The 108,057-nt window shown below is 42.7% G+C and overlaps 1 protein-coding gene across 3 annotated transcripts; it reads right to left on the bottom strand.

Annotated features, from left to right (window-relative positions):
- Positions 1-231: 231 nt before the first annotated feature.
- Positions 232-76,579, bottom strand: tmprss2.2 (transmembrane serine protease 2 gene 2). Of its 3 annotated transcripts, none has more exons than XM_031896533.1 (17): positions 76,492-76,579; positions 66,075-66,132; positions 64,056-64,151; positions 63,349-63,406; positions 62,164-62,332; positions 60,773-60,853; positions 57,318-57,455; positions 53,558-53,677; positions 51,182-51,311; positions 50,132-50,242; positions 49,282-49,325; positions 48,046-48,214; positions 45,252-45,436; positions 43,395-43,490; positions 37,233-37,375; positions 35,616-35,768; positions 232-818 (listed from the first exon to the last, which is right to left on the bottom strand). In XM_031896533.1, exons 4-17 carry the CDS (start codon positions 63,361-63,363, stop codon positions 807-809), a joined length of 1,566 nt encoding a protein of 521 aa, XP_031752393.1. In that variant the 5' UTR covers positions 63,364-63,406; positions 64,056-64,151; positions 66,075-66,132; positions 76,492-76,579; the 3' UTR covers positions 232-806. The 3 variants fall into 3 exon arrangements, with proteins under 3 accessions (XP_031752393.1, XP_004912262.1, XP_002941330.2); XM_004912205.4 differs by lacking the exon at positions 232-818 and adding an exon at positions 32,833-33,199; XM_002941284.5 differs by lacking the exons at positions 232-818; positions 66,075-66,132 and adding an exon at positions 32,833-33,199.
- Positions 76,580-108,057: the final 31,478 nt, after the last annotated feature.

Raw genomic sequence — 108,057 nt, 5'->3', positions numbered from 1 at the left:
TTTAAATGATTTTTAATAGAATTAAGTTATGGAGATCCAAAGTACGGAAAGATCCCTTATCCGGAAAACCCCAGGTCCCCAGAATTCTGGATAACAGGTCCCATACCTGTTCTCTATATATCTGATTAGGAGGGCACCCAGGCACACCAAGTACATGTTCCTATGTTAGAAAGTTTAGCTTAATGTTACCCATTCCCAAAAACCACACAAACACACATAGGTGATATACTGTAGGTTGAGAAATAAACTTTAATTTTCCCCAAAGCACAACTCTTGGGAGCCTTTTGAAAGCATCAGTCTTACAGTCCACAATATCCTTGAGTGTTCAAAAGCCCCAGAGATACCAAGACTGGAGTAAAATAAAAGGGGGCCCTGCAATGTTGGAAGATGTGAGTTACAGCTCAACAATAACTGGAGGGCCACATGTTGCACATCATATATTGAACATATCAAAAAATTTTGTGGTTTGATATGCTTCCTCCAAGGGGACTTTATGCTTCTGGCGGGCTGAAGCCAAATGCTCTCTCTGCCCTTGGGTGGGACAGTGCTGAACTGTGGGCCAGCAAGAGGGGTTACTATAACGTGTGAGGGGTTTGGGGCAGATCAGAGAATATCTGGGTGCAGCCATGGGGATTGGGTGTGATCTAAAATGTCCTTCATTTTGCTTTTCAAAGGCTGGGAGTCGTACACTGTCCATACCCAAGGCTCTTGTACTTCATCAAACATCATTTTGGTTAAGTAGCAATGGTGAGTTTATTTTGTGCCAACACTGGGAATATTAATCCATTGTAATAAATCATCATTCATCAGTTGTAAGTCTGCAAAAGACAGAAATAATTGATATTATTACTTTTTTTTCATGATTCCCTTCTTGATAAAACTTGAATTTTTTTTTTGCAAAAAACGCCCCACAACCTTTTCTCCATTATGTGTCAAAATGGCGACAAATCCAAAAGTAAAAATATGCCATGTAACAGCTGTTGAAGAGTAGTGATTTGGCGTGGATTCACTGCGAGTTTCCGCGTTTCACCATTGGCAGATTGTTCTGCGAAACCCTAACAAAAATTCAGGGCAGATTCGCCGCGTGACAAAAAAAAGTTGCAGATCAAAAAAAATTGTCCCTTGGGTCATTTTTTCTTTTTACGCGTGTGATAAATGTAGAATCATTATTTCTTTGATTAATCTGGTCTTCTCTGTAATTAAGACAGTAATGCTCATTTTTGAAGTGAGCCCAAACAGTACCAACTGGATATAAATTGCCACTTTGTTTTACCCACAATGCTGCATTTTCCCCAGAATTCCAAGACAATGGGGCACATTTACCTATCCACGAATGCTCCTAGCGTTCCTTCGATCGGTCCGATTGTATTTTCCGCTACTTTTTTGACGCTTGCGCGACTTTTTCGTACTTTTTGCACAAAATAATCGGAATGGTTTTGCTGCTGTTTACAATAGTTTGGTATGGAAATTTAGTGACTTTCGGATCGGCAGTACGATATTATCGTGACTAATATGATTTTTCCATAAGCATTTTCGTGACATTTGCGATCATCAGGAATTATCGTATCCAATCCGAATTTTTAATCGGATTAATCGATTTACAGAAAACAAAGTCGCATTCACAAATTCAAAAATTGATAAATAATCCCCAAAGGGTTGCGCACAATGAGCTAACCACTGGTAGGCCTCAAAAATAGGTAGGCCATATTAGACTTTGCCAGAAAGCATCTAAAAAAGCTTTCCAGTTCTGGGACAATATTCTTAAGAGAGACAAAACTAAGCTCAACATATTCTAGAATGATGAGAAGAGAAGAGAAGAGTAGAGCATGGAGCAGATAGGATGGTGCTTTACATTCCAACGGACAATTACCCAAAATATACTGTGAAAGCAACCAAAGAGCTTTAAAGGCAAAGAAATGGAATATTCTTCAAGGGTCAGTCACCTGCCCTCAACCCAATTGAATGTGAAATTTACTTCCTGAAGACAAAACTGAAGGTAGAAAGACCAACAAACATGAAGATTGCCGCAGTGAAGGTCTGACTTTGATGTTGCCCATGGGTTCCATACATCAGAAAGTTATTGACTGCCAAGGATTTTCAACAAAATATTGAAAATGTTCATTATATTCATGATTATGTTAGTTTGTCCAATAATGTTTGAACCCCCGAGAAGGCCAATGGAGGAGCAAATGAAAATCACTTACATTTTTGGACACAATTCAAAATGAGACTGCAAATACTATTTAGGGACAAGTTCAGAAGGTAGGGGTCCTAGGATCACAGGGAATCCTATAATATTTGTGATACAACCCACAAGTTTCTTACATAACACAGAGCTTATGAAGCTTAGGTCAAGTTGATCCGGAGGATAAAGAAATAATCAAAGCTGTTATGGAGGAACAACACACAGGCAGGGGTTAGGCCAGGAAGCAGTCAGCAGAGTGTTTTAAGGCCCTACACCTTTTAAGTTTTCTACAACTATTGTTAATGCCATTTTATATGCATAGAATGCTTATAAATTCAGAGTAATAAGTCCATATCCTTAACAATCCCTATTCTTAACCAAAAAGCCTTGGACTTAAGGTCAACCCAAGTAGTACAGTAGGGCACTGGCACAGCACTGCTCAGCTAGGGCTCAGCTAAAAGGACTTGGCCAGAATAACCCAATAGATGTTTAGGCTGCCAATAACATTTTTCCCATTGATCCCAATTTACTTTGCTGATTTGCATCTAGGTACTATAATACCACTTCTGTGCTTATTGAATGATCCCTAAGATGTGTCAGACACAAGAAAACAGATGCAGCAGATCCAATCTAGAGCATTCAGGGGTAATAAGAGTCAAGAAGAATAAGTGTTTCTTACCCTCATCTGTAAATATATCCATCCGAAGAATGTTGTCATATTCCCATAGATACCAGGTTTATTGGGTCGGGCACAGCCATCTCCCCAGCTGGTGTCACCAACAAGCCACCAAGTAGAGTTTGTTTGGGTCACTAAAGGTCCCCCGCTGTCCCCCTATGAGATCAAAACAGATAATGTAGAAACCATTTAGTTGACATGCATTCATTGTTTTTCCAAACCTACAGAAACCCGATTATATTAATTCAATGAAGTGCAAGGCACTACTGGAATGCTATCCCATTAGATGAAGGTGACTCGGGGGCTAATGCTGTCTAGAAGTAGTGATGGGTGAAATGTTTCAGCAGGCATGGATTTGCGGGGAATTTCCATTTTTTGCCATTGGCGGATTGTTTCGCAAAACGGATGAAAAAATTTGCTGTGCGTCAAAAGAATAGTCGCGGACGTCAAAATAAATAGTTGCGGACGTCAGAAGAATAGTCGCGGCATCAAAACAAATAGTTGCGCCTCAAAAGAATAGTGACGGGTGGCAAATTTTTTTACAAGCAACATTTTCACAGTTTCGAGAATTTTTTCGCCATTTCACGAATCTTTTGAAAGATTCGCAAATTTTTCGGCGAAACGAAATGGGACAGATTTGCTCATCGCTATATAGAAGCACTGGGGACTGAGTTTGATTACAGCCAGGACTCTATCTGTAAGTATATGTATGTTCACCCCATGCCGCCATTGGTTCCCTCCTACTCTCCAAAAGCAAATAATGTAATGGGAATGGGAATGGGAATGTAATAGGGACCTAGAGCTGCAAGCTCCAATGGGGCAGGAACTGATGTGAACAATGAATAATATCTGCAGTACTACACGTACATAAATATGTTCTTACCAGATTTTAAGATAGGGCACCCCGTGTCCCCTCGCAGCCCCCATGCTCGCCCATACCTCTCCTCGCCCCACCGAACGTTGGACTGGGTCGGAGATTCAAATACCTGTCAATCTCCTGCCCAGTTCAGATGCGGCAAATGGGCGGCATGCCACCCCCCCTTGATTTTTGCCTTTGTGGCCTGGCCACTAATCCGGTGCTGATTCTTACCATACCAATAAAACACAAGTTTAACTATAAAAAAATACTAAGGATTCCTGTACAAGTTCATATTTATTGGGAAACCCATCAAGACTTTTCTGAGCAGCTCCAGTTTCAAGACTCTTAGAAGATGATTAATAACAAATTTTAGCACGACCCTATAAATTCTGATCAGTGACCATGTCCATAGCTGGCTGGATATTCAGTGCCTTTTGTAAGCTTAGGGAATTAGTGGGAAGATCAGGTTAAGAAGCCTTGGCTTCTATCTCTCTATGGAGTCTTTGCACCTAGTACCTAGATCCTGGTAAATGATACCCACTTCAGTAATGAGCAATTTTTTTCACCAGGTTTCACAGCAAAAAAACACCCATATGGGTAAAAAAAGAAAGGTACATGAAAAAACGCTCATTGACTGCAACTTTTTGGCATTTTGCAAATTTTTCAGCAGAGCAAAATGGGATAGATTCACCTACTAATAGCATGTAACAAACAGGGACACAGAAGGGCTTACCTTGCATGTATCTACTCCCCCAGTAAGATAACCAGCACATATCATAGAAGGTGTAATTGCCCCACTGTAAACATTATATTGGTTGCATACGTTGGAGTCAATCAGTGGAACTGCAGCATACTGCAGATATTTAGAGGCACTACCTGAAAGGAAAAGGGTATAGCATAAAAATCAGCAATTAAAACAAATTATTCACTTGTAAAGGAAAAATAGGATGTCCAGAGATACTGCCGGTGCAAAATGTACCACTGAGCCTTCCTAGTGATGGGGTAATGGCAGATTCTGTTAATGCCTATAAGAGGGGCCTGGATGAGTTTTTGAACAATCAGAATATCCAAGGCTATTGTGATACTAATATCTACAGTAAGTATTAGTGGGTGTATATATAGTTTATGTATGTGCGTGTATAGATTGGTAAGTATAGGCTGTGGGTAGTGATGGGAGAAATGTTTCGCCAGACATGGATTCGCGGCAAATTAGTCACGCCATTGGCGGATTGTTTCGCGAAACGGATGAAAAAATTCACGGCGGAAAAATTTGCAGCGTGTCCAAAAATTGTCGCGGGCGAATTTTTTGCCGTTTTGCAAATCTTTCAAAAGATGCGCAAATTTTCTAGCAAATTGAAACTGGACAGATTCGCTCATCACTAGTTGTGGGTGCTGGGTTTACTTGGAAGGGCTGAACTTGATGGACTTTTTTCAACCCTATGTCACTATGTTACTATGTAACTACAGTATGAGCTGATAGTGCAAGTGATTTATACAATCTCAATAGAAAGAGGCTCTGCTTGTTCTACTATTTATTACTGTTTAAATATAGTGAGGGTGGCTGCTTTGAGGGCAACGTGCCACGGGGGGATTTTCTGCCTGCTGACTGTCAGTAGTCCCATAAGCTTAAAAATACTTTGAGTTGTGCCTGTACCCAGAAACACTGAAACTGCCCAGGCACACCCAGTCCATACCTGCCTACAAACATTATTTAATGCTTCCGGGTGCAAGAACAACTAGAAGTATTTTAACCGTATGGGAGTGTAACACTATTATGACAGCATAAGGCCACACCAGGGACGTTGACTCAGGGTTGGGCTCTAAAGTAATGGGTGCCAGGAATTGTTTAGAAAGTGTATTTATTTATGCAGCAACTGAAGAATAACATCTCACTACACTGTTTGAGTATTACAGTGGTGACTGCAGAACTTATCTGTTATTTGCTATGTGCCTGTGCCTTTTCTCCTTTGAATGGCTGCCCCATGGCTACATAGCAGCTCAGCTGTATAGTGACCAATGAGAATGCTGATTCCCAGCACTGTGTCAGGCCCCATGGGCGACAAAAGAATAGCCACGGCGGCAAAATAATAGCTGCGCAACAAAATAATAGCCGTGGGCGACAAAAGAATAGCCGCGGGCAACAAAATAATAGCTGCGCAACAAAATAATAGCCGTGGGTGACAAAAGAATAGCCGCGGGCAACAAAATAATAGCTGCGCAACAAAATAATAGCCGTGGGCGACAAAAGAATAGCCGCGGGCAACAAAATAATAGCTGCGCAACAAAATAATAGCCGTGGGCGACAATTTTTCCATTTTGCAGATCTTTTGAAAGATTCGCAAATTTTTCGGCGAAGTGAAACGGAACAGATTCGCTCATCACTAGTCTGTAGCCGTCCCTGTAGCACCCAAAAATCACAAATCCTTTTCTCAAACTCTGGAAGAAACCACTCTTTCCTCAGAGGCAGGGGATGTCAGTCTCTCAAAGTATTTATTAGTGATGAGCAAATTTTTTCGGCAGGCATGGATTCGCAGCGAATTTCCGCATTTCACCACTTTCGCAAAACTTCTGTGAAAATTCGCCTCGTGTCAAAATTGGGGCGTGGTCGCGTCAAAAAAGCGGGGGCGACAAACAAAGACACGGGCGACAAAAAAACAATGCTGGGGTGACAAAAACAATCGTGTGACAAATGCGTTTCACAAATTTTTTACCGATTCGTGAATTTTCTTGCCGTTTCGCTAATTTTATGGCGAAGTGAAACGGGACAGATTCGCTCATCACTACTATTCATAGATAGGGTTTTTTTCTTTTACACAAACTAAAGATACAGTGGGTAAGTGGTACTGGTAAGGTGTCTAATAGCTTACCAATTTAATTAGGTCAGCAGAATATTTAATTTTAGTATTTTTTATGTACAACCCTAAAGGTTTCAGGAGTATTATCCGCAGGCTAACAATCCATCTTATGTGACCTTGCTCTAAAGGGACACTAAATTTGACTGTAAGACTGACCCCCGGCACCACTAGGTGCTCTATAGTGCATATTACACATGAAAACACCAATGAGAATTCTACTGACGAAAAACTTCATTATAAATGCAAGAGAAGTGGCCAATGAGAATGCTGATTCCCAGCACTGTGTCAGGCCCCTTGCTGGTACCTTACATATAGAGATAATTATGGCATTTTCCCGTCATTATATGGCACAGGAATCAGACATGGGGATAAAGGGACAGACTTGTTCAGTGCTGGGAAACTGTGCTTATTGCTCCCAACTCCAATTGCAGGAACAGAGAACATTTTGTATGAGAAATCTCTAATCCTGGAGTTTTTCTCACCTCCTTCAGAGGTCCTGCCCCAGCCAGATATCCAACATATGGTTCCAGCTTCCCAGAACATTCCAGAATTGGGTAAACACACCGGCTGAGAGTTATCTGAAAAAGTATGTTAGTTTTGCTTTAAATCTGTATCTGTATAAAAGTAAAGCAGAGTCACCCATCCAATAGTTTCTTCTATCTCTTTCATTATACATACTGTAGATATTAGAAGCCTAGATAAAGGTAGCAGTCTATAATTCCTCCAGTATATTGTTTTTGTCCCAGTGTATGAGGCACCAACACTTTCCCCTGTCTCTGCCCCTATATATTAGGTACCTACCTAGTGCTACCAACCCCTATTTCTGTAGGGAAATGAGAGCAGGGCAGGCAGTAACCCTTCCAACACTTTCCCCCGTCTCTGCCCCTATATATTAGGTACCTACCTAGTGCTACCAACCCCTATTTCTGTAGGGAAATGAGAGCAGGGCAGGCAGTAACCCTTCCAACACTTTCCCCTGTCTCTCCCCTATATATTAGCACCTACCTAGTGCTACCAACCCCTATTTCTGTAGGGAAATGAGAGCAGGGCAGACGTGTAATCTGATCTCTCTGCATGGCCAGCGTTAGCCCAGGACCAGGAGGCTCTGGACAGCCAATTTCAGCACTGGAGGCTCAGGCTTTAGGGCCCAGCCTGGAGGAAGGTTTGGAGAGAGATTCTGACTCTCAGACATTGGAGTTTGGGTCGGTTGGAGGAGGTGTGGGGAGACCTGCACAGGAGGAGCTGAGCGGCAGCCATTGTGGGACAGTGGAAGTGCAGGCAGGAGAAATGGAGCCCCGGGCCCCGCGCCCGGCCAAGCAAACTGCAGAGGGAAAGACCGTTGGAGGCAGAAAGCCAGAGCTGGGAGCTGAAGCTCCAGAAGTAAGAAGAAGTGAGAGAAACAAACAGAAGCAACAAAATGCAGCAGAACTTACCCCGGGGGCAGCTGAGGAGGGAACTGGTGGGGTAAGTACCAAACCCCCTGTTCCTAAAGCCAAGAAATCCCAGGGCTCTGTATCTGTGGGGGCTTCACCTTCTGGCACTACAGTGGGGGGAGAAGCAACACTGAATGCTAAAGGTGCATCTAACAGGAAAAAACAAGATGGGGGCAAAGCTGTGTCACAATTACCTGTAGGTGAACTACAACTCCCATCATCCCCTGTAAACATCACTTCTGGGAGCCAAATGTGTTCCACTGGGGGGGGGAATATGTGGTGCCAGAAACACCCCTTGAGGCCTGTGCTGCAGGGGAAAGTCCAGTTGAAAGGGAAAAAGCAGATTATTTGTCCCAATCTGGCAGAATTGCTGCTGAGGTTTCCCAGGCCGGGGAATCCAACTCTCAGGATCCTGCAGGTAACGAGACACCTGAACCCAATTCCCAGCTTAACCCTTCCGCTGCCAAACTAAGTGCAGCCACTAGAGGGAACGTGGGCAGCCCGGCTGTGAGTGTGGGGTCTGATACAAGCAGTGGGGCTGGGGATTCAGATGGGGAGCAGGAATCTCAGGGATCCACTGACTCTGATTTACATGCAAAGTGCCAGCCAACTGCACAAAAGAGCCCAGATGCACCCACTGATGGAAACCCCCAGGCACCCAGTCATAAGGATATTGTCCCTCTTCTGCAAGAGCTGAATGATATTTATAAGGTGAAAGGAAAGAAAGAGGCAGCAATAGTTGCGCAGCGCAAGTTGATCAAAGCTGCTAATAACAAAACCAGAGGCAGACTGGAACTGGACCTCATCACTCTTAAAGGGGAGCTCTTTGAAATCGAGGTCTCCATAGAGAGACTGCTGAGCAAAGCCGGGCCCTGGAGAGAGACTTTTGAGAACAGAGAGCGGTTTGAAAAGATGCAGAAATCTCTGAGGCAGGAGGTGCCGTACCGTAGCCGCAAGCCCAGCTCCACCAGCCACTCGGCCTCTTCTGATACAGAGGGGGAATTCAAGCGGCCACAAGCCCCAGCCAAGAAAGCACCGCCAAAGGGCAAGAGGAAGGATGCCATCCACTGGCAGCAGCTGGCATTTAATGTGCAGGAGGAGGTGGAGCAGGAGAAAAAGCAGCAGCAACAGAGGGAAGAGTTTAACGTCACCCAGGAAGATTTCCCTCCTTTGTCACCCGGCGCCCAACCAGCTCATCCCAAGGTGGCGCAGGGAGATCCAGTTGCACCAATACCGTCCAACAGTTCAGCTGCGAGTGGCATGTCTGGGGTGGTGCATGGAGGTGCTGTTGGTATGAGTGAGGGTGCGCCTGTGCTTGCGGGAGTGAGTGCTCACAGAGAGTCAGTGGTGATGGGTGCACAAGGGGTGTCGGGTAGTGATGGGAATAAAACCCCAAAGCAGTCGGTTACAGCTGAAGGGAGAGATGGCAGGGCCCAGGCAGGAGGGGAAAGGCAGCAGGGACAGAATCCTAGGGGTCAGCAACCTGGGGAACAGGCCTCAACTTCTGGGGCAGATGGGGGCACATCGGGCAATTTCTGGGAGCGCAGACGGTTTTTCCCAGCAGGGGAAGGGCCTTCCTTTGGGGGTCAGGCTTTCCGTAGGCAAAATTGTGTCAAATTGGTGTGGGGAGGGAAAAAAGGACCCTGCTAGAGAAATCTGCCAAGTTTAAGACCAGTGACCTGGAGGCCTGTATTGTCCAGTCCCCTACAGAGTGGGATGTCAGCTTCAGAATCCCGCAGGGCTTAGATGCATTTTGGCGTCTCTTTGACACCCTTAAGAACCAGCCGAATGGAAAAACTTTGATGCCATTCCAGTTTCCAGGCCTGAGACCAAAAATATCACCATCATCGTCAAAAATGAAGGCGTGCCAGTAAATGATGTGGTGTTGTGGTTAAAGCGCCAGTGCACCCTCCTTGCCCCACTGACCCGTGTATGTGAAGATGATGTGTGGACAGGTGGGTGGAAAACAGAGGTAGAACTGAAGGTTGTAGATAACGTCCCCCAACATCTGCCCAACACCTTCTTCATTGGCAAAGAGAAATGCATCTGTTTCTATGCCGGCCAATCGAGGAGGTGCTTTAAGTGCGGTTCCCTTAACCATCTTGCTAGCTCCTGTCTGGTGGAAAGGTGCGCTTACTGTGGGAAGATAGGTCACACAAAAAAGGTGTGCAAAATCATAAAGTGCAACCTCTGTGGTAAAGAGGGTCACCCCCACCGCCTGTGCCCTAAAGCCTGGCATAATAACAACGGCCAGAAGGGAAACATGGCGGAGCAGGAGGAGGATCAGCTCATGTTTGAAGCAGTTCAGGAGGTGGAGCAGCAGTGCAGGGAGGAGCTTAGGCAGAAACCAGAGGCTGCAAAGGCAAATCAGGCCCAGCGGGAAGTCCCAGTGGGAGATCAGAGCAGTAAGGGCAGGAAGGCACAAAGTCAGGAAGGGAGCTCCAATGGTCAGAGGGTTGATGATCAGAGGTCATCACCACAAGCGGGCCCATCACAGGCTAAAAAAGGCCTTTCAGAGGCTCCAACAACCCCCCCAAATGCCCCTGATCCCAAGCAACAACTGAGTATTTCAAGGGCAGCATCCCCCCAACAATCTCAGGAAATCAGCCTGAGCCCTGCACCCCCCTTGCAGGAACACCCCAAAAAGAGAAAGAAGAAGAATAAAAAGAATAAACGAAGCAGTGAGCAGGTAGATGCTGATTCTCCTGAGGTAGGGGGCTGGCAGTTTGTTAAGTCCTCAGGTAAGAGGTCCCCCGGAGTCATGACCTTCCCGGAGACATCCAATCGTTATGCCCAGTTGCAGATCGAAGGGGATGACTCCGGGGAGGATGATTCCAATGAGGATGATTCTTGGGGATCCATAATGGAGGAGGAGTACCAGAGAATGGAGAAAGAAGTTTCTCTGGAGCAGTCAGCGCAGCAATCAGCTGCATTTAGTCAGTCAACCCCTAGGGGTGGTGGGACCATATCAGCTGATGTGGGGTGTAGTGACGCCTCTTCAGAAGTGGTTGGGCCCACTATATCTCAGCCTGAGGTGGATCTGGTTACAGATGTTGAGGTGATCCCTCTTGGGGATGAGGACCCTATACCAGCAGGGGTTCAAATTAAGAGGTTTGGAGAAGAGGTATGTGAAGAGGAAAGAGAAGGGAAAAAAGCCAAATTTAAAAACCAACATGGCTACGTCTCCAATTAGGATTTATACATCCAATGTCTGTAGCATCCGCTCGCCCAAGGCTAGATTTCTAGCCTTCTCTAGTCTCTCATCGTCAGATGGAGACATCTTTTTCCTTCAGGAGACTCGTTTAACCACCAGAGCTGACATTCGGAGGGCAACCTCTGAATGGCACGATGGGCCCTCTGTCTGGTCAATAGCGGCCGAGCCATGCGGGGGTGTAGGGGTGCTGTTCAGAGCTGCCTTAAATGTTGTTCTTCACCGTCTCATTGAGATGCAGGTAGGCAGGTGTCTGCTCCTTGATGTCACAGTGGGGGGTAGGAAGCTGCGCCTTATTAATATCTATGGGCCACAGTCTGCGCAGGAAAGGAACGCACTGCTGTCGGACATGAGGCAGTACCTCCACACTTCCCTCCCAGTGGTTCTTGCTGGTGATTTCAACCAGGTTTTAAGGCCACAAGATAGAACAGGGACTAAAGGCTACAGAACAGAAGGGTATTTCCTTAATAATATCATCCAGCAGGCAGGCCTGGTTGATGTTGCTACCAAGAATGGCTGTACTGGGCGGCATACTTACCACTGTGCGGGGCGATCCAGTCGTCTGGATATGGCCTTTGTTGGGGCAGGGGAGACTTTCACAGATGTACGGGAGCAGGCTGTGGAATACTCCGATCACTTGGCAGTCTCTTTTTTGTGGGGGGCTTCTTCTGTTCCAGTCAGAGGGAGGGGCCTTTGGCGGCTTAATGCCAATTCCCTAGTGGGGCAGTCAGCTCAGCGGTCCTTCAAGATGCTTCTTGAGTGCGAGATTGATAGGGTTGACTTTTATGACTCTGTGTCATTGTGGTGGGAGGAGGCCAAGGAGACCTTCCGAACTCACTTCAGGAGGCTATCTGTACGCAGGGAGGGGGAGAAATACAAAAGGTACCTGTCCCTACGAAAGAAGTTAGAGGCCAGTATTTCGGACGGGGTGGATGGGGCAAAGTTGAACCAGCTGAAGGCTGAGATCAGGCGGCATCAGTACAGCCGGTACAGATCTCTGGTTCTGGAAAGGGACTATGGGAGTTTTCACTCACCGGACCCTTTTCAGAATTACCGAGATTCTGTGGCCAGGAAGTTAGTGACCGGCCTCATGGACACCCAGGGTAAGTTGCAGACTAACAGGGAGGGTATTCTGGGTGTTGTGAGGTCATACTATGCCGACCTTTTCCAGAACAAGGCTTTGGATAGGGACTGGCTGACTGACTACTTGGAGGCGACCCCAGGGCCTGATACTTCCAATGTGGACTTTTCCCCTCTGGAAGCAGAGATCACGGAGGCCGAGGTAAGAGCAGCCATTGACACCCTTCATAAAAAGAAGGCGCCAGGCCCAGACGGCTTAACGGCCGAGTTTTATAAGACTTTCAAAGATGAGTTGGCCCCGGTCCTCGTGGAGGTCTTTAGAGACAGCCTGGCGGAGGGCATCTTGCCCCCCTCCATGAGGGTTTCCTCTTTGATCCTGCTTTCAAAGGGTAAGGACTCAGAGCGTATTGAGAACTGGAGGCCTATTGCCCTTCTCAATAACGATAGAAAGATCCTCGCAAGGGTATTTTTTGATAGACTTATTCAGTTCTCAGGCACATTATTGTCAGGCTTTCAATTCGGCACGGTGAAAGGGCGGAGCATCTTTGGTGCTCTCCTTACTATCAGGGAGACATTAGAGGTATGCAAAGCTCAGAGCAAGGGCTGCTACATTGTCTCTTTGGACCAGGCCAAGGCTTTTGACCGGGTGAATCACGAGTACCTGTGGTCTACTTTGGGTAAGTACGGCATCCCGGGCAAATTTATCCAATGGCTGGCAGTTTTGTATGAAGGGGCCGTAAGCTTCCCACTTGTCAATGGTTGGAGGGGAGATGATTTCAATGTAGAGTCTGGTGTGCGACAGGGTTGCCCCTTAAGCCCACTCTTGTATGTATTTGCCATAGACCCCTTTCTGCGGAGTCTGGAGAGTTGTGGCTTGAGGGGTATGTCAATCCCCAGATGCCAGACATTGGCATCCCTCGCCTACGCGGACGATGTCACAGTGGTAGTGTCCAGTCCAGGGGACAGGAGGCTGCTTAACGAAGCCATCGAAAGCTACTCTGAGGCCTCTGGGTCAATGATTAACTATGACAAGTCGGAGGCTTTTTGGACGTTGAATGGTGAGCCTGACTTCCAGCTCCCTGAATTTTCAACTGCCCCATCCCACATAAAGATCGTGGGGATAAAGTTTGGGAGGGAAGACAATTGCAGGCTAAATTGGGATGAGAAACTGAATGCCGGAACAGCAAAGGTCCAGCGATGGAAGGGATGGAGGCTGGCCTACAGGGAAAGGGTGAAGCTTATCAAGGCCTACCTGGTCCCTCTGTTTTTGTTTGTAGCGTACGTGTACCCATTGCCAGAATCTCTCTACGCCAGGGTCCACAGCCTGTTTTTCCAGTTGCTCTGGGGACACAAGCTGAATCCAGTCAAAAGGGGGATAACGTACCTGCAGCGGAAGGAGGGAGGGCTGGACATGCTGTGTCCTGTGGCTTTCTTTGGGTCACTTTTCCTGAAGTTTAACTTTGGGAGTTTGGCCCAAGGAAATGATTCCCTGTGGGAAGTTTGTATCAGGAACTGGGTATCGCCTTTTGTAGGGACATGGCTACAAGGCGGTAGCATGAAGAGAGTTCGGGCAGGACAGGGATCCCTCCCATCATACCTTCTTCTCGCTCTGAAGATTCTGAAGAGGTGGAATGTCGGGGTGGGTGAGTTGGCCACATGTTCCCGAAGGCAGTTGTACCACAGGGTGATCAGGGCCTACTTTGCTGTTCCTCTCGCTCTGAGAGACTGTGTGGGGAACACCCTTGAGGAAAGCCTTCGCTATCTTAATGGCAGGAGGTGCCCCCCTAAGTTCTTTGATATCAGTTGGCTTTCACTTCAGGGGAAACTTTATGTCCGTGGCAACCTGACATACCTTAACATTGACAGCAGGGATTGCCCCTGGGAGTGTGGGGAGGAGGAGACCCAGGAGCACTTTCTTGTCAGTTGCCCAGTGACCAAGGATGTGTATGGTCAGATGGCGGCCGCCCTTAGGGTCCCAGTATTGAACCACCTGAACTATGCAGGCTCAGCCTATGGGGTTCCCGCTAGGTACCACCCACTGGACCGTGAGACACTCTATATGATCATTGCATGCACACGGTACCAGATCTGGCAGCATAGGTGCAGGAGATCCTTTGGCCATTTGGAGGCTAACGCAGGCAACATTGTGAAGGCAGCTCTGGGTCAGCTGAGTTTCCTGAAGGGAAATGAGATAAAGAGGTCACCCTCCAATCAGAAACTATGGCGAGGGGTGCACCTTACTCTGTCCTCTTCATAAACATGTCCTCTTCTCTAGGTATGTACCTACTGTGTGTATATGGCCCCCCAGCACTGACACTGCTCTTCCCTCTCTCTATAGGCTGGAGGGCGGTTTTGTGTGGCCTGGGGCAATCTGCTCGGCATGGATATATATATGTTATGTGCATCATTCTGTTATTGTGTTGCTTATATGCTATTGATTGTGGGGTTTTTTTTGTTGGGGGATGGAAAATGGAGGTTGGTGGGTTGGACCAGGAAAGACTTTTCTGGGGATGGTGGGTTGGTTGGGGGTGGTGGAAGGAAGCCGTATGGACAAACACAGGACTCTGCAAACCAGCCTTTGATTTGGTGTGTTTGGTGGGGAGTTGCCAATGGACAGACGGATGGACTCTGTGGGCTGGCGGGATATGGTGGGTTTGTGGGGTTTGTTTTGTTATGTTTGTTTCATGATCTGTGAAATGTGTATGATATGTTGATTATTCATTGTAAAGTGATATTATAAATAAAAAAAAATTCCTATATATTAGGTACCTACCTAGTGCTACCAACCCCTATTTCTGTAGGGAAATGAGAGCAGGGCAGGCAGTAACCCTTCCAACACTTTCCCCTGTCTCTGCCCCTATATATTAGGTACCTACCTAGTGCTACCAACCCCTATTTCTGTAGGGAAATGAGAGCAGGGCAGGCAGTAACCCTTCCAACACTTTCCCCTGTCTCTGCCCCTATATATTAGGTACCTACCTAGTGCTACCAACCCCTATTTCTGTAGGGAAATGAGAGCAGGGCAGGCAGTAACCCATCCAACACTTTCCCCTGTCTCTGCCCCTATATATTAGGTACCTACCTAGTGCTACCAACCCCTATTTCTGTAGGGAAATGAGAGCAGGGCAGGCAGTAACCCTTCCAACACTTTCCCCTGTCTCTGCCCCTATATATTAGGTACCTACCTAGTGCTACCAACCCCTATTTCTGTAGGGAAATGAGAGCAGAGCAGGCAGTAACCCTTCCAACACTTTCCTCTGTCTCTCTCCCTATATATTAGGTACCTACCTAGTGCTACCAACCCCTATTTCTGTAGGGAAATGAGAGCAGGGCAGGCAGTAACCCTTCCAACACTTTCCCCTGTCTCTGCCCCTATATATTAGGTACCTACCTAGTGCTACCAACCCCTATTTCTGTAGGGAAATGAGAGCAGGGCAGGCAGTAACCCTTCCAACACTTTCCCCTGTCTCTGCCCCTATATATTAGGTACCTACCTAGTGCTACCAACCCCTATTTCTGTAGGGAAATGAGAGCAGGGCAGGCAGTAACCCATCCAACACTTTCCCCTGTCTCTGCCCCTATATATTAGGTACCTACCTAGTGCTACCAACCCCTATTTCTGTAGGGAAATGAGAGCAGGGCAGGCAGTAACCCTTCCAACACTTTCCCCTGTCTCTGCCCCTATATATTAGGTACCTACCTAGTGCTACCAACCCCTATTTCTGTAGGGAAATGAGAGCAGAGCAGGCAGTAACCCTTCCAACACTTTCCTCTGTCTCTCTCCCTATATATTAGGTACCTACCTAGTGCTACCAACCCCTATTTCTGTAGGGAAATGAGAGCAGGGCAGGCAGTAACCCTTCCAACACTTTCCCCTGTCTCTGCCCCTATATATTAGGTACCTACCTAGTGCTACCAACCCCTATTTCTGTAGGGAAATGAGAGCAGGGCAGGCAGTAACCCTTCCAACACTTTCCCCTGTCTCTGCCCCTATATATTAGGTACCTACCTAGTGCTACCAACCCCTATTTCTGTAGGGAAATGAGAGCAGGGCAGGCAGTAACCCTTCCAACACTTTCCCCTGTCTCTGCCCCTATATATTAGGTACCTACCTAGTGCTACCAACCCCTATTTCTGTAGGGAAATGAGAGCAGGGCAGGCAGTAACCCTTCCAACACTTTCCCCTGTCTTTGCCCCTATATATTGGGTACAACTTCCTTTTGTCGGAGCCCCCCTTTATTTTATGAAAACACTGCTGTGTCAACCATTCACCCATTGCTTCAAGAATATTTAGGACATAGAATATGTTTCCCCCCCAATTCTCACCCTAACTGACCTTCAAGCTGGGCTTTCAGAATTATCTAGAAGAGGAAAATAGACTTCTGCTGAAACTGAACAATTAGCCTTTAGGCTGAGCCCTGTCCCTGCCCCAGGTCCACCCAAGAAGGACTGGCCAAGGTTCAATTGCTGTAGATTTATGTTTAATTCCTTCATTAGTTTCAGGTTCTGGCTTATCTGCTTCAAACCAGAAGAATACTCACAGCTAAACAGTATTTCATCTTTGAGTTTCATTAGGGCGATATCGTTGTTGCCATTAGAGGGATTATACCCAGGGTGAGCAATGATCCTCTCTACAGAATAGCCATTGGCATCAGAGTAACTTGGCAGGGTCAGAGCCCCAGCGAAAACCTTCCAACCAGAAGCACTTGAATAAGATCTAAAAAAAATAGTTGAAGAAAAAGAGAAATTGTCTTATAGGGTTTGGATCCATTACCAGGAAACCTGTTATCCAGAATCTCTGAATTATGGAAAGGCCATTTCCCATAAACTCAATTTTAAACACATAACTCTAATTTCCTTTTTTTTCCTTTAGATATATATAACAGAACCTTGTACCTGATACACATTAAGGCAAAAAAAATCAGATTTTTAGCAAACTTAAGGTCTGGTGATCCAAATTACAGAAAGATCCCAAATCCAGAAAACCCCAGGTCACAAGCATTCTGGATAATAGATCCTATACCTATATCTGTTATTGTTTCCATAGTTTGGCTATCAATAATTTGCAGGCTGTTAATAAACGGAAAGTTAGTGTAGGGACCCCAAAGAATTGGGCCCCTCCAGGATTAGTTCCCCTTTAGACAGGCACCATGAGGGTGGCCTTATGAGATTTGGACACCTAAAGGTGGTCCTAGGTGTTTATGTGTGAAAAGGGAGTTAACAGCAACCACTAGATGTCACTGTGCTAAAAGTATAAAAAGGGCTGACACCCATTTTGTGCAGGTCTTAGTCCTGGGACTGCTTCTTGTAAAGAAGCGTATAACAGGCTTGTGTTCTAGTACAGGAGGTACTGTAACAGGTCACTCTGGGAGTGACAGGCAGGCTAGAGAGAACGGGCAATGATAGCCCCAACAGGAGAGAGAGGGGTTAAGACCCCCCAGCATTCATGGCTGGAGTTCAGGACCTGTAGTGTGTAGTAAGAGGAGCCAAGTCAGCAGCTGGGAGTGTTCCCAGTGAAGGGGCCCTACGCGTGGACGGGGTGAGTTACTAGGTGGAAGCATCCGGCGGGAGTACCGGGGGTAGCCCAAAGAGAGAGTGTGACTTGAGCCGTCTGTGTGACATCCTCTGAATGTTCTGCCTGCATCAATAAACAAGTTCATCTGGTTCACCATTTTAACCAGTGTCTTGGTGGTTCATATACTGAGGATCCTCAACTGTCTGGTAAGCAGCTACCCCAAGGGAGGGGCAAGGTACCGGGAGTTGCTGGGAGTCTGGGTCCAAGGAGGACCTCATAGAGTTTTCCCAGGGAGGAGACATATACTGTAGTTCTACCTATACCTACCCTGGGTGGAGGCACGCCATTCATTTATATTACACCTGTCCCCCATAATAAGCGGGGGCTCAGGGCTCCTGTAGCGCCACACGCAGGTGATTGCGTGTTAAAAGTACAACCGTAGCCAAAATAGGGTTACATTAGGAATTGAAGAGCTATTTTGTACATAAGGGTACAGGTATAGGGTCTATTATCCAAAAAGCTCAGGACCTGGGGTTTTCCAGATAAGGTATCTTTCCATAATTTGGATCTCTATACTGTAAGTTTGCTAAAATTCATTTAACCATGAAATAAACCCAATAGGGCTGTTCTGCCCCCAATAAGGGGTAATTATATCTTAGTTGGGATCAAGTACAGGTACTGTTTTATTATTACAGAGAAAAGGGAATCATTTAACCATTAAATAAACCCAATAGGACTGTTCTGCCCCCAATAAGGGGTAATTATATCTTAGTTGGGATCAAGTACAGGTACTGTTTTATTATTACAGAGAAAAGGGAATCATTTAACCATGAAATAAACCCAATAGGGCTGTTCTGCCCCCAATAAGGGGTAATTATATCTTAGTTGGGATCAAGTACAGGTACTGTTTTATTATTACAGAGAAAAGGGAAATCAGTTTTAAAAATGAGAACTATTTGCTTAAAATGGAGATAACAGATCCCAGATCAGGAAACTCAATGGTGATTTCTGATAGATATAGTTTAAGGTTAGGGCAACCTTATTTCTTAAGGCAAACACCTCAAAAGCACAAAAATATTATAATAATTGAGCTGCACCAACTTACCCATATACACAATGAGCTGCCGTCACTATCCACTTGGGGGAAATGATGGACCCGCCACATAAAAGTCCTGTTTTCTGCCGTAGACCAACTTGCCACGGCCAGTTTCCTGAGGAAGCATTAGTTCCCCCTACTATTCGGCTGGCCACATTTTTATTAGATATACCGCAACCTGCGGAGAATTGAATTTAAACCACAGGAAATGAAAAATACGAATAAATAGAATGAAAATAATTGACATAAGGACCTAAAAACATATCCTTGACACTCACTTATAATTAAAAAGTCAGAATATTTTTTACCCCTGAGCCGCAATCAACTGTAAAAAGAGTTGGGGAGCCACACAAGCATGACAAATGTACATGGGGGTACTGCCACTGAGAGCAACACCCAAGGGGTTGATGAGGAACATGTTACCCCCGAGCCACTGGTTGGGGATCACTGATATAGGTCTATGATCAGATTCTTTCAAACCCAGCTCCACTCAGCCAAGTTCACTATTTAACCTTAAGTATGTTACTAGGTTAAGCACATTTTGGGAGTGTTTATCAGGCCAATCCCATCACACTGAAAGGTAAAAAGGTGTTCATACAGAGCTCATTAGTATAGCAAACACAGTGGTCATGCAAAAAAAAATGGACACAGTCATTATGAGTATTGATGCCATTATTTAAAGGTACATGCACCAGAACCTGCTCCCTTGCACCTACTGGCACCAAGTACCATTGCGCCCCCCCAGGCTGTTCAAATGAACCACCCATTGACACTGGGTAACCCTGGAGAAACCACCACTTGAAGGTGTTGCTAGCTTTCTAGCTTTAGGGTTCCCGCTGTGGCCTGCATCAATATGAGGTTTGACAACAAGGGGCGTGTTTACCAAGAGTGGTGATGTTGCCCATAGCAACCAATCAGCAATAAGATTTGAACAGTCACCTAAAAGTTAGAAATCAAAGCAAAGACCCAACTGGTTGCTACAGGCAACATCACCAGTGATATTTATCTCCATTCTTGGAGCTCCATATGAGCCAGAAATGACACCATCACCACTCAAATGGCACTGTGCAGCCACAATTATGCTGAACTGTTTGTCTGTGAGCTGGACTGAGAGCAGAGACAAAAACACAAGTAAAGACAAGGAGCAAAGCCCCAATAATGAAGGACAGTATAGGGCTAGTTCTATAATAACTCATCCCAGAGATGTAAAGCACAAGTAGGTAACAGAACATTAACGCAGAACATTAAATGGATGACACTGGTGGACACACAGCAATGAGAGCGGGACTGGAGAAAGCAGCAGTAGAAACATTGATGTGATTGGTACTGCTGGGCAGCCATGATAGATGATGAAGATGAAGAATAGATGAGAGGGAACCTACTGAGGGAGTGAGACCCAGTTAAGAGAGAGATCTCAGAGAAGAGGCTCTTATGGAGTGCCATGTTTCATATACTAGTCTGTCACCTACAGTGTATGGAAAGATCATAGGGACATCTCTACCCACAATATCCCAAAAAGTTACATTACCCCTTCATGACACTTACTTATGCAACGTAAGGAGACCACATATCCCGAGGAACAGTAAGAACTGTAAAGAGATGTGTTAAAGATGTATATGTATTAGAACAAGCTATAAAACATGCTAAGCAAAAGATGGAATTCAGCTAGAATTAGTAAAAAATAGTAGTTCATTGAAAGTCATCAGAAAGGCTGCATGGGACGTCATCAGTTGCTTTGGAAAATGGCCCTACGGGTACCGGAGTTCAGCTGTATATCACATAAAGTGGAATAGTGCAAGGTACATACAGAAACGTCAAACCTGACCTCCCCGTAGTGTCTCCTAACAGTATCCAAATGTAACTGTAAATCATTTTGGGGAAATTGTTTGTATATGTTAACCGTTTGGTCTTGTATTTGGACCCCTTTACTCTGTAAAGCACAGTGCAAAATGATGGCACTATATAGCAAATAATAATAATAATAATGTCAGTATATATTGGCTTTAAATCCCATCTGTATGCTGATGATACCCAAATTTACTTTTCGACCCCTTCATTAACAGTTGAAACTGAGAGTCAAATCTCTAACTGCCTCCTGGCTATCTCTAATTGGATGAACCAACGCCTCCTCAAACTCAACCTAACAAAAACTGAACTAATGATTTTTCCGCCTAAGCCTGGTCCTACCCCCCCTTTTCTATCTCTATTGAAGGCACCCTCATCTACCCTGTCGATTCCATGCGTTATTTGGGGGGGATCTTTGACTCCAGTCTCTCCTTCTCTGACCATACTAACACCACTGTCAAAACCTGTCACTTTTTCTTACGCAATATTGCCAAAATCCGTCCCTTTCTTTCTACTGTAACAGCTAGGCTGCTCATGCACGCGCTCATCCTATCCCGACTGGGCTACTGTAACCTGCTGCTAACCGGCCTCCCTAACTCCCATCTTTCCCCCCTACAGTCTATATTAAACACCGCTGCCAGAATTCTCCTCCTCTCATCCAGGAGAGTTCAGGCCCTTCCCCTGCTAAAGGCCTTATCATGGCTTCCTATTAAACTCAGAATATCTTACAAACGTCTTCTCTTAACCTTCAAAGCCCCCCATTCCTCTGCTCCTCACTACATCTCTTCCCTTGTGTCTCTGTACGTTCCTGGCCGACTCCTTCGTTCCTCGCAGAGCAATCGTTTGGTTGCGCCCCCCACTACTACTGCTGTTTCCCACCTTAACCCTTTCTGCCCTGCTGCCCCTCACATTGGGAATGCCCTCCCTGAGAATCCTCCCTCAGTCTTTTTAAATCTAAACTTAAAGACTCCCTATTGGAGCACTCGCCCAGCACCTGATCTGGGAACTGGCACTTATACTGTAGTGTCACCCACTGTGACCTACAGCACTTATCTTTGCCTATTTGTGTCTGTAAGTTACCCTCCCATATAGATTGTAAGCTCTACGGGGCAGGGACCTCGTTCATCTTGTTTCTGACTCTTATTGCAACTGTACCTTGTATTTATTTGTATTTATTGTTGTACTTTGTTTTTATCCATTATCTTTAACCCCCTTTTTGTATTAATGAATTCTACTGTACAGCGCTGCGTACATAAGTAGCGCTTTATAAATAAAGATATACATACTGTACATACATACATACATACAGATATGCCCACAGTTTAACAGCAAGCATCAGTTTGTTGCTATGGGTTACCAAACCTGGAATAAATATTGCTCCTTATATTATTGCCCCCTTACCATTGGTTGCTATAGATTACTAAACAGAGACATACTTTGAACCTCTATGTTAGAGCACATAACCGTCATACCTGTACTGAATGCTTGTGTAGAACTTGCTGGTCTGGTTTCCATCGTTTAACTGGAAATACCCATTAGGGGCGTATGGGGACATCAAGGTATCCGATCTGTTATAGCTGCTCCTGAAGAAGTGACCAAGCACAGTTGTGTGGATTAATGGGACACTAGCAGATACACTATGGGGTATAAGAATAAATGGAATCTATAATATTAATATATAGTTATATATTTACCCACTGTAGCCAAAGTCCCGGCAGGCCAACCTCCCATAGGCATCAGTCCAGTTATCAGCGCACACAGGCAGCCATGCTGACTTTAATGTAGAATAGACCTGCAGTTGGGAGTCTGCTCCATATAATCGCACTGGGGGAGAAAGTAGGTTTGTTCCTGTAACTCAACAACAAACTATACCAAACAAGATGGCACCCAAGGAGGTTCTTAGCCACATTGTAGGGAGGATCTGCGAGTCATTTCTTTTATAAGGGTATAATTTACAGTTTGGGCCCATAGGGAAATGACCCAACTGTATATCGTAAGACCATTATTGATCTGGTAGTTACAGTTACAGTCTTACTTATGCCATAAAGAAACTGCTAACTATGAACCATTCCCTACCGCAATTCTCTTCATCTTCTCCAAAAGTGCAGTCCTTTACACCATCACATATCTGGTAGGGTAAGACACACGCGTAATCGTAGTGACAGTATATTGGGCAGGAAGGCTTGCTGGGAGGAGCTGTGACTGTAAAGAAAAAAGAATAGGAGTATTTGAACAATGAAAAGAGGGAGTGTAGCAAACTTTTTTGACCACACCCCCTAAATACCACTTCCATTTTAGAAAATTTGGCAGGTTATGTAAAGTTTGAACACATTTCTGGGGGTCTTGTTTTGTGTGTTATTACAGTTTTGCTAATGAAGGTGAAGTTGCCCTTTAAGCTGCGAGTCTCAGTTCCCCCAAGAGACCTTATTAGCTTATTAGTTACAATTGTATCTCAGTGCCGGGGGTGAGTATTCTGGGCTCTGCCAAAAGCTACTTATCTAATTAAGTTTGAGAAACTCTGTATCTATTTTAGCGTTCAGTGCAAGAGATCAAAGGGAAACGAGGGACTTTTCAGTAAGAACCCGGGACTATAGCCCTCATTTAAAGGGGCCCCATTGCCTGGCTTTCATTAAGGTGTCCACTATAACTTAGGGTCCTATCTTTTCCTTATTGAGGCCTCTTGGCTCAGGCTGTCTTGCAATGTTCATCTCTTTCACAGGGCAGGGTAACATTCTCTAGGAGATTTCCCACACAGTATGGGAGGTAACATCTTTGTGTACAGATGTTTTTCAGTGTCAGACCTCCTGCTCTCAGAGAAATCCTTCAGGGCACAGGCACGGGTCTGCTCAGCTCTCTCCTCTCTCCCCCTCCCTTCTCCTGCTCCCCCTCCCATCAGAATTCACTCCCCCTGCCAACTCTGTGTAATCTGAGCTACCAGCAGCCAGAGCTGCAGCACAGAAGCTGCTGAGACCAAGCTAAAATGGCAGCTGCTATCTTAAGCAAACAATTGCAGCTTCTAGGGCTGTTTACTCAGGTATGGTAAAGCTTTCTGCAGAATAAATATAGCATTCTAGGTGGCACTAATGGGACTAATCTATGGGCAGCAAAATGCCTTTTCTTCTTCTTTAATGACTTCTGTTCTGACAAATGTCTTTGAACAGACCAAACATTGACTTTAAAACTAATGATTTATATGCCCGTCCCCCCTCTGTTCTGTTGTGTCTGCCTGCTACAGGGAATTCTAAATGTTCATCCTACCACTGACCAAGGATTAATCCCTGGGATCCATTTTGAGAAAGCCGGACTTGGAATACAGAGGTAAATCCATGTGATATACTGTTCAATGTTTCTCTTACCAAAGTACCAGATAAGTGTAGGTACCACAATCCCAATAGCTACCAGCACGACGACAGCTATAATAGAAATTACACAAATCTTCTTCGCTAAAAAATAAAAAAAGAAAGGGATTGTTAATCTGGAACAGGGACTGCACCCATATCCCATGAGAGTTCAGCAGTAACTCTGGAGCGAGCTTTCCCTTGTATGTTTTATTAGGTAATGTCCAGTGGGGCACTTTAAACCTGTGGGTGGTAACCCGGTTCCTACTGAGTAGAATCGGTCTGTCTGAACATTAAAAAAAAAAAAAAAGGCAAATGCACAGCTAATGCGCAACCTTATAGACTCTGCAGGTGCACTTGGCGCTACCTGGTGGCCAACCCTGCACATAGCTACATTAATGAAATAATTCTTTATTTTACCCCTTTACATAGCGCCTTTGTAAGCTTGCTATGGTTATCTTAGTTAGCCAATAAAGGTATCACCTTTATACCACTTTTATTATTTTTTATTTCAAAAGGGTTACCCTGTGAAAAATTATTAAAAGTGCACAAACACTTACCATATATACTCAAGTATAAGCCGATCCGAATATAAGCCGAGGTACCTAATTTTACCTAAGAAAACTGGAAAAACGTATTGACTCGAGTATAAGCCTAGGGTGGGAAATGCAGCCGCTACTGCTAAGTTTCATCAAAATAAATACACAATAACATTACATTAATTGAAGCATCAGTGGGGTATATGTTTTTAAATATTTATTTCAAAGTTAAAACAATAAAATAAAAAAATAATTTTTCCTGACGTTTCACAAATTTTTCGGCAAACCGAAACAAGACAGATTCGCTCATCACTAGTCCTTTCTGCTTTTATCAACATATTTCCCCAACCCAGGCCCCACCCCCTTGTGGGGTTTCATTGGGCTGTGTATTCTACTTTCGGAGGCTCCTGGATTTTTTTTATAAGACAATAGGCCAGATTCAATTTAGTGTGGGCGACAAAAAAATTGCGTGATAAATGCGTTTATTGAATTTTTCACCGTTACGCGAATTTTATGGCGAAGCGAAACGGGACAGATTTGCTCATCACTAGCGATAAACCATGAGATGACCCAATGTTTTTATTCATGGAAATCACTTACTACAAGTGCAGGATGAGGATCTTATTGGATGTCCCGTTCCAAACTGGTCAACGTGTACTTGAGCGCTGTATGGCGGTGGGGCCGGCTTGGCTGGTATGGTATAGATAACCGCTTCATAAGCAGGCGGTGCTGGGTGCTCAGAGTCATTGTTGCTAGGTGGGATGACGTACTATGTTACACAAAGGAAGAAAGAAAATAAGAAATGATTAATCATTAGAGAGGGACAATGTCAAACTTTCTGCCATGTTAAAACCGTGGGCAAATATTTTTGCTTGTAGAGTAACATATAGCAACCAATCAAACACTTGCTTTAACAGTCTTTGGTAAAACAATTAAAGCTTCATGATGACTGGTTGCTGTGGGTTAATGTATTGGGACCTACCATCTTGCAAGACTCATGATATATTAATGCTATATGTTTTCAACATTTTCTTTTCTTAAAGGGGATGTAAACCCTGCTGCGCTGCTCAACCAAACGTTACTCAGTTGTTGCTGGACTACAAATCCCAGAATAATGTAACATATAATGAAGGGTGAGGCATGCTGGGAGCTGTAGTCCAGCAACATCAGGTTTGTATTCTTAAAGCAATATTGCACAATAAAACTTTCCCCCAAATCCCCATTAAAATGCAAGAAATTCCCCAATGGGAATCCTAGCTGATGTGAGTAAATCCGGCTCCCTGTTCTCTGTTCCTGCAATTGGAGTTGGGAGCAATAAGCACAGTTTCCCAGCACTGAACAAGTCTGTCCCTTTATCCCCATGTCTGATTCCTGTGCCATATAATGACGGGAAAATGCCATCATTATCTCTATATGTAAGGTACCAGCAAGGGGCCTGACACAGTGCTGGGAATCAGCATTCTCATTGGTCACTTCTCTTGCATTTATAATAAGGTTTTTGGTCAGTAGAATGCTCATTGGTGAATTTTCTTGCATCTATAATTATATTTTTCATTAACTTCTATAGCAAAACTAGGGGGCGCAGTGGAACAGTGTTATGATAGGGTTTAAATCCCATTTAAGAAAAATATATGCTGTTAAGAATGTCAAAACTTAAATAAACTTAAATTTAAAGTGATGCATAGTGATGAGTGAATTTTTTTGGCAGGCATGGATTCGCAGCAAATTTCTACATTTCGCCATTGGAGTGGTGTGGAATTGTCTCGCAAGACTTTCATGAAAATTCACTGCGGAAAAATTTGTTGTGCATCAAAAAATTTCGTTGCGTGCCAAATTGGGCGTGGTCGTGTAAAAAAAAGATGCGGGTGACAAAAAAATCATGCGACAAATGCGTTTCGTGAATTTTTCGCCATTAGTGATGGGTGAAATCGCCGTTAGTGATGGGTGTAATAGTTTCACAGGCATGGATTTTTGGTGAATTTCCACGTTTTCGCCATTGGTGGATTTTTTTGCAAAACGGTGGGAAAATTAGTTGCCCATGTAAAAAAAATTGCAAAAATTGTAAACAAGTAACGTGTAAAAAAAAAAGTTGCCTAAAGTTTTGCAAATTTTTTGCCACTTTTCTGTCCTATTTCTTGGCAAAATGGGACAGTTATGCTCATCATTATCCATGATCAATGTGTCCTGCAACTCAACCTAATTCTCACAGCTATCAGCGTTCAGCGTTCATCGCTAGTGATCCACCACTAGAGTCGCGCATGGAGTTACCCACTCCGACTTAGCGGTGGATCAATCAGCTCATTTGTTAATGAAGAACGCAGCTAGCTGTACCTGTCTGAGGGTCGCCTAGGGTCGGACTGGGCCACTGGGATACCGGGAAAAACCTGGTGGCCCAGACCCAATCCCTGTTACTGCTCCCCCGGCCGCGGGGGTCCTCCCCTGACGCGTTTCACTTGCGCATTCAGGGAAGGACGTTAGGTGGGTGCAGAGGACCGGTGGGCCGACCCTGGGGTCATTATTCTGACTCTTAGCAATGGATCACTCGGCTCGTGCGTAGAGGAAAAACGCAGCTAGTCACGAGAATTGGAGGACACATTAATCATCGACGCTTCGAACGCACCTTAAGGCCCCCCGGGTTCCTCCTGGGTCTGCGCCTGTCTGAGGGTCCCATATATTATTGGGATGGAGGAGGGGTGAAGATGACAAAAAAAACAAGCTGATTTAATAGATATATTGGCAAAAAGATAAAAAAATTGACCCACCATATTGGAGTCCATTCAAGTGTCAAAGGGGGAATATCTGGAGAAGAACTTGCAGAACCTACAATGAGAACACATTGCACTTTATATAGGAAAAAGTTTCAAATTAAGGCCAGAAATACTGTAGGTACTCCATCTATTCACCTTTACTGACGTGTGGATGTGGCAAAAAAAAATCTTTACTTTGTTGTTAAGGCAGATTTAACAAAATTCAAATTTTTGAGGTTTTAGGAATTTCTAAAACAAAATTAAAGGTAGTTTCACTTTTTAGGTTGTTCACCTTTGAGTTAACTTAGTATGATGTAGAGAGTGATATTCTGAGACAGTTTGCAATTGGTCTTTTTTATTAGTTGTCGTTTTTTAATTATTTCTGTTTTTGCTCAGCAATGTGGAGTTTCAGCAGCTATCTGGTTGTTAGGATTTAGGAATTACCTTAGCAACCAGGGTGTGGTTTGAATGAGAGACTGGTATATGAATAGGAGAGGGGCTGAATAGAAAGATAAGTAATATAAAGTAACAATAACAATAAAACTGGAGCCTCACAGAGCAATAGATTTTTGGCTGCCGGGGTCAGTGACCCCCATTTGAAAGCTGCAAAGATTCAGAAGAAGGAGGCAAATAATTCAAAAACTATGAAAAACAAATAAGTACGACAAATTGAAAAGTTGCTTAGAATTGGCCTTTCTATAACATTCAATGAGGAAATGACCCACCAATGGTTTTATTATGAAGTGTTGAATAAATATTGCGACACGGGGCTTCTCCTTATCTGATTGGCTGTTAGAGCATCAGTGTAAGGCACTTATAGGCCGACCTGTGAGAGTGACGCAACATTTACAAGTTTGTATCTTACTCTTTTACTGTATGTTTTTATAGTACAAATGAGAGTTTTGTTGGTTGTCACCTGTATCGGACCCTTTGTTTGTGTTTCTTAGTGTGTCATTGTTTCTCCTTATAGAAACCCAGGGAGGCAAGAACAGAACCAGCACCGCAGCCTTACTGAACCTTGTCCCCTAGCCTTTCCAACAGTAACAGGGAGCCACAGGAAGACTGTTCTGCCCCCAATAAGGGGTAATTATATCTTAGTTGGGATCAAGTACAGGTACTGTTTTATTATTACAGAGAAAAGGGAATCATTTAACCATTAAATAAACCCAATAGGGCTGTTCTGCCCCAATAAGGGGTAATTATATCTTAGTTGGGATCAAGTACAGGTACTGTTTTATTATTACAGAAAAAAGGGAATCATTTAACCATTAAATAAACCCAATAGGGCTGTTCTGCCCCAATAAGGGGTAATTATATCTTAGTTGGGATCAAGTACAGGTACTGTTTTATTATTACAGAGAAAAGGGAATCATTTAACCATTAAATAAACCCAATAGGGCTGTTCTGCCCCCAATAAGGGGTAATTATATCTTAGTTGGGATCAAGTACAGGTACTGTTTTATTATTACAGAGAAAAGGGAATCATTTAACCATTAAATAAACCCAATAGGGCTGTTCTGCCCCCAATAAGGGTAATTATATCTTAGTTGGGATCAAGTACAGGTACTGTTTTATTATTACAAAGAAAAGGGAATCATTTAACCATGAAATAAACCCAATAGGGCTGTTCTGCCCCCAATAAGGGGTAATTATATCTTAGTTGGGATCAAGTACAGGTACTGTTTTATTATTACAGAGAAAAGGGAATCATTTAACCATTAAATAAACCCAATAGGGCTGTTCTGCCCCCAATAAGGGGTAATTATATCTTAGTTGGGATCAAGTACAGGTACTGTTTTATTATTACAGAGAAAAGGGAATCATTTAACCATTAAATAAACCCAATAGGATTGTTCTGCCCCAATAAGGGGTAATTATATCTTAGTTGGGATCAAGTACAGGTACTGTTTTATTATTACAGAGAAAAGGGAATCATTTAACCATTAAATAAACCCAATAGGGCTGTTCTGCCCCAATAAGGGGTAATTATATCTTAGTTGGGATCAAGTACAGGTACTGTTTTATTATTACAAAGAAAAGGGAAACCATTTTTAATAATGTGAATTATTTCATTAAAATGGAGTCTATGGGAGATGGCCTTTCTGTACTTTGGAACTTTCTTGATTATGGGTTTCCGAATAAGGGATCCCATACCGGTATAAATAATTGCGGTGCCAATTTCACACTAATCCCAGCCTAGACTGTATTTATTAGGCAGGCCTGGGTACATTTTAATATTATCCAATAGATAAACACATTACACATGAGAGGCTGATTTGTGAGTTTACAGCTGAATCCATAAAAATTCACCCATTTTCTATTCATTCCTATGGGATTTTTTAGAAGTTTATTTATCAGATGGTGAACTTTCACCCATTGATAAATACACTTCAAAAAAATCCCATAGGAATGAATAGAAAATGGGTGAATTTTTATGGATTCAGCTCTAAACTCCCATTTTGATAAATCTGCCCCATAAGAGTCTATAAAATATTAGAAATGGAGTTGCAACCCTGAAATAACGTTATAATAACATAATTACAGCCTGTGTTCATTTTATTGGTATGTACTCCTAATAATCGCTGGGCAGTTTTCTATCTGCCCCATAGCTAATAATGGTAGGACCCAAACCCCACAACTGTAATGGGCAGAACCATTAAGATATTGGAGCAGAACAAAAAAGAAAATTAATGAAAAAGTAATGTAGAACCAATCCACAAATGCTTAGATTCTCGGGTTGATTAAGTATAAAAAAAAAATACATACATTTCTATTTCTTAACCCCTCCCATTGTTTTTCCCCAGAAGTCACACACACTTGACACAAACTTTTCTTGGGGTACAGAAGAGCCAGTGAGTAATTATTTTGTCCCATCTGTGCCAGTACAAATCTATGGGTAGAATTACATAGCCCACACAAGGAAGTAGAGTAGAAACAAAACCATATTAAACAGGACCTATAAGACCCCTGAGTTTACCCAGTTGCCCATGACGTTCAATATATTTATATTAGGAAGAAACACAACTTTGTGCTAAGTTAGCCGCCATGTTCCTGTGTTATTATAAGTCCAGGGACAAGTCCTACTCACCTGCAGAGAAGTGAGGGCCCCAAGTATGGAGATAGGAGATTTCACAAAACAATGTCTAAAATCCAAGAGTTCCAGGTTGGAATCATCAGTTCATACACCTGGGCTGCTGCCAGCAAAGCCTAAAATTTGGATTCCTTGGAATTGACTTCTATTCTTGATATTCTTGGTAAATCAGCCTCCCGAATAGGCTGCTCAGTTACAGTATAAGGTTTCCAGCTTCTGGTGATGACCAAACCCTGCTCTCTGCTGAGGTGAATGGACTCTTTCCTGCTTCTTTTTATAGTTCTGTACAGTGCCTTGTGTTTAACTTTTATATGCCTGATACATTCATTTTCCTTATTTAGATCCATTTTATGAGCTTTTCACCTCTGTGCAGAGACAGGGTGTGCTCACAGTTACTGTGGTTTGTACTGCTGTAGCTGTATCTTACCTATTACCCCCACTAGTGACTCTGCACTGGGAAATCAGTTTTGTGTTTCTTCTGGGGTGCAATTTCCATTTGATGGATATTTAAGCCTCTCGGTAGGGACTGCAGTATGTCTATTGGGCTTAGGTGGAGGCGAATGTCTACTCTGTCGGCTTAGGTGGAGGCAAATTTCTACTCTGTGGCCTTCAGTGGAGGAAAATCTCTACTTTGGGGCCTTAGGTGGAGCCATATGCCTACCATGTCAGCTTATGTGGAGGCAAATGTCTGGCATTGCCATCGGCTTGGGTGGAGGCAAATGTCTACTCTGTCAGCTTAGGTGATGGCAAATGTCTACTCTGTGGCCTTCAGTGGAGGAAAATCTCTACTTTGGGGCCTTAGGTGGAGGCATATGCCTGGCATTGCCATCGACTTAGGTGGAGGCAAATGTCTACTCTGTCAGCTTAGGTGGAGGCAAATGTCTACTCTGTCAGCTTAGGTGGTGGCAAATTTCCACTCTGTGGCCTTCAGTGGAGGAAAATCTCTACTTTGGGGCCTTAGGTGGAGGCATATGCCTGGCATTGCCATCGGCTTAGGTGGAGGCAAATGTCTACTCTGTCAGCTTAGGTGGAGGCAAATGTCTACTCTGTCAACTTAGGTGGAGGCAAATGTCTACTCTGTCAGCTTAGATGGTGGCAAATTTCCACTCTGTGGCCTTCAGTGGAGGAAAATCTCTACTTTGGGGCCTTAGGTGGAGGCATATGCCTGGCATTGCCATCGGCTTAGGTGGAGGCAAATGTCTACTCTGTCGGCTTAGGTGGAAGCGAATGTCTACTCTGTCGGCTTAGATGGAGGCAAATGCCTACTCTGTCGGCTTAGGTGGAAGCGAATGTCTACTCTGTCGGCTTAGGTGGAGGCAAAGGTCTACTCTGTCGACTTAGGTGGAGACAAATGTCTACTCTGTGGACTTTAGTGGAGGAAAATCTCTACTGTGGGGCCTTAGGTGGAGGCAAATGTCTACTCTGTCGGCTTTGGTGGAGGCAAATGTCTACTCTGTCGGCTTAGGTGGAGGTAATTTTCTACTCTGTCGGCTTAAGGGGAGGAAAATATCTACTATGTGGCTCATCACTGTGGTTCATCACTAATCAAATACTCATTCACTATGATTAAAAATGAGATTTTTGGCAATTACCAGGAGTGGGTCTTTGCCGCTCCTGGTAACCTGCAGGGCAAGTTTCTCAAGTCGCCTTATGGCAGCACAGCCCCTGTTCCAATTTGCCCATCATCCATGCTAATATGCCATCATTCCTTTATAGCATAATCCATTCCTCGGCAGTAGTGATGGGTGAATGTTTTCACCAGGTATGGATTCACAGCGAAATTCTGCATTTCCCCATTGGCAAAAAAAGTCACAAAGAAAAATGTGTCTGAGAGAATAAAGTAGCCACTAAAAAGCCACCCATTGACTTTAATACATAGTAACATAGTAAGTTAAGTTGAAAAAAGACGTACGTCCATCACGTTCAACCATAATGCCTATATATAACCTGCCTAACTGCTAGATGATCCAGAGGAAGGGAAAAAAACCCATCTGAAGCACTTAGCGCTTACCAGTTGTGACGGTGGGTCCAGGTACTCAAGCCCCAGACCTTCAGCTTAGGGAGTCAACCAAGATTCACACACTAAAGAACAGACTGGCACTCTGGGCCACCAAAATGTAGATATCATGAAGCAGCTCTGTTTGTATTAAAAACATTACAAGCTTTTTCAAATCCATGCACAATTTACAAAAAGCCTTATGCATTTAATCATACTGTATGATTGATTTTAATGCATTTGAAGCAAGAAAACAAAGTAAAAAAGTTGCCTATTGACTTCAACGCGTTTCGCAAATTATTCCCCAATTTTTTAGCAGATTCGCTCATCCCTGCTCGGCAGTAAGAATCACACACAGACAAATGGTTGATAAAGGAGTGTGAAAAAATAGACTTTAATGTTTTTAAAAGCTGATCTCATAGTAGCCTATTGGACGTTATGCATCAGTTCTTCAGTTTGACCACATGATGCTTCATTATCCAAAAGCCCTGGAGATACCAGGCCTGGGGTAAGAGAAGGGTTGGCCCGGGAATGTTAGAAGATGATTTTCAGACATTGGGAGAGGCTTGGTGTCCCTACCCAAGGAACTTTACTTCAACAAACGTCATTCAGTTCAACCAACAATCCCAAGCTGCTTCCAAGCTCAACATCGGCTCATCTGCTCCTTCATTATCATAGATTTATCATTGAAATCATTAGGATAAAGACATAGGACCATTCTTCAACTGTGAGTCTGTAACAGATAGAAATAAGTGATGTTATTAGATAATACAAAATTATACATCAAATGGTAAAGGTGTAATTGCATCTTCTGCTATTTGTGTGTCATGTGACAATTCAGTACAAATCAGCTCTTGCGTTTCACGTGTTGCACGTACAGTTTCAGAGTGGGGGGCCAATGTATGTGGGATCAATAACGGCATTAGTGTCTGATTCACATTGCACAATACCCTTGTGTCCATGGATAGTGATGAGCGAATTTTTTCGGCAGGCATGGATTCGCAGCGAATTTCCGCATTTCGCACAGAAATTTTTTTGTCGCGCGTCAAATTGGTTGCGTCAAAAAAGGGCGCGGCCACATTAAATGAGGCACGGCGCGTCAAAACCGGCGCAATCACGTCAAAATTGGGAGCGGTCATGTCAAAAAAGTGCGGGTGACAAAAAATAGATGCGGGTGACAAACAAGACGCGGGCGACAAAAAAAATGTGCAACTAATGCATTTCGCTAATTTTTCGCCGTTTCGCAAATTTTCTTGCCGTTTCGCAAATTTTATGGCAAAGGGAAACGAGACAGATTTGCTCATCACTAGCCATGGATGTAACACTGTAGGGCAGTGATCCCTAACCAGTGGCTCGGGGGTAACATGTTGCTCACCAACCCCATGGATGTTGCCCCCATTGGCCACAAAGCAGGTGTTTATTTTTGAATTCCTGGCTTGGAAGCAAGTTCTGTAAGCCTAAAACCAAGATATACTGCCAAACAGAATCTTCTGTCCACATAGGGGCTTCCAAATAACCAATCACAGCCCATACTTGGTACCCCCAGGTATATTTTTCATGCTTGTGATGTGCCCCAACTCATTTTACATTTAATTATGGCTTATAGGTATAAAAGTTTGGGGATTTCTGCTCTAGAGGGACACACGAATTTACGTCAGGTCCAGGCAGGCAGTACAGGTATGGGACCTGTTATCCAGAATTTCTGGGACCTGGGGTTTTCCAAATAAGGGATCTTTCCGTAATTTGGATCTCCATAACTTAAGTCTACTAAAATTATTTCAGTATTGAATAAACCCAATAGGGTGGTTTTGCCTCCAATAAGGGGTAATTATATCTTAGTTGGGATCAAGTACAGGTACTGTTTTATTATTACAGAGAAAAGGGAATCATTTAACCATTAAATAAACCCAATAGGGCTGTTCTGCCCCAATAAGGGGTAATTATATCTTAGTTGGGATCAAGTACAGGTACTGTTTTATTATTACAGAGAAAAGGGAATCATTTAACCATGAAATAAACCCAATATGGCTGTTCTGCCCCCAATAAGGGGTAATTATATCTTAGTTGGGATCAAGTACAGGTACTGTTTTATTATTACAGAGAAAAGGGAATCATTTAACCATGAAATAAACCCAATAGGGCTGTTCTGCCCCCAATAAGGGGTAATTATATCTTAGTTGGGATCAAGTACAGGTACTGTTTTATTATTACAGAGAAAAGGGAATCATTTAACCATTAAATAAACCCAATAGGGCTGTTCTGCCCCAATAAGGGGTAATTATATCTTAGTTGGGATCAAGTACAGGTACTGTTTTATTATTACAGAGAAAAGGGAATCATTTAACCATGAAATAAACCCAATAGGGCTGTTCTTCCCCCAATAAGGGGTAATTATATCTTAGTTGGGATCAAGTACAGGTACTGTTTTATTATTACAGAGAAAAGGGAATCATTTAACCATTAAATAAACCCAATAGGGCTGTTCTGCCCCCAATAAGGGGTAATTATATCTTAGTTGGGATAAAGTACAGGTACTGTTTTATTATTACATATTACTTATTATTATTTCATACATCTGCCCCATGTCTGCCCATGTGAGGTACACCTTCAGAGATGTTTCTGTATTAGGGTTATTCCCCAATCCCATATTTATTTACTTAAACAAGGATGTGATGATAAACCTTAACAGTGTCGGACTGGCCCACCAGGATACCAGGATACTCCCGGTGGGCCCAGGTGCCAGTGGCCCTCTTGCTTCTAACTATTTAGCCTATTTCATGGTCATTCCCTGTTTCTGTATGGTACCAAGGAAGCTTGATAGATGGAAGAATAGAGTATAGTATGTAGAGAAAGGTGACTAGGAGAATAAAGAGTTTGAGGGAGGAGAGCGGGACCCATTGTCCAGAGTTTTCTGGTGGGCCCCTACCATCTCAGTCCGACACTGAGCCAAAATACCCCAATAGATGTCTCAGTGTTCCAATATTAGCACCAGTTTGCTTCTAGGTACTATATTTACCACTTTCCTGCAGCAAAATGATCCCTAATGTGTGCATTTTAGGCACAGACCATTGACAAATTAAGATGCAGCAGATCAAGGCTTGACACCTCAGGGGAAATAAAAACTGTAATAGACAATCAGTGTTCCTTACCCTCATCTGTAAATATATCCATCCCAAGAACGATGTCATATTCCCATATACACCAGGTTTATTGGGTTGGGCACAGCCATATCCCCAGCTGGTGTCACCAACAAGCCACCAAGTGCCATTTGTTTTGGTAACCAATGGGCCTCCGCTGTCACCCTATGAAATCAAAATGAATAATTTAAAAACCATTTTTAAACCAACAAGTTATATTAGCAATAGCCTGTACTGTTAAAGCATTGGGTCCTGAATCCAAGCATCATGGTTGGCCAAGGCTCTATCTGCAAAGCATTTGTATATTCTTCCTATGGCTACAGGGGTTTTTCATTTTTCCTTCTATGCTCCAAAAACTTGAAAAAAACACCTGACCCTGGTGTGTGTGAATGTGATAGTCATAGTAACAGAGTAACACAGTGAGTTAGGTTGAAAAAAGACATACGTCCATCACGTTCAACCATAATGCCTATATATAACCTGCCTAACTACTAGTTGATCCAGAGGAAGGCGAAAACCCCATCTGAAGCCTTTCTAGAGACCTTATGTTCCGCTGGGGCAGGGACTTTATGTTGTGTTAAATAATGAACAATCTCTTCAAAGTGGTGCCTAAGGCAGAGCTGTCCAACTGGCCCAGGGGATGGGTGGGACTCTCATAGGGTTGCCACCTCTGTCATATTTCTTAGCCGGGCAGGGGGCGGGGCAGATGTCATTGGGGGGCAGAGGTGGGGCGTGATGTCACGGGATATGGAAGAGGCGGGGCTATGAAGTCATGGGGCAGGGAAGAGGCAGGGTTGTGATGTCATGGGGGCGGGGATATGACACGGTGAAGCGTCAATGTTAGTGAGTCCTGCCTGATTTGGGAAACTGGGCAGGAGGTTTTGACCGAAAACCAGGATGTCCGGGTCAAAACCATACAGGTTGCAACCCTCAGTTGTATTTTGTACGGTCCCCAAGGCTCTATAAATGCACAGATGTGCTGAGCTGTATGATGTATAGTAGCACAGAGAGCAATGCAGTGCAGTCCCAGCACTGAACAAGTCTGTCCCTTTATCCCCATGTCTGATTCCTGTGCCATATAATGACGGGAAAATGCCATAATTATCTCTATATGTAAGGTACCAGCAAGGGGCCTGACACAGTGCTGGGAATCAGCATTCTCATTGGTCACTGCTCTTGCATTTATAATCAAGTCAGTAGAATTCTCATTGGTGAATTTCCTTGCATCTATAATTATATTTTTTGGCAACTTCTTTAGCAAAACTAGGGGGCGCAGTGGGACAGTTTACATCCCCTTTAAGTTGCATTGTTATTTAGTCATTAGCTCTGAATAGTGTTATAGGAGCATTTTACATTTACATTAACAGTTATTTATAAAGCGCCAACATATTCCGCAGCGCTGTACAATAAGTGGGTTACATACATTGGACATACAGAGTAACATATAAAGCAACCAATAACCGATACAAGAGGTGAAGAGAGCCCTGCCCAAAAGAGCTTACAATCTACATGCATGCCTGGTGTGTTATGGGCACAACTACATACAGTACTCTCTTTTTGCACATATGGGCAAAATTAGTAAGTCAGTCCCAGTATGTTGCCTGTAGTAAGGAAAACATAGGTGTTTACCTGGCATGAATCTACTCCCCCACTAAGATAGCCAGCACATATCATAGAAGCTGTAATTTGCCCATTGTACACATAATTTTGATTGCACACATTTGAGTCAATCAGTTGAACTGCCGCATACTGCAGATATGTAGAAGCGCTACCTGGAATTAAAATGATAAGACAGAAATCAACAGTTAAAACCAAGTTGTATAGAGAGAAAGGGAGTGTTTGCAAACTTGTAGAAACAGAAATAAGGGGAAAAGGACTTCTGCATTGACATATTGGCCATCCGAGAGATTCGGATAAACGTGAACAGGTCTGCTCCTGTCCTAAGTTACATAAGGAGACCTGTCTAAATTGGAACCCTGTCCTACGGCCACACTGGAGGACGGGGTCCTTAATGGGAAATTTAAGTAAAGAAAAGCACAGTGTTAAGTTCCAGTGCACCAAACTGCCAAAAACAATTCATTGGCGCTCTAGCATACACACGTTCTAGAGCATCCCACCAACTTTTGAAATTCACAGCTAAATGAGAATGAAAATCATTCTGTGGCTACTAAAGCAAATAAAGTGCTGTCTTGTATAAAAAAGGGCATTGACTCAAGGGATGAAAACATATTTTTGCCCCTTTATAGGTCCCTGGTAAGGCCTCACCTTGAGTATGGGGGGCGGTTTTGGGCTCCAGTCCTTAAGAAGGATATTAATGAGCTGGAGAGAGTGCAGAGACTGCAACTAAACTGGTGAAGGGGATGGAAGGGTTAAACTATGAGGTGAGACTGTCAGGGTTGGGGTTGTTTTCTCTGGAAAAGAGGCGCTTGCGAGGGGACATGATTACTCTGTACAAGTACATTAGAGGGGATTATAGGCAGTTGGGTGATTTTCTTTTTTCCCATAAGAACAATTAACGCACCAGAGGCCCCCCCTTTAGATTAGAGGAACGGAGCCTCCATTTGAAGCAGCATAGGGGGTTCCTCACGGTGAGGGCAGTGAGGTTGGGGAATGCCCTGCCGGGGGATGTTGGGTAGGGGGTTCCTCACGGTGAGGGCAGTGAGGGGGTTGGGGAATACCCTGCCGGGGGATGTTGGGTAGGGGATTCCTCACGGGGAGGGCAGTGAGGTTGGGGAATGCCCTGCTGGGGGATGTTGGGTAGTGGGTTCCTCACGGTGAGGGCAGTGAGGGGGTTGGGGAATGCCCTGCCGGGGGATGTTGGCCAGGGGATTCCTCATGGGGAGGGCAGTGAGGTTGGGGAATGCCCTGCCAGGGGTTGTTGGGTAGGGGGGTCCTCACGGTGAGGGCAGTGAGGGGGTTGGGGAATGCCCTGCCGAGGGATGTTGGGTAGGGGGTTCCTCACAGTGAGGACAGTGAGGTTGGGGAATGCCCTGCCGGGGGATGTTGGGTAGGGGGTTCCTCACGGTGAGGGCAGTGAGGTTGGGGAATGCCCTGCCAGGGGTTGTTGGGTAGGGGGTTCCTCACGGTGAGGGCAGTGAGGAGGTTGGGGAATGCCCTGCCGGGGGATGTTGGGTAGGGGGTTCCTCACAGTGAGGGCAGTGAGGAGGTTGGGGAATGCCCTGCCGGGGGATGTTGGGTAGGGGGTTCCTCACGGTGAGGGCAGTGAGGTTGGGGAATGCCCTGCCAGGAGATGTTGGGTAGGGGGTTCCTCACGGTGAGGGCAGTGAGGTTGGGGAATGCCCTGCCAGGAGATGTTGGGTAGGGGGTTCCTCACGGTGAGGGCAGTGAAGGGGTTGGGGAATGCCCTGCCAGGGATGTTGGGTAGGGGGTTCCTCACGGTGAGGGCAGTGAGGGGGTTGGGGAATGCCCTGCCAGGGATGTTGGGTAGGGGGTTCCTCACGGTGAGGGCAGTGAGGGGGTTGGGGAATGCCCTTCCGGGGGATGTTGGGTAGGGGGTTCCTCACGGTGAGGGCAGTGAGGGGGTTGGGGAATGCCCTGCCGGGGGATGTTGGGTAGGGGGTTCCTCACGGTGAGGGCAGTGAGGTTGGGGAATGCCCTGCCAGGAGATGTTGGGTAGGGGGTTCCTCACGGTGAGGGCAGTGAGGGGGTTGGGGAATGCCCTGCCGGGGGATGTTGGCCAGGGGATTCCTCACGGGGAGGGCAGTGAGGTTGGGGAATGCCCTGCTGGGGGATGTTGGGTAGTTGGTTCCTCACGGTGAGGGCAGTGAGGGGGTTGGGGAATGCCCTGCCGGGGGATGTTGGCCAGGGGATTGGGGAAGGTTGGTTGGGGAATGCCCTGCCAGGAGATGTTGGGTAGGGGGTTCCTCACGGTGAGGGCAGTGAGGTTGGGGAATGCCCTGCCAGGAGATGTTGGGTAGGGGGTTCCTCACGGTGAGGGCAGTGAGGTTGGGGAATGCCCTGCCAGGAGATGTTGGGTAGGGAGTTCCTCACGGTGAGGGCAGTGAGGGGGTTGGGGAATGCCCTGCCAGGGATGTTGGGTAGGGGGTTCCTCATGGTGAGGGCAGTGAGGGGGTTGGGGAATGCCCTGCCAGGGATGTTGGGTAGGGGGTTCCTCACGGTGAGGGCAGTGAGGTTGGGGAATGCCCTGCCGGGGGATGTTGGGTAGGGGGTTCCTCACGGTGAGGGCAGTGAGGTTGGGGAATGCCCTGCCAGGAGATGTTGGGTAGGGGGTTCCTCACGGTGAGGGCAGTGAGGTTGGGGAATGCCCTGCCAGGAGATGTTGGGTAGGGGGTTCCTCACGGTGAGGGCAGTGAGTTTGGGGAATGCCCTGCCAGGAGATGTTGGGTAGGGGGTTCCTCACGGTGAGGGCAGTGAGGGGGTTGGGGAATGCCCTGCCAGGGATGTTGGGTAGGGGGTTCCTCACGGTGAGGGCAGTGAGGGGGTTGGGGAATGCCCTGCCAGGGATGTTGGGTAGGGGGTTCCTCACGGTGAGGGCAATGAGGGGGTTGGGGAATGCCCTGCCGGGGGATGTTGGGTAGGGGGTTCCTCACAATGAGGGCAGTGAGGGGGTTGGGGAATGCCCTTCCGGGGGATGTTGGGTAGGGGGTTCCTCACGGTGAGGGCAGTGAGGGGGTTGGGGAATGCCCTGCCGGGGGATGTTGGGTAGGGGGGAGGGCAGTGAGGTTGGAATCCCCTGGCCGGGGGATGTTGGGTAGGGGGTTCCTCACGGTGAGGGCAGTGAGGAGGTTGGGGAATGCCCTGCCGGGGGATGTTGGGTAGGGGGTTCCTCACGGTGAGGGCAGTGAGGAGATTGGGGAATGCCCTGCCGGGGGATGTTGGGTAGGGGGTTCCTCACGATGAGGGCAGTGAGGGGGTTGGGGAATGCCCTTCCGGGGGATGTTGGGTAGGGGGTTCCTCACGGTGAGGGCACTGAAGGGGTTGGGGAATGCCCTGCCGGGGGATGTTGGGTAGGGGGGAGGGCAGTGAGGTTGGAATCCCCTGGCCGGGGGATGTTGGGTAGGGGGTTCCTCACGGTGAGGGCAGTGAGGAGATTGGGGAATGCCCTGCCGGGGGATGTTGGGTAGGGGGTTCCTCACGGTGAGGGCAGTGAGGAGATTGGGGAATGCCCTGCCGGGGGATGTTGGGTAGGGGGTTCCTCACGGTGAGGGCAGTGAGGGGGTTGAGGAATGCCCTGCCGGAGGATGTTGGGTAGGGGGTTCCTCACGGTTAGGGCAGTGAGGAGATTGGGGAATGCCCTGCCGGGGGATGTTGGGTAGGGGGTTCCTCACGGTGAGGGCAGTGAGGGGGTTGGGGAATGCCCTGCCAGGGATGTTGGGTAGGGGGTTCCTCACGGTGAGGGCAGTGAGGTTGGGGAATGCCCTGCCGGGGGATGTTGGGTAGGGGGTTCCTCACGGTGAGGGCAGTGAGGTTGGGGAATGCCCTGCCAGGAGATGTTGGGTAGGGGGTTCCTCACGGTGAGGGCAGTGAGGTTGGGGAATGCCCTGCCAGGAGATGTTGGGTAGGGGGTTCCTCACGGTGAGGGCAGTGAGTTTGGGGAATGCCCTGCCAGGAGATGTTGGGTAGGGGGTTCCTCACGGTGAGGGCAGTGAGGGGGTTGGGGAATGCCCTGCCAGGGATGTTGGGTAGGGGGTTCCTCACGGTGAGGGCAGTGAGGGGGTTGGGGAATGCCCTGCCAGGGATGTTGGGTAGGGGGTTCCTCACGGTGAGGGCAATGAGGGGGTTGGGGAATGCCCTGCCGGGGGATGTTGGGTAGGGGGTTCCTCACAATGAGGGCAGTGAGGGGGTTGGGGAATGCCCTTCCGGGGGATGTTGGGTAGGGGGTTCCTCACGGTGAGGGCAGTGAGGGGGTTGGGGAATGCCCTGCCGGGGGATGTTGGGTAGGGGGGAGGGCAGTGAGGTTGGAATCCCCTGGCCGGGGGATGTTGGGTAGGGGGTTCCTCACGGTGAGGGCAGTGAGGAGGTTGGGGAATGCCCTGCCGGGGGATGTTGGGTAGGGGGTTCCTCACGGTGAGGGCAGTGAGGAGATTGGGGAATGCCCTGCCGGGGGATGTTGGGTAGGGGGTTCCTCACGATGAGGGCAGTGAGGGGGTTGGGGAATGCCCTTCCGGGGGATGTTGGGTAGGGGGTTCCTCACGGTGAGGGCACTGAAGGGGTTGGGGAATGCCCTGCCGGGGGATGTTGGGTAGGGGGGAGGGCAGTGAGGTTGGAATCCCCTGGCCGGGGGATGTTGGGTAGGGGGTTCCTCACGGTGAGGGCAGTGAGGAGATTGGGGAATGCCCTGCCGGGGGATGTTGGGTAGGGGGTTCCTCACGGTGAGGGCAGTGAGGAGATTGGGGAATGCCCTGCCGGGGGATGTTGGGTAGGGGGTTCCTCACGGTGAGGGCAGTGAGGGGGTTGAGGAATGCCCTGCCGGAGGATGTTGGGTAGGGGGTTCCTCACGGTTAGGGCAGTGAGGAGATTGGGGAATGCCCTGCCGGGGGATGTTGGGTAGGGGGTTCCTCACGGTGAGGGCAGTGAGGGGGTTGGGGAATGCCCTTCCGGGGGATGTTGGGTAGGGGGTTCCTCACGGTGAGGGCAGTGAGGTTGGGGAATGCCCTGCCGGGGGATGTTGGATAGGGGGTTCCTCACGGTGAGGGCAGTGAGGGGGTTGGGGAATGCCCTGCCGGGGGATGTTGGGTAGGGGGTTCCTCACGGTGAGGGCAGTGAGGGGGTTGGGGAATGCCCTGCCGGGGGATGTTGGGTAGGGGGTTCCTCACGGTGAGGGCAGTGAGGGGGTTGGGGAATGCCCTGCCGGGGGATGTTGGGTAGGGGGTTCCTCACGGTGAGGGCAGTGAGGTGGGGGAATGCCTTGCCAGGGGTTGTTGGGTAGGGGGTCCCTCACGGTGAGGGCAGTGAGGGGGTTGGGGAATGCCCTGCCGGGGGATGTTGGGTAGGGGGTTCCTCACGGTGAGGGCAGTGAAGGGGTTGGGGAATGCCCTGCCGGGGGATGTTGGGTAGTGGGTTCCTCACGGTGAGGGCAGTGAGGGGTTGAAGAATGCCCTGCTGGGGGATGTTGGGTAGTGGTTCCTCACGGTGAGGGCAGTGAGGGGGTTGGGGAATGCCCTGCCGAGGGATGTTGGCCAGGGGATTCCTCACGGGGAGGGCAGTGAGGTTGGGGAATGCCGTGCCGGGGGATGTTGGGTAGGGGGTTCCTCACGGTGAGGGCAGTGAGGAGGTTGGGGAATGCCCTGCCGGGGGATGTTGGGTAGGGGGTTGGTTGTATATATAGTTTATGTAGGTAGTGCCCCCTCTTCCACCCTATAACTTGAACATCATTCAGAGTGGCAGGAGGAGCAGCCTACTATGGGGCCCTGTCATTACTCTCTTCACTATGGCAGTCGGTAAGGGCAAGGCATGTCCAGGGGCACCGTCTATTTGACCAGTCAAGAATTTTTCCCAGGTCTGAAAAGTCTCTCAGGCCTGCAAAGCTTTCTAGGTCAAAAAGTTGGGAAGTTTAGGCTGAACATACAATGATCAAGATAGTAAGACAAATCCAGTGCTTAGTAACTGGTATCAATAATTATAAAAAGTCATAGTGCACCAACATAGAGAACTAAGACCTATCAGGCGACTGAACCAGGTCCAGATGAGTCTGCTTTCTCTATAGTTACGCCCTGTTTGTATCGTTCATAATCATTTTGAGTTTTAGAAATATTAACATGTTAACTGAGAAGGGCCATTCCCAGACTCCTGGCCTGAACTTTCTCTTACCTCCTTGAGAGGTCGTACCCCAACCAGATATCCAACATGGCGTGCCAGAACTCCAGAACATTCCGGCATTGGGTAAGCACACCGGCTGGGTGTTATCTGAAAAAGTACGTTCTATAAGTCAGTTACACTGTAACAATTACAGGTACCAAGAGCGTTACATATATATATAAATACTGAAATGAAGAATTTGCTCAGTTGGGTGGTAATTTGTTATTGAATTATTCAGCCATTCCAGTTGCTTTAACCCTATCACTGCCAGATAATGGGTTATGCAGACAATATAATGGATAAGGAACGTCATTCCCACTTTAAATTTGTTAAAAAAAAATCTGTTAACATTTATGGGCTTATTTATTACTTTTTGAGTTTGTAAATTGTTTTCGAGTTTTTTTTTCTAATTTGAATAAACTTGCAAGTGCCGGCTTGTTTGTTAATATGGAAAACTCATTCGAATAAAAAAACTTGAATGCCTTTGATTAGGGATTGGCGAAATTTTTCACGAAACTTCGTGGTCGCGTAAAAATAGGTGCGGTCGTGTCAAATTGGGTGTGGTCGTGACAAAATGGGCGCGGTCACGTCAAAAAAGTAATGTGAAAAAACTCGAGAAAACTTGAATTAGAAGTATGGCTTGACTTTGCCTTCGATTTGCCCTGGTTGTGGCAAAATAGGCACAGTCGCATCAAAAATGGGCGCACGCGACAAATGTGTTTCGCAATTTTTTTGCCGTTTTGCCAGCAAAAATTCACCGTGAAAAAATCTGTAGTGCATCAAAAAAAGTCATGGTGGTGTAAAAATAGGTGCGGTCGTGTCAAAAGCCAGCAACAAAAAAGTCATGTGACAAACACGTCGGGAATTTTTTGTCATTTATCAAATTTTCCTGTCGTTTCACACATTTTTCGGCGAAAAAGGGCAGATTCGCTCATCGCTACCTTCAATTTGTGAGGTTTACAAACTCGAAAAAACTTCGAAAAATCTTGAGTTAGAAGTATGGCTTGACTTTGCCCACGACAACTCCCACTGACTCCTACATAAACTCACAAGCTTTTGGATGCCAAAGTTTTACATTTGAGTAATCAGGGCTTTTTGCACGTTTGAACCAAATACTGGGAGTTTTACCGCTGGCGATGAGCGAATTTTTTCCACCAGCCATGGATTTGCAGCAAATTTCCGCATTTCGTCATTGGCGAATTGTATTTGACTTAGTCACGGCAAAATAGGCACGGTTGCGTCAAACTGGATGTGGTCGTGGCAAAATAGGCACAGTCGCGTCAAAAATGGGCACGCGCGACAAAAAAATTGCGCGACAAGTGCGTTTTGCTAATTTTTCACCGTTTCACAAATTTTCTTGCTGTTTTCGCCAGCAAAAATTCACCGTAAAAAAATCTGCAGTGCATCAAAAGTCGTGTTTGCGTAAAAATAGGTGCGGTCGTGTCAAATTGGGTGTGGTCGTGACGAAATGGGCGCGGTCATGCCAATATAGGTACAGTCACGTCAAAAAAGCCAACAAAAAAGTCATGTGACAAACATTTAGCTAATTTTCCTGTCGTGTCACGCATTTTTTCGGCGGAACAGGGCAGATTCGCTCATCGCTACCTTCAATTTGTGTATTTACAAACTCAAGTATGGCTTGACTTTGCCTATGGCATTGGCGAATTGTTTTGCGAAGCTTCAGTGAAATTTGCGTTTTGCAAATTTTTCGCCGTTCCGCAAATTTTATGGGGAAGCGAAATGGGACAGATTTGCTCATCGCTATTTATCGCAAAAAAACTCAAATCGCTGAAAAAAATCAAAAACAATGAATTCTCTCATTGGCTACAGATTCTCCACCCCAAGCGCTTCAGCCTGAAGAATACTTACAGCCGAATGTTATCCCGTTGCTCAGTTCCATTAGGGCGATATCATTATCATTACTGGAAGTCTTATAACCAGGGTGTGGAATTATACGTTCTACTAAATAGCCGCTACTGTCATAATAACTTGGCAAGGTCAGTGTCCCAGCAAAAACCCTCCAGCCAGAAGCACTCAGCAGGAAGCCATCAGTCCTACCAGGAAAACAGGAGATTGTGTGTTGCTCAGTCTGTAGATGTTTATATATATATAATAAAACCAATATAATTACACATTTTCATATAAAAAGTAAAATAAGGAAAATATTCTAAGCCGTTCCCATTTTTTTGTTGACTACAGAAATGTTGGGCATTAGTATCAATATGCAGTAGCTACAGGAGGGGGGAATTCTGATGGGAGAGGGAGCAGGAGAAGGGAGGGGGAGCAGGAAAGAGGAGCAAACAGAGCAGACTCGTGCCCATGGCCTGGAGGATTTTTTTGAGAGAAGGAAGTCTGACACAGAAGAACATGTGTACAAAAAAAGAAGAAATCTTATGTTTCTTTTGATAGAGGACTCTGTGAGTGCTTATAGCTGTATTTACATAGACCTGATAAAGCTTACTGAGTTTTTACCTTTCCTTCTCCTGTAAGACACTTGGTCAGATTTAATATGCCACAGAGTCGCTAAAGTCACCCCCTTTATACATTTATCTCATAATACCAAAAATAAAAAAATAAAAATTACGTATAATTTCCTAGTAGGTTTCTGAACTACCAGAGACAAGAAGTTGTCATTTAGTATATTCAATATCTTGTGTGCTTTTTTCTGGCTTGACTACCCTATTACTCCAGTAAATGGGGGTCATTTATAAACAGTGGGCAGTAAGGTAGGGCAACCAATTAGATGTTTGCTTCCATTGCTCAACCTGCAGCAGGCTTAAAGGGGAAGGAAAGGTAAAAACTCAGTAAGCTTTATCAGAAAGGTCTGTGTAAATACAGCCATAAGCACTCACAGAAACGCTGCTGTCAAAAGATTTGTTGCGTCTGTAATTCCTGTGCCAGAGGCATGCAGCTCTCTCCTCTCTTCTGCTCAAGAATGCTAAGAACTCACTCCCCCCCCCCCCCTTAGGAATGTGGATCTGAGCCAATCAGCAGGAAGCTGACTCATAGTCTAATTAACTGAGCATGTTCACTTGGTCTGGGTCTCGGTGCAGGAGTGAGGCATTATGGGAACTTTCTTTACACAGCTCAGCATTTTTTCTTCCTGTTTTGCTTCTGATCATCTGAACAGGTGAAATATGGGGAGACTTAATGGCACTATTGAGAGAACTGAAGGTATGCCTGCAGCTTGAGATTAACTCTTTATTAGCCTTTCCTTCTCCTTTAAAAAGGCTAATCAGTGATTGGTTGCTATTGGTTACTGCCCAGGAGCAAATTTGCCCATTGGTTATATATGAGCCCCAATGTCTGTGTAACTGAAATCACCCCTACTAACAATCTTATGCTCCTAGAAGACAATACACAAATAGCTTGTCCTACCTCAGCAGTTTTCTCTAGTGTGCCTGTGAGCTGACACTCCATAATGCCTAAAAGAGAATGACTTTCCCCCCTGTTGTATCGTAAATTGCATTGTTGACCTACCTTAACCTGAGCTCTCCTATTCTTCTGTACCAAAACAATGTTACTTTTGGGCAGTAGGTACTTTCATGGTATTTTCATTTACAGGTATCGGACCCCTTATCCGGAAACCCGTTATCCAGAAAGCTCCAAATTACGGAAAGCCCATCACCCATCCATTTTAATCAAATAATTCAGAATTTTAAAACTGATTTCCTTTTTCTCTGTAGTAATAAAACTGTATCTGTACTTGAACCCAACTAAGATATAATTACCCCTTATTGGGGCAGAACAGCCCTATTGGGTTTATTTAATGGTTAAATGATTCCCTTTTCTCTGTAATAATAAAACAGTACCTGTACTTGATCCCAACTAAGATATAATTACCCCTTATTGGGGGCAGAACAGACCTATTGGGTTTATTTAATGGTTAAATGATTCCCTTTTCTCTGTAATAATAAAACAGTACCTGTACTTGATCCCAACTAAGATATAATTACCCCTTATTGGGGCAGAACAGCCCTATTGGGTTTATTTAATGGTTAAATGATTCCCTTTTCTCTGTAATAATAAAACAGTACCTGTACTTGATCCCAACTAAGATATAATTACCCCTTATTGGGGGCAGAACAGCCCTATTGGGTTTATTTAATGGTTAAATGATTCCCTTTTCTCTGTAATAATAAAACAGTACCTGTACTTGATCCCAACTAAGATATAATTACCCCTTATTGGGGCAGAACAGCCCTATTGGGTTTATTTCATGGTTAAATGATTCCCTTTTCTCTGTAATAATAAAACAGTACCTGTACTTGATCCCAACTAAGATATAATTACCCCTTATTGGGGGCAGAACAGCCCTATTGGGTTTATTTAATGGTTAAATGATTCCCTTTTCTCTGTAATAATAAAACAGTACCTGTAATTGATCCCATCTAAGATATAATTAATCCTTATTGGATGCAAAACAATCCTATTGGGGTAAATTAATGTTTTATTGATTTTTTAGCAGACTTAAGGTATGGAGATCCAAATTATGGAAAGACCCCTTATCCGGAATACCCTTGGTCCCAAGCATTCTGGATAACGGGTCCTATACCTGTATCAGAATGAAGATGACTCAAGTGGGAATTTTGTATATTTTTCTTTTTCTTGACATCTCATGGTGCTATAAAGTTACTATAATGACTGAGCTGCACCAACTTACCCATATACACAATGAGCTGCCGTCACTATCCACTTGGGGGAAATGATGGACCCGCCGCATAAAATTCCTGTATTGTACCGTAGACCAACTTGCCATAGCCAGTTTCCGTAGGCAGCATAAGTCCCCCCTACTATTCGGCTGGCTACGCTGTTATAGGATACACCGCAACCTGTGGGTAATTAGAACCATAGAAGAATGAAAGTTAACTTATTAGCTACAAAAATTCATCAGAAGGACTTGAAAACATGAACCCTTACACTCAATGAAAAAGGCTACACATAGATCCTTTCAAACCCAGCTCCACCCAACCACACCCACAGTTCAACCTATATTGTTGTGTTAATGGGATGGTAAACCCAACCATAACGCTGTCTTTTTTAGCCAAAATGTTTCTATGGAACAGTTACATGGAAGAAAACTGGAATGAAAATAGATTGACCCCATTTTCATGTTGTAGTATATAGTAAATGTTGTGCTAATTTTGTATAGAATATTTGATTAAAAAATAACTTTATTTTGATCAGGGTCCAGCAGTTTTGTGACCCAGATTGAATTTGGTTTGATAAATTCTGTACTTCTAGGGGCACATTTACTAATCCACGAATGTCCGAAAGCGTCCGAAAGCATTTTTTTCGTAAGGATCTGTATTTTTGCGACTTTTTCGTCGCCGTCGCAACTTTTTAGTAAGTCCCGCGATTTTTCCGTTGGCGTCACGACTTTTTCGTATATTTTCCGCAACTTTTTCGCCGCCGTCGCGAAAAAATCGGATTGGTTTTTCTGCTGTTTACAATCGCTCAATACGAAAAAAATTACGACAGCGGCGAAAAATTCGCACAAAATACGATAAAGTCACGACGGCGACGAAAAAGTCGCGACAAATATGAAAAATCGCGACGGCGACGAAAAAGTCACAAAATTTTCGTTTACAATACGATTTTTTCCCTTTCGGGATTCGGATTCGTGGATTAGTAAATCTGCCCCTTAGTGTCTATTAGGATGAAATCTCATTATGTTCAAAGGGATCATGGTGACCCCTCTCCCCAAGATATATTTTTGAGTCCTGGTCCCCACAGTTACAAGCCCCTGCATTAGACTATAGATATAAGCTTACACCAACATTTTATCCTCATTTGTGATCCCATTGGGCATCAACTACATAAATGGATTTCATAACTATATAAAACTGATTATAAAGAATTCAGCTTACGATGCTGACGGCCATATTGTAACACTTACTTATGCAGCGTAATGAGACCACATTTCCCGAAAAACAAGAAGAACTGTGAAAAAATACAGATTTTTAAATTAAATATAAGTACAGGTATCAGACCCCTTATCCCGAAACCCATTATCCAGAAAGTTCCAAAATTAGGAAAGGCTCTGTAATAATAAAACAGTACCTGTACTTGATCCCAACTAAGATATAATTACCCCTTATTGGGGGCAGAACAGCCCTATTGGGTTTATTTCATGGTTAAATGATTCCCTTTTCTCTGTAATAATAAAACAGTACCTGTACTTGATCCCAACTAAGATATAATTACCCCTTATTGGGGGCAGAACAGCCCTATTGGGTTTATTTAATGGTTAAATGATTCCCTTTTCTCTGTAATAATAAAACAGTACCTGTACTTGATCCCAACTAAGATATAATTACCCCTTATTGGGGGCAGAACAGCCCTATTGGGTTTATTTAATGGTTAAATGATTCCCTTTTCTCTGTAATAATAAAACAGTACCTGTACTTGATCCCAACTAAGATATAATTACCCCTTATTGGGGCAGAACAGCCCTATTGGGTTTATTTCATGGTTAAATAATTCCCTTTTCTCTGTAATAATAAAACAGTACCTGTACTTGATCCCAACTAAGATATAATTACCCCTTATTGGGGGCAGAACAGCCCTATTGGGTTTATTTAATGTTTTATTGATTCTTTAGTAGACTTAAGGTATGGAGATACAAATAACAGAAAGACCCCTTATCCGGAATACCCTTGGTCCCGAGCATTCTGGATAACAGGTCCTATATCTGTATTTGCACATATAAACCAAGCTATAAGATGCTTAGCGGCTTAGAATCATACCTGTTCTGAACACTTGTATAGAATTGGCTGCTCCCGAATCCATTGTTTAACTTGAAATACCCGTTAGGGGCGTATGGGGATGGCAAAGTATTAGATCTGTTATAGCTGCTCCTAAATAGGAGAACAAACACAAAAATGTAGATTAATAGAAGGCAAATTATAAGGTTTAAGGTATAAGAGTGCTTGCTTATCTCCTGGCTGTTAAAAGCCTACCATAGGGACCCAGTGTAAAGCTATAATAATGTATGACAATCCATAACAAACACTTTGTATTGCAGTAAAATGTCTGTACACAGTTATGACTATATTACACTGTTTACATAGCAAATAATTCCCTCTGCCATTTAACATTTTATTCTTGAACCAACAAATGTATTTGTAGCTGTAATATTGGTGTGTAGGCGCCATCTCAGTGCCTTGTGCCTGAGTCTGAGCTTTCAGCCAGCGCTACACATTAGAACTGCTTTCAGCTAACCTATTGTTTCTCCTACTCCCATGTAACTGGAGGAGTCCCAAGCCGGACTTGGATTTCTTACTATTGAGTGCTATTCTGATACCTACTGGGAGCTGCTATCTTGCTCCCTTCCCATTGTTCTGCTGATCGGCTGCTGGGGGTGAGGGGGGGGATATCACTCCAACTTGCAGCGCAGCAGTAAAGTGTGCCTGAGTCTGAGCTTTAAGCCAGCGCTACTCATTAGAACTGCTTTCAGCTAACCTATTGTTATCCCTACTCCTATGTAACTGGAGGAGTCCCAAGCCGGACTTGGATTTCTTACTATTGAGTGCTATTCTGATACCTACTGGGAGCTGCTATCTTGCTGACATTCCCCCTCCCTCCTCTCCATCTAAATGTGTAGCCAGTGCATTGGCATCAGGTCCCCCATTCTATTCACATAACAAGTTTTTGTGGTGATACAAAGCTTTTCTTACTAACAGTGTCCACAAAATGGTGCCTCCCTGCTTACTGTGAACTACTACTGATAATATCAACTGTGGCATATATAACACAAAAACCAGAATATTAATCATATACATCACTAATATATTTACCCGCTGTAGCCAAAGTCCCGGCAGGCAAACCTCCCATAGGCATCAGACCAGTTATCAGCGCACACAGGCAGCCATGCTGACTTTAATGTAGAATAGACCTGCAGTTGGGAGTCTGCTCCATATAATCGCACTGGGGGAGAAAGTAGATTCTTTACAGGATGTCCTGTAACTTTGAACTAATAAGGAAACTTCATTGAGGATTAGTGATGAGCGATTCTGTCCCATTTCGCTTCACCGAAAAATTCACGAAACGGCGAAAATGTCGCGCGTCATAAAAAAATTGTCGCCAGTCGCTATTCTTTTGTTACCCGTGGCTATTCTTTTGTGGCACGGCTATTCTTTTGTCGCCTGCGGCTATTATTTTGTTGCCCTGCGGCTATTCTTTTGTCGCACGGCTATTCTTTTGTCGCCTGCGGCTATTTTTTTGTTGCCCGCGGCTATTCTTTTGTCGCATGGCTATTCTTTTGTCGCACGGCTATTCTTTTGTTGCCTGCGGCTATTCTTTTGTCGCCCGCGTCTATTCTTTTGTGGCACAGCTATTCTTTTGTTGCCCCCCGGCTATTCTTTTGTCGCCTGCGGCTATTCTTTTGTGGCACGGCTATTCTTTTGTTTCCCCCCGGCTATTCTTTTGTCGCCCCCTGGCTATTCTTTTGTCGCCTCCGTGGCTATTCTTTTCTCGCCCGTAGCTATTCTTTTGTTTCCCGTGGCTATTCTTTTGTTGCCTGCGGCTATTATTTTGTTGCCCTGCGGCTATTATTTTGTTGCCCTGCGGCTATTCTTTTGTCGCACGGCTATTCTTTTGTCGCCCGCGGCTATTCTTTTGTTACCCGTGGCTATTCTTTTGAGGCATGGCTATTCTTTTGTCGCCTGCGGCTATTCTTTTGTCGCCTGCGTGGCTATTCTTTTCTCGCCCGTAGCTATTCTTTTGTTTCCCGTGGCTATTCTTTTGTTGCCTGCGGCTATTATTTTGTTGCCCTGCGGCTATTCTTTTGTCACACGGCTATTCTTTTGTCGCCTGCGGCTATTCTTTTGTCGCCCGCGGCTATTCTTTTGTTACCCGTGGCTATTCTTTTGTGGCATGGCTATTCTTTTGTCGCCTGCAGCTATTCTTTTATCACCTGCGGCTATTCTTTTGTCGCCTGCGGCTATTTTTTTGTTGCCCGCGGCTATTCTTTTGTCGCATGGCAATTCTTTTGTCGCACGGCTATTCTTTTGTTGCCTGCGGCTATTCTTTTGTCACCCGCAGCTATTCTTTTGTTACCCGTGGCTATTCTTTTGTGGCATGGCTATTCTTTTGTCGCCTGCGGCTATTCTTTTGTCGCCTGCGGCTATTTTTTTGTTGCCCGCGGCTATTCTTTTGTCACATGGCTATTCTTTTGTCGCACGGCTATTCTTTTGTTGCCTGCGGCTATTCTTTTGTCGCCCGCGTCTATCCTTTTGTGGCACAGCTATTCTTTTGTTGCCCCCGGCTATTCTTTTGTCGCCTGCGGCTATTCTTTTGTCGCCTGCGGCTATTCTTTTGTTTCCCCCCGGTTATTCTTTTGTCGCCCCCTGGCTATTCTTTTGTTGCCTCCGTGGCTATTCTTTTCTCGCGCGGCTATTCTTTTCTCGCCCGCGGCTATTCTTCTGATGCCAGTGATTATTCTATAGTCGCCTGCGGCTATTCTTTTGTCACACAGCTATTCTTTTGTCACCCGCGGCTATTCTTCTGACGCCAGCGATTATTCTGTTGATGCCCGCAGCTATTCTATTGACACAGGCGACAACTTTAGGACGCACTGCAATTTTTTTCATCCGTTTCACAAAAGCCACGAATCCATGTCTGGCAAAACATTTCGCCCATCACTAGAGAGGAGATTTACTATGCATCTAAACAGCTAAAAAACTGAATTCAATTAAACTTGCCGAGTTCATGTAAAAGTCAAAGGGAAAGGTCCCTTCCTTTTCTTTCTTTTGTCTCAAACCCTTTGAGATTTTGCTGGGTTTTGTCCAAAAATCACAACTGTTTTGGAATTGTCGCAGTGTCAATTCAAAAAAGTCGAGCTTTTTTTACGACTTTTCTCCCAGCGACTTAGTAAATATTAGACATTCAGGGAAAACAAGTTTAGTCGAATTTGAAAACTGAAAATGTAAAACTATTCTACTAAAAAGAAAACCATAGAAAAATAGATAACAGGAGGAGGAGCTAAAATAACTTTGTTAATATAAGACAAGACCTTCTAAATCCTGTTGTTAATCTTTTTAATTCTCTTTAATTATTTGATTAATCACTTCTAGAAAATTATTTCTTTACCAACAAAAAAAAAATGTAATGTATATTCAGGCAGCTGATCCTCATAGAACAGAAGTGGAAAAGATTTGCCCACCATTACTCACCACAGGAGGTCTCATCTTCTCCATTAGGGCACTGGGACACCCCATCACACCATTGGGAAGACCGGACACAACTTACGGATGAGCCGCATCTCTTTTCACAATTAGCCGGTAGTGTTGCTCCTGTAAATAATTGAGATTTATATAAGTTATTGACTCACTAATATAAAATACTTCTTGACTAAAGCAGTTTTATTCATTAAAGTGTTGGCAGGACTATGCCTCTTTACCATTTGACCCTCTCTATAAGCATCTGGCTGTAAGCCCCATATTTGGTCCACCCTGTAGTCAGTGTCCCCTTTACTCATAACAAGGTTAAATATAAATATATGTCAAACCTTATATGATCTACCAACAGGCTTGAGTTTGATATGTCTACTAGTGATGGGCGGGGCGAGATTTTTGCCTTGCTCTATTTATAGACCCGCACCCACCCCGTAATGACATCACAAAAGAGGTGGGGCTTCCGAACACACCTATAAATAGAAAAGCTGGAAGAGAGCTGTCGGCAGTGTAAGGTCACGGGCGGGCGAGTGGAAGAGCTCAGCCCAAACCCGTCCGCCACCCAAGTGATGTGTAGTGATGAGCGAATCTGTCCCGTTTCGCTCCGCCATAAAATTCGGAAAACAGCGAAAAATTTGTGAAACACATTTGTCACACGATTTTTTTGTTGCCTGCGTTTTTTTTTTCCCACACCCATTTTTGAAGCACCCGCATCCAATTTGACATGCACCGTTTTTTTTGCGCAACAAATTTTTCCACAGCAAAATTTCACTGAAATTTCACGAAACTATTTGCCAATGGCGAAATGCGGAAATTCGCTGCGAATCCATGCCTGGCGAAATAAAACCCGTTTTGCGAATTTTGCTGTCGTTTCGCAAACGGGACAGATTCGCTCATCACTAGTGATGTGCCGAGGTCAGCCCAAACCCGCCCAACCCATGGGTTAACCCAATGGTCCCACAGGTATTGGCCCGGCCCGCACAGAGCAGAGCAAGCATTCAGCCGAAACTGAATACTTTGAAAAAAGGCTGGATTCGGCCCAAATCCCGAACCTAATCCGGGATTCGGTGCATCCCTACTTATTAGTGATGATTGAATCTGTCTCGAAAAGTTCTTCAAAAGATTCGCAAAACGGCGGAAAAAACGCACTTCAAAAAATATTGTCATGTCAAAAATTGTTGCCTGCGTCAAAAGAACTCCCAGGAAAAAATGACTTGTGGCAAAAATAAATGTCACGTGCGCGACTTTTTTTTATGTGAGCGACAATTTTTTTGATGCGGGTGAAATTTTTTGTTGTGCGGCGCATTTATACGAGGCGAAAATTGATGCCCGTTTAGAGAAAAAGTCCGCTAATGGCGAAATGCGGAAATTCACAGCAAATTCATGCCTGCCAAACAAAGGGGTCCCCAAACTTCTAATCCAAGGGGCCGGATCAAAGGCTCCTCAGACTGTTGGGGGTCTGGACCGCCATCATCAGCAAGCCCCCCCCGGCGGCAGCTGGTGCTGGTGAATTAGCCCACATCCTCTTTCATATCCCACCCCCCGCCGCCACCATCAAACCAGACTGTTCACAACTCCTCCCCCCCCCGGCGCTGAGTCCTACCTGTACCAGTTCCCCCGGTCCGTCCTTCATCTCAGCCCCCCTGTGCCGCTCCCCACTGAGTCCTCTCTCTCCACTGCCAGGTGGGAGGATGCAGCGGGGGCCGGGTAAATTCCTCTGGGGGGCCGGATCCGGCCCACGGGCCGTAGTTTGGGGACCACTGAACTAACATGACATTTTGTGCCAGAATATTATTTATAGCAGGGGATGGGCTTTGTGTCATTTTGTTTATAAAACAAATTGAATTTTTGAAGAAAAGAAGATGGAGGGCTACTCCTGTGGCCATTTTTGAAAGCAGGGATCTTTATTTCTATAGGGCCTTAGTTTCCCTTTAAAGGACAACTAAAGTCTAAAATTGAAAATCATTAGAAATGCTGAATTTTGTATACTGACCATTGATATAATCATTATGAACTTACTGCACAAGCCCAGAGGTTGAGAAGCCTAATTAAAATAATGATTTATGCTTTCAAAGTTGTCCACAGGGGGCTGCCATCTTGTTACTTTGTTATACCATCTTCTATTAGATCTGGCTCCTGCACATGCTCAGTTTGCTCTGGGCTGCTGTTGGGAGGCGGAGCTTAGGGAACGTAGTAAATGATCAAAACAACAGCACAAAGCCAGTGGCTGTATAAATATGCAAACTAATCCCCCAATGAGAATCCCAGCTGATGTGAGTAAATCCGGCTCCCTGTTCTCTGTTCCTGCAATTGGAGTTGGGAGCAATAAGCACAGTTTCCCAGCACTGAACAAGTCTGTACCTTTATCCCCATGTCTGTGTCATATAATGACGGGAAATGAAGGGGAAAATGACATAATTATCTCTATATGTAAGATAGGATCAAAATGGCTGATATAGTGCTGGGAATCTAATGAGCATTCTCATTGGTCAATGCTTTTGTGTATATATTTTTTTCCTTCAACCTCCATAGAGAACCAGGTGGAACCTAAAAATGATCCCATTGGCACAGAGACACAGGTGCATCATGGGTACAGGTACATATAAACTAGTGCTGCCCTATTATACACATTGTATTACAGGATATCAATAAAAACAAGCTTTAGCTCAGTATTTAGATGTAACTTGTTTACAACAAACTCCCAAATATTATCATCTCTCCACCCCCCAAAATATCAGCTCAGAAGATAATTGTGGCTTTTTCTAAATTCGGAATTCTATCCTTCTACAAACAACTCTCTCTGACACTCACATTACACTGACCAAAGCAAAGGGCAGCTGAGCAGACTGGGGGTTCCATACACAGCCTGTTTATAATAGTGAGACACAAACTCGGAACTGAGTGTCAGTCACTTTGCATATGCAAATCAGTGTTTGTGCAGAGGTTCCCCTGTACATATCATGTTGTTCTGCCTATACACCTACTGGCACAGTTTGGCCTCTCCCCGTGTGTAATGCACACAAACCCCCATGCAACTGCTTCTTAAACACTTTGAGAGAAGTTATTTGTCTGTTGTGTGGTTGTACATAAAAAAAAAAATAATAAAAAACCCCAGTACTAAAGGGAATAATGTTCTGTACCTTAGCCATGGGGGGGAGTGTAAGGGGCATATACAGTCACTGTATTACATACAGAAAAACCTTTACAATGGGAGAATTTATTCCCAAATGGGCTGTTTTGTAATAATAAAGTTACTGAAACTTTTGTCGCAGCTTCTGCCTCTGTTTCCAACCTTTGTAACTTATATTTGTTACACAGCTCAGTATTTGGAATCATTACAAGGTGGAAAGAAAAGTCACACAATAAGGATTCAGCTAAAGTCTCGCCCCAAGCTCAAAGTGCCAGAGCAGGACTTTAGTTTTTTAGGGGGCAGCCAGACAGGACTGTGATTGGTTGGCTAGTATGCATGTTTAATAGTGACCAGACCAAGCAGGCAGGGGAAAGAAAAATATTGTGAGTCGATCCCTAAGCTCAGGTCACTGACATCAGCCAAGAGCAAACTGAGCATGTGCAGTAGTTGGGCATAGCAAAATATGGAGAGCTACTGTGGGCATCTTCAGGGACATGGATCTTTATTTCTATAGAGCTTTAGTGACTTTGGGCTGGTACAAGGGCCCAATGCACATAGCTAAACATTTCTAGCCATAAACTTTTTTAGGCTTTAGTTGTCCTTTAAGCCTTACATGTAATAATTCCTTACCGCAATTTCTTTCATCGTCCCCATAACGGCAGTCCTGTACCCCATCACATATCTGGTAGGCATGGATACACGTGTATGTGTAGCTGCAGTACATCTGGCAGGTCGGGGTGCTTGGGGTTGTGCTTGGGCGTTTAGTGACTGTAAAAAAATAAACCTCTTTATACCATTTATTAATAAACATTTATTTTTTTTTAATTAGGACTTTAAAATACTTCATACAGTTACTCACTCTTCTTATTCTTATTTCCTGTCAGGTGATCAGTGAGTGACACACAGAAATCCCAAAATGGCGGTTAATGTAGGTAACAGATGTAAGAGGGCAATATGTAAAGGTATGTTCTTGCCAGTTTGGTAAGTGACTTCTTATAATATATACAGGTATGGGACCTTTTATCCAGAATGCTTGGGACCTGGGGTTTTCCGGATAAGGGATATTTCCGTAATTTAGATCTCCATAACTTAAGTCTGCTTAAAATTATTTATATATTGAATAAACCCAATAGGGCTGTTCTGCCCCCAATAAGGGGTAATTATATCTTAGTTGGGATCAAGTACAGGTACTGTTTTATTATTACAGAGAAAAGGGAATCATTTAACCATGAAATAAACCCAATAGGGCTGTTCTGCCCCAATAAGGGGTAATTATATCTTAGTTGGGATCAAGTACTGGTACTGTTTTATTATTACAGAGAAAAGGGAATCATTTAACCATGAAATAAACCCAATAGGGCTGTTCTGCCCCAATAAGGGGTAATTATATCTTAGTTGGGATCAAGTACAGGTACTGTTTTATTATTACAGAGAAAAGGGAATCATTTAACCATTAAATAAACCCAATAGGGCTGTTCTGCCCCAATAAGGGGTAATTATATCTTAGTTGGGATCAAGTACAGGTACTGTTTTATTATTACAGAGAAAAGGGAATCATTTAACCATGAAATAAACCCAATAGGGCTGTTCTGCCCCAATAAGGGGTAATTATATCTTAGTTGGGATCAAGTACTGGTACTGTTTTATTATTACAGAGAAAAGGGAATCATTTAACCATTAAATAAACCCAATAGGGCTGTTCTGCCCCAATAAGGGGTAATTATATCTTAGTTGGGATCAAGTACAGGTACTGTTTTATTATTACAGAGAAAAGTGAATCATTTAACCATTAAATAAACCCAATAGGGCTGTTCTGCCCCAATAAGGGGTAATTATATCTTAGTTGGGATCAAGTACAGGTACTGTTTTATTATTACAGAGAAAAGGGAATCATTTAACCATTAAATAAACCCAATAGGGCTGTTCTGCCCCCAATAAGGGGTAATTATATCTTAGTTGGGATCAAGTACAGGTACTGTTTTATTATTACAGAGAAAAGGGAATCATTTAACCATTAAATAAACCCAATAGGGCTGTTCTGCCCCAATAAGGGGTAATTATATCTTAGTTGGGATCAAGTACAGATACTGTTTTATTATTACAGAGAAAAGGGAATCATTTAACCATGAAATAAACCCAATAGGGCTGTTCTGCCCCAATAAGGGGTAATTATTAGTGATGAGCGAATCTGTTCCGTTTCGCTTCGCCGAAAAATTCGCGAATCTTTGAAAAGATCCGCGAAACGGTGAAAATGTCGTGCAACAAAAAAAATTGTCGCCCGCGGCTATTATTTTGTCGCGCGGCTATTGTTTCGTCTCCCGCGGCTATTGTTTTGTCGCGCGGCTAATATTTTGTCGCGCGCGGCTCTTGTTTCGTCGCGCGCGGCTCTTGTTTCGTCGCGCGCGGCTCTTGTTTCGTCGCGTGCGGCTCTTGTTTCGTCGCCCGCGGGTATTGTTTTGTCGCGCGGCTATTATTTCGTTGCGCGCGGCTCTTGTTTCGTCGCCCGCGGCTCTTGTTTCGTCGCGCGGCTCTTGTTTCGTCGCCCGCGGCTATTGTTTCGTCGCGCGCGGCTCTTTTTTCGTCGCCCGCAGCTCTTGTTTCGTCGCGCGGCTCTCATTTCGTCGCGCGGCTCTTGTTTCGTCGCCCGCGGCTATTATTTTGTCGCACGCTATTGTTTCGTCGCCCGCGGCTATTATTTTGTCGCCCGCGACTATTCTTTTTTGACGCCGGCGACAATTTTTGGATGTGCGGCGAATTTTTCCGTGGCGAAATTTTTCATCCGTTTCGCAAAACAATCCGCCAATGGCGAAACGCGGAAATTCGCCGCGAATCCATGCCTGGCGAAACTTTTCGCCCATCACTAGTAATTATATCTTAGTTGGGATCAAGTACAGGTACTGTTTTATTATTACAGAGAAAAGGGAATCATTTAACCATTAAATAAACCCAATAGGGCTGTTCTGCCCCCAATAAGGGGTAATTATATCTTAGTTGGGATCAAGTACAGGTACTGTTTTATTATTACAGAGAAAAGGGAATCATTTAACCATGAAATAAATCCAATAGGGCTGTTCTGCCCCCAATAAGGGGTAATTATATCTTAGTTGGGATCAAGTACAGGTACTGTTTTATTATTACAGAGAAAAGGGAATCATTTAATCATTAAATAAACCCAATAGGGCTGTTCTGCCCCAATAAGGGGTAATTATATCTTAGTTGGGATCAAGTACAGGTACTGTTTTATTATTACAGAGAAAAGGGAATCATTTAACCATTAAATAAACCCAATAGGGCTGTTCTGCCCCCAATAAGGGGTAATTATATCTTAGTTGGGATCAAGTACAGGTACTGTTTTATTATTACAGAGAAAAGGGAATCATTTAACCATTAAATAAACCCAATAGGGCTGTTCTGCCCCAATAAGGGGTAATTATATCTTAGTTGGGATCAAGTACAGGTACTGTTTTATTATTACAGAGAAAAGGGAATCATTTAACCATGAAATAAACCCAATAGGGCTGTTCTGCCCCCAATAAGGGGTAATTATATCTTAGTTGGGATCAAGTACAGGTACTGTTTTATTATTACAGAGAAAAGGGAATCATTTAACCATGAAATAAACCCAATAGGGCTGTTCTGCCCCCAATAAGGGGTAATTATATCTTAGTTGGGATCAAGTACAGGTACTGTTTTATTATTACAGAGAAAAAGTAAATTATTTCTAAAAATAAGAATTATTTGCTTATAATGGAGTCTATGGGAGATGGCCTTTCCGTAATTCGGAACTTTCTGGATTATGGGTTTCCGGATAAGGGATCCCATACCTGTACTTTTATTTAACTGTGTTTTTTATGACCTTTTAGTAAACACTGAAAAATTAGCATTTGTTTAAAATGCAGGGTTTAGCTGAAATAGAAGAAAGCACGAATTTGGATAAACCTGCAAAGATATGAGGCAAATCTCATGTCAAGACGCTTGGAAGGAACCCTGAGTGGCTGCATTGGAAGAGAAACCCTGCAAATGCTGTTTGGCAGGAACTTGGAATCCACAGGCAAAAAACATAATATATATTCTGTTTCTCTTACCCACAAACCCTATTATTAGTCCAGCCACAATAGCTGCCACTTTGCAGATAACTATGAAGGAAATGATGCATATCCTCCTTCCTTAAAAAAGAAGAGAAAGAAAGAGTTAATATAGAGCAAGGGCTGCAACCCTGAGCTTCCCTATGCCTTCCCCCATTAACAGGGCTCTGGGTTTCAATTAAAGGCCAAGTAAAGCAAATTACAAAATATTGGCCTACAAATGCTGATGTAGCCTGGAGGTGCAGTAGACATCTGACAGGCAAGATCTGTTCATCTAATGTTGGCACTCAAAGATAGTAGGTCCCAGGATCGGACTGGGGGGTGCAGGGCCCACCAGGGCTACCGCCCCAGGGGCCCTGCAGGTACCCCCGCTGGCCACATCCCCCGCACCCCCTAGGGCATATATGTCAAACACGATGCCCAGGGGCCAAATCCGGCCCACCTGGCTGTTTCATGTGGCCCTTGGTGACTGTGTCTGACCATCCAGCCTGATCAATTTCCATTTTCCTCACATAGTAACTAAGACTAAGGGGTATATTTATCATGCTTTGTAAAAAGTGGAGTGAAGCATTACCAGTAATGTTGCCCAAGGCAACCAATCGGTAATCAGATTTCAGCAGTAGCAAAGCATCTATTGGCTGCTATGAGCAACATCACCGGTAATGTCTTACTCCACTTTTTACACATTGTGATAAATATACCCCTTAGTATCTTACTAAGTATATTATTACTTAGCCTGTGTTTTAGATTTCAGCCCCCTTATGTGATTGAGTTTAACGCATTTGGTCTGGGCCGCTGGGGGCCGCTGGGTTTTTTCCAAGTCGCCCAGTCTGACTCTGGTAGGTCCTGTCTAGGGACTAGGAACAGTGTCCGACTGAGAAGCCATGGGCCCACTCTTAAAACTTTAATTCCTCCTTTTCTCCCTCAAACTCTTTGTTCTCCTAGTCTCCTTTCTCTACACACTATACTCTATTTTTCCATCTATCAAGCTTCCTTGTTCCCATACAGAAATAGGGAATGGCCATGAAATAGGCTTAATAGTTAGAAGCAGGAGGGCCCACTGACACCTGGGCCCACCGGGAGTTTTCCTGGTATCCTTGTGGGCCAGTCCGACACTGACTAGGAAAGAAAATTATTATACAGATGGCAATTCCCATAATTAGCAATGAATAACCAATCACAATCACTACTAGTTGTCTTCTATATTGTAGATACATTGTGATGCCCCCTGGGAAAATCATTCCCACTGATACTTACATCTGATTCGTTGCTATGGGTTACTAGACCTGGGCCAACTTTTGACTATTGACGGCATTACCCTACACGTTCTCTCCTTGGGAATGATTTGATACAAAGAGTTTTACGAAGATTAATTGTTAAAATTCTCTTACTACGAGTCCCGGTCGAGGGGGTTATGGGAGGCCGTGCAACAAACTGGCCACTTTGAACTTGTGCAGTGTAGGGAGGCGGCGAAGGCTTGGGTACTGTTGTATAGGGAGGCGGTTCATAAGGAGGCGGTGGAGGCAGCTCATAGTCATTGTTGCTAGGCGGGATGACGTACTTTGTTGAACATACAGTAAGACAAAAAAAATATGGGCAATGTAGGACATTCTGTCATTAAAATGAGGAGAAATTGTTGATTTATCATTGGTCATTTATCATGACCAATAAGACACTTGCTTCAACCTTCTGTATTTACTAAAGCAATCACATGTTCATTCCCATTGGTTGCTGAGGGGATTTGGATTGGAACCAACTGCCTTGCACTTGTATTATCTGTTATCAGAGTATCGAGTAACTACAGTGAATTTAGTTCCATCATAAAATACTTCTCATTGTGATCTACCCACGGGGGTCATTCCCCAACATAATGCAAAACCTGCAGGAATTTAGCAAAGTAAGCAATTCCAAAAATCCATATTAAAGGGGATGTAAACCCTATCATAACACTGTCCCACTGCCCCCCTAGTTTTGCTATAGAAGTTGCCAAAAAACGTAATTATAGATGCAAGGAAATTCACCAATGAGAATTCTACTGACCAAAAACCTTATTATAAATGCAAGAGAAGTGACCAATGAGAATGCTGATTCCCAGCACTGTGTCAGGCCCCTTGCTGGTACCTTACATATAGAGATAATGATGGTATTTTCCCGTCATTATATGGCACAGGAATCAGACATGGGGATAAAGGGACAGACTTGTTCAGTGCTGGGAAACTGTGCTTATTGCTCCCAACTCCAATTGCAGGAACAGAGAACAGGGAGCCGGATTTACTCACATCAGCTGGGATTCTCATTGGGGGATTTATTGCATTTTAATGCAGCCGCTGGCCCTCAAGAGCTGGGAAATAGTTTTATTGTGCAATATTGCTTTAAGAATACAACCCTGATGTTGCTGGACTACAGCTTCCAGCATGCCTCACCCTTCATTATATGTTACATTATTCTGGGGTTTGTAGTCCAGCTGAGTAATGTTTGGTTCAGCAGTGCAGCAGGGTTTACATCCCCTTTAAAGCTGCTTTAGGGCTTTAGACTCCAAATACATACTTCCAAAAGTTTCAAATAAATTCACCTACCACATTGGGTTCCATTTCAGTTTCAAAGCGAGAAGATCAGGAGCTGAATTCGCGTAACCTAGAATGCCAACAAAATAGTTTTATGTGGGAAAACTCTAAAAAAAAAGGTTTAAAACTAATTTTAGAAAAATGGTAGAACATAATCCCACGTTTACAGTCAAACCCTGATTTTACATTTTTCAGTGGTCAGCAAAATTAGAGTTTTCCTGCAAAAATGGTGTTCCAAATCCAGACATGATGCTGTCCCACTGCGCCCCCTAGTTTTGCTATAGAAGTTGTCGAAAAATTATAGATGCAAGGAAATTCCCCAATGAGAATTCTACTGGCTAAAAATCTTATTATAAATGCAAGGGAAGTGACCAATGAGAATGCTGATTCCCAGCACTGTGTCAGGCCCCTTGCTGGTACCTTACATATAGAGATAATGATGGCATTTTCCCGTCATTATATGGCACAGGAATCAGACATGGGGATAAAGGGACAGACTTGTTCAGTGCTGGGAAACTGTGCTTATTGCTCCCAACTCCAATTGCAGGAACAGAGAACAGGGAGCCGGATTTACTCACATCAGCTGGGATTCTCATTGGGGTGATTTCTTGCATTTTAATGCAGCCGCTGGCCCTTGAGGGTTCGGCTGTATAGATCTGGCTAAAAATTCTTTGGAAAGAAAAAGGGCGTGAGTAACAAACATGGCTGCGGGGACTTACCTGCTATAAAAACAGATCTAATCCTTCAGTACGTGGGTGTGGAGGCCAAGCGGTAGCCAATAATGTTGCTTTTCATTCCATACACTGTTGGGCCATCTTTTCAAAATAAAGAAATTCAGATGGGTAGGTGGATAGATATCAGTGCATATTACCAACATCAACAATGCTTAAAACTTTAACAAAGATGACATAGGGGGGGATACTCAGAGTGGTGAATACTGAAAAGCTCTAAAACTATACCCCCTTATGTAATAAAAACCACGAAGTTTGCCCAGAAGCAGTAACCCATAACAACCAATCAGCAGGCAGAATTTACTGCTCACCCATTTAAAAGAAAACATCTTATTGGTTGCTATGGGTTACTGCTCCTGGGCAAACTTGGTGGTTTTTATCACATATTGGTAGTGATGAGCGAATCTGTCCCGTTTCGCTTCGCCAATAAACTCACGAATATTTCCAAATATTCATGAAACGGCGGAAAAAATTCACGAAACAATGAAAATATTCGTGAAACGGCGAAAAATTCACGAAACAATGAAAAAAATTGTCGCCCGCAACTATTCTTTTGACGCGCAACTATTCTTTTGTCACCCACAACTATTCTTTTGACGCCTGCAACTATTCTTGCGACTATTCTTGCGACAATTTGGATGTGCGACTATTCTTTTGATGCCCGTGACTATTCTTGCGACAATTTGGATGCACGACTATTCTTTTGACGCCCGTGACTATTCTTGAGACAATTTTTGGACGCGCAGCGAATTTTTCCGCTGCAAATTTTTTCATCCGTTTCGCGAAACAATCCGCCAATGCCGAAACGCGGAAATTCGCCGCGAATCCATGCCTGGCGAAACATTTCGCACGTCACTACATATGGGGCTATAGTTTTAGAGCTTTTCAGTTTTCACCACTTTGAGTATCAGAGCCGTACAACTAACAACTGATCTCTTATCAGACTTTGAAAGGGACATTATAGGGTTAACTTGTCAATAAGATCTTGCTGATTGGCTGAGCTCTCCGCCATTCAGGAGCTCTCTTTACAGATGCTGGATGAGGTTGTTAAACTACAACCCCCACTGTGTAGTGTAATAGCTCAGATTAAAGGATAAGATGGATGCCAGGAGCTCTTGCAAAACAAAGTAACTGTTTATCTGTCCAAGACAAGGATGGTAATGCAGGGTTAATCAGTACTCACTCAGATGAGGTATAACAGGATTCAGCAATACAATTGATGTTAAAGCAGATTAAGCAGTAGAAGTATGGTGGCCACCGGTTTATCCCTTCTCATAAAGAGGTTGGGCAGAGTAAGGCAACCAACAGAGTGACAGGAGGCAGCTCACCGGTTTATCCCTCTCTTGGTAGAGGTCGGGCAGGGTTAATTGCTGGCCTATGTCCCTGGAACTTCTGTGTCCCTAATCTAAGGCAAGTGAGCCTGTGGGAGACTACTCCTTTACTCTCTCTCCTGGGTGGAGCATAAAGCTGCTCTTTCTATATAAGTTCTGCCTTCCTCACTTTCCTAGAAAGTGCTATAATGTTATTTAACCTGTTCTAGCTTTACCTCGTTCACGGGGCCCTGTCCCCGACTTCACCAAGGGTACTTGTCCCCTTAGGGCCAAACACTTCTGGGCCGGTTTGGATTCCAGGCTTCAAGGAGCACCCACACAGAACAGTTGCTGTAACCCAAGAAGGAAGAGCCACCTCTTCCCTATCACTATATTAAAGTGCGGTAGGGTGTGGTCTAGCCTTGGGCCAATAACAAGGTATATGTAAATACCAACTAGATATATTTATCCTGCCTAGTGACGAAGAAAAGGAAATATAGGGTTTAACACCATAGGGGCACATTAACCCTATGGGTCCCTACATATACATAATCACAAAAACTTGCAGCAGACAGTTGACTTACTAGAGAAACAAAAATGTGAAATATTGAGGGAAATAATGGGGAGCAAGGTGAGTTCAGTGCATGAAAATGGGGTACAAACAAACATAGGATAAAACAGTGGTGATATACATTACCCCTCTAGTGATGAGCGATTCTGTCCCATTTCGCGTAACGACAGCAAAATTATCGAAACTGCGAAAAATCCACAAAATGTGTTTGTTGCATGATTTTGTCGCCCGTGTCTTTTTTTGTTGCTTGCGCCCATTTTGATGCAACCGCACCCTTTTTTAATGGGACTGCGCCCTTTTTTTTTTTACTCGATCGCGCCTTTTTTTTTTTTTTTTTGCGTGACCGCGTCCATTTTGCCAAGGCCGCGCCTATTTTGCCGTGTCTTTTTTGACACGCAATGAATTTTTCTGCACCGACTTTTCTCGGAAGTTTCACGAAACAATTCACCAATGGCGAAATGAGAAAATTTGCACGCGAATCTATGCCTGGCGAAAAAATTAGCTCATCACTAGTCCCCTCCTGTTTCAGCAGGCTAAAACCCCCATGCACAAAGCAAAAGTCCATACAGAATGTGAGTGGGACAACCCAACTGAACTCTTGGGGGATAGACTGGAATACCGATGTGAGCCGGGCCTGATCCCCAACATTAGTACCCAACCTCTTATCTATGAATGGAAGAAGGTCAAAAGGGATTCTGGGAACAAATTCCTTAAGGCTCATAGAAAAATCCCATTTACATGGGTTCATCCTATAGGCTAAGCTCACCCACTGGCAGGGGCGGGCCAAGTCGACTGGGCGCCCTAGGCAACCCGGTAGGCCACCTCGCCCCTCCACCTTCCCCCCCCCCTTGGCGCGCATGCGCAGTTGAACGGGGGGGCGGGGTTAGCATTGTGATTCTATGGATCATTGCCCCCACCATGTAAGGACAAGCGGCGGGGGCAATGACTAAACAGAGCGGACTAGGGGTAGGCAGGAGAGGCTGCCTGGCGCCCCCCAATTGTTGTGCCCTAGGCAGCTGCCTCTTCTGCCTACCCCTAGTTCCGGCCCTGCCCACTGGGTATAAAGCAGAAGCCAGGATAATAGCTGATGAGATTCCCAACTACAGACCGGTTTCACCCTTCTTGGGGCTCATCAGTGTAGTGCAGGGTTTTCTGATCAGCTTAGGGAGAGCCAGGAGTGGGGATTCACAAACAAGTCAAAAGGGTTGAGGAGACTGCCTCATACATAGTGCAGGGTTTTCTGATCAGCTTAGAGAGAGCCAGGAGTGGGGATTCACAAACAAGTCAAAAGGGTTGAGGAGACTGCCTCATACATAGTGCAGGGTTTTCTGATCAATGGAAGCAAATCTCTCCAAGAATGTTCCAACATCTGCTGGAAAGCCTTCCCAGAAGATCAGAGGGTAGAAGTTTTGCGGACTTTACGCCGTTTAGCGAAGTTTTCGCCGAAGCGAAATGGGACAGATTCTCTCATCAGTATTTATCTGCTCCATGGCATTATTTCTTAAATGAAACATATAGCCCCCCCTAATCTTCTAGGTAATATTGAATAATATTTTGCCAATCACAGCCCTGCAGTCACACAAGCAAACACAGGCTTCAGTTCCCTATCAGGTCCACCTAGCTGCTGATTGGTTCCTGTCCTACAATGCAGTGTGCTGGGAAAGGAGGAAGTCAAATAGAGGGGCGGGACTTGTAGGGTTTTTGGAGACATTTTTCAATAAATCAGCCCAAAACAGAACTTTGTTAGTTCTTTCCTTTTATATTTGGTGCCGTATAATGCACTGAGACATTCTCGTTTTTTACAAAATACGGTATGTCCCCTTTAACTAGCGGGAAGCGACAATAATATGGACGGCGCCAGATTTATTGCTTTGTATAGGCTTTGAAGCGACGCCATTTTCCATCTAAGCAGGATGCTGAATCCATTTAAGAGATACTGACACCAGAAATTAAACATTTTTTTTACATCTATCATAACTTTATCTTTGCATGACCTTAATAATTTGGCCATAACAGTATTTGCCCAATGCTTTTACATTCCCTATCTGATCCCCCATGTTCCTCTATAAGGGGGCGGCCATATTTGTGCAGCAGGAGGCCGTTAGCATTAGAAGCTGTAACTGACAGGTTGATAAGAGACAGTCAGGTTGGCAAAACAGTCGGGTTTAGGAACTCCAAGTAACAATTACTTACACAAGCAGCCCTAACAGCGAAAAACTATCAACATGACCTATAGGGAAGTTTCAAAATACATTTATATTTTGAAAAGTTGTTTTTTAGTGTCAGTATCACTTTAAATATTGTCATGAGTCGGTTAAAAGAATATAATTAAATAAACTGAAGCTTATATAACAGAGAGCACCCATATAGCACCTATATATTTCTATAGGGGAAACAAAGCAGAGCAACCTTTGTGACCCAGTTGTGTTTTGAGTCATTTTGTAAAACCTTTGTGCATATTTTTTGGGTCAAAGAAACTCAGCGACTTATGACTTCACTTCTTTAACAATTCTTTAACTTAAAATGCTGTCCAACCTGCTTTGCTTTTAACGTAAAGCCAAGTGATTATGCTCCCCGGGTAGCCCCGAGGCATGGTTTCCTACCTTACCCAGCCCAGACTGCCTGTAGCCAAAGCCTTTCTGCCCAGACTGCCTGTAGCCAAAGCCTTTCTGCCGAGACTGCCTGTAGCCAAAGCCTTTCTGCCGAGACTGCCTGTAGCCAAAGCCTTTCTGCCGAGACTGCCTGTAGCCAAAGCCTTTCTGCCGAGACTGCCTGTAGCCAAAGCCTTTCTGCCGAGACTGCCTGTAGCCAAAGCCTTACTGTCCAGACTGCCTGTAGCCAAAGCCTTTCTGCTGAGACTGCCTGTAGCCAAAGCCTTACTGTCCAGACTGCCTGTAGCCAAAGCCTTTCTGCTGAGACTGCCTGTAGCCAAAGCCTTACTGTCCAGACTGCCTGTAGCCAAAGCCTTACTGCCCAGACTGCCTGTAGCCAAAGCCTTACTGTCCAGACTGCCTGTAGCCAAAGCCTTTCTGCTGAGACTGCCTGTAGCCAAAGCCTTACTGCCCAGACTGCCTGTAGCCAAAGCCTTACTGCCCAGACTGCCTGTAGCCAAAGCCTTACTGTCCAGACTGCCTGTAGCCAAAGCCTTTCTGCTGAGACTGCCTGTAGCCAAAGCCTTACTGCCCAGACTGCCTGTAGCCAAAGCCTTACTGTCCAGACTGCCTGTAGCCAAAGCCTTACTGCCCAGACTGCCTGTAGCCAAAGCCTTTCTGCCCAGGCTGCCTGTAGCCAAAGCCTTTCTGCCAAGACTGCCTGTAGCCAAAGCCTTTCTGCTGAGACTGCCTGTAGCCAAAGCCTTTCTGCCCAGACTGCCTGTAGCCAAAGCCTTACTGCCCAGACTGCCTGTAGCCAAAGCCTTTCTGCCCAGGCTGCCTGTAGCCAAAGCCTTTCTGCCAAGACTGCCTGTAGCCAAAGCCTTTCTGCCAAGACTGCCTGTAGCCAAAGCCTTTCTGCTGAGACTGCCTGTAGCCAAAGCCTTACTGCCCAGACTGCCTGTAGCCAAAGCCTTACTGCCCAGGCTGCCTGTAGCCAAAGCCTTACTGCCCAGACTGCCTGTAGCCAAAGCCTTTCTGCCCAGGCTGCCTGTAGCCAAAGCCTTACTGCCCAGACTGCCTGTAGCCAAAGCCTTTCTGCCCAGGCTGCCTGTAGCCAAAGCCTTACTGCCCAGACTGCCTGTAGCCAAAGCCTTTCTGCCCAGGCTGCCTGTAGCCAAAGCCTTTCTGCCAAGACTGCCTGTAGCCAAAGCCTTTCTGCTGAGACTGCCTGTAGCCAAAGCCTTTCTGCCGAGACTGCCTGTAGCCAAAGCCTTTCTGCCCAGACTGCCTGTAGCCAAAGCCTTACTGCCCAGACTGCCTGTAGCCAAAGCCTTACTGCCCAGACTGCCTGTAGCCAAAGCCTTTCTGCCCTGACTAACTATAGCGGCACAGCCTGTAAAATCATACGACAACTGTGGTGGCGCCGACTAGTACAGGGACCCCAGCACATATAGATATAGTAATAGAGAGAAATACCCCAAAGTCAATCCAAAAAAGCATGTTTTCCCCTAAACACATAAACATAGAAATATATACCTTTATAAATAGACAGTCAGATCTTGAGTTACTTATTTTCAAAATGAATATATATACAGTACTATATTATAATACAATTAAACAAGTAACTCTTTATATTACAGCCAGAAGATAGGTGCAATTTGACTCTAGGTTTGACTGAGCAACCAACCAAGAGTGGCTAAAGACATATACAGGTATGGGATCCCTTATACGGAAACCCGATATCCAGAAAGCTCCAAATTAAGGAAAGCATGTCTCCCATAGACCCCATTTTAATCAAATCAGATTTTTGATTTCCTTTTTCTCTGTAAAAATACAGTGCTTTGTGTTTGATCCCAATTCCCAACTAAGATATAATTACCCCTTATTGGGGGGCAGAACAGCCCTATTGGGTTTATTTCATGGTTAAATTATTCCCTTTTCTTTGTAATAATAAAACAGTACCTGTACTTGATCCCAACTAAGATATAATTACCCCTTATTGGGGCAGAACAGCCCTATTGGGTTTATTTAATGGTTAAATGATTCCATTTTCTCTGTAATAATAAAACAGTACCTGTAATTGATCCCAACTAAGATATAATTACCCCTTATTGGGGGGCAGAACAGCCCTATTGGGTTTATTTCATGGTTAAATTATTCCCTTTTCTTTGTAATAATAAAACAGTACCTGTACTTGATCCCAACTAAGATATAATTACCCCTTATTGGGGGCAGAACAGCCCTATTGGGTTTATTTAATGGTTAAATGATTCCCTTTTCTCTGTAATAATAAAACAGTACCTGTACTTGATCCCAACTAAGATATAATTACCCCTTATTGGGGCAGAACAGCCCTATTGGGTTTATTTAATGGTTAAATGATTCCCTTTTCTCTGTAATAATAAAACAGTACCTGTACTTGATCCCAACTAAGATATAATTACCCCTTATTGGGGCAGAACAGCCCTATTGGGTTTATTTCATGGTTAAATGATTCCCTTTTCTCTGTAATAATAAAACAGTACCTGTACTTGATCCCAACTAAGATATAATTACCCCTTATTGGGGCAGAACAGCCCTATTGGGTTTATTTCATGGTTAAATGATTCCCTTTTCTCTGTAATAACAAAACAGTACCTGTACTTGATCCCAACTAAGATATAATTACCCCTTATTGGGGCAGAACAGCCCTATTGGGTTTATTTCATGGTTAAATGATTCCCTTTTCTCTGTAATAACAAAACAGTACCTGTACTTGTAATGTTATATCTTAGTTGGGATCAAATACAAAGCACTGTTTTATTTTTACAGAGAAAAAGGAAATCAATTTTAAAAATCTAAATTATTTGATTAAAATGGAGTCTATGGGAGACAAGCTTTCTGTAATTCGGAGCTTTCTGGATATCGGGTTTCCGGATAACGGATCCCACACCTGTATAACCAGTATAGTAAAGTGTGTGGAGGTGGGTTTCTGAAAGCTAAGTGTTCTTGAAAATTCCCCCTCAAAGTATGACTCCATCTGATGTTGGTTTGATTTCCATGGAGTCTGTTTATAACACCATGACAGCTAGAGGTGAACACAGTTTCTTCCAACAAAGCTTTCAATGAACTGAAAAATAACTTTCTGCTGAACGGTAGAAAACTGTCATCACAAATTCATTTCTTTGGAACAGTTGTTCCGTAGGGGAAAATCAACCTGGGGGCTTTCTCTATAGATAGACTTCCTTCTGTCTGTGTACATGTCTATAATGGTAACGCCAGGGATAGGACAATACAATTACCCCACCTTGTACACAGAAATGCACGTGTAACACGTATACAGGCAGAATTAACATCTTCCAGAAGTGTTTTATTGCTTCAACCCAGAACTAGTGATGAGCGAATCTGTCCCGTTTCACTTTGCCAATAAATTCGCGAATCTTTTAAAAGATTTGCGGAACGGCGTAAATGTCACGCGGAAAAAAAAATTGTTACCCGCGACTATTCTTGCTGCAATTTTGGACATGCGACTATTCTTTCGACACCTGCGACTATTATTGTGACTATTTTGGACGTGCAGCTATTCTTTCGACGCCTGCGTCTATTCTTGCGACTATTTTTGGACGCGTGACTATTCTTGTGATAATTTTAGACATGCGACTATTCTTTCAACGCCTGCGACTATTCTTGCGACTATTTTGGACGTGCAGCTATTCTTTTGACGCCTGCGACTATTCTTGCGACTATTTTTGGACGCGTGACTATTCTTGTGATAATTTTAGACATGCGACTATTCTTTCGACGCCTGTGACTATTCTTGCGACTATTTTGGACGTGCAGCTATTCTTTTGACGCCTGCGACTATTCTTGCGACTATTTTTGGACGCGTGACTATTCTTGTGATAATTTTAGACATGCGACTATTCTTTCAACGCCTGCGACTATATTTGGACGCGTGACTATTCTTGTGATAATTTTAGACATGCGACTATTCTTTCGACGCCTGTGACTATTCTTGCGACTATTTTTGGACGTGCAACTATTCTTGCTGCAATTTTGGACATGCGACTATTCTTTCGACGCCTGCAACTATTCTTGCGACTATTTTTAGACGCGCGACTATTCTTGCGACAATTTTGGACGTGCGACTATTCTTTCAACGCCTGCGACTATTCTTGCGACTATTTTTGTACACGCGACTATTCTTGCGACAATTTTGGATGTGTGACTATTCTTTCGACACCTGCGACTATTCTTGCGACTATTTTTGGACGTGTGACTATTCTTGCGATAATTTTGGACGTGCGACTATTCTTGCGACAATTTTGGATGTGCAGCTATTCTTTTGACGCCTACGACTATTCTTGCGACGATTTTTGGACGTGTGACTATTCTTGCTTTAATTTTGGATGTGCGACTATTCTTGCGACAATTTTGGACGTGCAGCTATTCTTTTGACGCCTACGACTATTCTTGCGACTATTTTTGGACGTGCGACTATTCTTGCAATAATTTTGGACATGCGACTATTCTTTTGACACGTGCGACTATTCTTGCGTCAATTTTGGACGTGCGACTATTCTTGCAACAATTTTGGATGTGCGACTATTCTTTCGACACCTGCGACTATTCTTGCGACTATTTTTGGACGCGTGACTATTCTTGCGACAATTTTGGACGTGCAGCTATTCTTTTGACGCCTACGACTATTCTTGCGACTATTTTTGGACGCGCGACTATTCTTGCAATAATTTTGGACGTGCGACTATTCTTTTGACGGCCGCGACTATTCTTGCGACAATTTTTGGACGTGCGGCGAATTTTTCCGCGGCAATTTTTTTCATCCATTTCGCGAAACAATCCACCAAAGGCGAAATGCAGAAATTCGCCGCAAATCCATGCCTGGCGAAACATTTCACCCATCACTAACCAGAACCAGTCCCGCTGACTTCAGCAGAGTGCAGTATCAAAATCTCTGTGGTGATAAAAATGGAATTGCGAAGATATTAAATTTCAAGGTTTCAAAATCCTGAGCATTTGAATGAAGATATTCGACCGCTACATTCTGGCACGTTTCGAGTATAAAATAAAGTGAATCTCACGAATTTAAAATGAGTAAATTGGCCCAAGTATCTTCAGTTTTTCTCTATCAATACAGGTGGTCTGGGGCTCCCAATTATTGCCTATCACTATAAAGACACAAGGCCTCGTGTACAATGCCTCATGTTAGAGTCCTGCAGTAGGTTGGGTACCCGTGGGTTAAATGCAAGAAAAGTGGGTAGAAAGTGGGTAGAAAAATGTTTTTTTCTACCCCAGCCCACTTCTGATGATGTCACTTCTGGTTTACAGCGACAGAACTTCCTGTTTAATGGTGGTCAGCAGGTCCCAGATTGGGTTGTGGATAAGGCAGTTGCGGGTCAGGTTGGGCAGTGGGTCCAAGCGGGTAGAAATGCAGGTTGTGGGTCTAGGTCATGGACTGTGGGTCATGGGTCTGGATCAGGGTTCCAAAAATGGGTTCCATGCAGGACTCCACCTTACACAGTGGGAAAAGTACAAGAAAAGACCGCAACTGGTCATTTTGTTACACTTTTCCCACTGTGAGGGCCATTGTGCAAATGCTTCAGGGTCAGGGATGATCTTCAGGGATGAGCACTAGGGGGCATACTCTTGTGCCCCTTGCTCCCCCACCCCTACAGTGTTAGACCAGTTTCAGCATGGTTCCTCCTGCCATGGGTAAAACACAGAACAAGTGGAGTCAGCCTGCTGCCATTGACCCAAACTACGGAACCCAAACATCAAGCTAAATATCAGTTGGATATCACTTCTGTCTGTATAAACGTAACCCTGTGAATATGCAAAGAATGATGATACACCTTCCCATGACTGGCAGTACTGATAACAACTCTAGAACTGGAAATACTAGATATGAACATATAAAACTGGACTCAACTGGCCATCAAGAACAATAACCCCTCTGCCCTTGAAAGGGACAGTGTAAGCCTTGGTCACCAATATATAACTGTGCCAGCCATTACCTAATAATTACCTCTACAGTTACCTGACCCACTGCTACCCAATAATCCCCAAAACATGTATCAGATTGAAAATGCCACAGAATGGATTCCAAAAACCTGCGAAACTGTCTCTCTCGCCTTTAACTAACGTTGCTCAATATTCATAAGCTGGTTAAAGAATGGCCAATAATTTGGGCATTGGAATTTATGTCTAAATTTCTGGTGGAGTTACACGTAGAAACTCTTGACAATAATAAGGAATGATGTAGTGGGGGCCCTTTACAGAGCGCTGGTAAGGCCCCATCTAGAATATGCTGTTCAGTTTTGGTCTCCAGTGCTCAAATGGGACATTATTGAGTTAGAGAGGGTCCAGAGAAGGGCAACTAAGCTGGTAAAGGGTATGGAACGTGGAAAAACTTATTGACTTGAGTATAAGCCTAGGGTGGGAAATGCAGCGGCTACTGCTAAGTTTCAATAATCAAAATAAATACCAATACAATTACATTAAACGAGGCATCAGTGGGGTATATGTTTTTAAATATTTATTTCAAAGAAAAACAGTAAACTAGCTCTGTAAGCGGAGAAGAGGGTCAACAAAAACAATATGGTATCAACAATGATACCTTAAGAGTACTACCCCCTTAGCTCAATCAGCAACCCAGCTAAAACACAAAGTTAAAATCATTCAAAACTATATATAGATTATATAGAATATAAAGTGCAATGTCTAGTGCAGAATGGGACAGGTGAGGATGGTAGATAAAGATGAATTTGGGAGCGGGCCAGGGCACTGGAGGGTCTGGTTGCAGGTGGCCTAATTTGCACACAAAGGGCAGAGGGTGCTAGTCTGGAGGGACCCATGGTACCCGACTCAAGTATAAGCCGAGGGTTACTTTTTCAGCACATTTTGGGTGCTGAAAAACTAGGCTTATACTCGAGTATATACAGTATGTATAAATATATAAAGGGATCATATAATAACCTCTCTAATGTTTTATTTACCAGTAGGGCCTTCCAACAGACACGAGGGCACCCACTCCGTTTAGAAGAAAGAGGTTACCGTCACCTCCCGAGGTGGAGAATTCCCTGGATGATTTCTCTGCCCGAACATTACCGAATACAAACATACACGAGCAAGTTGGATTTCGTCTCACTACTCCAACGTGAAGCTGTTGAAAAGTTTCCAAAGAAATGTCCTTATCTGACCAACACGGCGCTGCCAGCTCCTAGGCGGCCAGTTTATCCACATTTTTGTGGTTTTAGCGGTTTCTAAAACCATGATTAAACTCACTTTCTCTAAAACCACAAATGCCAAATGATCTATTAAAAAAGCCTTTTAAAAAGAGCACAAATGAAAAAAAAAGTGGAAAAAAAAACAGAGCATCCAAAAAAATCCAAAAACCTCTAATTAGTGATGAGGGAATTTTTTTAGCATGGATTCGCAGCGAATTTCTGCATTTCGCCATTGGCAAATTGTTTCAGGAAACTTCCGTGAGAATTCGCTGCGGAAAAATTAATCACTCATCAAAAATTTCGTTGCGCGTCACATTGGGTGCGATCGCATCAAAAAAGGGCACAGGTGACAAAAAAAAACGGGCAACCAAAAAAGACGAAATACACGTGGGTGACTAAAAAAACGTGCGACAAATGCTTTTTACGAATTTTTCGCCATTTTGCTAATTTTCTTGCCATATCGCGGATTTCATGGCGAAGCGAAACAGGACAGATTCGCTCATCACTACCTCTAATGCCACAAAGCCAAAGAAGATCTTCCAATGGAGAATAGGACAACTGCCCATTGACTTCTACTTGCCCTCGACAGCTTTTAGATGTGGTTTTATATGTGGCTTTTACCCTTAATAATTTACGAACACAAAAAATTCAAGTTTTACTGCAAAAAAAAAACACAAATCAAGAAAGACAAAAAATCCGAAGGTTAACAAATGCCACTATTACCTGGACGAGACTTCTCTGTATCCTCAGCAGTTGTTTCTCTGTGTCATTTGTTTGTCTGTATGTTCCTAGGGGAGGCAAAGAGGAGGCGAGACATACAGGTTTAGTGAGAACACCTACCCCACACACTGTCCAATGGGAACAGTCGGCTTTATACTTGGGAATGAGGAAAAAAGGCAAAAATAAAAAGTGCAAATAAGTTAAATTCCTAAATGGTAAATAGAATGTGATCTGCAAATTGTTACTGATTTATTAACGGGTTGTGATCATTGGCAAACATTAAATTGTTTAAAGTACAGGTATGGAATCCCTTATCCGGAAGCCTGTTATCCAGAAAGTTCCAAATTAAAGAAAGGCCATCTCCCATAGACTCCATTATAAGCAAATTATTATAATTTTTAAAAATGATTCACTTTTCTCTGTAATAATAAAACAGTAGTACTTGATCCCAACTAAGATATAATTACCCCTTATTGGGGGCAGAACAGCCCTATTGGGTTTATTTAATGGTTAAATGATTCCCTTTTCTCTGTAATAATAAAACAGTACCTGTACTTGATCCCAACTAAGATATAATTACCCCTTATTGGGGGCAGAACAGCCCTATTGGGTTTATTTCATGGTTAAATGATTCCCTTTTCTCTGTAATAATAAAACAGTGCCTGTACTTGATCCCAACTAAGATATAATTACCCCTTATTGGGGCAGAACAGCCCTATTGGGTTTATTTAATGGTTAAATGATTCCCTTTTCTCTGTAATAATAAAACAGTACCTGTACTTGATCCCAACTAAGATATAATTACCCCTTATTGGGGCAGAACAGCCCTATTGGGTTTATTTCATGGTTAAATGATTCCCTTTTCTCTGTAATAATAAAACAGTACCTGTACTTGATCCCAACTAAGATATAATTACCCCTTATTGGGCGCAGAACAGCCCTATTGGGTTTATTTAATGGTTAAATGATTCCCTTTTCTCTGTAATAATAAAACAGTACCTGTACTTGATCCCAACTAAGATATAATTAATCCTTATTGGGGCAGAACAGCCCTATTGGGTTTATTTAATGGTTAAATGATTCCCTTTTCTCTGTAATAATAAAACAGTACCTGTACTTGATCCCAACTAAGATATAATTAACCCCTTATTGGGGGCAGAACAGCCCTATTGGGTTTATTTCATGGTTAAATGGTTTTTAGCAGACTTAAGTTATGGAGATCCAAATTACGGAAAGACCCCTTGTCTGGAAAACCCCAGGTCCCGAGCATTTTGGATAACAGGTCCCATACCTGTACTTAGTTTATTGCCATATCTCTCTCTCAGTGGTTATGCCCAAATATTTAAATTGGGTGAAAGGGTGAATTTTTTTTCCTAGCCCTGTGAAATCACCAAAATGATCAATCACCTGGGGGGAGCATGAGAAAATATAAAAAAATCTATACAATTATGGGATCTGTTATCCAGAATGCTCGGGACCTGGATAAGGGATATTTCCATAAATTGGATCTCCATACCTTAAATCTACTAAAAATTCATTTAACCATGAAATAAACCCAATAGGGCTGTTCTGCCCCCAATAAGGGGTAATTATATCTTAGTTGGGATCAAGTACAGGTACTGTTTTATTATTACAGAGAAAAGGGAATCATTTAACCATTAAATAAACCCAATAGGGCTGTTCTGCCCCAATAAGGGGTAATTATATCTTAGTTGGGATCAAGTACAGGTACTGTTTTATTATTACAGAGAAAAGGGAATCATTTAACCATTAAATAAACCCAATAGGGCTGTTCTGCCCCCAATAAGGGGTAATTATATCTTAGTTGGGATCAAGTACAGGTACTGTTTTATTATTACAGAGAAAAGGGAATCATTTAACCATTAAATAAACCCAATAGGGCTGTTCTGCCCCAATAAGGGGTAATTATATCTTAGTTGGGATCAAGTACAGGTACTGTTTTATTGTTACAGAGAAAAAGGGAATCATTTAACCATTAAATAAACCCAATAGGGCTGTTCTGCCCCAATAAGGGGTAATTATATCTTAGTTGGGATCAAGTACAGGTACTGTTTTATTGTTACAGAGAAAAAGGGAATCATTTAACCATTAAATAAACCCAATAGGACTGTTCTGCCCCCAATAAGGGGTAATTATATCTTAGTTGGGATCAAGTACAGGTACTGTTTTATTGTTACAGAGAAAAAGGGAATCATTTAACCATTAAATAAACCCAATAGGGCTGTTCTGCCCCAATAAGGGGTAATTATATCTTAGTTGGGATCAAGTACAGGTACTGTCTTATTGTTACAGAGAAAAAGGGAATCATTTAACCATTAAATAAACCCAATAGGGCTGTTCTGCCCCAATAAGGGGTAATTATATCTTAGTTGGGATCAAGTACAAGTACTGTTTTATTATTACAGAGAAAAAGGGAATCATTTTTAAATATTAGAATTATTTGCTTATAATGGAGTCTATGGGAGATGGCCTTTCCGTAATTTAGAACTTTCTGGATAACGGGTTTCCGGATATACCTGTAGATGCTAATATACCACAGTGTATAACTAGGGGTGCACCCATTCCCAGACTCAGCATAGTTTTAGCATAGTTCAGATTCAGCTCAATTCTTAGTCCTAACACAAACCCTAAATATTTTTCCCTATATATGATATTAAGGGTAACTGGGTGCGCTTGATAAAGGGAATAAAACAGAAAGGTTGTGCCTGTTGATTTATGAACTTCATCCCCCAATATCTTCCTATATCTGCCATAACTTCATTATATTATTTTCTCTTAGATACAGATATATACTGTAACTGTAATATATATATATACAGGGTGAATGTACAATTATTTTCCTCTTGTTTAGTTTTCCCCAGCGCCTATGATTGTGTAACCCTCCCTGCTTGCAGTTCTCTTCCAGTCTTTCATTTGTTCCGGGATTTCCCTGCCCAACCAGTAAAACTGGTATTCCGGATTTGCTTAGTATATCGCCCCCTATTGATCGCTATAGCAATCGGCTGAAAGCTCCTGTCACTTGGAAATACAGTGTTTTCAGGTGGCATTTACCGTAATGTTTCTCTTTATTCACAGTCATAGTCTGTTGGTAAAACCTCAGCGCTAAATGACCCACATTAGTACATTCATATAATTAGCAGCAGATCCCTCCCGGAGCTCATTCCATTCTGGGCCCAACAGATACTTTTCCAAGTTTGCAAGTCCTAAGCCGGACTTGGATTTCTTACTATTGAGTGCTATTCTGATACCTACTGGGAGCTGCTATCTTGCTCCCTTCCCATTGTTCTCCTAATCGGCTGCTGGGGGGAGGGGGGATATCACTCCAACTTGCAGCGCTACAGTAAAGTGTGCCTGAGTCTGAGCTTTCAGCCAGCGCTACACATTAGAACTGCTTTCAGCTAACCTATTGTTTCTCCTACTCCCATGTAACTGGAGGAGTCCCAAGCCGGACTTGGATTTCTTACTATTGAGTGCTATTCTGATACCTACTGGGAGCTGCTATCTTGCTCCCTTCCCATTGTTCTGCTGATCGGCTGCTGGGGGTGAGGGGGTATCACTCCAACTTGCAGCGCAGCAGTAAAGTGCGCCTGAGTCTGAGCTTTCAGCCAGCGCTACACATTAGAACTGCTTTCAGCTAACCTATTGTTTCTCCTACTCCCATGTAACTGGAGGAGTCTCAAGCCGGACTTGGATTTCTTACTATTGAGTGCTATTCTGATACCTACTGGGAGCTGCTATCTTGCTCCCTTCCCATTGTTCTGCTGATCGGCTGCTGGGGGTGAGGGGGGGGATATCACTCCAACTTGCAGCGCAGCAGTAAAGTGTGACTGAGTCTGAGCTTTCAGAAGGAGCCAGTGCTACACATTAGAACTGCTTTCAGTTAACCTATTGTTTCTCCTACTCCCATGTAACTGGAGGAGTCCCAAGCCGGACTTGGATTTCTTACTATTGAGTGCTATTCTGATACCTACTGGGAGCTGCTATCTTGCTCCCTTCCTATTGTTCTGCTGATCGGCTGCTGGGGGTGAGGGGGGGATATCACTCCAACTTGCAGCGCAGCAGTAAAGTGTGCCTGAGTCTGAGCTTTCAGCCAGCGCTACACATTAGAACTGCTTTCAGTTAACCTATTGTTTCTCCTACTCCCATGTAACTGGAGGAGTCCCAAGCCGGACTTGGATTTCTTACTATTGAGTGCTATTCTGATACCTACTGGAAGCTGCTATCTGTCTCCCTTCCTATTGTTCTGCTGATTGGCTGCTGGGGGGGGGGGGGGGGGGATATCACTCCAACTTGCAACGCAGCAGTAAAGTGTGACTGAAGTTTATCAGAGCCAGGGGTGTACTTCTACATGTTGAAAAGAAGGGCATCAGTTTGAAGTGGATTGTGGGAGCTCGGGCCCAGGGCAAATGATTGTGGGGCTTTAAGGCCTAGCAACTCTTTGGGGAAGGAAAGAAACAACCATTTATAGTGATGAGCATGGTTTGATAGCGAAATTACACATCTTGCTATTGGCGAAAAATTGGCAAAAATTCAGCGTCGCAATAAATCGCTGTCATGCCTAAAAAGTTGTGGTCGAGCCAAAAAAAGTAATTCTCATCAAAAACGTTTCTCACCGTTTCCCACATTTTTCAGCAGTTTCGCTCATTTACTGCCGCAAGTGCGGTTTCGAGCCCCGTAATTTCACACAGACGGACACGGAGTGTGCGGAACATGAGAGGCCTGACTGGCTGACATCCGACTGCCTGATTCCAGAGTGCCCCCTAGTGACCATGTTGGGCGTATTACAGGGCACCTTATAGCAGATCCTACAGTCGTATATGTTTGTATATAGATATACAGTAACCACATGGCAACTCCATTTAAGGCGTTGAGACCACAAAGAATAAACAGAACAATAGAAGCGCAAGGCAGAACTGCAGCACAGAAAGATATTTTGAGGCTCATAGTATGAATCAGTTAAAGGGAAAGTCAACCCTGCTGCACAGCATTGCAAAGCCAAACATTTCTCGGTTGTTGCTGGTTTACAAATCCCAGAACAATTTAGAATATAATGAAGGTTGAGGCATGCTGGGAGCTGTAGTCCAGCAACATCAGGGTTGTATTCTTAAAGCAATATTGAACAATTAAACTTTTCCAAAACTTTCCCCAAATCTCAAGGGCCGGCGGCTGCATTAAAATGCAAGAAATCCCCCAATGAGAATCCCAGCTGATGTGAGTAAATCCGGCTCCCTGTTCTCTGTTCCTGCAATTGGAGTTGGGAGCAATAAGCACAGTTTCCCAGCACTGAACAAGTCTGTCCCTTTATCCCCATGTCTGATTCCTGTGCCATATAATGACGGGAAAATGCCATAATTATCTCTATATGTAAGGTACCAGCAAGGGGCCTGACACAGTGCTGGGAATCAGCATTCTCATTGGTCACTTCTCTGGCATTTATAATAAGGTTTTTGGTCAGTAGAATTCTCATTGGTGAATTCCCTTGCATCTGTAATTATGTTTTTCTGCAACTTCTATAGCAAAACTAGGGGGCGCAGTGGGACAGTGTTATGATTGGGTTTACAGCCCCATTAAATCACCTTTTTGGACCAAAAAAAACAAGATTAGTGGTGGAGTTAAAACATGTTTAGATTTATTTAAAGTAAAAACATCTCAAACATGAAAGCCTGACGCATTTCGTGCCTAAAAAGGCCTATCATTTTGTGCCAGCCACTCTCTCTATGCTGGAGGGTGTGAGAGCTGCGTATCTGGGCTCTTTACTTTTTCCTGGTGAGTTCACCCCAATTTCAGCCGGAATAACCTCTTATTTTGGGGTAACACATTGCCAGTTGCTGGGAAACATTTACTAGTTTATTTATCAATTTTTTTTTATTTGTGAATTTTGATGCGCCCGTGCCTATGTTGATGCGACCGCGCTCATTTTGATGCGCTCGTGCCTATGTTGATGCGACCACGCTCATTTTGATGCGCCCGTGCCTAGTTTGATGCGACCACGCCCATTTTGATGCGCCCGTGCCTATTTTGATGCGACTGCGCCCATTTTGATGCGCCCGTGCCTATTTTGATGCGACTGCGCCCATTTTGATGCGCCTGTGCCTATTTTGATGCAACCGCACCCATTTTGAAGGACCAGTGCCTAGTTTGATGCGACTGCGCCCATTTTGATGCACCTGTGCCTATTTTGATGCAACCGCACCCATTTTGATGCGCCTGTGCCTATTTTGATGTGCCCACGCCCATTTTGATGCGTTGTGCCTATTTTGATGCGCCCACGCCCATTTTGATGCGTTGTGCCTATTTTGATGTGACTGCGCCCATTTATTTGCGCCCGTGCCTATTTTGATGCGACTGCGCCCATTTTGATGCGCCCGTGCCTATTTTGATGCGATTGTGCCCATTTATTTGCGCCCGTGCCTATTTTGATGCGCCTGCGCCCATTTTGATGCGCCTGTGCCCATTTAGGTGCGCCCGTGCCTATTTTGATGCGCCTGCGCCCATTTTGATGCGCCTGTGCCCATTTAGGTGCGCCCGTGCCTATTTTGATGCGCCTGCGCCCATTTTGATGCGCCTGTGCCCATTTAGGTGCGCCCGTGCCTATTTTGATGCGCCTGCGCCCATTTTGATGCGCCTGTGCCCATTTAGGTGCGCCCGTGCCTATTTTGACGCTTCTGCACCTTTTTTGAAGTGACCAAAACGTTTTTCGACGCGCACCAAATTTTTGCCGCAAAATTTTGCCGCAACCACACCCGTTTTGGCACGCCCACGCCTATTTTGAATGGGACCGTGCCCATTTTGACGCGTCTGCCTCTATTTTGACATGACCGTGACTTTTTTTTTTGTTTCGCTAGTGGCGAAATGCGAAAATTCATTTGGAATCCATGCCTGCAGAAAAAATTCGCTCATCACTATATTTGTCTTCTGTTCTAAAGTCCGGGCCCATTTCCTTCTAGTCTTTACCAGGAAAGACATTGGGGCTCATTTACCAACGCATCGCAGCGCTATAATAGTCGCAGAGAAAAAACTTTTGCCCTGCGCATAAGTATATTTAACAGTATAGCGCAAACTCGGCCACTTAAAGTTTCATGCGCTAGTGTTGACGCAAACTGCTGCGCTATACAAATATGCACATATAATGTCGCAAAACTGCACATATGACGACGCAAAACTTGTCATAAATTGTGTGCATAGATGGCGCAAGCTAATGCTCTTATAAACCCGTACTAACTACTTGCTTCCTAACTTAACAACCTGGTCAGTTGGTGTTTAAATGGAAAAAAGATATAAAAGACTCCATCACATTAACAAGGGAAACTGCCTTTATAGATAAGAACAAAGTTAAAAAAAAAGGGTAAATGTTATTAACACATTGTAAACAAATTAACAATTATATTTTTCTAATAATGCTAATCAACATATCATAAATTAACATTAACATGGTTTTATTAATGACATACCTAAATTAGTTTATTGTAGCGCAAATCTGCGAATATACTAGCGCAAATGTTGAAGAACGCGCAGTCAGAAATACGCCACAAATGAACAGGCGTAAAGATTTCAATGCAGCCGTGCCTGCGCAAATCTGCCCCTATATACGCGCAAATAGCACATATATAGGTGCAAAGGGCGCACTCTCGCAAAAATTGGGCACTTAAAACACGCCCCTATCCGCACCCCAAAAAAACATGTAGTTGTTTGCGACATTATTGCCCAGTATTTGCGACATGCGCATAAAAAGAACTGGCGGAAAAATAAATGAACCGACGCAATGTAACGCATATGCAATTGCGTGTGCCCACAAAATGGCGCATAATCATAATTGCGTCGGTTTGTGTGCTGCGATGCATTGATAAATGAGCCCCATTGGGTTTTGGGTGAGGACCTGTGGTGTAAGTGGGGCCAGGACCCCCATGGTGCCTGCTGGGAATATTGTGACCTGATCCAGAGTATGGAGGATTGGGATTGGGGGCTGTTAAAAGGTTAATAGTAAGGCTGCAGTATCCCCTTAGTCACTTGGGAATCCATCTCCCCCTCTAACCCACTCGCCCCCCTCCCTCAGGAATTTCCTTTGACTGGTGGCTACTGAGCATGCTCAGTTCTTCTCAACTTAAGTCCCGGCAAACTGAATCCAAATCCTAATTAACATAAATTAGCATATGCTAATTAGAATTCGGAAAGAGTTAAATGGGCAGTGAAAAAAAAATTTCCTGCTGGATGGGTTCGGGGGGGGTTCGCCCAAACCCAAAAAAGGGGATTCGGTGCATCCCTAGTTTCCAGGACAAAGAAATAAAAAAATATTAGTTATTTTGTTGGTTTTTCTGTGTTTGCGTACTAGTAAAATGTATTTTCACTTTCCCCAACTTCACCAAATTTTGACATCTTTTTTGCTAATCTGACATGTAAAGGTGCGTTTATTTTTAGAATAAAAAAGTGTCAGTGGCACCGCACATGCTCAGCGGGCTCTGGGCAGCTGTTGAGAAGCTGAGCTTAGGGGTTGTAGCAAATGACCATGCAGAAAATGAGGTTGGCCTGTCATAGAAGCTGATGATTTAGGGCTAATTATTACATTCTGATGCTAATTGCACTGGTTTTAGAGCTTCCCACTAGTAATAATCTGCATTTATTACTTATCAGCCTTATACTGTGACAGTTATATTGTATATATACAGTATAGTGTGACATTTATATTCTATATATACAGTATATTGTGCCATTTATATTCTATATATACAGTATATTGTGACATTTATATTCTATATATACAGTATAGTGTGACATTTATATTCTATATATACAGTATATTGTGCCATTTATATTCTATATATACAGTATAGTGTGACATTTATATTCTATATATACAGTATATTGTGCCATTTATATTCTATATATACAGTATAGTGTGCCATTTATATTCTATATATACAGTATAGTGTGACATTTATATTCTATATATACAGTATATGGTGTCATTTATATTCTATATATACAGTATAGTGTGCCATTTATATTCTATATATACAGTATATTGTGCATTTATATTCTATATATACAGTATATTGTGCATTTATATTCCATATATACAGTATATTGTGCATTTATATTCTATATATACAGTATATTGTGCCATTTATATTCTATATATACAGTATATTGTGCATTTATATTCTATATATACAGTATATTGTGCATTTATATTCCATATATACAGTATATTGTGCATTTATATTCTATATATACAGTATATTGTGCATTTATATTCTATATATACAGTATATTGTGCCATTTATATTCTATATATACAGTATATTGTGCATTTATATTCTATATATACAGTATATTGTGCATTTATATTCCATATATACAGTATATTGTGCATTTATATTCTATATATACAGTATATTGTGCCATTTATATTCTATATATACAGTATATTGTGCATTTATATTCTATATATACAGTATAGTGTGCCATTTATATTCTATATATACAGTATAGTGTGCCATTTATATTCTATATATACAGTATATTGTGACATTTATATTTATATATACAGTATATTGTGCATTTATATTCTATATATACAGTATATTGTGACATTTATATTCTGTATATACAGTATAGTGTGCCATTTATATTCTATATATACAGTATAGTGTGCCATTTATATTCTATATATACAGTATATTGTGCATTTATATTCTATATATACAGTATATTGTGACATTTATATTCTATAAATACAGTATATGGTATCATTTATATTCTATATATAGGGTATAGTGTGACATTTATATTCTATATATACAGTATAGTGTGCCATTTATATTCTATATATACAGTATATTGTGCCACTTATATTCTATATATACAGTATAGTGTGACATTTATATTCTATATATACAGTATAGTGTGCCATTTATATTCTATATATACAGTATATTGTGCCATTTATATTCTATATATACAGTATAGTGTGACATTTATATTCTATATATACAGTATAGTGTGACATTTATATTCTATATATACAGTATAGTGTGCCATTTATATTCTATATATACAGTATATTGTGCATTTATATTCCATATATACAGTATATTGTGCATTTATATTCCATATATACAGTATATTGTGCATTTATATTCTATATATACAGTATATTGTGCCATTTATATTCTATATATACAGTATATTGTGCATTTATATTCTATATATACAGTATAGTGTGCCATTTATATTCTATATATACAGTATAGTGTGCCATTTATATTCTATATATACAGTATATTGTGACATTTATATTTATATATACAGTATATTGTGCATTTATATTCTATATATACAGTATATTGTGACATTTATATTCTGTATATACAGTATAGTGTGCCATTTATATTCTATATATACAGTATAGTGTGCCATTTATATTCTATATATACAGTATATTGTGCATTTATATTCTATATATACAGTATATTGTGACATTTATATTCTATAAATACAGTATATGGTATCATTTATATTCTATATATAGGGTATAGTGTGACATTTATATTCTATATATACAGTATAGTGTGCCATTAATAGTCTATGTATACAGTATATTGTGACATTTATATTCTATATATACAGTATATGGTGTCATTTATATTCTATATATACAGTATATTGTGCCATTTATATTCTATATATACAGTATAGTGTGACATTTATATTCTATATATACAGTATAGTGTGCCATTTATATTCTATATATACAGTATATTGTGCCATTTATATTCTATATATACAGTATAGTGTGACATTTATATTCTATATATACAGTATATTGTGCATTTATATTCCATATATACAGTATATTGTGCATTTATATTCTATATATACAGTATATTGTGACATTTATATTCTATATATACAGTATATTGTGCCACTTATATTCTATATATACAGTATATTGTGCCATTTATATTCTATATATACAGTATATGGTGTCATTTATATTCTATATATACAGTATATTGTGCCATTTATATTCTATATATACAGTATAGTGTGCCATTAATAGTCTATATATACAGTATATTGTGACATTTATATTCTATATATACAGTATAGTGTGCCATTTATATTCTATATATACAGTATAGTGTGGCATTTATATTCTATATATACAGTATAGTGTGGCATTTATATTCTATATATACAGTATATTGTGCCATTTATATTCTATATATACAGTATAGTGTGGCATTTATATTCTATATATACAGTATATTGTGCCATTTATATTCTATATATACAGTATAGTGTGACATTTATATTCTATATATACAGTATAGTGTGCATTTATATTCTATATATACAGTATATTGTGCCATTTATATTCTATATATACAGTATAGTGTGCCATTAATAGTCTATATATACAGTATATTGTGACATTTATATTCTATATATACAGTATAGTGTGGCATTTATATTCTATATATACAGTATATTGTGCATTTATATTCTATATATACAGTATATTGTGCATTTATATTCTATATATACAGTATATTGTGCATTTATATTCTATATATACAATATAGTGTGCCATTTATATTCTATATATACAGTATATTGTGCATTTATATTCTATATATACAGTATATTGTGCTTTTATATTCTATATATACAGTATATTGTGCCATTTATATTCTATATATACAGTATAGTGTGCCATTAATATTCTATATATACAGTATATTGTGCATTTATATTCTATATATACAGTATAGTGTGACATTTATATTCTATATATACAGTATATTGTGACATTTATATTCTGTATATACAGTATAGTGTGCCATTTATATTCTATATATACAGTATATTGTGACATTTATATTCTGTATATACGGTATAGTGTGCCATTTATATTCTATATATACAGTATATTGTGACATTTATATTCTGTATATACAGTATAGTGTGCCATTTATATTCTATATATACAGTATATTGTGACATTTATATTCTGTATATACAGTATAGTGTGCCATTTATATTCTATATATACAGTATATTGTGCCATTTATATTCTATATATACAGTATATTGTGCCATTTATATTCTATATATACAGTATAGTGTGCCATTTATATTCTATATATACAGTATAGTGTGCCATTAATAGTCTACATAAGTGAAAAAGAAAGAAAGAGACTATTATTAGGGGCAGATTTACAAAAACACTTCTCAGTTTTTTTTAAATTTTTAAATTGTATCAATGTCTTACATTAACTAAAAAGTCTAAACTAAAAAAGTTTGCGCTGCATAAGTCGCAGAAAAGTCATGAAAATCCCAAATTTTTGCACCAAAACTTGCGTCAAAAATTGAAAAACCTCTAGCGCTTTGAAGGAAACAAAGATCATCCAGGAAAGGGACTTCTGCCATTGACTAGTGATGGGCGAAATAATGCGGCAGGCATGGATTCGCAGATAATTTCCGCTTTTCGCCATTGGCGAATTATTTCACGAAATGGGCGTCAAAATTTGCTTCCTTACACAAAATTGTAGTGCGCATAAAAAAAAGATGCGCGTCAGACAGAAACTGTCGAGTGTGCAACAATTTTTTTTGCTTCACAACTTTTTCGCCTTTTCGGTCATTCTCCGCCGTTTCGGAAATCTGCGAGATTTTTTAATTTTTCGGGAAAGTGAAATAGGACAGATTCACTCATCACTACCATTGGCTTCTACATGATCTCAGCAAGTTTTAGCTGGTGAATTGTCGGGTTCGGATTTTTAGCCATTTGATTGCACAGTTAAGTATTGGGGGGGAAAAAGCAACTTTTTAGCGCTAAAAATCCCAAACGGGTAAAAAATAAAAGAGTTAGTAAATATTTGTACAGCGTCATTATGCACAAAGTCAAAGTCATTCTCTTGAAGGAAAACTTTTCCTGTTTTTCGAACAATCCGAGCTATAATATTACCATGCGTTTTGTTTTGGCATGAAACAAAAATGTGTTTTTTTGCACCGGAAAAGAACACAAGAAATAGTACCTTAAACATGATTAGAATTCCTTTCTGCACCTGGTTATGCCAGAAAAATATATGCATTTTTCACTGCACAATAGCATTATTTGAATGTCTCCATGCATTTGGTTTCGCTCCAAAAATTAGGAAAGATACAAAAAAAACCCCAAACTGACTCCAATATGTTTGGCAGAATTTTGCCAGTTCATAAAGATTTTTGCCGATTCACAAAGTGAAACAGGACAGTTTGGCTCATCTCTGGCTTTGACCATTTCTTCCCCTTTTGTGTGACCGGTACAGTTATGGGATCCCTTATCCGGAAAAGAAAAAAGCACCAGTACTCAAAGCAGATACAAACAGGGCAAACCCTTGCAAGTTTATTGCGAGCGTGCAATGTTTTGGAGCACAAAAGCCCCTTTGTCAGGGCTTGCCCTGCTTGTATCTGCTTTGAGTGCCGGTGCTTTTTTCTTGTCTGGACTGTTTAGTAGGGTGCCGATCCCTCCAGCATTTGTGCACCAAGCTTCACTTTATTGGCGTGCCAGGGTGTGCGAGTAAGATTGTCTTTTCTACTAAGTATCCCTGTTCCTGAAACCTGATATCCAGAAAGTTCTGAATTACAGGAAGGCATCTCCCATAGACTCCATTATAAGCAAATAATTCTAATTTTTAAAAATGATTCCTTTTTCTCTGTAATAATAAAACAGTACCTGTACTTGATCCCAACTAAGATATAATTACCCCTTATTGGGGCAGAACAGCCCTATTGGGTTTATTTAATGGTTAAATGATTCCCTTTTCTCTGTAATAATAAAACAGTACCTGTACTTGATCCCAACTAAGATATAATTACCCCTTATTGGGGGCAGAACAGTCCTATTGGGTTTATTTAATGGTTAAATGATTCCCTTTTCTCTGTAATAATAAAACAGTACCTGTACTTGATCCCAACTAAGATATAATAACCCTTATTGGGGCAGAACAGCCCTATTGGGTTTATTTAATGGTTAAATGATTCCCTTTTCTCTGTAATAATAAAACAGTACCTGTACTTGATCCCAACTAAGATATAATAACCCTTATTGGGGCAGAACAGCCCTATTGGGTTTATTTAATGGTTAAATGATTCCCTTTTCTCTGTAATAATAAAACAGTACCTGTACTTGATCCCAACTAAGATATAATTACCCCTTATTGGGGGCAGAACAGCCCTATTGGGTTTATTTAATGGTTAAATGATTCCCTTTTCTCTGTAATAATAAAACAGTACCTGTACTTGATCCCAACTAAGATATAATTACCCCTTATTGGGGCAGAACAGCCCTATTGGGTTTATTTAATGGTTAAATGATTCCCTTTTCTCTGTAATAATAAAACAGTACCTGTACTTGATCCCAACTAAGATATAATTACCCCTTATTGGGGGCAGAACAGCCCTATTGGGTTTATTTAATGGTTAAATGATTCCCTTTTCTCTGTAATAATAAAACAGTACCTGTACTTGATCCCAACTAAGATATAATTACCCCTTATTGGGGGCAGAACAGCCCTATTGGGTTTATTTAATGGTTAAATGATTCCCTTTTCTCTATAATAATAAAACAGTACCTGTACTTGATCCCAACTAAGATATAATTACTTAAGTAGAAACCACCCTTTAAAAGAAATGTGCTTACAATGTTCAGTCGGGATATTCTATGCTATGAGCCATTGGGTATTTCCAGATTCCTTTTAAACAATTAGAGAAATGACGTCAGATGTGTGTTGTAATTTTAAAAGTTCCGCTTTGCCCCTTTATCCTGCCAATGCCGGCACTGTTTTATGTTTATTTTTGCATATATATTTCCTCGTTTATTTTCCTCATACCTAAGGTGACTGCCTATACTGTAATTATCGGCCATTCTGCCCAGAAGGAGTGCTCAGTAAACCTGTTTCTCTCGTTTCCTTCTTGTCTCCCAGTATGAACCTACGGAGAAACAATAACACACGGAGATCCTGACTGAGACGGATACAAAGAAATCCGATCCAGGTGAGAACCTTTTCATGTACGGATAGATATTTATATTATAAGTTAAACTAGAATTTCATAAAGCTCATAAATATAATGTACTCTTAACTATTACTTATCAACTCTTTTCATATAACTGCTAGCCAGACCTACCCCCAGTATCTACCAGTTCTGCTAGTAAGCTAAGGATTCTACAATATTCCATTTGACTATATTCTATACTCACAGCAATAGATCAGGATGATGACTAGAGAGAATTATTTAGTACAGGTATAGGACCTGTTATCCAGAATGCTCAGGACCTGGGGCTTTCCGGATAAGGTATCACTCCGTAATTTGGATGTCCATACCTTAAGTCTACTAAAAAATCATCATTTAAACCCAATAGGGCTGTTCTGCGCCCAATAAGGGGTAATTATATCTTAGTTGGGATCAAGTACAGGTACTGTTTTATTATTACAGAGAAAAGGGGATCATTTAACCATTAAATAAACCCAATAGGGCTGTTCTGCCCCAATAAGGGGTAATTATATCTTAGTTGGGATCAAGTACAGGTACTGTTTTATTATTACAGAGAAAAGGGAATCATTTAACCATTAAATAAACCCAATAGGGCTGTTCTGCCCCCAATAAGGGGTAATTATATCTTAGTTGGGATCAAGTACAGGTACTGTTTTATTATTACAGAGAAAAGGGGATCATTTAACCATTAAATAAACCCAATAGGGCTGTTCTGCCCCCAATAAGGGGTAATTATATCTTAGTTGGGATCAAGTACAGGTACTGTTTTATTATTACAGAGAAAAGGGAATCATTTAACCATTAAATAAACCCAATAGGGCTGTTCTGCCCCCAATAAGGGGTAATTATATCTTAGTTGGGATCAAGTACAGGTACTGTTTTATTATTACAGAGAAAAGGGAATCATTTAACCATTAAATAAACCCAATAGGGCTGTTCTGCCCCAATAAGGGGTAATTATATCTTAGTTGGGATCAAGTACAGGTACTGTTTTATTATTACAAAGAAAAGGGAATCATTTAACCATTAAATAAACCCAATAGGGCTGTTCTGCCCCAATAAGGGGTAATTATATCTTAGTTGGGATCAAGTACAGGTACTGTTTTATTATTACAGAGAAAAGGGAATCATTTAACCATTAAATAAACCCAATAGGGCTGTTCTGCCCCCAATAAGGGGTAATTATATCTTAGTTGGGATCAAGTACAGGTACTGTTTTATTATTACAAAGGAAAGGGAATAATCTTTAAAAATTAGAATTATTTGCTTATAATGGAGTCTATGGGAGATGGCCTTTCCGTAATTAGGAACTTTCTGGATAATGGGTTTCCAGATAAGGGATCCTATACCTGTACTCGGCAGGCAGAAACGTTGCCAGAGAAGTCATAGAAAATAAGACTGAACGTTTACTTAGGTTGAAACCGTCTGTTTCTGGAAACTTAGCAACAGCCTCACCTTACAATTATTAGAACATTTCCTATCGACTATAATTCTCTTCTCTTGATTTTTCATGGGCAAATCTTCCCAAAATGACCAGTTTTTATTCAAACTTTAAAGCGGTTGGTTCATCTTTAACTGTTAGTATGTTAAACAATGTCCTATTTGTAATTGTTCTTCATTATTTATTTGTTACACTTTTTAAACTATTTGCCTTCCTCCTCTACATCTTTCCAGCTTTCATATGGGGGTCACTGACCCCGGCAGCCAATAAGCTATTGCTCTGTGAGGCTCCGGTTTTATTGTTATTGTTACTGTTTATTCCTTATCTTTATATTCAGCCACTCTCCTATTCATATTCCTGCCTCTCATTCTAACCACTGCCTGGTTACTAAGGTAAACAAGACCCTAGCAACCAGATAGCTGCTAAAATACCAAACTGGAGAGCTGCTGAAGAAAAAGGGACATAACTGAAAAACCACAAGAAATAAAAAAAAAATGATAACCAATTGCAAATTGTCTCAGACCAGGGTCGGACTGGGGGGTGCAGGGTCCACCGGGACTTCTGCCTCAAGGGCCCCTGCACCCCCCAATGGTGGCCACCGCCACCTTCACATACCCTCCCCCCCCCACAGGGGCCCCCAACACCCAGAAGGGAGAAAGACGGATCAGTGGACACGTGGCAAATTTTGCCGTCCGTTACGCAAAAAATTCCACCAATGGTGAAATGCGGAATTTTTTCGTCCATCACTAATAAATCTGCCCCAAAACCTGTATAGCCAGTTCCCTACATATGCAGCTCGGGGCTTCTCTTTACACACAGTGTTTGCAATTTCCGAGATGTGACTTGTACTGTTTATATTGTCACTTATTATTGTCCCAGTGCATGTGTGTGTGCAAGGTGGGGCTGTAGCACAGCCGTATGCATGGCAGAATATCCCACCCTGTCAAACAACAAAAGGGCTGAATTGTGTATCAGCACAAAGACTCATATAAGCAGGAATGTACTGAGAGCTCTGTGTGCCCTTTAGTAAATAGACTCCATGCAAATGAAACAACAGGGGTGAAATGTTCATGCACAGGCTATGGTGTATTTATTCTAAATAAGAATATGCTCTGTAATAATAAAACAGTACCTGTACTTGATCCCAACTAAGATATAATTACCCCTTATTGGGGCAGAACAGCCCTATTGGGTTTATTTAATGGTTAAATGATTCCCTTTTCTCTGTAATAATAAAACAGTACCTGTACTTGATCCCAACTAAGATATAATTACCCCTTATTGGGGCAGAACAGCCCTATTGGGTTTATTTAATGGTTAAATGATTCCCTTTTCTCTGTAATAATAAAACAGTACCTGTACTTGATCCCAACTAAGATATAATTACCCCTTATTGGGGGCAGAACAGCCCTATTGGGTTTATTTAATGGTTAAATGATTCCCTTTTCTCTGTAATAATAAAACAGTACCTGTACTTGATCCCAACTAAGATATAATTACCCCTTATTGGGGGCAGAACAGCCCTATTGGGTTTATTTCATGGTTAAATGATTCCCTTTTCTCTGTAATAATAAAACAGTACCTGTACTTGATCCCAACTAAGATATAATTACCCCTTATTGGGGGCAGAACATGACAAGGGGACTCCTCAATTGACCCTTTGCCCTGAGGCACCCCACTGAACCCCCTTGTTACATACCTTAATGAAACACCAGGAGACAGAGGTGGAGAAAATGGCCACGGCATTTATTCACATTTTATCAAATAAATAGGAACGTGCCAGCCTAACCCAAGGCAATTTTCTAAAGCCATAATTCCATAAGAGGTCACTACTATGCCCTGCTATTCCTCACTGAAGACTTGAATGGGTATTAGGCTGCCTCTACCTACAGAGAGGATGGCCCCAAACTCTGCTACTTGCAGGAGCTGCATCTCCCACCATGAGAGAAGTTCAGCAGCCCTGCTGCCGGTCCTGAATCTGCAGTGCCTCGGTGATAGGAAATCCAAGCAGGCTGTCACCTAGCACAAGCAGTAGTAGCGTCTGTAACAATCAACCCACCGTGCAGTCACAGGAGAGAACCTTCCTTTGCTAAAATTACCTGTGCTTTACTCTGGCAAGGTCCTACCACTGCTGTGACAAATAAAGCTTTAAATACATTATTATGTATCCACTGTTTTGATCCAGAGGAAGGCGAAAAACCCAGCCTGAAGCCTGTGCCAATTATGTCTCAAGAGGGAAAAAATTCCTTCCTGACCCCCTTGGCGATTGGAAACAGTCCCTGGATCAAGCAATCGTAGTTAACATGAATTCAAGAGGATTCATGGAAACCAACGTCCATTTAAACATGAATTTTTCCAGTTTCAACTGTACTTTCGGCTCAAAAAATTGTGGCTTTCCTAAAGTGAACTTGAAATTTTTGCACGAACGATTTAAGCATTATCGTGACATTTTTTGAATACAACATCGATCGAGTTTAATTTGAATTTGTACCGTGCCAGAAAAAAACTAATTTTAGTAAATCAGCCCCTTTTAGTGTATTTGCTTGAAACAGGCTCTACTTCTAAAATATCTTCAAATGATATTTTCTAAACGTTATTTTGGGGGATACTACCCCTTTAAGAAATGAATAAAAAAATAGGAAGGAGCTTTGTGACGTTGCAATTATGTTCTGATATGTATCAGCCTAACCATATGTACCACTTTATTGTCTGAATAACAGATAAGTGACAGAGAGAGTTGCCAGTTTATTGAGTGAAGAGCCCACCGCTTGGAAAGACAAAGCAGATTTCTTGCTGCTCTTGAAGTTTCCTTCTTCGCTGATTGGCTGAATTATTCACTATATTTTGTACAGCAGGTAAGTCACTCCGTCTTCCCAACTAAAGACCTTCAGTAAATGTGGGATTCTACTGTACAATTAGTAAGTAACGTACACTGTCGCTGTCACTTTTAGATTTTGCCAATTCTTTGACCTTCTCACGTTGAGGCTGAAATGGAACCCAATGGGGTAGGTGCATTTATCTTTAATCTGTGGGAATGGGGACACCTACGTCTTTTTTGTCGTCTGCATCTTTTTTTGTCGCCCGTGTATTTTTTGTCGCCCATGTCTTTTTTGTCACCCCTGTCTTTTTTGGTCACCCACGTCTTTTTTGTTGCCCACGTTTTTTTGTCGCCCGCGTCTTTTTTGACGCCCGCGTATTTTTTGTCGCCCATGTCTTTTTTGTCGCCCCCCCCCCGTCTTTTTTGGTCACCCACGTCTTTTTTGTCGCCCATGTCTTTTTTGTCGCCCCCGTCTTTTTTGTCACCCCTGTCTTTTTTTGTTGCCTGCGTCTTTTTTGTCACCCGTGTCATTTTTGTCGCCCCCATCTTTTTTGTCACCCACGTCTTTTTTGGTCGCCCATGTCTTTATTGTCGCCCCCGTCTTTATTGTCACCCACGTCTTTTTTGTCGCCCAAGTATTTTTTGTCGCCCCCGTCTTTTTTGTCGCCCCCGTCTTTTTTGGTCGCCCACGTCTTTATTGTCGCCCCTGTCTTTTTTTGTTGCCTGCGTCTTTTTTGTCGCCCGTGTTTTTTTTGGTATCCCGTGTCTGTTTTGGTCACCCCTGTCTTTTTTGGTCGCCCGTGTCTTTTTTGTTGTCAACCGCTGTGACTGCGCCCAATTGGACACACAACAAATTTTTTTGACTTGCAGAGAAATTTTCCACGGCGAATTTTCACGGAGGTTTTGTGAAACACTTCGCCAATGGCAAAATGCAGAAATTCACTGCCATTCCATACCTGGCGAAAAAATTAGCTCATCACTAATCATGGCGGCATACACTGTATATGTTACGATGAGTTGCCCGGTTGCCACACTCTTAAAGAATCTAAAAGATCTTAAGAATCTTACATTGTTCCTGTCAGATGATTAATCTTTTGGCTTTTTTGCCATTTGTTTAACAGAATGTGTACCAGCCACCTTACCCTGTGCAGCCTCCCACATATGGAGCCGCTCCCTATACCATCCCGGTGAATCCTCCACCACCACCGTACCTCAACCAAGTAAATACTGTGCAGTATGGAGCAGCAACTCCAGCAAGAACAGGATCAACTTGGAGTCGAAGTAAGTGATTTTCAAGAACGAAAAGCCTAATCTTAAAGAAAATCAAGATTTCAAGGGGGAATAAAACTGTATCTATAGTATAGGGTGCAAGTAATTCTAAGTAGAACATATTATCATTGGGAAACACATTTCATTGAAGACCTCGTTGGGTGGATGGAGATTCATTCTGGGAAAATAACTGGCTCAGCGGGGTATATGCAAGAGGGGATTTCACTCTCTAGGTCAGTGGTTCTCAACCTTTCTAATACCACAACCCTTTAATACAGTTCCTCATGTTGTGGTGACCCCCAACCATAAAATTATTCCTAAGACCATCGGAAATATGTGTTTTCCGATGGTCTTAGGCGACCCCTGTGAAAGGGACCCCCAAAGGGGCCCGAACCACGGGTTGAGAACCGCTGCTCTAGCTGAGCTCTAGGTTTGCCCCTTCGTCAGGCCTTATTTATAGTTTGGAGGCTGCCAACCCTCTAGACCAGTGATCCCTAACCAGTGGTTCAGGAGTAACATGTTGCTCCCCAGCCCTTTGATGTTGATCCCAGTGGCCTCAGAGTAGTTGCCATTTTTACATTTCTGGCTTGGAGACAAGTTTGGAAGCCCAGAGACACAGTTTTACTCCAAGCAGAGCCTCCTGCAGTCCACATGGGTCAACCAAATAGCCAATCACAGCCCTTATTTGGCACCCCAAAGAACTGTTTTCATGCTTGTGTAACTCCCCAACACTTTTTACATCTGAGCGTGGCTCACAAGCAAAAAAGGTGGGGGATCCCTGGTGTAGACTGAGCACTAGGTTCCTTTCTGCAAAGAGGCAAGTGTGTGCTGGTGAATTTTTATTTCCTATGGATAGGAGATTAGTCATGGGCCCCTTTTGAGAGAAATTCTTATAAAATCATATCATATCCTGTTTAATAGATTTTTAAAATATATCAATCAGGGATGTGCATTCTGCAGCCCACCAGACTATTGTTGGCCTTCCAGCATTCTGCAACCAGCAAGTAGGGTTCATCACCTTCAGTGGCAGATTTCTAATCCAGGCGCCCCCATTCTAATCCCCGAGGCTGCCCCCATTCTGCGCCCCCCTATGCCCCCCCCCCCCACCACAAATCCTCGCCACAAATCCGGGCCTGATCATCTTATCACTAAACATTAATCAAACCCAATTGGATTGTTTTGCATCCAATAAGGATTTTTTATGTCTTAGTTGGGATCAAGTACAGGTACTGTTTTATTATTACAGAGAAAAGGGAATCATTTAACCATTAAATAAACCCAATAGGGCTGTTCTGCCCCTAATAAGGGGTAATTATATCTTAGTTGGGATCAAGTACAGGTACTGTTTTATTATTACAGAGAAAAGGGAATCATTTAACCATTAAATAAACCCAATAGGGCTGTTCTGCCCCCAATAAGGGGTAATTATATCTTAGTTGGGATCAAGTACAGGTACTGTTTTATTATTACAGAGAAAAGGGAATCATTTAACCATTAAATAAACCCAATAGGGCTGTTCTGCCCCCAATAAGGGGTAATTATATCTTAGTTGGGATCAAGTACAGGTACTGTTTTATTATTACAGAGAAAAGGGAATTATTTAACCATGAAATAAACCCAATAGGGCTGTTCTGCCCCAATAAGGGGTAATTATATCTTAGTTGGGATCAAGTACAGGTACTGTTTTATTATTACAGAGAAAAGGGAATCATTTAACCATTAAATAAACCCAATAGGGCTGTTCTGCCCCAATAAGGGGTAATTATATCTTAGTTGGGATCAAGTACAGGTACTGTTTTATTATTACAGAGAAAAGGGAATCATTTAACCATTAAATAAACCCAATAGGGCTGTTCTGCCCCAATAAGGGGTAATTATATCTTAGTTGGGATCAAGTACAGGTACTGTTTTATTATTACAGAGAAAAGGGAATCATTTAACCATGAAATAAACCCAATAGGGCTGTTCTGCCCCCAATAAGGGGTAATTATATCTTAGTTGGGATCAAGTACAGGTACTGTTTTATTATTACAGAGAAAAGGGAATCATTTAACCATTAAATAAACCCAATAGGGCTGTTCTGCCCCCAATAAGGGGTAATTATATCTTAGTTGGGATCAAGTACAGGTACTGTTTTATTATTACAGAGAAAAGGGAATTATTTAACCATGAAATAAACCCAATAGGGCTGTTCTGCCCCAATAAGGGGTAATTATATCTTAGTTGGGATCAAGTACAGGTACTGTTTTATTATTACAGAGAAAAGGGAATCATTTAACCATTAAATAAACCCAATAGGGCTGTTCTGCCCCAATAAGGGGTAATTATATCTTAGTTGGGATCAATTACAAGATACTGTTTTATTATTACAGAGAAAAGGGAATCCGTTTTAAAATTCTGAATTATTTGATTAAAATGGAGTCTATGGGAGACAGGCTTTCCGTAATTCGGAGCTTTCTGGCTAAAGGGTTTCCGGATAAGGGATCCCATACCTGTACATTCTTTGTCTATGTTTCAGTTAAGTAAACTGCTATCCAATAATTAAGCCAGGCCCCAGCGGTAGCACTGACCTACCTGGAGAGCAGTGGGAAATAAAAGTACCCCCATTAGCGCTACATTGCATTCCTAAAAGAGATCTTTGTGAGGTTTTACTTGTCCTTTTAGAATACAGAGAAGGCCGGTTGCAGTTTTTCTAGCTCCACAATTCCTGCTGAACCATTCCCAATCTCGTGGTTGCATCCTTGCTCAACATTAACAATGATTTTTATTTTTTTTATTTTTAAGGAAAGAAGATTTGCGTAATTACTGCCATAGTTCTTATTAAAGTGGCAATAGCTATTGGTATAGGAGTTGGCGTATATTTTGGTAAGAAAAACCATATATACATGTATATATATACATACCATGTACATTGTATTTGCTTGAGTTTTTAAAGTTAAGGATCTGCACAGATATGGAACCCATCTATTAACCGGCTAATTCCAAAGTGCAAGTTGCCAAAGGGTCATTTCTCAACACTGGGCTAAATTGCACCTGGTCTGGCCTGGTTGCTATGGGTTACTGCCCACGTGCAGATTTGCCCAGGGTTGATAAATGAGCCCCACTTTTCTTCAATTACCTGATATCTGACACTAACAAATACTAGCACAAACTATAGAATGATTTATGGAAGTATTTAAGGTTCCGTGCATTCAGGTCCTTCAGATTGATTCGGCAGCTTATCTGCCCATGTATGGGGCCATCCAACAGGCCTCCCGAACCAATATCTGGCCTAAAATTGGACAGGTATTGATCAGGCAGGTTTGATATCCCCCTCAGATGGCGGACTGCATCGGCTCGTTGATACGGCCCTTACTCCAAGGGGTCCTATTCCCGTCATTGTAACTTAATCATTTGGCCCTCAAGCCAAACAATCAGATTACTCTAATTTCACCCACCTTAGGTGGGCATATCTGTGGAAAGATCCGCTCATTAGCTGACCTCGCCCAACGAGCAGATCTTATAGTGTGTGTCCACCTTTAGTTGGTTAACTAAAGACCAATGGATTAAATCCTTACATAGCAAGTCCCTGTTAAGGCTGCCATACACGGGCCGAATCTAGCTGCCGATATTGGTCCCTTAGACCGTTTTGGCAGCTTATTGGCTGTGTAGGTGAAACAACGACGGGCCTGCCCGACCAATATCTGGCCTGAAATCGGGCAGATATCGATTGGGCAGGTTAAAAAATTCAGTTGGATCAGGACCCTATCGGCTCGTTGATGCGGCCCCCGAACCAACTGCACCTATTCCAGTCATTATAATTCAATTGTTTGGCCCCAAAAGTCCCCCGATTCCGCCCGCCCGTAGGTGGGAATATCGGGAGAAGATCCACTCGCTTGGCAACCTTAAGTCTGCTGATTATAAAAATAGGAAGGTCACAAAGAATAGAAAGATCAAGAAGAAAAGGGAAAAGGAATAAATGGGAGATAATTTAAAGGAGGAGGAGGGGGAATGGGAAGACCAACGAACAAATACGAATGATATAAGAATGTGAACAATGGAGAAGAAAGAAACATGAAGGGAAATTAGAAGAAAAAGGTGCCATAAGAAAAGAAAAAAGGTCCAAAAAGTAAAAGTGTGAGGAGCAAAAATTCAGTTTTACCCTTAGTCCAACCTCCCATTTGTTCATACCCCATACAACATTAGCTACCAAGAGGCAAATATATTCTTGATCTGATGGTTTCAGTTGGTCGAGGCTTACATACAGTATAGACATAGGTCTTATATACAGTGCCATAGTGGGAGCACTTTCATATCCGGCAGATCAGGCATGAAAGAAACTGAACTTTGGGATACTAAAAAAATGCATTTGAAGAGTTGAAGTCACAGATCTTCCCCAAGATATATATCTTTAAAAGACCCATGGTATTGTCCCTAACCCACACATAGCATAGCTACACCTACAGGAACCCAAACCACTTGAAACCAAAGCCACAGGTAGCACCAGAGGGAAGGGCTAAGGTCACACACCCAAACCTGTCTAATGTATCAGCCAGTACGACTGATTCGGGGAGGGAATCCCACAACCTCACAGCTCTCACAGTAACAAATCCTTTCCGAATATTTAAATGGAACCTCCCTTCTTCTAAACGGAGTGGGTGCCCTCGTGCCCGTTGGAAGGCCCTACTGGTAAATAAAACATTAGAAAGGTTATTATATGATCCCCTTATATATTAATACATAGTTATCATGTCCCCCCTTAAGCGCCTCTTCCCCAGTGTAAACAGACCCAACTTGGCCAGTCTTTCCCCATAACTGAGACTTTCCATACCCTTTACCAGCTTAGTTGCCCTTCTCTGGACCCTCTCTAACTCAATCATGTCCCGTTTGAGCCCTGGAGACCAAAACTGAACAGAATATCAGAATGTGTCAGTATCACTTTGGCTTTATACCTGGAAGAACTGGTTCCTGTCTTCTGTCAAAACTGAATGTTTCCCTTTGATGTATTTTATTTATTATTTCTTGAGAACTGATATGATTGTATTTATTTCCAGCCAGAACAAACACATATTACATTGCCGGATAACATCCGCCCATCACAACCCGCCACGGTACATTGAACCCTCTCCGTTAGGACAGGGATTCTCCCTATTAGAATACTGGGGGAAGAGGACACGACTTATAACTGAGCCACATTTCGTTCCACAATAAATCGGTAGTGGTGGCGTTGTTCATGTAAACAAATGATCTTTATATAAAATATTGCCACTTAGAACTGACATTTAGCCATGCAGAGAGTGTTATATGTTCTTTACTGTTTGGGAAAGAGACTATTCTATTGGAAAGCCTGTGATTTGTGCTTAGCTCTGACTGGTAGATGTGTTATCCTGGGTCACTTACTGTGACCCCAAATGCAAGAGCACAAAGGGGTGCAAAAGCGTGCCCCATAATGTTTACATAAAAAGCACTTGTGTCTGGAGTCTGTCTGTGTTCTGCACCCAGTGCCACATTAATTATGCACAATTGTGCATGATGGGAGGTTATATGCCTCTCCCCGCCCACCACTCGTGAATACAGCACTGCCAAACCCAGGAAGAACTGTATTCATGGGACTGACCAGATCTGCAGCAATTCCCCTACATGCAGTGTAGGATACAAAGTACAGGTATGGGACCTGTTATCCAGAATGCTTAGGGAGAAAAAGGGAATAATTTAACCATGAAATAAACCCAATAGGACTGTTCTGCCCCAATAAGGGGTAATTATATCTTAGTTGGGATCAAGTACAGGTACTGTTTTATTATTACAGAGAAAAGGGAATCATTTAACCATGAAATAAACCCAATAGGGCTGTTCTGCCCCAATAAGGGGTAATTATATCTTAGTTGGGATCAAGTACAGGTACTGTTTTATTATTACAGAGAGAAGGGAATCATTTAACCATGAAATAAACCCAATAGGACTGTTCTGCCCCCAATAAGGGGTAATTATATCTTAGTTGGGATCAAGTACAGGTACTGTTTTATTATTACAGAGAAAAGGGAATCATTTAACCATGAAATAAACCCAATAGGGCTGTTCTGCCCCAATAAGGGGTAATTATATCTTAGTTGGGATCAAGTACAGGTACTGTTTTATTATTATAGAGAAAAGGGAATCATTTAACCCTTAAATAAACCCAATAGGGCTGTTCTGCCCCAATAAGGGGTAATTATATCTTAGTTGGGATCAAGTACAGGTACTGTTTTATTATTACAGAGAAAAGGGAATCATTTAACCATTAAATAAACCCAATAGGGCTGTTCTGCCCCAATAAGGGGTAATTATATCTTAGTTGGGATCAAGTACAGGTACTGTTTTATTATTACAGAGAAAAGGGAATCATTTAACCATTAAATAAACCCAATAGGGCTGTTCTGCCCCCAATAAGGGGTAATTATATCTTAGTTGGGATCAAGTACAGGTACTGTTTTATTATTACAGAGAAAAGGGAATCATTTAACCATGAAATAAACCCAATAGGGCTGTTCTGCCCCAATAAGGGGTAATTATATCTTAGTTGGGATCAAGTACAGGTACTGTTTTATTATTACAGAGAAAAGGGAATCATTTAACCATGAAATAAACCCAATAGGGCTGTTCTGCCCCAATAAGGGGTAATTATATCTTAGTTGGGATCAAGTACAGGTACTGTTTTATTATTACAGAGAAAAGGGAATCATTTTTAAAAATTAGAATTATTTGCTAATAATGGAGTCTATGGGAGACGGCCTTTCCGTAATTCAGAACTTTCTGGATGACAGGTTTCTGGATAAGGGATCCCATACCTGTACATAGAACATGGTAGCAGCCATTTTTTGCACTTTGAACCCTCCCTTGCATGTAGTAAATTACCCCCCTCTCTGCATTTAAAATTGTCAGGGCTGTGCCAAGCCTAAAACTGACCGCACAACCAAGAGAATATGTATGTTAGGAATCCTTTGCTGCCATTGGTTTAGTATTTAAAGATGTAAATGTTTCAGATGTTGTGAATTATTGTATTTCATGATGTGTTTACAACTTCCATGTACAGTAAAATATCAATAAAAAAGAAAAATATAACATCTAAATGTGTATTAAATGGAAGACTTAGCTCCTATTGTGCTTCATTAAAGATAAATACTCTGTGGTGTGTATGAAGGTAGGTACCTGCTTGGATCAGAGGTTGATTAGACTGTACAGGTATAGGACCCGTTATCCAGAATGCTCGGGACCAAGGGTATTCTGGATAAGGGGTCTTTCCGTAATTTGGATCTTCATACCTTAAGTCTACTAAAAAATCAATAAAACATGAAATAAACCCAATAGAATTGTTCTGCCCCCAATAAGGGGTAATTATATCTTAGTTGGGATCAAGTACAGGTACTGTTTTATTATTACAGAGAAAAGGGAATCATTTAACCATGAAATAAACCCAATAGGGCTGTTCTGCCCCCAATAAGGGGTAATTATATCTTAGTTGGGATCAAGTACAGGTACTGTTTTATTATTACAGAGAAAAGGGAATCATTTAACCATGAAATAAACCCAATAGGGCTGTTCTGCCCCCAATAAGGGGTAATTATATCTTAGTTGGGATCAAGTACAGGTACTGTTTTATTATTACAGAGAAAAGGGAATCATTTAACCATGAAATAAACCCAATAGGGCTGTTCTGCCCCCAATAAGGGGTAATTATATCTTAGTTGGGATCAAGTACAGGTACTGTTTTATTATTACAGAGAAAAGGGAATCATTTAACCATTAAATAAACCCAATAGGGCTGTTCTGCCCCAATAAGGGGTAATTATATCTTAGTTGGGATCAAGTATAGGTACTGTTTTATTATTACAGAGAAAAGGGAATCATTTAACCATGAAATAAACCCAATAGGGCTGTTCTGCCCCCAATAAGGGGTAATTATATCTTAGTTGGGATCAAGTACAGGTACTGTTTTATTATTACAGAGAAAAGGGAATCATTTAACCATTAAATAAACCCAATAGGGCTGTTCTGCCCCAATAAGGGGTAATTATATCTTAGTTGGGATCAAGTATAGGTACTGTTTTATTATTACAGAGAAAAAGCAAATCAGTTTTAAAATTCTGAACCATTTGATTAAAATGGAGTCTATGGGAGACAGGCTTTTCGTAATTCCGGATAACGGATCCCATACCTGTACTGCTCACAAAATGCACAGCTCTCACAGTAACAAACCCTTTCCCAATATTTAAACAAAACCTCCCTTCTTCTAATCGGAGTGGGTGCCCTCGTGCCCGTTGGAAGGACCTACTGGTAAATAAAGCTTTAGAAAGGTTATTATATGATCCCCTTATATATTTATACATAGTTATCATGTCACCTCTTAAGCGCCTCTTCCCCAGTGTAAACAGACCTAACTTGGCCAGTCTTTCCCCATAACTGAGACTTCCCATACCCTTTACCAGCTTAGTTGCCCTTCTCTGGACCCTCTCTAACCCAATAATGTCCCGTTTGAGCCCTGGAGACCAAAACTGCACGGCATATCAGAATGTGTCAGTATCACTTTGCCTGCGGCATAGAGGCGGGGCAGGCAATATATGATTGACAGCTCAGATTTTTAATTACAATTACTTTAGCTTTCCATTCAGCACTTCCTAGATAGATTTTGGGGTGATACAGAGCTTATCTGCTTAATAACAGTGCCCACAAAATGGTGCCGACCTGCTGCTGTGATTGTGTAATTCCAAGACTGAAGGGAAAAGAAACAATTTATACAGTGTAAGTAAAGTTTATTTTGCTCAACTAACATGATAGAAAAGGATCTGGAATTATTTCTTAGGGTGACCCTTTTAAGGGGCACTCTTGTCTCTTACAGAAAAAACACACATATCCAAGATGGATGTAGAAATGAACATTTATTGAAAGGACAAGTTCAGGTAAAAGTGACTTTTTTAAATAAATTATAAAAGCTTTAAGCTTCCAAAGAAAAAATATCATTAAAACAACTTGGTACAGAAAGTAAAACTGCATTTGGCACTGAGCAGGGCAAGGAAATGTTTCCCAGCATTTGTATAAATATAAAGTACATTGTGGGGCATTTATATCCTATTGGTCAGCAGGTGAGCAACTCAGCCGTGTCCTTTACATCTCACCTATAACTAATATCTAAATCCATTCTCAGCGCTTTCATTAGGATTAGAGCAGAACAAGGTTTCTGGCACCCCATAACCTGCCCCAGGGGGCAAATCTGATGTAAGACTTAAGGTCCCCATACACTTTAAGATCCACTCGCTTGGCGATGTTGCCAAGCGAGCGGATCTTCTCCCGATATCCCCACCTACGGGTGGGCAATATCGGGAGAATCCAGGCTAATTTGATCGTTTGGCCCTGGGGCCAAACCTGCCCGATTTCAGGCCAGATATCGGTTGAGTAGGCCCGGCGGTAGTGCCCATACACGGGCAGATTAGCTGCCGAATTGGTCTAAGGGACCCATATCACAGCTAGAATCAACCCATGTATGGGGACCTAGGGTTAGAAATTCATTACATTCAAAATAGCCAAATAGCCAATTCCAAATCTTTTATGCAGGTAATGAGATGTCTGTTCCAGAATTTGCCATCAGTTGGGTTTGGATTTAGTGGGGGTGAATACTGGGTAAAGGGGTGGGTTAAAGGTGAACAGCCCCCTTGCTGCCTCAGCCTGGAGGGGCCAAGTGATATTCTATTCCAGTATTGTGCCTATATATATATTGTATATAGGCATAATACTGGAATAGAATATATTCTATTATACATATATATATATACAAGAACAAACAGATCTTTTTCAATAAATATCTTATATTTATATTATAGATATATACATATATATATGAATACATGACAAGAATGTAGCAGCTCTGTTCCTTTTATAACCCTCACTATCGGGGTGACTTGGCAGATTTGGTCCCTTTTATAAAGTCACAGTTAAAGGTACACATACACTATCCCAGTAAACATTTAATCCCATATAGCGATGAGGGAATTTTTTTTACCAGGCATGGATTTGCTGTGAAATTCTGCAATTCCCCATTGAAGATTTTTTTTGCGAAACTACCGCAAAAAATCGCAACAACAAAATTGAGGAAAAAGTTGCAGTCGCATCAAATAAGTCCCAGTTGTGTCAAAAAAGTCACTACTCCCATATGTAGTAAGGTGCTAAATTTGCCCAGGAGCTGTAACCCATAGCAACCTATAATGTTACAGGTAATCAGTAAATGCTCCCTACTGATTGGTTGCTATGGGTGACTGCTCCTGGACAAACCCATACACGGGCCGATTGTAGATGCCGATATGGGACCCTTAGATCAATTCAGCAGCTTATCGGCCCATGTATGGGCACTACCGACGGGCCTGCCCGACCAACATCTGGCCTGAAATCGACCAGATCTTGATCGGCCAGGTTTGATTTTTAGTCAGATCGGGGGCCACTTTGGCTCATTGATGTGGTCCCCGAACTGATGGATGCCTATACCTGTCGTTCTAATTCGATCGTCTGGCTCCAGGGCCAAACGACTGAATTAGCCTGATATTGCCCACCCGTAGGTGGGGATATCGGGAGAAGATCCGCTCGCTTGGTGAGGTCATGGCGTGTATGGCCAGCTTTAGTTCTGTTTATTACACAACCCCATCTGAAAACAATACATACTCTGCGTGGCTTTCCTTCCTGGCCTTGTAATGCAATTTAATAAAGAAAAAATGCCAAATGGACTAATTTAAGGGTATATTCAATCCTTAGTATAAGGGGTCCCGGTGCCCAAGACTCCAAACCCCTTCAGCTCACAGGACAACTCCACACAAACCGATTGGTCCAGTGTTTCTAGTTCCAGCCTTGTTTCCTCATATAGAGGTATTTTTGTTTTGCTTGTAATGCGACGTAAGGTAATCTAATGCCAGTGGCACAACTAGAAATTACTGGGCACGAGGGCAAAATCTAATAGGGCCCCCATGAACTTCAAGAAGATGTT

Source organism: Xenopus tropicalis, chromosome 2 (assembly GCF_000004195.4).
Source record: "Xenopus tropicalis strain Nigerian chromosome 2, UCB_Xtro_10.0, whole genome shotgun sequence".
Taxonomy (NCBI): domain Eukaryota; kingdom Metazoa; phylum Chordata; class Amphibia; order Anura; family Pipidae; genus Xenopus; species Xenopus tropicalis.
This window is presented reverse-complemented; position numbering and strand designations above follow the sequence as displayed.

Bases quoted from the DNA above. Each gene is read 5' to 3' on its own strand.
- tmprss2.2 (XM_031896533.1), bottom strand. The intron at 60,854-62,163 runs GTAAGAGAATTT...TTCTTTTTTAAG, and splicing joins CCCCTCGACCGGGACTCGTA to GAAGGAGGATATGCATCATT. The intron at 53,678-57,317 runs GTAAGGAATTAT...AATTATTTACAG, and splicing joins GGACGATGAAAGAAATTGCG to GAGCAACACTACCGGCTAAT.